Genomic DNA, 144,179 nt, shown 5'->3' with positions numbered 1-144,179 from the left:
TTTTGAGAGAGAGAGAGAGACAGAACATGAGTGGGGGAGGGGCAGAGAGAGAGAGGGGGACAGAATCTGAAGCAGGCTCCAGGCTCTGAGCTGTCAGCACAGAGCCCAGTGTGGGGCTCGACCTCATGAACCGTGAGATCATGACCTGAGCCGAAGTTGGACGCTCAACCGACTGAGCCACCCAGGCACCCCTCCTGCTTCAAACTTAATAACCCTTGGCTGAGCTTCGAGATTACTGAAGAGTGATGTTCCCACTTTCAAAGGCTAATTCTGAAAAGACAATGGAAGCCCTTTGTGGGCTGTAATGACAAGGAGAACTGCGATGATGATGTCATAGATTTCATCATGATATAAATGCCAGATTCTCCTGAAACGCTGCTTCTTATCTAGGAACCTCAGATCCTCTGTAGGTATTATTTGGGGGTGAGTAAAGAAACAAAGACCCACCATGCTAACGGGACTTAACTGAGGTAATCCAATGAGTCACTTATAATAGGAACAAAGACCTTCCAGGGGAAGGGAGGGAGTTCGTTTAATGCCAGGAATGGCTTCTCTTATTCCGTTTTGCCTGAAAATATGGGATGCTGGACTCCGAAACCTATCAGAAAATTCATTCCCCCATGAATTCTGGTTTAATTTCCTGTCGATACCTGGCTGAAACACTTGGAAAAATTGTTTTATTTTACATTATGAGCGTAAATATTCAAGTCTTGGTTTCATTTCTGTTTCTGTGGAGGCTGCTGTTGAGGACCAGATATGAACCGTGATGGACCTGAAATGAGTGCTGCTTACAGCCAAATGGTATGCTGCGTTGGGTTAGCAGTAAGTTGGGTGTTAACGGAAATAAATTAGTTTTTATTTGGAGTAGTACAACCATTGTGAAGACCGGCCTTTGATGCTCCCCTCTTCTCGTCACTTGTGCCTGAATTCCCTCAGTCAGGTTTGGAGTGCCCATAATTTTGTCTCCTTGCCAGTCTTGCCTCCTCTCCCTCTTTACCCCTCCCCTACTCTTCGCCCCCCATCACCATAAAAAAATTTTTCGGGGGCGCCTGGGTGGCTCAGTGGGTTAAGCGTCTGACTTCGGCTCAGGTCATGATCTCATGGTTTGGGAGTTCGAGCCCCGCATCGGGCTCTGTGCTGACAGCTCGGAGCCTAGAGCCTGCTTCGGATTCTGTGTCTCCCTCTCTCTCTGCCCCTCCCCTGCTCATACTCTGTCTCTCTCTATCTCTCAGAAATAAATAAATGTTTAAAAAAAAAAGTTTTTCAATTTTCACCTTTTCAGGGGCCTTTTGGGGGGGGGGGACTGGCTAATCTAAGGTAAAACATGTTCATTTTCAAAAAAAGATTGCAATGTGTTATTTTGTTGTATTTCTTGAGAAACATTCCTGTTGAAACCAGAACTTCCCAGAGCTTAAATGGTGGAAATTCCAAGCACTTTGGCAGGCTGGAGAAGAAGCTGTTATATTTCCAGGATTCTGAGAGTCGACAGTTATAAGATACACCATGGACTTAATAATGGGGTGGGTGGGGGAATCAGCTTCATGTACACATGTCCGTTCTTTTACTCACTGACAATGGGCTACATTTATTGATGTCATCATATTCCTCTTTCTTCCTCTCTGTGTAGGGAAGGAAAGACTTCCTCTTCTCTCTGAGACTCGAGAGCTGGGTCTATGAAATAAACTGACAGCAGGCAGATTAACAGAAGAAAATGTATACACATTTGTTAATTTTTAATATTACGTATATAGGGGCATCATAGGAAAACAGTGTATATCCCAAACAGTGGTGAGATTTGACAGCTTGTGTAGGGGAAGGGAGGGAAGCATGTAGGCAATTTAAGGGAGAGCAGATGGTTTTTAGGGAAGATAAATGGGATGGACAAGATAGGAAATGTGACAGTTTGTGACAAAGTTTGGGTGTGGTGGCAATATCTAGCTAGTCTCTTCTCCTGTGATGAGTCAATCTTGTCTGGTTGATAAAGCTCCTGGGGCAGGGATCCATAACAGTTGAGTTCATTTTGGAGGTTCTGTCCTTAGGTGGATAAAGGAAGATCCAAGAAAGTCTGTTCCTATATTTTCTGCCTTTCAAGTGCCTTTAGCTCAAAAATTTCAATACACCAAAGTGCATATTTTGGGGTTGCATGCCCTGAACTTAATCAGCAAAACACACACACACACACACACACACACACACACACACACAGCAAAACTCACCCCTATTGTGTTGTGTTTCCAGCTCAGCAAGGAGCTCAATTTAACTTTAATTTCGATTCCTGTTAGTTAAATACAATATTTTACAAGATACATTATGATGCTGTATTGAAGCTAAAATAGAGAAACGCAGAACAAAAGCACATGAAAATATTCTAAGAGAAGCAAATGCTCATCGTGGGAGAGAGGATTGTTCTTTGGTTATTTCTGGTAAAGCAGAAACCCAGTGGCCTTTTGGGACCTTAGAGGAAAGGTCCCCACATAGAGATAAAGCTGTTTAAGTATGTAATAGAGATACAGACCATGCCTTGAGACTGAAGGCTTAGACAATTCCAAATTCCTTCCCAAAGTTGGAATAGGCACCTGTCTCTGAAAAGAGTATCTTAAAGGACTCTCCATTTCTAGATGAACTTCAAGAGAAGTTTAAAGGAAAATAATTTCATGGTCAATCCTAAAATTCTAAGGACGCCAACAGAGGAACCAAGTTACTGAAAACAGCCTGTCTTAGCACCTCATTGCGCAACAGTCAAGGGCCAAAATCATCTCCAAAGAATCATAAAACTCCAAAAAGCCTTAGATCCAAACATGGATGGTGACAGTTGAAGGAACTCAAGGCACGTCAATCCCAAAATATGCACTTTGTAATACTGATTATTTTGAGCCGAAGGTCCTTGGGAAAAACAAGTGCCTGGGGTTGCCTGTGTTTTTTCACACTTGGAATAAATCTGCTGAATCTGTCTTGAGACATGTTCAGCACTCTAGAAAAAATAATATATAGGCATCGTGCTTTATCTGCAGAATAAAATTTAGTTTTCTGCTGAAACAATGGTTTATCATAGAAGTGCTCCCCAAAACTCAACTTGTTACATGTCCGCTCTGAAATAGATCCTTAAGAAGAAATGCCTTGATTTTTCAGGCTCTCGTGGTTGGTTCCAGCCTCTCTGGTTGACCCAAACACTCAATCTTTGGTTGGTTTTCAATGATGTCAGACATCCAAACTTGAATAAATGAGAGCCTAAAAAAATTTTTTTTAATGAAAGAACTTAATTCATGTGTACATTCCTGGCTTTGAACTCCAGGAAAATTACTGTACTGCTTGGGTGGCTGAAAAATTCTTGGCCCTGGGCAATTTAACAATAATCACTCTGAAATGTACAACCTGTTATGTCTTATTGCCTAACTACGGTAGGGTTTTGTTTTTGTTTTTGTTTTGATAACTGAACTACCCATGCAGAACTCTGGATGTTGCTGTGTTTTCAAAGTGCCTTTCTAGACCTAAATCAGATGATTTGAATGGAAAACTTACCACAACAAACTGTAAACAATCTCCTAAGCTAATGACCATTTATTCTAAGTTTTAAAGCTTCTATTTGATATTTTCTGAGCTAATAATTGTTTTACTTTTTAAAAAGAAATCTAAGTCCTTAAGTTGAAAATTCTGATAGAAATCATTTTGAGAAACTTTAGGGAAATTGATAGAACTTTCAGCAGAGCCAAGATATTATTTTTCCCTTTTAAAATTGGTTTTACTTGTAAAATGAAAGATTTGGAATACACTGATCCCTAAGAGTGATTTCAACTCCAACATTTTATCCTTCTGTAGTTCTATCAAGAACATTTCAGATGGATTAATATTTCAGTGGGCTATTTTTAACACAGAAATCTGAGTATAGGGTCTAAATCACACTGTTAGGTTCAAAGCTCACCTCTGCTACTTACTGGCTAAATGACCTTGGGCAGGTTACTTTGGCTCTCTGCTTTTAGTTCTGTGTGTCTGAAAAATGGAGATTATAATAGGATTTATGGTTATTAGGAGGATTAAATAAATTAACACATGTGATGTGCTTAGAGCCAGGATTGGCACATCAATGTTAATTATTATTATTTGTTCATTTTAGTGACAGGACACATCTTTTTATTCCAAGTCTTTTATTGTATGAATTAATCATGCAAGGCATATTATTGGGTAAGAGTATTACCTTTATTTTGCAAGAGAGTTCAAGAATTCCTTTATACGTTCACTCATTTTTTTTTTTTTTACAAATACAGAATTATAGAACTATGGAATGTTAAAATGTGAATGGGCTTTTTAGAAACTGTCAAGAATGGTGATTCTTTTTTATTTTTTTTCTTTATGATCATACTTTAGTTCTTTTATTAAATGTCTTTCAAGCTTTATTGAGGTGTAATTGACAAATAAAAATTGTATACATTTACAGTATACAATGTAGTGATTTGATACAGGTACACGTTGTGAAATGATTATCATACCAATCTAATTAACACACCCATCATCTCACACGTTTACCATTTGGTATGTGTGCAGTGAGAATAAATACCCCACTCTTAGCAAATTTCAAGTATCCAATATAGTATTATTATTTTCCATAGAACATTTACATTTTCCAGTCCACTTAAAAACATAGCACAGCAACTAACTTTAGCTCATATACGCTTATTTTTAATAAAATAAAAATTATATACAGTTAAGGCATACACCATGACGTTTTGGTATACATATACATAGTAATACTATAGTCAAGCTAATTGACATATCGATCCCCTCACATAGTTACCATTTGTGTGTGTGTGTGTGTGTGTGTGTGTGTGTGTGTGTGTGGTGAGAGCACCTGAAATCTACTCTTTTAGCAAATTTCCAGTGTGTGATATAGTATTATAATCTATAGTCATCATGCTGTACTTGGTATCTCTAGACTTATTTATCCTATATAATTGCAACTTTGAAATTTTTGACCATAATCTCATTTTTCTCACCTCCCGGCCCCAGTAGGTCACCAGGCTAATCATTAGTTACCCAGAACTTATTAATCTTATAACTGAGAGTTTGTACCTTTGACCAGTGTCTCCCTCTACCCAGGGATCAGATTTCCTTGGGAATGATAGGAAGGTCATCCTCAAAGCCACGCAGGATGGGTGCAGACAGATGGGTCTCCATGCTCTGTCACCTAATTCTACCGGAGTGGCTCTGTTTGCAACTACTTTACATCGTTGCAATTCCTGGTAAGAATTTCATGATTTAACACAAATTTCCTCATTTTACAGATGAAGAAAGTGAGCCTCAGCGGAGCGCATTGCTATAGCCAGGGACACATGGCAGGTGAATGGCAGACCAGAAATAAAACCCAGATTTCTGACTGCCTAATCAACCACATTCTACACTATGCCGCTGTGGAAAGTTTCCAACAGGTTAAAGTAAAAACAAACTCACAAACACCAACAACCAAAAAGCCCCAGAGCATCTCTAGGAAACACCGACATATTTTTGCCAAGTGGGGTTTATTCCACTTGATGAAAGCAATCAAGACGAAACCAAGAGAACTAGAATTTAGAAGTTAAAGAAGATGCCAGACTGGGCCTGTGGATTGTTTTGTAAGATCTTCAGCACCCAAGTTTGATTTTCTATAGAGAAACGAATAATTGCTTTTTAATGAAGCATCCCAAGGAACAGATAATTCATATGTGTCAAGCACCATGGGATTCAGGATGAAAAATTCCCTCCCTTACAATGCTCTAAGGCAAGCATTATAATTTGTGAAGTTTCCTGACAGTTTTTGCAAGAAGAATACTTACCTTTATTTTCCAGGCCAAATGCCAAACTAGGTAATTATCCTTTGCCCACTTTTATTTCCCCAAGCTGTTTTAATTAGATAAGAATTCTGCCTTCACTTCCTCTCAGGGACTGAATTGTGATGTTGGCACATGCCTTTCAGCAACTGTTAATGCCCTAGTTTTCTGAATGCTTGTCCCTCTTCAGAATGAAAAAAAAAAAAAAAAATGTTGCCATAAGTACCTGGCTTTCTTGTGGGTACAAAAAGCTTCCTGAGGAGCAGCAGGCCGTTAGGGAGCGAATTTCTACATTTTCCAGAACTTGATCTCTCAGCTTCACGTCTGCTCCAGACGCCCAGAGAGGAATCAATAAGCCATACCTTCCCTGCTAGTGCGGGATACGTGTGACGGCTATTAAGAGGGAAAGCTCTAATACATTGCTCAAGAAATAATTAACCAGGTCAAAGTCCTACAGTTAATCCTCCACCCCAAGCCCTGTCCCCTACTCCTTCAAAAACTGCCTAAAGAAACAGTGGGTCCAGAGAGGCACAGAAGATGTGCAGTCTATTGACCCTTCCCATCTTACCAGCGCGCCATGACTTTTCCACAGTAGGAAAACAGCAGGGCCCAGTATCCATTCAAGCAGGGTTTTATACTTGGAGAGAGCTGAGTTCTACCACCAAGGACCTTACTTAACAGCAAGGCTATTTTCGGCAAGTTACTTCACTTGAAGACTCTTTCCTCAGGCTTACATACTTTTTCACTTCAAATGTCTTGGAGTTGTGCCATATCAGCACATGTGATCTACTTTATTATTTTTTTCTTTGTATTTTCATTTTTAAAAAGTGTTTTATTTTGACAGAGAACATGAGTGGGGCAGGGACAAAGAGAGAGGGGGAGAGAGAATCCCAAGCAGACTCCAGGTTCAACGCAGAGCCCTGGGTGGGGCTTGATTTCGTGACCATGAGATCATGACCTGAGCTGAAATCAGAAGTCGGACGCTTAGCCGACTGAGCCCCCCGGGTGCCCCTCAAGCAGAATTTTTAACAACTGTTTTATGGCTTCTGGGTTTTTAATCGTCTTTAGGAAGTTCTTTCTCACTCTGAAATAAAAGAAGTGAGAATCTCCCAATATTTTTCTGAATATTTTGAAATTCATTGTTTACATTTAAATATTTGATCCATCTGAAATGTATTTTATTGTAAGCTGTGAAATAGGGATCTGATTTGATTTGATTTTATATTTTATTTTTCCAGATGGCCACTTAGTTGTTCCAATGCCATTTATTGAATAATACATCAATCTCCCACTTAATTTATAATATTCTGACTTTCTGTGCATATTTTGATATATTGTTAGACTTTCCACAGTGTTCTACTGATTTTTAATCTGTTCTTAGGTAAAGAAAACATTGTTTTAATCATTTGAGTGTTAAAATATACTTTCGAAAATATCTGATAGGGTATCTCTCTTCTAATTTTTTCAAGAATTTTCCTGGCTAATCATGCTTGTTTACTTTTTCATATGAAGAATTCCCTTATCTAGTCCCAACCCCTCCAACAAAATTGACTGCCATTTTTGGGGAGGGGAGTGCATTAAACTTATAATTTTTAAGGAAGACTATGTATTTATGATGTTGAATTTTTTTATTCAAGAATACGATATGCCTTTTCATTTAACTATTTTTGTGTCCCTCGGTAGAAGTTTGCATATACAGATGTCATGAAGTGGAGATAATATGAAGAGGGATAGAAATAGTACTCAAAGAGTTATGGTACAAATTGAATGAAGAGAATATATAGTACATGGCCCTGAACCATGCTTAAAACATCTAATGTGTGACAAATGCACACCTTATGCTCTATCCTAGAATGTGTGTGATTAAACCAAGAAGATAAATCAGTCTCTCGATAATCGGAAATTTCCATGGTTGTGAGTCGTACTTGGCTCTATGCTGAAATAGAAACTATTTTCCTGTCTGTGCCACTCTTCCCTATGCCCTACTCACCTTTGTGACAGGTGTAGCGAGGGGGCCCAGGTGTCCCATGAGAGGCATCCACGAGAGGCAGGTTGTGACTGCCCTGCCTATCCAAGGAGGGTCTCAGCCGCACCCAGAAAGAGGTAACTGGATGGGCCTTCTACTTCACATCCCTTGACAACTGAGGACAGAATGAAGAAGATGTTGCTGGATACTTTATAAATTTTAAATCTATTTTATTTCTGTTTTGAAGGTAGAGAATCTCCCTCTATAGGATAGTCGGGAGTGGGGGGGTTGATTAAGATTGCTTGGTTGTTGGGGTGCCTGGGTGGCTCAGCTGGGTAAGCATCTAACTCTTGGTTTTGGCTCAGTTCATGATCTCATGGTTTGTGAGTTCGAGCCCCACATCAGGCTCCATGCTGACAATGCAAAGCCTGCTTAAGATTCTGTCTCTCGGCCCTTCCCCTGCTGGTTTCTCTCTCTCTCTCAAAATAAATAAATAAACTTTTTAAAAAAAAGATTGCTTGGTTGTCAATCAAATGGAGAGTCTGGCTTATCATCTTCTTACACTCAGGGCCCCATATCCGTGTATTTTATATACCCTTATAGCACACTCACTGTATGCTCAGTATTGAGCTAAATGTTCTATTTGCTTTCTCACATTTAATTTCTTCAGAAATAGGCATCATTATCCCATTTTACCGATAAAATAACTGAGGGTTAAGGTCACAGATCTAGAAATTCACAAAACCTCTCCTAGAGTTTTGCTTGTCTCTACAGTCTGTGATACTAATCACAATGCTTAAGTTAGCATTTGTGAAGCAAATTAAATAATGGCGACTATAAAAAAGTTAAAATACTATTTGCACATCAGAGCGTGCTTCTTCATCTGGAATGGTAGCATTGTCATGCTAGGTATTGTTAAATCAGGATCTTTTTGTTAGTAAAGTTATACCCCATTGAGGGCTACCTTGAAAATCCTGGTCCTCCTTGAAAATCAACCTGAGAAAATCCTGGGGAAATGAACTGTCTTTTCAGCTGCATTTGCTTTCAGGGAACAAGATGTACATTTTCATGTGATCTGAATGTGCCCTAGCAACAATATCAGAGGACTGCTCTCTATTCAATTATTTGCTCTCTATTCGATTATTTCTCTTCCTTTTTTAATGCCTTCACTTGATAGAAAACTTGTTCGCGTCACACCTCCATTTGACCTTTCCCAGGTAACTTCTCCAACCTCTGATAAATATTTCAGCAAATCTGGAAGGTGATCCAGTGAACTGCTTACTCCCCAGGGGAAAAAGCATGTGGCCGGTGAATCAGGGGAAACTGCCCAAGGAAGAGCACACTCGAAGCATTTCAGCATGAGTCACAAAACATAAGGACTATCCCATGATCAAAAAAGGTGAATGAACAAAGCCAGAGTTCCTTTTATAGTTTCCATTGATGTGATTAGCTTGGGCTTGTTTCCACGCAAGCTGGTGAGGCCTGTCACGGTTAAAGAATGAGGGATTGTCACTAAAGCACCCAAAGGGATGCTCTGTGACAGAGGAGGCTCCGGTCAGGCGTGGAGGGCATGGGGCCTGCGAACCACCGCTGAGAGAGCGGGGGCAGGCATTTGGAAGGTCCGCGTCAGTGAGGTCCAACAGGGCGAGCCTGGGAACAGGCGCATGTGGAGACCCACGTAGTTACAGCATTGGCACGAGACGCCGGCAGGACTAGGTGTCAGAGCAAGTCTGGGACTTAGGAGGAAGTTGAGTATTTTGGTGTTTTGGCAAGGCAGATACTCAGGGAAAGGATGGACTCAGTGGGGTGTAGGGGGAACCTTGCTCCTAAGAACTGCATGTCTGTCTTGCCCACTGCTGTATTGTCTTCAGGAGGCCCTCTGCTCAGCACGCAGGAGATACTCAAAAAAGTATCTGGTGAGTGAATGCATGAGGCATGAGGCAGGCACCGGGGTTCTGGATGTAGGACACGTGGCGCCAGCAGGTCCTTGAGTGGGGCTGACTTGAGGTTGAGTCACCTGCACACTGACTAAGCTGGTGGTTATCCCAGAGCCTAGGGTGGGGCTGAGCCTGCAGGTGGCGGTCAAGGGCCCAGGTGGAGGAAACGAGGACGAGCTGGAGGAGAAGGCAGTTGTTCCTTCCTTACTCATTCTTGGACAGCTTTATGAAGTCTTCCCTTCTGATCAAACACACTGTCCTAGCCCATTCAGGCCGCTTTCACAAAGGTACCATGGGCTGGGTCACTTGCAAACAACAGGAGTTTATTTCTTAACGGTTCTCGAGGTTGGAAAGTCCAAGATAAAGCTGCTGGCAGATTGGGTGTCCACACCCAAGTGAGAGCTTGATTCCCCCGCTCGTAGATGGCCATCTTTTTATTGTGTTCTCAGGTGGGGGGACAAGGCGAGAGAGCTCTCTGGGATGTCTCTTATAAGGGTACTAATCCCATTCATGGGAGCTCCCCCTTCATAACCTAATCCCATCCCAAAGGCCCCACCTCCAAATACCACCCCATGGGGGATTAGGGTCACCGTGTGAATTTGGGGGGGACACAAACATTCAATCCGTAGCGCACGCTGAAATGGTCTTTGCTTTTGATCAAACGCACTGAAAAGTTTTGCCAGTTTCCTCATTTTCCATGGAACCCGAATGGTAGACTCTTAATTAGAAAGATCACATGCTCCAGAGGCCCGGTGTCCACGGTCTTTGGCCCTCCCATTCAGTTTCAATGTTTTAAGGGCTTGCCGTGTGGCCGTCACTGTGACGGGTCCACTATAGATAGTATCCCTATACCTCCAAGTAAACTTTAAAGGTAGATGTTTTTGGAGCCACTCTGCAGATTAGAAACCTGAGGATCAAGTTCAATGTTATAGGCAAGTCTACATAGACAGGAAATGTTGGAGCTGACCCTCACAGCACTTACCATGTGCTCGGTAATGTTCTAGTGTTTTATAAGCGTAATCTAGTTCACCATCACAGTCACTTAATAAAGTAGGCACTATTATTATCCCCATTACACAGATAAGGAAACTGAGGCATTGGAAAGGGTAACATCCCCAAGGCCACCCTTTCTTTAAGTGGCGGCACAGTTTGGTTCCAGCGCTCGTTCTTAATCACCACCCTGGAAATTTTCGTCTAAGGCTCTCTAGACTCTCTAGATAAATTAAGCGTGGCTGGCCATGGGGACTGCAGGGTAGGGGACATTCTCTCTGGGAGCAAATGGGGCCCTGAGGATTTGCAATTCTTTTATGCCACTCAGTTATGACAGATAGCAATCTGATTCATATGGAAATGGAAATAGTTCTTTTTGTCTTTGTATTTCACATTTACTAATCGCTCAAACCAGAGTTCTGCCCTAATTCATACAGCAGACAGTGCGAGTTCAGACTATATGTCTTGATGTAGATTCATTTTCAGATGCAGGTGGGGGTGGCATACATATTTTTATCTATTTTCTGTGTGGGTGATGACCCTGGCCTCATCTGTGGACTGCGCATAGGCAATATGAAACAGAAAGATGCCCGTTATGGATCAGAAGGAAATGTCACTTGAACCAGGTCTCCTGAAATTAGTGCCTCTGATTACTTGGATCCTATGAGTCTATAGAAAACTTTGGGTGATTCCCCACATCATGACTATTGTTTTCCCCATCAGCTATGTTCTAATAATTGAGCAGATCATTTTAAATTCAATGTGGAAAAGGAATTTTTAATGAGGGTATTCCCAACTCAATATACCTCAGAGAATTTGCACTGGAAAATTATCTCACTGGCTGTGCCCATATTTGGTAGTTTCCTCATTAGTGAGATCAGATTTCCTGGATATTCCAGAATTACCACTACCACTTTTTTCTTTTTCTTTTTAATTTGCGAGAGGAACACCGAACCTAGAAATGTTATCTTTTCTCAAAGGATTAAAAAAAAAAAAAAAGATATATGCACTGTATATCTTTATGCTTATAAAAAACTGTATTCATAAGCTTGGAGCATTAGTGTCACAGTTAAGCAAAACAATCTCAAATTCTCCAAATTCTTTAAGGAATCCTTCCAATCAATTTATGATTCTGTGCCTTTGCATGGTTTCCAGTAGAGTAACAGATATGTCACATCTTAACATACGTAATATTTTATTAATAGAACATAACAGGTAACAATAATACTTTTATTAATGTAATGATAGTCATGACTATAATGACTTCATACAGACACATAACTACTTAGCATTTGTGATGTAAACTTATTTTCAGTTTTCTTTCTTATTGATTTAATACTTGAAGGTTTTGAATGGAAGGAATTAGAGTTTTTTAAGAAATACGTCTTCAGTGGCCAAAGGACAGAGTTTTCCCAATTTCTATGAAATATACAGCCAAGAAAATCATTGGAAAGAGTTGTTTAATGAAGCAAAAAACAGTCATAGAAAAAGTCCTGAATTCTGTAAACATGCTTCGTAGCAATTTCTTAATATTTTATGAGAGCCTGTGGAATCAGTTAGAAAAATACACGGAATACCAGGAATTCCAACCCCACCCCAGCCTCCCTCATAAATAACGTAGGACCTTTAGTAAGTGACCAGAGACAGATGGCACTAAAGTGTTGATTTTGTGTTCTAGAAAGAGATTGTTCATAAACCAACTCCAAATGCCCCATTACTATTTGCTTACATGAGACTGGAAGGGGCGGGGTGGGGGGGGGGGGCAGGCGGGAAACAAAAACTGCGTGGCTAAAATACGTTTTCTAAAACATTTTAAATTTGAAAATAAGTTTTTGAGGCAAAATGATTTCTATGAATGTTTGGACATTCAGTAAATAGATAACCTAACCAGCATCACAGTCTGGGGGAATTCAAAGGTAATTTAGGTTATTTTAAGCTTTGGTTCCCTTTGGTTAGATGAGAAAGTTATTATCTGTTAGGAGATGCTGAGATATGAGTAAGTCCTAAGAATCTACACTGAGCAATCCAGGACGATAGACAATTAAGTACTATTTTATGTTACATTTATCAAATGCTGTAGGAATTTGTATGTTAATAAGGTGAGAAATGGCCAGAACTTGAAGGTCCATGGAGGAACTGAGAGTGGAGAAGGCTCTTAAATGACAGGGACAAGGTCAGATGGGTTCTGGAGAAAGACAAGGGCCTTCCAGGAGAGGGAAGTTATGTGGGCCGGGTCACTGAGGTGCGAAATGAGAACAGCAAATTAGCTAGGGAATGAAAAAACTCGCCGGCCTTGAGTAAAAAGACTGGGCTTGGAAACAGGACAGAGGTCACTGCAAGCCACCAAAGGACTTTAGCTTTGCTCAGAAAGGGAAAGGGGAGAGTCGGAAAACTTTCAGCAGGGAAATTCTGGGATAAACATGTTGTTTAAAGAAGATTGATTTGGCAGTGGGGTACTCTGTGACAGACTGAGAGCTAGTCGTTTGGGTGAAAGCTTCTTATATTTTTATACACTCTGGTGTCTTCAGGAGATGTTAACTCTTTCTCAAGCCAATGAACAGTTCACCTTCACATTCATTTAGACATTTTGTCTAATATTTTAATTTTATGCAATGTAATACTGTTTTGGTATTTTGTATAGAAATACTCCGTACAGGGATGCCTGGGTGGCTCAGTCGGTTAAGCGTTCGACTTCGGCTCAGGTCATGATCTCACAGTCCGTGAGTTCGAGCCCCGCGTCAGGTTCTGTGCTGGCAGCTCAGAGCCTGGAGCCTGCTTCGGATTCTGTGTCTCCCTCTCTCTCTGCCCCTCTTCCCGCTCATGCTCTGTCTCTCTTTGTCTCAAAAATAAATAAAAACATATAAAAAAAATTTTTTTTAAAAAGAAATACTCTGTACCCTTGCACTGTACCACATCCAGTCTTTTGGACCAAGGCTAAGTAAAAATACAGAAATGGGGAGTCTATTAGGGACAGAGAGTTGTCTCAGTAGACAAAACAGATAGGGTTTGCCCTCAGAAAGCTTATCCATTGGGAGACATTGGCTGTAAGCAAATCATTGCAAAAGGAGTTGGTTATGATTGTGGTACATGCTAAGAAATACGAGGTAATATGGGGAAGTCTAGCAGAAGGTTCTAATGCAGCCTGAGGATTTGGGGAAAGTCTCTCTGGGGAAGTGACATTCACAGTGAAATCTGGTTGGAGTGAGGAAGGGAGAGTTGAAGCTGGAGGGGGTTAGAAATTCTAAGAAGAGGAAATTGTATTTGTGAGGGCCCTGAGGTGAAACAGAGTCCAAGAGCATTCAAGGAACTGAAAGAAGGCCAGCTGGGCTGGAGTGGCGGGGTGCAGTCTGAGCCGTACGGGGAGCAGGAGGGAGACGCACAGCGGCCTGGGCCTTGCAAGCCTCCGTAAGGGCTTTCGCGACCCTTCTCAACCTTCCTGATTTCCTGATTGTGCCCTCTGTCTTCGCCTGCCATGAGTCACAGTGACTTCACGGCAACATCAGTCCTCCTAGAACTGCATCACATCAGTGTCCCCACGGGTAAGCTGCCGCTGAACATGGCTGCACCTTACGCTTTAAGGTCAACCCGAGGTGCTCCGTCTTTATTATCCGAAATGCCGAAATTCTCCCTGTGACCACAGCCACTTAGGCCTTCATCTCCCCTTGAACTGCTTTGTGGCCCCAGAGCACCTTCCCCTTCCATTCTGGACCTCCTGGCTCACTCACTGGGTCCCTCTCTGACTTTGGCTTCTCATGGACAGCCCAGCACAGAGCTCAAGCTCAGGCACCTTGTTGGAACCCTTACTGAAGTACCTGAGGGCTCTTTCTGCTTGACCTTCTGTCTTCCTCTTCCTCAGGTTCCCCCCACTTCCCTCCAGAGAGCCAGCGAGACTGTTTCCCCTGCTCCTGTCTTGAGTTTTGCTGGGACACTCAGCTTTACTACAGGTTTTGCTACTAATTCACCCTACTGGCTTCCACTTGACCCTCATGCGACTTGGTAACTATTTTTATTTGATCGCTTATTTCATTCCTCCTAACCGCTTTCAAACGTTGTTGCCCTAACCCCCAAGCCTGCTCTCCCACATTTACTTCCTGTCCCAGGGATTGGCACCCTTGCCAGGACCCCGGGCATCTTCTGGACTTTTCTTTCCTCACTCACACATTCAGACAATGGCTGAATCCTGTCAAATGTACTAAGGGAACCTCTCTTTTTCATTTCCCTCTCTCTATCCCAGTAGCTGTGTCCCAAATTCCGACTCTCAGTTTTCTTGCCTCTCATCTGGAATTCTTCCAGTCATTCTTCCACAAGGCCTCCGGCATGATATCTAACCTTGTCATTGCTTTTTAAAAAACTCTTCGATAACTCCCATCGTCTATAGGAGGCAAGTCCAACATCCTTATATACAAAAGAGGGCTGTCTGCGGCCTGGCCTCTGCCCGCCTCACCCACCTTCCTGCTCAGGTATGCCACCTCCTTCTCCTGCCCTCATTCCACTTTTTGAATTCTATCCATTCAAACTTGCCCTCCTTCCTGTAACCCACCATGCTAAGCGCATGCCTCTGGACTTGGTGCGCCTCTTTCCCCACCCAGGTTACTTCCCACTTACTTGATATCTTTTGAGATTCAGCTCACCAGTTCCTAAGCCCCTTTCCTCCCCTCCTCCAGCAGTCCTGATCCCTCCTTCTACCATGGCCCCACTCTACCTAGTGCCTCTTTCTATCAGAGCATGTACTATACTTGGTCACAGTAACATGTCTTCAAATCTCTATTCTTCAAAATGCTTCCAAGCTCGGTGAAGACAGGAATGACGCATCGCTCTACCTTGCAGGTAGCACAGTGCCTGTCCTGAAATGGCAACTCAGAGGAGGCCACCACACCAAAGGACGACCTCTCTGTCTTGGCAAATGATCCTATGGTCCACCTTACTGAGATGCACTTCTCTTCATGTGGGACCCTTCAGTCTCCTTCTTCTTCCTTCCTTCTGGAGAAAATTCTTCTTCTTCTTCTTTTCTTTTTAATGTTTGTTTATTTTTGAGAGAGAGAGAGAGACAGAACATGAGCAGGGGAGGAGCAGAGAACGAAAGGAAGACACAGAATCCAAAGCAGGCTCCAGGCTCTGAGCTGTCAGCACAGACCCCGACGCAGGGCTCGAACTCATAAACTGAGATCATGACCTGAGCCAAAGTCGGACGCTTAATCAACTGAGTCACCCAGGTGCTCTTCCAGAGAAGATTCTTTATGCCCCTTCTTTTTCCTCGATCCTGTTTCAAGGACGAAGTATCCCTGGTCCTTTCCAAGGTTCACGTCAACCCTGGTGCCTTGGATCAAATACAATCCCATTTTTCCTGTACTTTGCTCCATAAATTATTCCTCCTCTATCTTCTACGTTTTTTTCTTTTCCTATTTTGACTTTTTCCTACTAGCCTACAAATGGGCCGTCTCCTATTCAAACAAAACAAACCCTCTTCCCTCAGCTCCTACCCTGATCATCCTGTCTATGGGAGTTTCTCCCCACACCCAGCACTGACCTCACTCTCTCATCCTTAATTCTTTTTTTTGAAAGAGAGAGAGAGAGAGAGAGTGCGTGAGCGGGGGAGGGACGGGGGGAGAAAGAATCTTAAGCAGGCCCCACATCCAGCACGGAGCCCGGCTCAGAGCTCAATCTCAGGACTGTGAGATCATGTCCTGAGCCGAAATCAAGACTTGGATGTTCAACTGACTGAGCCACCCAGACGCTGCTCTCATACTTAATTATTTTCTTAATTGCACTTATTATAATAGTATTATTTTATTATTCTAACTCATACATATAAGTATTTTTCAGTAGAATGAAGTCTAGGATCTGTTCCAAATGTCTAGCACAGTGCCTTGTGCACAGGCCCAATTTATTTATCTGTTGGATGCATGAATGCACGAATGAATAAAGGAATGAATAAATGAAATGGCTGTCTTCACTGCCAAACCACTTTGAACTTTGTACTTCCTATGCCCTTTCCAACCCCTTCTGGTTTCTAGTTCATGGATCTACTGAAATTGCTATTTCAAAGTTTGTTTCAAAGCTTGTCAAAGTTTGTCAATTACCAAACCCTGTGGCCTTGGCATTTCTATGGCATTTGATAAACCTTCCTTGAAATTCTCTTCATTATTGGTTTCTGGGAGAGTATATTAATATACTGTTTTTTTCCCTAGACCTATGATCATCCTTCTTTGTCTCTTTCTCTGGTTCTTCTTCCTTTACTCAATTTCTTATTTGTTTACTGGAAACTAGTCTTTTCAGACTCTACACAACTCATCCCAGAGATTTCAACTGGGATCTCCAGGTGAATGAGCTGGAAACCTGCATTGTTGTCCTCAGCCTCCTTCAGAACTGTAGGTTGTTGGTCTGGAAGGTTGGCCTGTATATTTCCAAATAAGGGTTTTACTGGTAACCCCAAATTTACCACAATTCAAAAATAAATCTATAAACTTCCCTCTTTATAATTCCATATTTCAGTCAATAAAAGCATAGTCCCCCATTAACATCGACTTGCATCCTGGGAGTCAGCTCTGCTCATGCTCCCTGGCCCCTCCCAGCAATCTGCCACCGAGTCCTGCCAGTTCTCCCATTGCAAGATCTCTGCCCTTAATCTCGGTCCTTCCTTTTCCTCTGGAATCCAGCCTTCACGTTGCCTCTAAAGCAATCTTTCAGAAATACCTCAAGCCTCTGCTCAAAAAACTGTGTATAGAAAACTTTATGAATGGTTAATAAAAAAGAATACTATTTGGATTTTTGTCCATGTTCATGACTTAGTATTATGATTTTTACAAAAGCCTAATTTGAAGTCCCTCTTATCGCTTACCAAGTCAGCTTACAAGCTACTCTACTAAACCATCATGTCTATCCACAATATAATCCCAACCTAGCTTTCCACCTTCATTCTTCATGTACTCTATGTGCTAGCCAAATGGATTATTATATATGCTTTTATATACATACACACACACACATATTTGATTCACGGTTGCACTGGGATAGTAGGGAATTTTTGTAATAAAGAGATGCCTTTTAATTTAACAATCTTAAAGCTTTGAGCTTCTATATAGCTCAGAAAAATAACCCAAACCACATATATAGAGGCATTCCCTGTGTTGGAAACATCACATTTACAATTATCCCAGAGCACAATTGAAGTTCCTTAAGATATACTTAATTCTGATATAGGAACACTAATGTCCCCTCAGTGTCCATGGACACCATTCTTCTGACACCTGGGAACCCCCACAACAATGATGATTATGCCCAGCCAATTCGCTGCTGGGCTACTGTTTTCCAAAACCAGTAGATTCTGGGATCCAAGGTCCAGGATCCAGACTATGGGGAACACCTTGCATTCAGTCATTCTACTTCTTCTGCCTATACATGCCAAGTCTTAGGAGACAGAGCAAACAGCTTCTTGTGCCAAAAAGCCATCTGGAATGTGGACCCCATCCCTTGGTTTTCTTTCTCTCTCCCCACTTTGCCAAACACATGGCGTACCTTCTCAGGATGCTAGTTTTCCCAATTAGCCATTGGCTGACCCCGATCCATATTTGCTCAGCTTTGCCCCCATCACAGAGAGAGTACCCATTTCTAAATTAGAAAAACCACGCTGTTCTCCCGCTCTCTTCTAGTAGCCCTGGGCTGCAACACTCCTACCTTCTATGCGTAATGTTTTTGAAAGGAAGCAGAATTGCCCATCCCACTGGCAGCAGGCTGACATCTCTTCCTTACCTGGCTAGGAGCTATCAGCCCCCCTCCAGGATGAGCACTTGAAATACATTTTAAAAATACTTCAAAATCAATTTGTTTTATTTTTTTACTAAAGAAATTTGCTAGAAAAACAGTATTTTTTTCTAACTACTGCACAAGTACTCTATCACTGTGTGACCATAGTATAGCAAGAGTGGTATGTATTAAATAGACTATCCTGGGAAAGCTAACAACCTTTCATAACTTTCTTTTTATAGGAAAACATATTTCAAGTTTCAAAAGCCAAATGTATGCAAACTTTTGGAACACACAGCTGTAGATGCTATGATTTTGACTTTCTAATTATATATTCTATATTCTATATAGAATTATATATTATATAGAATTATATAGTATATATATAGATATATAGAATATCTAATTATATATTCTAATATATGTATTTTATAGAATTTTTACTTATATATGTTATTATTCATATATATGTCATATATTGTTATATATTCTTATATGTACATATTATGTATATATATGGATATGGATCAGGACAGGGCTGCATGGCCACCCTTTAAGGGAGTAGATGAAACTCTAGGAGTGGAAATTGTAGGGAAGCAGGAGTGGGGACAAAAAAAGGACCATTGAAATGCTTGTGATAAAAAAGCAAAAACAAACAAACAAACACTCTCAAACAAATGAAATGTTATATATACATAATATATACATATATTTACTTGTGGGTAATATATATGTGTACATATATTTACTTATATATACATGATATGCATATATATTTACATATGGATAAAGACTGGATGTGAAGGTAGGAAAAAGAAAATCGTTAATGCACAAAGTGATAGAACAAAGTTCTTCGTAACATTATCATATTATGTATACAATTTTAAAATAGGCTTAGCAATAGCTAACTACAAAAGAAATTGATCATCTCCCCTCTAAAGGTGACCCTTCCCCATACCCACAGTACAGTTTTCTATGTCCTCATAGCACCTTACACCTCACCTTAATATAACAGTCATATTGTAGCACAATTACTTGCTTGTGTGTCTATTTTGCAATTAATTGTGAGTTAGTGAAGGATGAAGAATATCTCTTACCAGTCTTTGTATACCAGCTCAAAGAATAGCACATGGCACGGCGTAGGCATTTGAACTCTGTAAATTACTGACTAAATGAGAAATGAATGGATAGGTATTTCTATCCATTAATGTGGGAATACCCTCCCCTCATTAATGGGAGTGAGACACGACCGTAAGCGAGCCGGTTATGATACAAATACATGAATATCATCTCCACTCTCTGAAAACTTTGGTCAAAGCAGAAAATGACCTTCTTTGAAGTAAGAATGTGCAAATAAATTATAAGTGAGTCTGAAGGAAGAATGAACAAGAGACTTGGGTCTTTGTTCCTTTGGTGTATTTCCTGACTTCAGGCCTCAGACATTTTCAGTTCCTCAAGTTTTGGGCTTCCCCCCCCCCCAACCCGCCCCCATTTTTTCCTGAAGTTCATTAAATGATAAAAAACTATTTGATCTCTCAAAGGGTTCTAAAAGTTCTTGAAATGCATATGTGTTGCTCTAACCATTGGGATTCTAATGAAGTATTATCAATGATGACTACAAACTGGGAGGACTAGATATCCAGGCTAGGGATATGGATTGGGACAGGGCTACGTGGCCGCCCTTGAAGGGAGTAGATGAAACTCCAGGAGTGGAAAATGTAGGGAAGCGGGAGTGGGGACTAAGAAAAGGACCATTGGAATGTCTGTGATAAAAAAGCAAAAACAAACTAACACCCTCAAACAAATGAATGTTATAAACAGAGCAGTGTGAATCCATTGGTTCGGTATTCTCTACACTTGCTCAATAACAAGAATCACCAGGAGCTACTTGTTGACAATGGAGATTTAGGTCCTCTTAAATCAGAGTCTCCAGGAAAGAGGCCTGGAAATCAGCACCTATGACAAATGGTTCCTGGTGATTCTTATAATAAGCAGACAAGTTTAGAAAACATTGACTTGGGGCTCGTTGTAATTTTCTGATGTGGAATTTAGAAGGTAAAAATCCACAAGTCCTCACACTCTTCAACCCAGGGACATCTGTGCCTATAGAAGCTCTGAGTGAGTCATTCATTCATCTGTTCTTTCATTCGAAAGGCATATCACCAAATATGAATGTTTGGGAAGGAAATGACACTCTGCTTATTACTGTGGGGGGGAGTTAAAGGAAAGAGAGAATCCAGAGTGAAAGTCTACATGCCATTACTTGACATAATTTACAAATTTAAAACCTTTGTGGGTGTTTTGAGTGTATTACCCAACTGCGTAATTGAGCTAGTTGTGTGTGTATGTGTGTGTGTGTGTGTATATGCGTGTGTTTTGTTTGTTTGTTTGGTTTAAACACTCACTGAACGAAGTCAGATAGTCAGGCTGAGTCATTTACTCCCTTGAAAAAGTCCCTAATTCCTTTTCCACTTGGGAATTTTGAATCTGGAAAGCTGAAGTATTTTATGTGTGATATACTCTTTTTAGAAAACGATTTGCGCAAATCCCTATACCCTTTCTGTCTGCGCAAACAGTGTATTGATCGATACCAAGGCCCAGTCGGCAATCCTTGGCTCACATTAAACTCTAACTTTGGGCCTCTGGAGATTTTTCTACCATACCCTTCTAATTTTTAGGTCGGCTCCTCTTTGATTCCAATCAGTCTCTTACTTTTTAAGAGTTAAGTGTCTGGGTTGAATAGAAGTATGTCGTATTTTCTGGGATGCACGCAATTTGCTTACAGTATCATTAATGAATGAATGTGTCTCTCTCTGGCACAGATTAAAGAAAGTAAATATAAACCCACAGATGGAAGTCTATAGTGAGGTGGTATGTGAGGCCTTTGCACGGCCCGGGTCCTCTCCTTTTTTCAGACTGAGGACAGAGCAAAGCACTTAGTAGGTAGCAGTACCTGGTAACTCTGATAACAAATATTAAAAGGTTTGTGAATATGAGCCCCTCCACTGGACAGTGAGCTCCTTGAAGGGAAAGACCTTGCATTACTTACTCCCCAGTGCCTGTTAACCCAGGATGGCGCAATGCGGATCAGACTTGAACTTGATTCAGGAAAGCCTAGGAATGATCGCTTTCTCTGATCTGAAAAAGTGGGGCAATCAGTCCTACGTAGGTTATAACTTATCCTCTCTTCCTTCTTCTCTAACATATTTCGTTGCTGGAAGCAGTTACAACAATAATCTTCTGTCAATAAGCTTTTCACAAAATTAATTGTTTACTTCTTATGAAGCTTTTGTCTGTCTGCCATGCATCTTTTCCTCATAAGGTAAATAGTAGGTTTCAGAAAGAGTTTTCTTGACTTGGTTTTACTATTAGTTAATGCTTCTAAAATGTCCCATTTTCACTCTCAGAAGTTGCGGGCTTCTTGTTGGGAGCCCTGGTTATTGAGGAAGGGGAGTTCCTTTAGGGCACTTTGGAATCCCCAGGGATGGTCCATGACAAAAGAGATTAGAATTCTGGAGTGATGCCCTTCAAACCACAACTAGTGAGTCTATCATCTGAGTCACCGTTGTCAACCAAGTCACTCTGAACACAAAAAGGAGAAAAAAAGGACAAAATCCTCATAAAAGTACACTATACCTAGTAGAAAATTATTCAGTCACGCCTTCGAATTTCGAGATCCAACCCACTGAAATATTTCCAAATTGAAAACTCCAAAGAGGCTGTCACGTCAAGTCTCTGCCATAAACTTTCTTACACTATATTAGGTAATGTTATTTTTATATATTCTGTTAGGACACATATTCTTTAAATTTGTTCCTAATGTCTTCCTTGATGTTTTTCTTTGAAGCAGATTTTTGCTAACATCCAAAGCTTCAAGTTAATTAAGGTACTTTATGGGGCACCTGGGTGGCTTAGTCGGTTAAGTATCTGACTCTTGATTTTGGTGCAGGTCATGATCCCAGGGTTGTGGGATCGAGCCCGTGTCGGACTCGAGCATGAAGCCTGCTTACACAAGCTCTCCCTCTCCCCCTCTCTCTGCTCCTCCCCTGCTCACTCTCTCTTTCAAAAAAAAAAAAAAAAATTAAGGTACTTTAAAAATATGTCTGTGTGCCCAATGTAATACAAAGAATTGAATTTATTTGAGAAACATAAGCCATCAAATCGTTTGCTAGAGGCTATCCAGGTAAGCAATAGGTCTGAATGGACATACAGATCACTGCCATAAAACTTAGCCACTGACGAGCTCCCGAAAGGGGATCTCATGTTCTCAGAGAGAGCAATGAAAACCAAAGGATGACCAAATTAAATCATTTTCCTTTCAAAAATAACTAGGGGGCACCTGGGTGGCTCAGTTGGCTAAGCGTCTGACTTGACCTCAGCTCAGGTCTTGGTCTCAGGGTCATGAGTTCAAACGTGTCGGACTCTGCACTGGGTGTGAGACCTACTTAAAAAAATAAAAAAAAATAATGTTCATAAACATAGCTGGGTATTTACTATTTACCATTACCTAGGAGAGCCTTCTCCTCTCCATTCTGCACTGTGGCTCAGTCTCGGCATGGACAAGTTACTCAACCATGGTTGTGTCCAGTTTTAGCTGCTTTTGCTTTTTTTTTTTTTGTATTATCTTTTGCTCTCACGAGCAAAAGTCCTTAACATGTGAGGAATGTGGCATTCCGGTTTTGTGAGCCCGGATTTCTGTGCCAAACCTGTAGCTTCCTGACGGTGAGATTTGGGCAAGTTACTTTACAGGCTCGCTCCCTTGCCAGCCCCTCCTGGTGAGGTCATCCTCATCTGCAAACTGCAAGTCGTAAGACCTACCTCCCAGGTTGTAAAGGGTAGGTAAGAAACCATCACGCAAAGTTCCCACCATAATGGTGGCGCGTAGTAAGTTAACGAATGTTCAAGTCCTAGCAGAAAAAGCAGGGAGGGGACTCCCGAGACCCATCCTTGAAGTCCTGACTCCAACGTTTGCTAGCTGCCTCCTTGGGAATTCTCCTACCTGCCCCCCTCTCTTAGCTTCAGTTTCCTCATTTGTAAAATGGGCAAAACATTCCTTAACCTTCATCACTGAGTTGAGTAGCTTAAAGGAAACAATTTTTGTGAAATTATAAAACCTGTAACATATTAGACCGTTATTAATAGGATAAATAATAATAGTGTGATTACAAAGGTTTTTGGAATTAACTTTATTCCTACTGGGAAAAGAGTATTTTTCAACTGGCACTCAATGGTTCTCTTCTGCTGAAGGTTGTGGCATTTTTTTTTCCCCCTGAATGACTCATGGCACTTGTTATGAGCCATCTTGTAGGTTTTGGTTTTTTGGGTTTTTTTTTTGGCGGGGGGGGGGTCTTCTTCTTCTTTTTTTTATCCTGTCACCTCAACTGTGTTCTCATGTCTTCAAGACCAAGGACTCAGTTTTTAAAAACAAAAAAAAAATTTTTAACGTTTATTTATTTTTGAGACAGAGAGAGACAGAGCATGAACAGGGGAGGGGCAGAGAGAGAGGGAGACACAGAATCTGAAACAGGCTCCAGGCTCTGAGCGGTCAGCACGGAGCCCGACGTGGGGCTCGAACTCATGGACCGTGAGATCATGACCTAAGCCGAAGTGAGACGCTTAACTGACCAAGCCACCCAGGTGCCCCAAGACCAAGGACTCCGTTTTAAACCTGTGTAAGCTCAGAGCTTACAACAGAGGCTGAGGGGAATGCTCTCCAGGACACCACAGGAAGGAGGGGATGGTCGGGGCCGCGGAGTGGAGCGGCCATAGTCTTCTGTGACAAGAGGACAGGGAAACAAGAACCTTGAAGATAAGAAGAAATATTGAGTTAAAAGGGATACGGAAAGGCTTCCATTGACTTGCCCTGATCTTAATAAGGAAGGAAAGGCCATGAGATGAGGGAAAATGAGAGGCAGGGTGGGAGCTGGGATCTTCAGGGGGTATTTGTCAAAGTGCTGTGGCAACGTTAAAGCATTCCGTACCTCTTTTGCCCTGTGACAAAGGCTATGTCTTACTAATTTTTTAAAAATTCCAGTGCTTGTCACAATAGTGCATATAATTGGCATTAAATTTCTGACTCTGAGATGGCTAGAAAATAAGAGTTATTATTTTGTTATTTTGTTTTTATTTGTTACATAATAATAGCATGTGTAATATATCACATCCACATAATAATAATAATAGTATTTATTAGGTGCATATGATACCTACCATGTGTTTATAACCTTATGCCCATTATTTTATTTAATACTCAAAAGAACCTGTCCAGGCAGATGCTGTGATTATCCCCATGGTAGAGATGAGATAGCTGGTGCTCTGGAAGAAGTTTCTGAGACACTGTTGTGGAGCCTAGAGAGGCCAGCTAAGTAAGAAAACATAACATAATTATAAGGGGGGATTGAGGCTCCCACTGAAGGCGGACTATGTGAGTTCAAGGTGAAACTCAGTACAATCACTGTGTTTGCCTCAGCCATGCTCTGCAGCCCGGAGCAGCTGGTGGAGTTTACCTGGTCTTAGAATCTCTGCCGACATTATCCCTCTGGTGTTCCCTTGAACTTCATGGCTAGGAGTCCTCTGATCAAGAGGGGGCAAGCTAATGAAAGGAAATAGAAATTACCGAAATGTGTTCTTCAGCCTGATGGAGACGAGTAATTATCATTGGCTCTTGAGTAGCCGAGATACTTCAAAGCTTCACCGAAGCTTTCCACCCCACCCTGTCCCGCAGAACTACTTGGCTCCTGGCCTGTATGATCTTAACTCCATTCAGGAAATACCAGTTAAGAAGATTCGGGAGGAGCCCCTGGGAGACGGGTGAACTTGACAACCCAGGCAGCCTGTGTTTTGCGCAGCTCAATTGTTTGCTGACTAACAGGTGGAGGGGGTAGAGGAGGAGAGAGGAATCCTCACCAAAGAACTGGGCCATTTGGGTGGAGTTGCTTGGGTCTTTCATCAAAAACCATCATACCAGCCACCCGTCGTATAACCAGGGCAGGGCAAAGACACTAGCTGTGAAGGTAAAGGCTGCTCCCTTTGACAAAAGCCAAATCCGTCCGGAGAAGGCGAGGAGGGCTTGTATGGTCTTTCCTAGACAGGGGAAGGGGAACCAGGTGGGGAGGTGCTTACATGGTTGACTTAGGAAATAATAGCTACCTTTTATTTTAATTACTGGAGGAAAGGAAGAAGACGGTGTTCTACCACCTTGCAGTTTTTGCATCCGGTCTACAAAACCAGCTCGTCTAAATTGCGTTGTTGGGACTCGTGTTGGGATCTGGGCAGTGGAGCGTTCTGCAAAGAAAGCAGAGAAGGCGGTGGGAAGGTTCAACACGATGTCAGCTCGGAAGCAGGTGGAAGAGACCCATGTTCGTTCACCTGGGCAGGAGAGGGAGGCTCTGGCTCGCTCTCAGCTTGCTCTCTGCCCCCTGACTCTGCCTGTGACCGTGCAAAAAGTCCCCCTCCCCAGTCACACCCAAGGAGATACTGAATTACTGATCTGGAAGGCAGTTTGGACGTCAGAAGTTTTAAAATGCTAACGCACAGTCAAGCTGAAACCCCCTGTTCACAGGGCAGCAGGTCTGAGCATGAAATGAGAAGAGGTTTCAGAGGGGAAAGGCTGTTGGTGTCCTCTCTACTGCCACGAAAAGACCTCATGTCAGGAGACAGGTTTCGGCTCTAAGGCAAGAAGAATGAAGGCTTTGAGCAGTCCTGAAAATCAAAGTGGCTTAGCAGTAAACAAGCTTTGACCAGGGGAGGTGACAAAGGAGAAGGTGGGCAGCCACGGACTGGGAATGTCGAACAAGGTCAGTGATGGCCCAGCTGTGCCAGGGCGACCGGAAGCACCACCAAGCCCCTCACCCTTCCATCAGAGCCGCTCTGCTTTTTCTTGTTTTCTACACTGGGCTTTCCCACGAAGATTTCCTTTGAAGGGGATCTGCTGAAAAAAAAGAAGAAAAGGTTTTAAAACCACTGAGCTAGTTGACCTTTATGGCTATTACGACTCTGAAATTCTATAGTATTAAATCCTGTTTGATGTTTTCTAAGAAAGCAGGCTACCGATTGATGCCTTCTTCCGAAGTCTGAGGTGGGAGGAAGGGGAGTGTGAGAGGCGTGGAAAGTGTGAGTAGAAGAGGGAGGGCTTGTCTCAGGTAGGGGCCAGAGGCAGGAGCCCTCAACCCTGTCCAGGCTTAGAATGACCTGGGAGCATTTTAATAACTGACCCCTCCCCCAAACCAATTAAATCAGAGTCTCTGGGGCTGGTGTTTGGTCCTAGGTATTTATATAGCACAGCAAGGCTGACAGCCAATGGTTAAAAGGTGACCAGTGAGAAACGTTCTGTATACATTGAGGCCAAACATGTTAGACAACCTCAGACACAGTGGTTCTGAAACTTCAGGTGCATCAGAATCTCCTGGAAGACTTGTTGAAACACAGATTGCTGAGCCCCACCCCCAGAGTTTCTGATTCAGTGGGTCTGTGACCACCAGGCACAAAATTTGCATTTTTAACAAGTTCCAGGTGACGCTGATAATTGCTGATCAGGGACCACACCTTGGCAGCCATTGTATAACAATGGTTATTTGTTATACAATAATATTGTACATACAATATTGTACATACAAATAACAAAAGGTCATTTATTTTTACTTTGAATTTATTATTATTACTATTATACAAAAGGTTTTACTTTAGACATTAAAAAGAACCTCTTGGGGCAGCTGGGTGGCTCAGTCGGTGAAGCATTCAACATTGGCTCAGGTCATGATCTTGCGGTTCATGGGTTCGAGCCCCACGTAGGTAGGGGTCTGGGCTGACAGCTCAGAGCCTGGAGCCTGCTTCTGATTCTGTGTCTCCTTCTCTCTCTCTGCCCCTCCCCTGCTCATGCTCTGTTTCTCTTTAATTTTTTTTTTTTATTTTTACGTTTATTTATTTTTGAGACAGAGAGAGACAGAGCATGAATGGGGGAGGGTCAGAGACAGAGAGGGAGACACAGAATCTGAAACAGGCTCCGGGCTCCGGGCTCTGAGCTGTCAGCACAGGGGCCCGATGCGGGGCTCGAACTCACAGACCGCGAGATCGTGACCTGAGCCGAAGTCGGAGCTCAACCGACTGAGCCACCCAGGCGCCCCGCTCTGTTTCTCTTTAAATAAACATTAAAAAAAATTAAAAAAACCCTCCTGACAGCGCAAGACCATTTGCAGTGTGCACTCTTGCAAAAGTACGCTCACCTAGTCTGATCAAGAAAGAAACATCAAATACCCCCCACTGAGGGACATTCAAGGACACATCTGACCAGTAATCCTCCCAGTTGTGAAGGTCATCAGAAACAAGGAAAGCTTGAGAACCTGTCATAGCCAAAAGAAGCATAAGTGGACGTGGATACAAAATTGTGGTTATCTTGGGTGGGATCCTGGTACAGAAGAAAGATACTGGGGAACAACTGAGAAAAGAATACATCCATATTGGTTCTTTGGCTGTGACAAATGTACCATACTTACGGAATAGGATAACAATAGGGAAACCTGGGTGTGGTGTAGATGGGAATTCTCTATAATATTACTGGGCTAATTACAATAGTTCTGTAAATCTAAAACTGCTCTAAGATAAACAGAGTTTATTAAAGCAGGGCAGGGAGTGGGTGGAGGGGGGTGGGGGTGCTTCCTGGCTGTTATAATGCAAACCATTCCTGATGGCAGACCTAGAGTTGTTGTCTTTGAAAAGCACCAAGGAAAAAGAAATAATTTTTAGTTGAATGAATCCCTGTTCTTAATAAATTACGTAACAGATCTTTGCTTCCTTTTATTTATAGTTTTGTGACTTTCAAATGATTTTTAGAGCTGCACTTTAAATATATATGTATATACATATATAAAAATAAACACACACACAACAGCATATTTGCAGCTAAAAGACAAGGTAACTGGTTCCTCTTACTTTATTATACTGGAGCCATGCAATGGGAATACAATCCTAGATAAGAAAGTCACCTGTTGTAATGACTTACAATTCTTAATGGAAATTTTCGACATTTTGGATATAGTTACCTGGACACCATTTCAATGGTTCTCTCTCCCTCTTCCTGTTGTTTTTTTTGTTTGTTTGTTTGTTTTGTTTTGTTTTTTTTGTTTTGTTTTTTGTTTTTTCTGTTCTAACAGAATCTGCTCAAGGTGGTCTGGATAAAGCAGAGTGCCCCAGGCAATATTTTGCTGCTGGTTTGTAGTTATGGATTACCTTATATCATTGGCTTCAAGAGCGAACTGACTGGGGCACCTGGGCGGCTCACCTCGGGTTATGATCTCGTGGTTCCTGAGATGGGACCCCCGTGTTGGGGTCTGTGCTGACAGGTCGTGATCTTATGGGTCATGGGTTCGAACCCCATGCTGGGCTCTGTGCTGACAGTGTAGAGCCTGCTTGGGATCCTCTCTCTCCCTTTGCCTCTGTCGCCTCCTGCTCACACTGCGCTCTCTCTCTCTCTCTCTCTCTCTGGGTCTCTTTAAATAAATTGATTAACATTAAAAAAAGAACCTTATCAAAATCCCCATATTCACTTGAGTTTTCTGTGGGCTCACAGTGTGTGTGTATGTGTGTGTGTGTGCAGGTGCGTGCTGGGGGAACAACCTGACCACTCTCTGGTTAGGTAAGTATATTAACTTTAATTACCTAATATTGATGTTATTTCCCTAACTTGCCTTTAGGTCTTCTCAGCCTTTATTATCAACTCTTCATAGTCCCGACTGTAGCACCTGGCAAGGTGCTTTCACACCTGGAAATGAAATCATAATAATTCAAGGGCAACCTAAACGCCCCATATGCAGGCACCATTTATCTTTCGGTGTCAGGTTTGGACCATTTATCTTTTCTTATCAAGTGGCTTAACTATACATTTGGGGAAGTTAAGTGAGGAAATGAGAAGCACTCTTCGAGACTGGCAGTGGTCTAAATAATAGCTTTAAAGTGAAAGTTCAGCCACCTGATTCATCTTCCAACCGGGCAGGGGCTCCTAGGGAATAAGAGGGCAAAGTTAAATGTGAAACTCAAGGGGCACCTGGGTGGCACAGTCGGTTAAGCGTCCGACTTCAGCCAGGTCACGATCTCGCGGTCCGTGAGTTCGAGCCCCGCGTCAGGCTCTGGGCTGATGGCTCGGAGCCTGGAGCCTGTTTCCGATTCTGTGTCTCCCTCTCTCTCTGCCCCTCCCCCGTTCATGCTCTGTCTCTCTCTGTCCCAAAAATAAATAAAAAACGTTGAAAAAAAAATTTAAAAAAAAAAATAAAAAAAAAAATGTGAAACTCAAAATCTGAGGCAAAGGACTCTCATCACCTGGACTTTCCTTCTCCCTAAATGGGGCAGCAGTACTGGAAATAGTGGTAACTAAACTTTAGAGAGTTTTTCTGGGGTACTAGGCACCAATGTAATGAACTCATTTCATCCTCACAGAGGCACAGGGAAGGGAACCACGTTGCCAACATTCACACAGCTTGGAGTAAAGCCAGGATTCTAATCTGGGTGATCTGGCGTCAAAGCCCATGTTCTCAACAGGCTCTCCTGCCTCTCTTGGGGAGGACACCACGAGAGGTCCCACTCTTGACTAGACTCGCTAGAGGGCCTCCTCCGGGATCTGGACTGGAACATCCCAGGGACCTCCACAACCGCCTAAGGCCTAGGAAAGAGAATGTCTCATCAGTGAGCTGTATACTTCTGTCCATTCTGGTTCCTCCACAACTGTCACCGTCACCACCAGCAACTAGTAAATATTGATCGAGCTTCTCTTCTATGCCAGGTACTATGGATACCAAAATGAAAAGGAGACTGTGATCCTGCCCTCAATAGACACCTAAGCAAACAAGCCAACAAGATCGCAAACAGCCTCTGGTAACGTCCAAAAGAAAGCCGTGGGAGTCCAGATGGGCGGGGTCCCACCTTGCCTGGATTCGCAGTGCCATGATTTCCTTCCTCTCTCACTGAGTTTCTGTTACTTCCTTGATTTCTTCTACTTACAACTCACAAGCCCAAATGGCACAGATTTGAAGTTCTCTCTACCAGGAGTTGAGCTGTTCAGGAGGAAGATGTTCTGTTCATTTAATAAATAGCTTCTGGATGAATAGAGGCTCCGACTCAGCATATGTTTATCTGCTCCCCCCCCCCCCCCCCCAGGAAACAGAGAACATTTATATCTGAGTTCCTCCTTATCCGAGGTTCGCTTTCCAGGGTTTCAGGTGCCTGCAGTCAACTGTGGTCTGGAAACAGATGATCCTCCTGACGTATGATCAGAAGGTCTCTACTAGTCAATACGATGTCACAGTGCCCACGTCATTCACCTCATTTCATCTCGTCATACAGGCATTTTATCATCTCACATCATCAGTGAGGAAGAAGGGTGAGTACCATACAATATTTTGAGAGAGAGAGAGACCACATTTACATAAATTGTATGATAGTATGTCATAATTGCTATTTAACTGTTGGTGGTTTTTAAAAAATTTTTTAATGTTTTATTTTTGAGAGAGAGACAGAGAGACAGAGAGAGAGACAGGGCACCAGTAGGGGAGGGACAGAGAGAGAAGGAGACACAGAATCCGAAGCAGGCTCCAGGCTCTGAGCTGTCAGCACAGAGCCCGACGCAGGACCTGAACTCATGAACCTCGAGATCATGACCTGAACTGAAGTCGGACGCTTAGCCGAACGTGCCACCCAGGTGCCTCTGTCGGTGTTTGTTGTTAATCTCTTCTGGTGCCTAATTTATAAATTAAACTTTGTCATAGGTATGTGTGTAGAGGAAAAACATCATTATGTGTGGGCTTCAGTCCTCTCCGTGGTTTCAGGCATCCACTAGGGGATCTTGGAATGGATCCTCAGTGGACAAGGGGGACGACTGTACTCTCCCTTCTTCCAGGACAGGCACCTTTTCTGTTCCACGTGCAAGCTATGCTAGCAGCCTGGCCCACTCTTTGTATCCCTATCTACCACAATAACAAACAGTGTTGCTGAGGCATTGTTGTTGATGTGTTGCCTTTAAAAAACACCCTCTTGTCATGGGATAAGCCTCTTCCTGACGATGGACCATCCTTATCTGGCCTGCCAAGCAGCCCTGTTGCCATGGAGGGCCGATGGGATGAGGTGTGTTTTTCGCCTGCATCACTCCCACCGGGGTGTAACAAGGACTCTAGTGCACGTCATGCGTGGCTGGCCTGTGGCAGCCCGAGGCCAGGCTCTTCCTGTAGGTAAAACCCAATCAACTGATCAGCTGCAGATAATATCAAGACCTCTGTTTGATACGTTAACAGTGACAGACATGCTTCCACAATTCACAGCCCAGTACCCTTTGGCAACAGAGTCGTTGTGGGTGAAGAAAACACTCTAGTCACCAGCTTTGGGATGAGAGGGCTCGGGTTCATATAAACACAACCTCACGTCACTGCTCGTCACCACAGACTGTTTTGGGTCTTTGCACTCACCCTCTGATCTTGATTTCCTACATGACAACGTTCTCGGTTTATATGCCCTTTGGCAAGTGCAGCAAGCCTGTTTCCTGTTTCTAAACTTGTAGACAGGCATTCATGTGTCTCGCACTTGTCAATTTTAACCAGAAAACACCGGCCCCTTCTTGTCGCATTTTTACCTTTAGCCCAGGTTAAGAGGACCATAGGAGTAAAGCTGTTGATTCATTCGATAGAAAATTCTTAATTAATTTAAATTAACTTCCATAGGACTTGCAATTGCAAGAAGGAAGTAAGGGGAAATACACGCCTCCTTTCCTAAAGCCTAAAAAAATAAGTGGTGACAAGGCTAAAGATTTGAAAGCATTGAAACAATACACGATTTAGTTTTTTTCTTCTGTTTGTCAAGAGTGAAGGAAAGAAGAAATGGTCGATGTACTTGTAACTGGCAGATGACCACCAAAATAAGAAAACTCTAAATACAGCAAGTAGGTCATTCGTCAGAATCAACAGGACCTGTGCACGCTTTGTAGGTCAAACACATTTTAATTACCCTAACAATTTGTGTATACCCTTACAATAAAGTTGATTAACCTCCTTCACTGGTGAATGTTACCTAAGTAGTGCTACTATGTGCGAGACCTTGAACTTTTTCGATCTTAAGAGAATCTTTAAAAAACTCTTTAAAAATCTTAAAAAAAAAAAAAAGCCTAGGCTTTTTCTCTTAAGATGCTAACATTCTGTGGGCACCTGGGTGGCTCAGTCTGTTGAGCATCCCAACTCTTGATTTCGGCTCAGATCATGATCCCAGGGTCATGGGATTGAGCCCTGTGTTGAGCTCCATGCACACTTAAAGATTCTCTCTCCTTCTGCCCCTCTCCCCTGCTCATGCTCTCTCTTTCTAAAAGTAAAAAAAAAAAAAGATGTTAACTTTCTGAAACCTTTGCAATGTACAATAAGCATTTACAAAAGTAAAATATGCCCATCCAACAATTTGAAAAAGACATTAAAGCAGAGGAAAAAAATGTTACTCAGAGGTAACCTCCATTAACAGAGTAGGGCATATTCTTGCTTTTTGCTGACTGAGTTTGTGTGGGTGTTTTAAGCAAAGCTGACAATATACCATTTATATAATTATCATTTACTTTTTCTTTTGCTTGGTTTTTGTTTTTTACAAACTCTTCATAAATAAACATATTGGTTATATGACAGTTATCTTTTTTTGTAATAAATATTCTTTTTTCCTATAAACATGTTGCATAGATCACAGATTTCTTAATTTCTAAGTCAAAAGTTTGTCTTGACTGCACTAAGATTCTTTGGAAAGGTTAATCTCATTCATGTTTGGGGATGACTCTACCATTCTTCTGGAGATATAAACACATACGTGCGCGCGCACACACACACACACACACACACACACACACACATCCTGGAACCTGACGCTAACTAAAACTGGAGATATGGGATTCTTCTGGTCTTCCGTCCAACATGACTGCCATGCCCCAAGCTCCCTGCTGTGCCCTTGTGGTGCCTCCAGAAGTAGGGGGGTGATCCTCCTGATGAGCAAGTCTTCCATGTCTTTTCTGGTGAATTCAAGACACGGTACCTAATGTTTAACTTCCCTCAGTTAAGGGAAGAGGAGAGCAGGTGGGGGAGAGGGGGCACACTGGACATTTCCTAACATCTCCCCCCTCCAATTTGGTGCCTGCTAGGTCCTTATCTTCCAGGTAGAGGCTTTGACTCTCTTTATTGCCACTTGGATATACAAAGACACTGTTACTTGAGTTGGGAAGGGTGAGAATTGCCTGAGTGGGGTTAGAAAGCAAAGCCTGGATCTGTGGACTCCCATGTCCTTGAGTAAGTCAAGAGAGTAAAATTACCTTTTTTACTCTTGGGAGTCTCCTCAGATGATAGAACAAAATAGAAACTATTCTCCTAATAGCTTGTGTTTTCATGTAATAGATGTGGCCTAATTTATCAAACCATTGCTCCCAGAGTAAAATCCGAAGTTCTAATACAATGTACAGAGCTGTTCCCCATTTGGCTCCTGTCCCCAGTTGGCTCCTTGCTCCAGCCCTGCTGAACTTCCAAGTTCTCCAGCCGATATTTATCTCCAGGTCTTTGCATGTACTGTTCCTTTTTGCTGGAACACTCTTCCCTTCTGATTAATGTTTTCCCATTTCGGTTTAAACATCACTTCCTTTGATCAGGTTCCCTCTGCCCTTGGTTTCTGTAGCAAATGTCACAATTGCTTGCTTAACTGCTTATCTTCTCCCGAACTGAAAGTTCTGCAAGGGTAAGGATCAGGTCTGTGTCGTATTTGACTTCTGTTCTAGCTCAGTTTTTCACACATAGTAGATACTCAATGAAATATTGAAATGAGTAGTGGACATTTAGGACACATCCCGTTTTTATAAGCAATGCTGAAATGAGCAGATATTATGCATGATTATTTGTCCATGTTTTTGGAAATTTTAAATTACTGACGATAAATTCTTGGAAGTAGGATTAGTAGGTCAAAGGATATAAACATCTTTGAGGCCTCTTGAGAAACAACAGATTGCTTTCCAGAAAGTTTTACACTCCTGCCAGCAGTGAATGAGATTTCCTGTTGCATTGTACTCTTATCAGCACTATTAGGAAAAGAAATTATTTTTGCTAACTTGACAGTAAAAAATTTTTCCTTCTGTTTGCCTCAATTTTGCTGTGGTTAAGTGGTGAGATGGATATTTTTCATCTATTTTAAAATTCATTTTTATCTGCTCTATTGTGAATTATCTGGTGTCTTTTGCCCATTCTTATTCTGAAATTTTCATGTTTTTCTAACCAATTTTTATAAGCTCTTTAAGGTTTTTTTTTAAATTTTTTAATGTTTATTTATTTTTGATAGAGAGAGAGAGAGAGAAAGAGAGTGCGTGAGCAGAGGAGGAGCAGAGAAAGGGGGAGACATAGAATCTGAAGCAGGCTCCAGGCTCTGAGCTGTCAGCACAGAGCCCAATGCGGGGCTTGTACTCACAGACCGTGAGATCAAGACCTGAACTGAAGTGGGATGCTTAACTGACTGGGCTGCCCAGGTGCTCCAAAGGTCTTTATGTATTAAAGAGGTTAGGTTATGGGGTGCCTGTGTGGCTCAGTCGGTTAAGCGTCCGACTCTTGGTTTCGGCTCAGGTCATGATCTCACGGTTCCGTGAGTTGGAGTCCCTTGTCGGGCTCTGCACTGACAACTGCAGAGCCTCCTTGGGATTCTCTCTCTGCCTCTCTCTCTCTCTCTTTCTCTCTGTCTCAAAATAAATAAATAAACTTAAAAAAAAGATGTTAGGTTATAATCATTATATTCATCATAGACCTTCCTCTGTATTTAAATGTTCATGTTTTCATCTCATATCCTTCAGTTCAGTGTTTTGATGTGCTTGGGCTCTCATCATTTCCCTTGAGATTTCTTACATGACTCCGACTTAGGGTGCCCTTCACCATTAGTGATAAAATAAATATTCTGCTATTTTTTCTTCACTTGTATGTAGTTAGATTCCTTTGCCTGTGTGTGTAAGTACTTGTGGGTGTGCATTTATGTGCATGTGTTTCACCATTGAGAATTTAATGGGGAGGTGGGAAGGATCTTCTTTTACCAAAAGGACTCACCAATGGTCTCAACATGATTTGTTAGATAACCTTTTCTTTCCTAATGAGTTAAGGTATCTCTTGTCACTAATTTAAAAACAATTTTACTTAGGGGTGACTGGGTGGCTCAGTCGCTTGAGTGTTTGACTCTTGGTTTCAGCTCAGGCCGTGATTTCAAGGTTTGTGGGTTCGAACCCCGCATCGGGCTCTGCTCTGACAGTGTAGAGTCTGCTTGGAATACTCTTTCCCTCCTCTCTCTCTCTCTCTCTCTCTCTCTCTCTCTGTTCCTCCTGTGTGCTCTCTTCCTCTCTCTCTCTCTGTCCTTCCTGTGTGCTCTCTTCCTCTCTCTCTCTCTCAAAAATAATTAAGTAAACTTAAAAAAAACCACCAATTTTATTTCACTTCAGTGTATCTTCCTGTAGTGAGTCAGGTTCTTCTTCACCCTGCTAGGACTCAGAGAGAGACTTTGAGGGGCAGGGTAACCTTCTCCTGCATTTGTTCTCTCCTGGGCTCTGCCATTCTCTCTTGTCTGCCTACTGGGAGCAGACTCACTGAGGCTCGACTCTGAGGCATTTAGGGAAAGTTGGACTCAATATCTGAAACTGGTCAAGGAACAATGCATTGGCATGAAAACCTACCAGGCTAATTTAGTCACATTAATAAATGTCTTCCTAGCATTATCAGAGTATAGCTTTCTTTGGTTTGTCTGGCATTAGATCTAAAAACACACAGCTTCTGAACAGATGCTCACTTAAAAAGTAAATACTCTGACAAGGACAGAATATCTGCAGCCTAGTATCCTAGTATTTAGAGACCTGAGTCTCTATGGTGATGGTTTCTTCTTTTACACAACACCGTGCATTTGTACAAAGGGGGGAATGCCAGTCTTAACTAACTAAGACAAGAGTCGACAAAATGTTTCCTTTACAGGAAGCCACTAGCCACACACTCAGAAAGGTGGTTGGGAGTAGACATCTCTATATTTAGTTAATGTGCTCTTTCTCTCTCTTTCATTCTTTCTTCCTTGCTTTTTTGCTTCCTACCTTTCTTGCTTGTTGGCATTCAACTCAGTTACACAGTGTCATAGTTCTTGCCAGTTGGTCCCTGACAAATTAGTTACAGAATTTAACATCTCAAGTTATGAAGCATTGTCAATATTAATTTTCTGCATTTTCCATAAATTGAGCATTGGAAATAGACACGAGATTATTTTTAAATTTTAAGAGACAATGGGAGGAAAGGACTCTTGCTGCTTCAGGAAAGTGTTGTAATTTATACCAAAATGCTGTAGGATTTATTTTTTAAGAGTTTTTTTAATATTTATTTTTGAGAGAGAGAGACGAGCAGGGGAGGGGCAGAGAGAGAGAGAGAGGAAGACACAGAATCCAATGCAGGCTCCAGGCTCTGAGCTGTCCACACAAAGTCCAACGCAGGTTCGACCTCACCAACCGTGAAATCATGACCTGAGCTGAAGTAGGATGCTCAACCAACTGAGCCACCCCGGTGCCCCAAAATGCTATGGGATTTAGATGGAAGCATTTAAAGACCTGCTCAAACCCTGCCCAAAAATGTGGTCTGTGTTTTAAAATAAATTAGTTCAATATTTATCCTGAATTCAAATGCAACATTTTTTTCCTCCTTAGGCAAATCAAATTGACATTCCTTTTCTTTGTTATTTATTTATATATTTATGTATGTGTGTATTTTAGTCTATTATAATTTCTGCTTCTGGATGTGTATTTGGATGGTGTGGAGGTGTTACAAATATTCAAAATGTTCTAAAGTGTTGTAGTTTTATTTGCAAGTAGTAGACAGCAAGTAACAGAAAAACCAACTCATACCGGCTTACATGATAGAGAACCTGTCCCCCAGCTCCTACTCCCCCATCTTCTACCTCCTTACCTTGTACTTCTTTTCCTTTTTCCCACAGCACTTATCACTGTCAAACATACTATCACTTTACTTGTTATACTTATTGCCTATTGTTTGTCTCCTTCTCCACAAGGACAGGGATTTGTGGATTTGTATTGGTTTCATGCATTAGTGTATTCTAAGGGTCTTGTACTGTGTCCGGCACATAAGTAGATACTCAATAAATATTTGTTGAACTCAATTTCACCAACTGAAATCCCTGAAAGGTCCAGGTGTCTGGTGAGGTGGAGTCCTTTAGCTCAATGATGTCATCCAGGACCTAGTTCTTCATTGTTTTCATGGTCTACTTTGTGTTCCTTAGTGTTGACTCTATCCTAAGTCAGGCTCTCCCTGTGATCCACAGATAGCTCTATCTCTGAGGATTGTCATTCAAATACAGCAAGGGGGTACAGAAAAGGTTTATCTTGCATTCTCAGCAGGAGGCCTGAGAGTCACTCTGAAGTAACTGGCTTAGGTCACAGTCACAGTGGCCAGGAGAAAAGATGTGCTGATGGCTTAGCATCAGCTACATGTTCCCTCTTTACCACCAAGATGGAATTAGCCTTTCAGGAAACACATGGGTCCCCAAGCAGAAATTGAAGGGCTGCTGGAGAGGGGAAAGTGCAGAATGGATGTCCATGCTAGTCAGCAAGAAGCACGTTAACCAGTAAGGGTTTACCATTACAAGCAAACAGAATTTGGGAAATCCCCTCTCTGTGACTTCTTCTTAGTTTATGTGACCGGAGCTGAGATTAGTCTCAGTTTATGTGGTTAGACTGAGTTTATTTTCTCATTTTTTGGCGAGTTTGAGATTTCCTGAGTTGAAGGAATCTTCTAAAGGGATTCAGGAGAGCGAACAAAAAAAAAAAGCCGACTTTAAGGATTAAAAAAAAATGTTGCTTCTTCATTCTTTCAATTGATAGAACTTGACAGTGTTGTAAAAGAAGCAGTCACGTCACCCCTTTTCATTCTTATTCTGCATTGGCTCACCAGATGCTGGTACTTCTTCTTCTCCATCTTGGATTTATCGTCCAAGTCAGGTAGTGTAGAGAGAGGTCCCAGGTTTGTAACCAATGGCCATGAAAAGTGTGTCACCCAGAGCTGCTCCTGGCAAGGCCAAACTCATCACTGCCTGGAGAGGACCAGCTCACTGTGATAATGACTCCTTCCTTACCCTTCTGTGTCCCTGTATTTACTAACTCAGTATCCAACCACAAGTACAATGCTGTTTGATTTGGCTACCCATAATTCTTTAACACAGGTGCAGGTTACTACAGGGAGGTGCTGGATATGGTGTAATTTCCTAAGTTATGTACCAGGTCAGCATATGTGCCAGAAGGTGTAATTCAGTCTCCGGGATCTTGATCTCCTATCTTATTCATGAGGGAAGTACCCTCACTTTCTAATACCTCAGCTTACAGAAGTAATATATAGAAATATATATTACAGAAATATTACTTTCTAATACCTCAGCTTACAGAAATAATATATAGAAATATATATTACAGAAATAATATATAGAAAAAAATATATATATAGAAATAATATAAGTGATCATTGTCTTCATTACTCCAGCTGGCTCCTCAGGACAATATTGTTCCTGTGGAGTAGTGTTAATCAAACATGAATTACGTGAGGACGAAATATGGCCACTTACCTGTGCGTGGTCCAGTCCCTGCCGGCCTCGACAACTCCATCTCACGCTGATTTCCCCTTTGTCATTCTATTTCAAACACACTAGCCTTTAAGTTGCTGAAACAATCCAACATCCTTCCTTCTTTAGGGTCTTACACTGCCTGGAGTCAAGTTCTGCCTTCATCACTTGCTAGCTGTGTGACGAAGGTATTATTTATCCTGTCTATGTTTCGTTTTACTCATCTGTGACGTGGAGCTAACAATAGTTCTACTTCACAGGACACTGTGTTAGCATTAAAGGGTATATATGAAGTTCCTAGAATGTTCCTAGTTCATAGTAACTAAAAATGTTAACTGGTCTCCCTCCTCTTCCTATTCCTTCACCATCTTCTCTTTCTTCTAGAAACTCCTTCCCTTCCTTTTTCCAAGTCTGTTTTTTTTTATTGAAGTATAGTTGACACAAAATGTTACATTAGTTTCAGGTGTACAACATAATGATTCAATAAGTCTACATGTTATGCTATGCTCACTGCCAGTGTAGCTACTATCTGTCACTGTACAACACTATTATAATACCATTGCCCATATGCCCTATGCTGTGCCTTTAATCTCTGTGCCCAAATCTGGATTTTCAGTGACTTAGTTGTTATATGAACTGTCACTACTTCAGAGGCCTTTTCTGACCACCCCATCAGAAGTGGTTCTTTTGTTCCTTTCTTGCACACCCCTCTGTCTTCACTGCATCTGTTTCAATTTGCAGTTATATATTTATTTGCTTTTATGTACTTGTCTGTTACCTTTCTCCATGAATAGACTGAAAATTCCATGATAGCAGCGTCCTTAGCTGTTTCATTCGTTGCTGCGTATATTACATGTGTCTGCACAGAGCAGGGAGTCAATACATATTTAGAAATGAAAGCCTGATTCCTCTGAATGGTAGAGGAACTGCAAGGGGAAACTGAAATTCTGAATTACGAGTAATTCTGTAATATACTGGGCCAGAAGCCACGCTGCTGAGTAACCTCCATGGGGTTGGGCATGGGGTTGGGGAAAGGAAGCATCCCTCCTATCGAAAAGAGAATGCCATGCAGGCTGAACATCTCCAATTTCCAGGGCCTCAGCTGCGGAAGTAGAAGGAAGTGCCAAGCAAGTGACAGTGTGATGGCCAGCAAATGGCCGGGAGAGACCTTAGACTAGCTTCATGCAGGGACCTGATTCACCAACACATGGAAGATATCTTCTAGGGACCTCCAGAAGTATTTGAAAGATGCCTTTCAGGGAGGGTTGAAGGTCTGCTATTCCCAGGCTACAAAAGAGCCAAGGAATTTGAGTTGGTGTTCTCATCTGCACAGTTGGGTAAGACCACAGGAAACTTGAATTATAGTATTAATGTTATCACAGCCAGGACCCATCCCCATGCACAGGATTCAGAGAGAGAAATATTCCAGTAAAGGGCCATAGTTTGTCCACTGAAGAGTGTCACAGTAAGGGAGGAAAGTACACAGTTTTATCAAAACTCCCATATCATCACCTAGGTGACCTTAACAGGCTGTAGAACGTATTGATGGGGAAAATGGATCATTTTCCATTGTACTGAAGCTTTTAAAAAATCACATTTCCAGCATTACCCAACAGAAAAGAATGTGGAATATGTTTATCTTATATTATCTGGACAGCGGGGAAAGGGGCAAGCTGATAAACATTTTTAGTAAGCTGGGAAAAATTTGCCCTGACACTTTTAATGGAGAGGGTGACCACCTGAGAGGAAGTCACACCTGTGCTCTTTTTACCCATTACCAGCTCCACTTTATGTCTATTTATTTTAAAAAATTAAGTTTCTTTCTTTCTTTTTATTTATTTATTTATTTATTTATTTATTTATTTATTTATTTTGAGGGAGAGAGAGAGCACAAGCTGGGGAGGGGCAGAAGGAAGGAGAGACAGAATCCCAAGCAGGCTCCATGCCATCAGTGCAGAGCCTGATGCGGGGCTCGAACTCACCTACTGTGAGATCGTGACCTGAGCTGAGATCAAGAGTCAGATGCTTAACCGACTGCAACACCCAGATGCCCCTTACCAGCTCCATTTTAAAAACTTGCAACAGGAGTGTATAACAAAAAATGTGAACAGCCTTCCTCCTCTGTTGCTTAGCCAATCCTATCCCTTAGAGATAACCACTATTAAGACAGGCTTGTGGACATTCTGTCACTCCTTCCACATATGCAATCACTTACACATGCCCCCATCACTTTGAATGATCAGCTTTTGATTGATAGACGTCCTCTTATTGATAGGCTGTTTCCAGTATTTCTTGACTACAAACAATGCTGTGACGCGAGCACTTGTACAAATATCTTTGTATGTATTTTAGAGTATCTGTAAACTAAATTTCTAGATGTGTAATGTCTGTGTCAAAGTTATGGCCATTGAAAATTTCCAGGGCCTAATTTTTTTTTAATTTTTTAAATGTTTATTTATTTTTGAGAGAGAGAGAGAGACAGAGACAGAGCATGAGCTGGGGAGGGGCAGAGAGAGAGAGAGGGAGACAGAGAATGGGAAGTGGGCTCCAGGCTCCACACTGTCAGCACAGAGCCCGACACGGGGGCTCAAACTCACGAACCATGAGATCGTGACCTGAGCCAAAGTTGGAGGCTTAACCGACTGAGCTACCCAGATGCCCCTCCAGGGCCCAATTCTGACTGGACATCTACTGGTGAACGCTGATGTGGGCACCCTAACTGCTTTGAACTGAGTTTGGACTAGATCTTTAAAAGCCCTTATGGCTCTTAAAATGGTTTCAGTAATGGTTTTGAGCAAATGCAGCTGACAATGAGCTCATGTTTTCCATAAATGTCAAGAGAGGACAGAATCGATTCAGCATGGACTAAATACCCTTAGCTATCACGATAAGATAGAGCTGAAAGGAGGGCTTCTCCCATGAGCAGACAACATAGATGTTTGAACTCAAGAGTCTTGAAATATAAAGAGATTCAATTTCTTTGTACCGAATGGAGGGCATTGCACCAGGATTGGCACCAGCCCAATCCATAACCTTTGAGTTGAAGTCCTCGTGACTGTGTCATCAGCTGGTTTCATAAGAGAACATGGTTCAACCTGCCCAGTCCTTGGCTGAGGATCCTTTTAGGAAAATCCAGCTTACTGCTGAAGTGTCGTAGGTGACTCAGGTAGTAGAATTCTGCCTTTGAGTCAGGACAGAATTTTATCTTTTCCCTGGTGTGGGGGTTTAGTCACTAGAGCTAGGCTCTAAAGTCATATTTCAGGACCTATAAAAATTCCTTACAGAATATGTTATCTTGAAAAGGCGGTCTCATTTTAATCGAAAGATTCATGAACTATTTCCTAAAGATTCTACTTCAAGTCTAGTTTAAGATATTATTCATTTCCTTTCTAGGAATAGTACGTTTGACCCTGGAGAATGATCACCATGTTTCCATTGGTAACTCAGATACAACAAGAGTATCCAAACCCTATGACAGAGGTTTTAGGGTGTTCTTAAATAAAAACCAATAGCTAATCTTACAGCAATTATCTCTAGATAACAGGTAAAGCTTCTTATTACAATTTTGAGTTTTTTTCCAATTTAATTGAGTAGCACCAGATCCTCAATCTATATTACTGAATTTTCTTAAATTTTATGAAATGGACAATGGAGGAGTGCTCAAAAATCACCAGATTTTATGGGAAGGAATACAGAAAATTGAACCAATTTATTAAACAAGACATGTAAACATGCATGTAGGTACAGGAGAGAATTTCTCTAAAATAGCACACCAAGAATAACTTCAATGAATGCTCTAAAGATAAGACCCCGACCTGCACACATGTTTTTCTCTTTGGGGCTTAAAGGTGCTGCCCCCAAGATGTTAATAGCTACATTTATTTCTCCAACATAAATCTATATTGTTACCAACCAAGAAAGGCTGGGATAAAGAAGTAGTTAGATATACACATGATAAGATAGAGCTAATAGATGGTTATGTCCTGTTTAGAATCCCCAAACGATCCCTAAATTATTATATTGAATATAAATTACTATTTCTGTTTCTAGCCAAACTTTCACCCCAACACTGATGACTTTACTAGCATATTATATGGAAGTTTGTAGAGCTTGTTTAAGTGATAGATCATGCTCTTTGGTTCTGTGGCTGAGATGGCAAATTACCCCCAATATCTAGCTTTGCTCCATCCTCCGTGATGGACTTTTGGCTGGGTCCATGGCTGTGCAGAAAACGACTGCGTTTCTCAGGATCCCTTGCAGCTAGGTGTGTCTGAGTGATAAACTTCTGACTAATGGCTTGTAAGGGGAAGTGCCACATCGGTGGTAGCTTCTGGGAACTTTCCCTAGCAGACCAATGATATCTGTGCTCCAAGCCCTTTAGGCTTCTTCTTTCCCCTCTCTTTCTACTGGTAATGCAGGTCTGATAGTGGTACCTCCCTCCTGGACCAGAACTTCAGAACCAAAGCTTTGGGACAGCAGAAGAGAAACCTGGGTGGAACCTGGGCCTCCAAAAAATTTGGGAATGAGAGCTGCCATACCAGACCCAGGTTCCTACCTCCAGACTCTTATATGAGAAGAGCCTTCTATCTTTTCTTAAGCCACTGTTAATTTGTATCCAGTTCCCATTATTCATCACTTATTCCTTTGATGGACATTAGCCTGATTTTCCTCGATAAAAAAACCTGACACATTTTTTTCTGAAGTCAGTATCAGGCTATATGATCCAATGCATGGCCCAGCAAATGGACAAGAATGTTTCGAATTGAGATGATGTTGAATAAGATCCGGAATGGAAGACTGCCATGTGTTTAAACTACATATATGTCAGTAGTTTAGGTGGTGGCATTTTGGTTAGAATGGTTACAAGTAATTTAATCCCTAGTGATACTGAAATATGTAGAATGTTGATGGAACATTTTAGTGGGAGAGGCTTACAGATCTTCCCTTAGCTTTACTATGTCGGGGTCAGTGAGCCTCTCTATTTTAAACCTTAAAAGACCTTGGCTATCCAGTTCCTCTCCACCCCCCATCAAACACACCTCTTGTTAGGAGCTGTGAGAGTATATGTAAACGTATACTCTTTCATCCACATCTCTAATTTATCTGCTTTTTTTTCTTTTCCAAATAGTTTTCATGCCAGAAGTCCTTAGAAAAAAGAAAAGAATGAAACAAAAAGAACAAGGCAATATCTTGGTACTGCTAATGAGCCATATATCTGGATAAATCAGAGGCAATGACAAACGAACTGGATTATTGTTTTACTGGTCTAGTTAGGAAAAGCACATGTTTAATTTATTTACATTTTAATTTATTTACATTATCACACTACAATCACACTTCGTTGGCTTTTTTTCTAAAGCAGCAGATGAGATAAGTTAGTGTCACTGCTCTCTTATCCTCTTTTAATGAGATGGGCCTTATTTTTTATTTTATTGTCATTTTTTTTTTAATGAGAACGACTTTAAACCTAAAAAGCTAAATAATATGCAAGATATTTGCAGAAGGCAGAAGTGGTCCCCAAATTCCTCTAATAAAACCATAGATTATTCTTATTCTTAAGCCCCCAGCTTCCCCATGATTTTGCTCCAAAAGCTTCCTCAATCCAGGAAGTTTTATTGTTTGATTTCACATCCACCCTATCTACCCTCACAGCTACTTTCCTGTAATTTTGAAATTCCTTTTAAACTCGACTTGCATCATTTCAAATCCCAGAACTAGCCCTTCGGTCATTGCCATTTACCTCACTGAAGACATCCCAGAAATGTGGCTCAAAGGAAGGACCCTCTTGGAGAACGGGGTTGCCCGATAAATGATTCATTCACTACCGAGGTGGATTTTTTTAAATGTCATTTTCACTCTGGAAAGTAGGAAACTGGGTTTCCTGTCTTTTGAAGCATCACCACCCAGCCAGAAGCTGAAAAGCAGAGCTCCCAACTGTGGAAGCTTTAAATGACATGGAAAAAGGGTGATCCCAGAGGTTTGAGATCTGAGAAGGAGGTCTGAGAGCTCACGCCTATCTTTCTCTTTCCCTGCTTGCTGAACATGCAGAAGCAGCCTCACTAACGTGCAGCCGTGATGTGACTCACGGTCAGCTGACAGAGCAGGAAGTCACCTCAAGCTGCACTGACAGATGGGAAAGTCCAGAGCAGATTGAACGTACTTTTTAAGTAAAGGAAATAGGGCACTCTGTAGCTGATGGGCTGTGTCACAAGGTCAGAAAGCCCGATTACATTTGGTAGCACTGTGCAAGGCAGTAGCCTGGGCATGCATTGATCTGTATATCATGTCATTACTATAACACTTGCAAGCCACACATGCATGTTTCAGTCATTAAATACAGAAGAGAACTCTTGCTGGAAGGATGAAATCACCCAGTTTTTACCGGGCTGGATTAAATAAGAAATTAATTGCTGGGGTTGGCGGGGGTGGTTGTAAGCAAAACGTGAAGCGGGACATCAGCTCTCTCGGTGTGGTTGCCTGCTTTTTGGAGTCCTCCTCTTGTCCCAGGGGTCCAGAAATCTCAGGAGGCCCTTTTTCTTTGAATGAGAGGAAGTGAACTGTTTTGTCAATCAACAAATCTGGAAATATATGCAGACCTGTGGTGTGCCAAGTACCCTGCCAGGGAGTATGGAAAGACCAGATCTTTCTTTTTTTTTTTTTTTTTAACATTTATTTATTTTTGAGACAGAGAGAGACAGAGCATGAACGGGGGAGGGTCAGAGAGAGGGAGACACAGAATCGGAAGCAGGCTCCAGGCTCTGAGCTGTCAGCACAGAGCCTGACGTGGGGCTCGAACCCACAGACCGTGAGATCATGACCTGAGCCGAAGTCGGCCGCTTAACCGACTGAGCCACCCAGGCGCCCCAAGACCAGATCTTTCAAGAGCTCTGTCTAGTTGAGGCAATGAGATGTAAATATATTGATAGATGAGTAGCAGCTAAGAGGTGTTTGAGGAAGTATATGATGAATTACCAAGGCAATGTCAAGAGGACAGATATGCTGTGGCGTTAATAGGAAGGTGAGGCCGGTGTGGACAAGGTTGGCCAGGGAAGTGTTTGTGCCAACAGTGGATCTGGAACTACACTCCACTTTAAAGTTATAAGTAGGGATGCCTGGGTGGCTCAGTCGGTTGAGTTTCCACTCTTGATTTAGGCTCAGGTCATGATCTCACGGTCTTGAGATTGAGCCCTGCATCCGTGCTCAGCACGAAGCCTGCTTAAGACTCTCTCTCCTTCTCCCTCTAGCCCCCCCCCCGCCCCGCTCAAAATAAAGAATTTTTTTTTTTTTTTTAAGTACAGGTATCGGTAAGTGGCAAAGATCAAATCAGCTCTCCCAGGAATGGCAAAAGACAAGGTACATATTTGAGTAGAATGCTGGTGCAGGTATGAGAATCTGAAGATCTGGGTTTGTTCTGGTTCAGAAAGACTATTGAACAGAGAAGCTTCTATTTCCTCATCTGTAGAATGGGTGTAATAAAGGCCCTACCTGCCATTCAGATCAAGTGAAATAATGCGAATCATGGTGTAAACTATAACTCATATAATAAACTTAAGTTATTGCTAATGGTGATGATATATGATGAATTTAGGAATATAATTTTGCATATAGAGGTATTGCTTAACTTTAAGGGCTTAAGCGACAATTTAAACATCAATACATAGGTTACAAAGAAGAGTTAGAGGTGTGGAGGGTTAACTGTAGATATGAAATCACAATGAGCACACACATAACCTTGGTTTGAGGTCTTGGGTGAAGGCATTAAAAATATTATGACTAACGCAGATATTATTTTTCTAGGAATATTTCCTTTTTTCCCTAAGAGTGAGGATAATTTGCTCACAATGTCCAAACTAAACATTACATTTTTAATCTGAACTTATAGAGCTTGCACATTGCGTGGTGCATATCAAGAACCCAGTCTATATTGAGTGAGGGAACTTTCTGGATTTAAGATGCAATCTGGTAATCATTGCTTCTAATCTGGGGAGTGGGGGGCATTTTTTCCCCTCTTAACCTAGATGGAAAAGTGCTTGGAATATTTGTAGTGGGATCAAAATTCACACAAAATGAATCAGATAGTCATAAAAAGAAAGAGTACATCTTTCTTTCTTTTTCTTTACAAACTCATCTTGCTCAGAGCTCCTGTTTATCCTGATGAGAAGACGGGCATCTTTTCCTTGACAATTTCTGTTCTCTCCAGGCCAGCAAAGGTTCTGTGGGGTAAATACTGAATCCATTCAAAGTTTAAACCCTCATTCAGGACAGTTTCTCCCCTTTGAAGAACTTCCCTCCCCCTCTTCTCTTGCTCAAGACTGGAGGACTGTGTGGGGGTGGAAGGGTGAGGGGGTTCCCAAGTTGCCCTCTGCAGCCCCTATCCTTCTGTTGGGGAGTGGGCTCCCTGAGTTCTGCTGTTCATAGAGGGGTGATTAGCCCCATCCTTCCTGGATATTGTGCTGTTGTTCCTCACTGATGTTCAGGGACCTGCTCACAAGGTCTCCATGGGTCTGTGGATTGTCTACTCTGTCCTCAGGCCTCATCCAGTCAGATAGTCCCCTTGGCATGCATATCCTCCCATCTCCCCCAGTCACATGTGCTCCTTGCCATCTTAGCACCATGCTGCTGTGTGTGAGCACTCCGGAACCCTGGGCAGCCCCAAGCCAGTCCATTCCTTCAGGTCAAGGGTGCTGGAAGTCTGCAAGAACTGACTGTTCTCCAAGCTCACGCTGTGTTCCCAGGTTCCCCCAAACCTCTCTAATTGACCCTATGCTCTGGTCCAGCCCTGGCCTTTCTCCTGTCCCTCCCATCTGGCCATCCAGTTCCTTTCTGCAGCCCAGGAAGGGTGCTGTGGGATTTAGTGAATTAGTCCCTTCTTGGGGTTAAGAACCACCTGTCTCTCCGTTCTGCCCCAGAACCAGTCCTCCAACATCAAGCCCATCAGACCACACACATTTCCTTTTTAACCCCTCCTTTTTTTTTTTTTTTCTCAGCAAGGCTCAGCTTTTGCAAAACAGAAGTGTTTCTTTTCAGACATTTGTCTAACTGTAATCTTTTAAGATCCATTTTCAAACAAAGTGTCGTGGCAGCTCTCATTCTCATTGAATTCTGCCCAATGGATCCAATGGGTAGTAACTTGTGAGACATTTCCGGAAAAGGAATCACTAGAAACAAAACGATATTGACTCAATGCTTCAAAAATGTTAATTCTGTTACAGAAGTTTAAAGTATTTTGGTAGTTGTGACACTACTATGAAATGAGTTATGGCAACATCAGTCCCCTGGTTGGGACAGACTTGGTCATTCATTCTGCAACTTAAATGTTCCCAGGTTATGAGTCATTCACAAAATATTTGTTCAACAGCTACTTCATTCCCGACGTGGGAGAAGTGGACCATGTTTTGGCAATTGGTTGCTAAACACCAATAGGTAAACCACCCAACATGAAACAATTAATGGGATAGGAATAAAGGTAGAATTTTGGAGGCCCCAAACAGTGGAAAACCCTGGAAAAGTAGTGGAGTAGGACCTTGTCAGAATAGTGCGCCACAGTTTGAAGCCAAAGGTAACCAGAGAAAAGTGCCTTATGCTGTCAGGAACCAGAACAAACCTAAAAGGCTCAGGGGCAATTAGCCATATACAATAAAGGAGCAAGTCCCAGGAGATCCAGCCCTGGAGGGAAGGGAGGACAGCAGGGCAAGGAGGGACCTTACCTATTTTGAACCAAAGGATGTAGTAACTGGTCCAATTCAGAAGAGTAGATTTTTCTGCTGACTGATTGGACTCTTACCATTCTGGGTTTCTTCCCCCACCTTACTTTTGGTTTTTACAATTCTTGCTTGCTGAAAGCTTGAAGCCACAGGTGAATGTTCAAAGAGAAATGGGAGTCTCTAGGCCTTCAGTTATTTGTGGTGGCAACCACCATTTCTATTCAGGATTCCAGGGAGATGTGAACACAGATGTGGAAAAGCTAGGCAGGGTAGGGTTAGGATCGAATGACGGCAGACGCTGTTATCCTTCTGCTTGGATGACGCAATGCAAGCAATTTTAACAAAAAATCATGCATGTGCTGTGTAAGGTCTGTATGTTTTCTTCCTTAGAAACAGCAAAGCTCTATCAGCCCATCACGACCTGACTCTCTGCTGGTAGACGTGACTAATAATGTCATGCGGGCAAAGTGAACCCAATGCTAAGCTGCAGTATGTCACCCACACTAGACAAATATGGGGGAAAGCATTTTTAATTTAAAGTTTGGGGTTTAGAAGTCTTTGGTCCTTAATCTCAAGGAATCGATCTATATAGGCGTGCCCTGTTCGCGGGTGTAGTCACTGCCACGTGTGACTCCCTAAACGAATTATAATTAAATAGAACTAAACGTTCAATCATATTAGCCACATTTGTAAGTGCTCAATAGCCACATGTGGCCAGTAGCACGTTATTATATTGGGCATTGCGAATATAGATTTACATCATCACAGAAAATTCTACTGAGCAAGACTAGTACAGACCGTAGTGCAATAGTGTGGCAAGAGGAAAACAGAGGTTCAGGACATCTGTTGATAGTGTTGCTTTTTTTTTGTTTTTAAGTTTATTTATTTATTTTGAGAGAGTGAGCATGAGTGGGAGAGGGGCAGAGAGAGGGGAGGGGAGAAAGAGAGAATCCCAAGCAGGTTACACACCCACCGTCAAGGCAGAGCCCGACGTGCAGCTTGATCTCATGAACGATGAGATCATGACCTGAGCTGAAATCAAGGGTTGGATGCTTAACCAACTGAGCCACCCAGGCCCCGCTGTTGCTTTTTAATAACATGGCTTGGGAGTGGGAGTAGAGATGAAAAGAAGAGAAACCCATCATCATTTTCCTCAGAAATGTGGCCCAGTCGCTCTCTTTACCCCAACTGAGGCTACGTGAAATAGCACTGTGAATTTGGAAACTGAAAAGGAAACTTGGAGAAATCAGCTGTATTTAAACACTCGCAGCCATGACTCAGCCCTTCGGTGCCTGGCTTAGCAAATAGCCACAGCAGGCAGGAAGATCTACAGTGCCCCTCTGTCCTATTATCAGTCCCACTGGGTTCAAGTCCAGTTGCTCCATTCACTAGCTGTCCTCATTGTGGGGCAAATTGGTGCTTTTGATATCTCTGATCTTGAATTGTATATCTTGTAAAGGGAAAATAATTATGCCCATCTACAAGCATTTCAAGCAGAGTCAACGAAAACATATACAAAATATTTGGCACATAGTAGGTAGTCAATAAAAGAAGTTTCCAGTTTGGAAATTTATCTTACTAAGAGAATAAATGTAAACATGTTAGATTTTTAGCCTCATGGAAACCCTTAGTTATAAAAAGATCAGACCATAAACATTTTAGAAAGCATGCATGGGACACCTGGGTGGCTCAGTCTGTTAAGCATGGAATCCAGCCCCATGTTGGGTCTAGCTGACAGTGTGGAGCCTGCTTGGGATTCTCCCTCTCACTCTCTCTGCCCTTCTGCTCTCCCTCTCTCTCAAAATAAATAAATGTTTTTAAAAAAGGAAAAGGTACGTAAATATTTACCAGATCTTTGTATGTGGAAGGATCTTTCAAGTTTAAAGGTAATGAGAAACAGAGAACACTGATAAATTTGATAACATAATTTTTTAAACTTCGGTGCAACAAACCAACTACATATACCAAATTAAAAGGTAAATAAACTGGGGAATATATTTTCAACCAACATGACAAACAATTGTTATATTTGATTTTTTCAAAATAAATGATAAAAATCTCTGAGAAAAACTCCAATATAAGGAAAAAAATGCAACATTGCATGAAACTAAAAAGAAATAAAAATTGTTAACAAATGAAAAACATTTCGATGTTAGGAATTTAAAATATTGAAATTAAAATAACTGAAGATTACTTTTCTTCTCTCTCGCGCTCTCTCTCTCTCTTTTTTTGTCTGTAAATGTGGTGATTCAAAAAAATAAATAACGATTACACTTCAGGAGAGGCATATGAAGCAAGCACTCATGCTGTACCTAAAATAATAATTGTGAGATGAGGATCTAAAGTTTTAGATAGTACAGGATGCATTTTTGGGTGGGATATTTACTACTTGCTAGTTGTCTCCTGGTCCCAGGTCAAGGGTTGAGCCTGGACTCAGACCATACAGTTCCTATCATTGCATAGAAAAGACTTCCTTTGAGCCTATTATAGTTAGACCATATGGTTTTACTACCTTAGGAAGAGGAGGTCCAGCCAAGGAGAGGTGATGTCAAGTCAATGCTTTCCCGCCTAGGGGATTGTGGGAAGGAAAAGGGAATAGGGCAATTATAGAAGTGTATTGTCAGTGTTCTGATTCTCTTGAACTTAGTTTTTTAAGCAGGATTATTTGGGCAGGAGTGAGGTGATATGGTAGAAACTTCAGAAAGGACTAGAGGACCTGGAGAACAGCCATACCAGTAGCAAATATGGCTCTAGAACCGCTTTGTCACAAGTGTTGGTGTTGCCCTGGTAGATGGAATTGTCTAAGCCAGAGGGTCTAAGGTGGTGGCCCTGGTTGCTGACAGTTTGGTAAGGAAATAAAGGAATGGTCTGAGGGCTAATATACCAGAGGCCTGAGGCTGGGGCTTTGGGGCCAGAAGCAAATGACCAGGACTTCAGGGTTGGGTTGGAACACAATACTTGGGGGTTAGGCTGGATAAGAATACAAAATACTTAACACAGCGTTTGACAAATAGGGCATGTTAAATATCATAATAACAAGAATAAAGTCAACTTTTGCATGATATTAACATGTTTATAATGTTTTATCATATGAAGAAGTGTTTATTACATTTTTAAGGAAAGGATGTAGGGTGTGTTTCCTTAATATTATATATGCACAAAAAAACCCATAAAGAAACATACCATAGTTTTTACAGTGTATCCCTAAGAGATGAAGTTATATATACTTCATAAATCTACCAATATTTATCCATTTTACTGCTGATGGACATTGGGGTTGTTTTTAGTTTGGGGCTGTTATGAATCACGCTGCTACCAATATTCTTGTGCATGTCTTTTCATTCATTTACAAGGGCACATACGTTTCCGCTGGGTATGAACCTAGAAGTAGAATATCTGGATTCTCCAGTAGGTACACATTACCTACTTAGCAGTGCCTTAGCAGTGATGCCAAACAATTTTCCAAATGATTGTATGAATTTCCACACTCATCAGCAGCTTAGGAGAGTTCCCATTGTTGCACATTTTAATGAACACTTGGGGTTATCAGTCATTTTAATCTTAGCCCTTTGGGTGGGTGTGGAGTGGTATCTCAGGATGGTTAATTGCATTTCCCTGTCGACTAACGAGCCCCTTTTCATGTGTTGACTGGCCTTTCATGACTGCCTGTTGGAGTGTCTCACCCATTTTCTTCTTTTCTTTTCCCTCTCCTTTCCTTTCCTTTCCTTTCCTTTCCTTTCCTTTCCTTTTGAGAGAAAGAGAGAGGGAGCAAGTGACTGGGGGAGAGGGACAGAGGGAGAGAGAGAGAGAGAGAAAGAATTTCAAGCAGTCTCCACACCCAGAACAGAGGGTGGGACTCAATCCCATGACTCTGGGATTATGACCTGAGCTGAAATCAAGAGTTGGATGCTCAACCGAGTAAGCCACCCGGTAGTCCCATTTTCTTTTCTTTTCTTTCTTTCTTTCTTTCTTTCTTTCTTTCTTTCTGTTTTTAATGTTTACTTATTTTTGAGAAAGAGAGAGGCAGAGTGCGAGAGGGGGAGGGGCAGGGAGAGAATGAGACACAGAATCCAAAGCAGGCTTCAGGCTCTGAGCTGTCAGCACAGAGCCTGACACAGGGCTCAGTCCCACAAACTGCAAGATCATGATTTGAACCTAAGTTGAATGCTTAACCGACTGAGCCACCCAGGTGCCCCTGCCCCCCCCATTTTCTTTAATATTCTTTATTATTTATAGTATTATTTATAATTTTCTTTAATAGTACTTTAATAATCATAAAAAGTATTATTTTGGGAGTGCCTGCGTGGCTCAGTCGGTTAGGCGTCTGACTTCGGCTCAGTCGCGATCTCATGGTTCATGAATTAGAGCCCCACATCGCACTCTCTGATGTTGGCACAGAGCCTGCTTCAGATCCTCTGTCCCTCTCTCTCTCTCTCTCTCCCTGCCCCTTCCCCCCCACTCTCTCCCTCTCTTTCTCTCTCTCAAAAATAAAATAAACATTAAAAATATATTATTTCAACAAAGAAAGGGAATTAAATCACATTTTTTCCCTGCCCTTAATCACATTTACATAAGCAATCTGACTGAGGGGTAACATCTTACCTGGCTATCCATAAATGGACCACCAACTTCTTGATCTGCAGTCAAATGCTCGACCCCTGAGCTATAATCCCACACACCGGACCACCAACTTTAAACAGACATTGCTTTATCTGTTCTTTCCCAAAAGTGATTATCATTTTATACATCGCTTATTGTTATTTATGTGCTTATCTTATCTCTTCTTCTAGACCATTAACTCTCAAACAATGGCCACTTTTCTGATTCCCTTTTGTGTAATGCACCTAGCACTGAACACTGCCCACAGTAAAAGCTTTTGGAATGAACAGGAATGCATGGCTTTGAATAGCTTTTTATAGGAGCTAAGCACTGGAATGCAAAATTCAAATAATCTAGTCTGCCGTTTCCTTTCAAAGGCAACCAAATTGAGGTCCAGAGACCTGGGTCTGAGAGCAAATGAGCAATGAAATAGGGCAAGTACCTTGATCCCTAGTCTCCCTCTGTTGCCCTTACACTACACTATTTCTAAGAGATTAGAAGGAGATAAACAATGAATTATAGCTCCCTCCAAATGTACATCACAGAAACTCTTCCAACTAAATAATTTTTTAAATTTAAAAGAAAAAAAAATTTTTTTTGAGAGACTGAGACAGAGAGACTGAGAGTGAGCAGGGGAGGGGCAGAGAGAGATGGAGACACAGAATCCGAAGCAGGCTCCCGGTTTTGAGCTGTCAGCACAGAGCCCGACGCGGGGCTCGAACTCACAAACTGTGAGATCATGACCTGAGCTGAAATCAGACACTCAACCGACTGAGCCACCCAGGCGCCCCAAAAAGGAGAATATTCTTATCACTAGAGACAAGAGTTAATGCTGATATGATTCTGCACAAACAGATCTTATGAAAATAACCCTATCTTCCATTAATTTCACCCATATATTTCCTAGTCACTCCCCGGAAGCCCAAACCCCTTTCCTTCGTCTAGTTCCTTTATAATTTAGTGCCCTTAGCTAAAATGGTACATAAGCCTGAGTCTTCTTTGGGGATTTTCATTTCTTTCCTATGCAGTCCTTCCCCATCACATTAAAATAGTAACATCCAATAAATTTGTATGCATTTCTCCTATGAATCTGTCTTCTGTCATGCAGGGGGGACAAAATCTCCTCTAATCTCTTTGGGTGTCTTAAACTGGGCCTAAGAATTAAACTGACATAAGACAGATTAACACCTTCAGGTAAGCCTTCACAAGAGAATGAAGAGCAGGAAGCTGTGATACCTTTTAGATAAAGAAACCATCCACTTGTGAAAAATTGACAAGGCAAAGGGATTGGGCTTTGGGTACTGAGTTGTGAGGAAGTAACCAGGAAGATAAGGGTGAGTTTAACAAGGTTTGTTAGTACAGCTTTCTTGGCCCCAAATTCCCTGTCTCTGGTGATAAGCATGCCTGCCTTCCTTCCGCTACAGGGAGGGCATCTTTCACATGGGGGCTTTATCTCCTACTTTCTGGGAGAAAAGGAGGATCAGAGTGTCCCTTTTGTACCTGCTGTTTCTTAAGTGCCTTGAATTCAAAATAACCAATATGCCAAAGTGGCATATTTTGGGCTGACATGCTCTGGTTTCCTTCAGTCAGGTTATTTCACAGCCTCCAGGAAGCAAACATGAGAGCAGAGGAAACGTTATTCCTCTCCTGCACCATACAATGCCCTCTAGTAATGTTGGTTTCGAGAAGTAGAGAGGTCAGGTCAGCCTACCCTTGTACTAATGTTGGTGATGTCATAGTCAGTTTAGCAGGGATTTTCCCAAGGTTAGAAGCTTCCTGATTCCCGTCGTAGAGATTTGGAAGTCAGTCTTCATCCTTGGCGGCCGCGTAGTGGAAAGTACTAGAGGGATCAGGATCAAGGCCCAGCGTTAGGTTTGTAATAGCAGATATAAAATAGGATCCATCAGGCTACCCAGCCAAGGCATGGAGACTAGATACACAGTAGCCTAAGGTTAACGTAAGCAAGTCTAGTCTGCAGGCTTAATAACCTCAAATTCAAGCAGGGTAAAAATGTGGTAAAAAAATGACTGAGGTTTTCATAAATTTAACATTTGTTGGCGTCTGCATAACTGTGGTTGCTAAAGGGATTTCAGAGAACTTTGGAAAGATCATCAAGTGAAATATAATCTTCCTCAATAGATCTTTATTTTAGTTGAAGCTGTTTTCTTTCAGACAAAAGATGCCTAATGCAACCATAAGGTATCCGAGTATAGAGAAAGAGCCTATGTCCAATTCTAAAACATGAAAGGAATCATTCCCACTTCTGTTTGGTGGAAATACATCAAGCAGCAAGACAACCGTAAACACCTTTTGGTCTCCTTTTACTTATAAACAAGCGGTGAGCCCACTTTTGCAACCTATCATGTTTGTGTGTAGAACTCGCAAATTGGAAATGTTTGCAAATGTTATTCCATTTCGGACCCAAAACTGCTTTTTCATAGCAGTGACCTAAACTTGAGAGTAGAGAAACTGGACTTGATGATTCTTTGTTCTTCCTACAGTACCCAGCGAGATAGCAGATCTTTGGTACATACTGATTATTTGCTGACTGCGGGAAAGGAATAGTCCTTTACACAGTTTGGGAGGAAATGGCCACAGAACAAAGACAGCATTGGTTCTGAAGTACATTTAAAGTACAGAATGTTCGGGCAAGAGGTGAAAGCACATTAGGCTGATTTTCAGTTCATAAGTTTTCTTGCTCTGAAATACGTGTGTATATATATATATATATATATATATATATATATATACACACACACATATATACATATATATACATATATACATGTATACATGTATACATATATACATATATACGTATATATACACATATATATGTTTCTTGTTAGTAGAGGAAAGACACAAAGTTTTGAATGTAGCAGGGAAATAATCCTGAAAAAAATTTTTTTTGATTGTTCCCGGGCTTTAAGTTGAGACTCTTCCAGGCTGAAGTCACTTTTGTGCTGTGGTCTGCAGCTGTATAAAATCTGAAGCTCAGTCTTAGACCAAACTCATTAACATTTTCCCCCCAAAGATCTTTTAGGGGACTTAATGAGACTTTAGTTTTCACTAAAGATAGAGAAATACACAATAAACCAGAGCTGCAAACATCTTTGGTAAGGAGAACAGTTTTTATTGTGACTTGCTCTTCTCAGGCACTTCTGCAACCAAACCAGAAAAAAGAATAGGGTGAAGAAATGAGGACACTGCGGCCAACACTGGTCTCTTCTTGTTTCTGAAAGGACAAGATTTACGAGGCTGCAGCCCCAACTACCGGACTAGTGGTCCTCAGCCATTCTGTGGAAGTCAAAGTCAAAGCCTTTCTTCCATGTGTGTGGTTCCTTCCCTGCTCCTGGCCAAGCACATGGGGTGTGTGTGTGTGTGTGTGTGTGTGTGTGCGTCCCCTACTTCTTCCACTAAAGGAGTGATTCTCAACCTGGAGTGATTTTGCCCCTAATCCTCCCAAATATTTGGCAATGTCTGGAGACACGTTTGATTTCACAACTGGGTGTGCTACTGGCATCTAGTGGGTAGAGGCCAGGTGTGATGCTAAACATCCTACAATGTACTGGACAGCTTCTACAACAAAGAGTTACGTGGCCTAAATGGTCCATATTTCTAAGGTTGAGGAACCCTGATCTAAAGGATCAGATATGGAGGACTCATTGGCCATAAAACAGTGTATGGAGAAGCTTTAGCTAAAGAACAGTTAGAAGCCACAAGCTATTGTTGGTAATACAACAGCAAGACAGTGAGGTGGGTAGATATGTAGACTACCGGAGCTCATGATCTAAACTCTGCCGCTCAGCAGTAAGGTGTCCCTGACAGGTTACTTAACTTCTCTGAATCTCTTCCTGACCCTGAAAACATCACTACAAAGGTAGAAAAGAAATAGGACAATTTTATTACTGGGTAAACATTAAACCAGAATGCGATACATCAGTTAAAGAGATTGCAAAGACAGAAAGAAATCTCACTGTCATGTAATAAAGGGATCCAACCCATTTCATCAGGTGGATTTTGCAATTTGGAATCAAGTAACCAGTAGGCCCTTCTCTTCCCAGGACATCAGGAGATTAGGTATTATCTTCCCTGATCATTACCTTTCAAAGAGATGGCCCCCAGTTCTGGAGAAAACATTCCTGAGTTGCTAGAGACTGGCCAGAGATTTGTATTTTTGAAAAGGCCAAAGAAAGAAATTGTGAGAGAAAGGGGAGAGGAGAAAGAGTCTTTTCCCTTGTTTTCAACAGGGGGAATTACACTTCTTAAATTTATTTGCTCTTATACATGCTGTCTATAAAGAGAAGATGGTAATAATAATGATATTTACTCCTTAGAGCTGTTGTAAGGATTATATGGGTTAGAACATGTATACGGTTATTAGATTAATTAAACTGGGGACTGTTAGACTGGTGGCTCTAATGCCATGGTGGCCTGCATAAACACCCCCAAATCTAACCCTGTAAATGCTTCAGGGTTACTAAATGGAAATGCCAAGGACAACCAACCGCAGCCAGTCAGCTGGACTTTAAGCTACAGGCAATCAAATAATTTCTTTCTTTTTTTTTTTTTTCTTTCCTATCTTCTCTATATAAGTCTTTCCCATAGTTCTAGTCCAGAGCATGCTCCTGGACACTTCAGATTTGAGGCTGCCCAGTTGGAATTAGTTTTTGCTTAAATAAACTCTTAAAATTTTCAAATTATGCCCAGTTCATCTTTTACCAAAGTTTAGACCCATGTTCAGCACTCAGTAAATGTTTGCTGCTTTAAGACCTTGTGATAGGCAGAAGTTTAAGCTGGCCCCAAGATTCCCACCCCTGGTACACACTTCTTGTATAATTCCCTCTCCTTGAGTGTAGGCAGAACCTCTGAACACGAGGGCACATCCCTCTCATGATGAGGTTACTGATCATCTGGCTTTGAGTTAACTAAAAAGGGGATTATTCAGTGGGTCTGACTAAATCACACAGGCCCATTACAACTGGATCTAGATGTCAGAGACAAAAACAAAACAAAACAAAACAAAACAAAAAACAACATCAGCACAATTCAAGGTGACAGAGGGCCTATGGAGGAGGCCACATGGCAAAGAACTACAGAGGGCCTCTAGGAGCCAAGAATAACCCTGGCAGACAACCAGCAAGAGAACAGAGGCCTCGGTCCTACAACCATAAGGAACTGAATTTGCCAGCAATCATATCAACTTGGGAAAAAGGACCCTGACCCACAGAAAGAAATGCAGCCTGGCCAATCCTTTACTTCAGTTTGTGAAACCCTGAGCAGAGAAGACCTAGCTCAGGTGGGCCTGGACTTCTGATCTACAGAGACTGTAGGGGTAATAACTAATTGTTGTTTGAAGCCACTCAATTTGCATAATTTGTTATGAGCAATAGGAAACTAATACAATCCTCAAAAAAAAAAAAAAAAGTAACATTTCACTCTGATGTCACTGATTTAAGTGTCAGAGGAAGGACCTGACCTAGAGGGCCACCTCTGTCACAAGTTATATGTAAGCAACACCTGAAGTCTGTTTTGGAGGAAGAAAACCTATGAAAAAATTCACTAAACAAACTGACCAGGTGTGAGGCTTTAGGCGAGTCCCTTCAGCTTGGTTTCCCTTCTATAAAGTTTGTTGTAAGTGGAACCAGATGGCTGCTGTGTTTACTGCTCTTCTGAATTCTCTCAGAATTCCAAACAGTGAGTGCAGGAGAAACAGGGGTGGCTTTGTAATAGGGACCATTTCGTGGCTGAGCAAACTGGACTGAACATTCTAGCTCCCTTCTAACAGGTGCGCTTTGAGTTCCTGAGAGCGTAGATGGGGATTCATTGTGGCAAGCCTCCAAACATGTAGTGGGTTTGGCTCAAAAATATCTTATTTATAGACACTTCTTTCTCTTAGAAGTTTAAATTACTTGAAATACATGTAATTAATCTTTGATTCATTCTTAAGAATAAAGAGGAGCTTTACCTGAAGGTTCTGGAAAACTACTGACAGGCCCAGGAACACGCTCGGGTGCTAGCCAACTCCAAGCAGACAGGAGACTCATATGAAGGTCTTTGGTTTTGGTGGGGGCTCTGAATGGGTTAAAATGAAGATAGCCTAATCTCCACTGAGCTCTCCCAAACATTCTGACTGGGAAGGTGCTGGCATGGGTCCCGGGACTTTGTGTTTTTAGCGAGCACCTACAATGATTCTGAAAGCAGATGGTCTGTGGAACACTCAAGGAAGTATCACAAGTAGTAAATTAGAAGTTACTAGAGTATCAGAGAGCAGAATCCAACTCCTGTCACTGAACAAAAAAAAATTTCAGTGAAGAAATTATGGAGGAATGGGCAGTGTAAGGGAAATGGAAATAAAGGACTCAGAGACTTGCAACAGTGAGAAGCCATCATCACCTACAGGCGGGCTGATGGATCAAGGGGAGTGTCACTCAATCCCACTGCGTGATGGGAGCTGATGAGGAAGCCCCCTCCTCCCCCACCCCGGAGAGGCTGTGGTCAAAGAGGAATGTAGCAACTTGCTAGAGACTCTGCATGGAAGTAAGGAGGGTGCAGGGAGGGAGGAAGTGAAATCCAACTGGAAGCCAGCAGCAAGAATCCTGAACGCGCCGTCTCAGGAATTCAAGGGCACGGCACAGGGGAGAGAGGCAGTAAGTGGATAGTATCGGCAGGAGAAGCGATGAAAGATAATCAGCATGTTCTAAATCTCAAGGACAAGATCACAGACATGAAGAATGGCTGGACAATTACAGGAGTGAGTAGATCAAAATGAAGCCGTCGATACCACGAAGAGAATCAGTTACAGGAGATGGCCCAGGCCAAGTGCCTGGGACTCATCAGGGGATGTGGAGTAAGAGGAAAGAAGATGGTCTGGCTGGGCTCTGCTGCTTGGGCTCCTGAAAAGTTCATCTGTTGCAGTCAAGACTGAAAACAGCAATAATTACATTTGAATGTACTGGAGCAGCCTTCCAGGGACATTCAGACTGAGTGGCATCATCAGCTTGCAGACTACCATCCAATGTCTTCCTTTGCTAACATTGCCAAAGCTCACTGCTGCCCTCTGGATAAAACAAGTCAATGTAACTCACATTTAGAGCACTCATAAACGGCCTTGTCATCATGATTAATGAATGAGGGATTTTCTATTTTTCTCACTAGGTTATGACCACAACTGAACAAATTAAAAACTATGCGTGTGTGTGTGTGTGTGTGTGTGTCTGTAATTGGACCATATATTTCAGCTCATAGTACAGCTGAGATATACTGAGAGAAAGGAATTTCCTTATCTTCTAATTAGATTGGCACTCTTCCCGAGCCCCCACCCATTGGTAAGTAACTGGGAGAAAAGCTAACTGTACAATCTGATTTAGAACCCGAGTAATTTAAAGAGTCTCTTAGGCCATCTCAAGTCACTACTGGATAAAGCTGCCCAGTGGCTCGGTTAGCCTGGCTTTCCCCACCGTGTTACAGTCTAGTTGAAATGGAAGAGTCTGGGTGTACTCTTGGAAAAGAGCATGGCTTACTGGTTCCCTGTTGTGTTGCTGGGGTACGGACAGACCCCTGGCCTCCTGAAGGCTCATGAGTCCTACTGGCAGGAATCCGCACATCTCCAGGGGGCAGCCTCTGTCCAGGTAGTTCTGTTGCCCTCCAGAGCTGAAAGCTGCAGCTGGAAAACTGTGGCTCTCTCAAGTTTGTTTTCAAGAATATGTCCTTCCTTCCTTCGTCTTTTCTTTTTCCTGGTTGTTTTTTTTTTAATTTTTTTTTTTAATTTTTTTTTTTTATTTTGAGAGTGAAGGAGAGAGAGAGAGAGAGAGAGAGAAAGCACACATGCAAGTGTGAGCAGGGGAGGGGCAGAGAGAGAAGGAGAGAAAGAGTCCCAAGCAGGCTCCATGCTGTCAGCACAGAGCCTGACGCGGGGTTTGAACCCACGAAACGTGAGATCGTGGCCTGAGCCAAAATCAAGAGCTGGACACTTACCCGACTAAGCCACTCGGGTGGCTCAGGACTTGCAGACTGAGGAACAGGAACATTTCCTACTCACTGACTCTGCTTCTCTTCAATTCTGAAGAGCTACAGAACCCTGAGTTTCTGCTGTTTTTCCTTAAGCTGCTTGGCCTCGTTGTCTACTTGCAGCATTTGCTGGAGGGTCACCTTGCTTTGCCACAGCCGGCCTGTGGCAGGTCCTCTGGCTCTAAACTCAACATCCTGTGAGGAAAGAGAAAAGGGAGATTCCAGATTGCCACCTAGACCTTTCCTGTCTACTCATGACCTTCCCCCCTCGTAAATACCTAGATGACCATGATGTGTCGGCATAGGCCTCTTGTCCTAGGAACTTCTTCAGATCCAAGTGGGCAGGTTGAGCAGCCCCTTACTTGAATGATACCTTTGACTTATCTAAAATATATGTAGTCAATCCTCATTATTTGCTGCTTTTATATTTGTGAATTTACCTAATCACTAAAACTTGTTTTAACCCCCAAATCAGCCTCTTACACATCCATGGCTGTTTGCAGAGTGGTGAGAAATTTGAGTTGCCTGTTTTGCCCCTTCTCAGCTGGGGTCAAATAGGGTGACACCCGGTCTTACTTCAGGACTCACACTGTCAGCAAGTATTCCTTACATGACCTATTTGGTGCTCAGCTTTTCGCATTTTCGTGCTTCGTGTTGGTGATTTTGCTGTTGACAGTGGCCCCTTGAGTACAGTGTTGACGTGCTGTGGATGGCTCGTAAGAGTGAGAAGGCTGCGAAGTGCCTTATGGAGAAATCATAGGTGACAAGGGCTGAATGTTAGTGCCTTCCAAAAGTTATATGCTGAAGCCCTAATCTCCCGTGTGTCTCTACTTGAAGATGACACATCTAAGAAGGTAATCAAGGTCAAATGAGGTCTTACGGGTGGGCCCTGATTGTTATCAAAAGAGATGAGGGCTTTCTCTTGTGCACTGTACTCGGGCGAAAGGCTAAGTGAGGGCAAAGTGTCCATCTAAAACCAGGAAGAAAGCTTCCACCAGAAACCTACCATAACCTTGGTCTTTGACTTTCCTGCTTCCAGTACCGTGGGAAATTCAATTTCTTTAAGCTACTCAGTCTGTGGTATTTTGTCATGGCAGCCTGAGTAGAAGCCTGGGCACACCAAGACAGCAATGTGTCAGACTAGCTTCCTCCAGGCGTGTTTTACAGAACCGTTGTCTGTGAGTTCAGTGTTAATGAGTCAATGGTGTCTATTAAATAAGGTGTTCTTAAACAAATAGATACACACATGAAACAGGGTTATATGTTGATTATTTAATGAAGTATAAACTTCTGCTCTGTGATAGATGCTGTCAAGAGAATGAGAAGATAAGCCACAAAGTGGGAGAAATATTTGCAAAAGACATTAACTGACAAAGGGCTAATATCCAAAATATACCAACAACTCTTAAAACTCAACGACAAGGGAATGAACAACCTGATTTAAAAATGGACAAAAGACCTGGACACCTCAGCAAAGAAGGTATGTGGAGGACAAATTAGCCTATGGAAAGATACTCCACAGGTTATGGCACTAAGGAAATGCAAACCAAAACAACACTGAAGGACTACCTCATGCCTATTAGAATGGCCCAGATACAGGACAGTGACACCATCAAATGCTGGTGTAGATGTGGAGCTATAGGAACTCTCATTCGCTGCTGGTGGAAATGCGAAACGGTGCAGCCGCTGTGGAAGACAGCTTGGCAGTTTCTCATAAAGCTGAAGCTACTCTTACCGTATGATCTAGTGGTTACACTCCTTAGCATTTACTCAGATGAGTTGAAAACTTACAGACACACAAAACCCTGCACGTTGGCTGTTTATAGCAGCTGTATTCATAATTGCCAAAACTTGGTAACCAAGTTGTCCTTCGGTAGGAGAATAGATACATAAACTGTGTATTCATTAGTCTGCTCCAGCTGCTATCACAAAATACCCCAGACTGGATGGCTTACACACAGATGTTTTTTCCACAGTTCTGGAGGCTAGAAATCCAGGATCAAAGTGCTGGAAAATTTGCTTGCTGGTGAGAGATTTCTTCCTGGCTTACAGATGGCCAGCTTCTCGTTTTGTCTTCACATGGCTCTTCTTCTGTGTGAGCATGTCTCTGCTTCTTATAAGGACAGTCCTATCGATTAGGGCCCCACCTTTATAACCTCCTGACCTTGTTTAGCCTTAATTACCTTTGTAACTGGCCTTGTCTCCAAGTGCGGTCATACGGGAGTTAGAGTTTCAACATATGAATTTCACGGCGGGGGCGGGGGAACATAATTCAGTCCATTACCCTGAGGTATATCCAGACAATAAAATAGTATTCAGCATTAGAAAGAAATGTGCTATCAAACCAAGAAAAGATAGGGTGGAGGGGAGACTGAAATATATATTACTAAGTGAAAAAAGCCAATCTGAAAAGACTACAGGCTGTATGATTCCAACTATATGAGATTCTGGACAAGGCAGAACTATGAAGGCAGTGAAAGATTAGTGGTTGCCAGGGGGTCAGGGCAGGGAGATTTTTAGGCAATGAAACTTTCCTGTATGATCCTATAATGGTGGATATGTGTCATTATTTGTCAAAACCCAGGGAATGTACAATACCAGGGGTGAGCTCTAATATAAACTGTGGGCTTCGGATGATTCTGATGTATCAATATAGCTTCATCGATTGTAACAAGTGTACCACTTTGGTGGAGTATGGTCATAGTCCAGGAGACTATGAGTTTGTGGCCGGGGGGGGGGGGGGGGGGCGGAATATGGGAGCATTCTGTACTTTCTGCTTTCTGCTCAATTTTGCTGTGCACCTAAAACTGCCCTAAAAGAAACCTATTTGAAAGGAAAAAAGATGTTACCAGAAACCTAACCATGTATGTCCCCAAAGAGCAGTGGTCCAGTATTTGCTAATTCAGTGTTTGTGGTGATGTTATAGAACAGTACAATGAGTGAGGAGAAGTGACTGGACGCAGTCCCGCTCCAGGCCCAAAGCCAGGAGGGGCAAATGGGACACTCATCTGGCTATCGACCTCCCACACCTTCCTTCCTCCTTTTCTTCTTCCTACTTCTCTGGGGTCAGAGACAGACCCCTTCCCCACCACACAAACTGGCCTTCGCTAACCAACTTCCTGTTTTTGTACTTTATGTAAAACTCTGGGATCTAGTTGGCCAGGCAGGCTCATTACTAGGCTATCGGGTAAAGACACGGGGACAATCCTTTCTCAAAATGTCGGGCAAGTTTATAAAGCTAAGATTACACGGCAAACCCCTATCATGCAAGGCTGGAAGGTGATTATTATCTCAGCTCTCTTTGAATTCCTTCCCTACTGAACTCCCTAATCTCCTGCCCCTCCCCACTGCCTTCCTCCTCTCTGGATATTCCAGGCCAATGGAGAAAAAACTGACCTACTGAGAAGGCAGAAAGAGCAAAGTTCATTAATCGTTTGTAACAGGTTGTCCCTGTTTCTCTTGAAAGCCTCGTAGCACAGAGCTCTGCACCTTGAACGTGATAGGTGTTCGGTGACAGACGACGCCTGAGTCAGAAGCTGTCAAATAAGAGCCACCGTATGGTTGCCCCGCCTTCAGACTGCAGGCGTTGATTTATATCGTTTCCCTTCCTTCTTCCTCCTTTGATTGTCACACCTTGGTGATCCTATAACCAATATCCCCTTAAGGATAAAGACCCCCAAATGCACAGCCATCTTGGCAACACCTTTCCTATTTGAATTCTCGGGCACTGCCTCCTTCCGGGAGCTACCAGCTCTCAAGGAGAGCTTTCCATTTTAAGGTTTTCATCAAATATCTTCACATACTTCCTTTCACAATGTGGATGGCACTTCAGTAGGTGCCCCTAACTACTTGAAAGGAGAGCGCCCTGTATGGCTTAAATGAAGGAATGGGCACGCTAGAGGCGCCTGAGGAGCTCAGTCAGTTAGGCATCCAGCTTCGGCTCGGGTCACAATCTCGTGGTTCGTGGGTTTGAGCCCCGCATCAGGCTTTCTGCTGTCAGCACAGAGCCTGCTTCAGGTCCTCTGTCCCCTCTGTGTCTGCCCCTTCCCCAGCGCACGTGCACGCGCTCTTTATGCTCTCTCTCAAAAATAAACACGACAAAAAAAGAAGGAGAAGAAAGAAAGAAATCAGCACGTCAGACCAGCACAGCCATAGAAAGTAACTCTGTTGAATGCCTACTGATAAACTTAAGGGAAAGTAGAAAAAAGAAATGTCAATGAGGAAAGGCTTCAACCAGCATGGACCCCGAGAAAAAGTAGACTCGCAAAGGCGTGTGTCCCAGAAGAAGGTACTCTCTCCGTGACTATGTATTTGGTCTGTCTGGCGGGTGTATCTCTGGTATGCAGGTGGGTAAAACAGACTGCAGAACCCAATGCTACTGTGCTCCCATTACGTTGGTTGTTGCCCGTGCCCGCCAAACAGTTTGGTGATAGTATAGCTTGTCAGAAAGGAAAGAGAGGGCTACTCAGGCCACCATGAATACCACACTCTAAATTATCATTCTAGCTTTGTACATCATGTCTTCCAGGCTTTGTTTAAATGAGTCAGCATCTCAAGTCTGGCCAACCCTGGGACACTTACAAAATCATTTCTGCCCCCCAAGACTGTGAACCAGATTTGGGGAAGTGGTGAGTTCTCCAAGGTCAGTGCTGACTTGTGGGGTCCGTCTGGGGGCCAGTTTCCATCCACATCACTCTCTAGAGATTCTCTACCCTGGGGCGCCTGGGTGGCTCGGTTGATTGAGTGGCTGGCTTCGGCTCAGGTCACGATGTCACGGTTCGGGAGCTCAAGCCCCACGTCGGGCTCCGTGCTGACAGCTCGGAGCCTGGAGCCGGCTTCGGATTCTGTGTCTCCTTCTCTCTCTCTCTGCGCCTCCCCTGCTCACGCTCTGTCTCTCTCAAAAATAAAATGAAAACATTAAAAAGAAAAAAAAAAGAGTTATCTGTTATAAAGATTCTCTACCCTGCTTCAGCCTGTTTGGGCTAAGCAACAATTCTTGGGTAATGCATGAGAATGATATTTCCTTTGCTAGATGATTAGAGTGCTTCTCACCGCTGGTTGGAAATACCCGGGGGGCCTTGTTATCCCACAATACTGGACACTTCTGCTTCTGGTGAGACAAAGCTCTTAAGAGCAGTGTTTGTAAAACATTGAGTAAATTCATTAAAAATTTACCAATACTATTACAACTTCAGGCCAAAAGTTTCTGGGAAGTTTGGGTTTAAGGGGAACTTCTACCCCATTGCCACCCCTCCCACCCTGTTTCCCTGTCTAGATCACCCTGGGGGCTGAAGGCTGGTAACGTGGGATTTCTTTTCTAAGTTCTGTTGTTATTACCTTGTACCAAACAGCAGTGGCATTAGTCAAAGGAGTGGGCTGAAGCTGTTTCACTTCGAGAGTTGGCAGAGGCTGCCATTTCTACCATCAAATCGTACCTATTAATGAGTTTAAAATATGCCTGAGGTCTTGGTGGACTGCCTTGGCCATTTTCTAGCAACTTCTCTTCATTTCTGGACACGTACTAGTGCCCTGCCTACGTTTCCTTTACCCTGGCACCATGAGAACACTCGTACAGAAAGCAGGCTAACTGTTTTTGTTTCCGGAAAAACAGTGCATCATAGCACCATAGCAGCAAAAGTTAACCATGCACGTTTTAAACAGGATTTGGTTTGGAATGTGACAGTGACCCTATAACAAGCTATCAATACTGTGGGGTCCTTCATTTATTATATAACTCAAGTCTGCCTTCTCCTTTTTTTTTTTTTTTTTTATGTTTATTTATTTTTGAGAGAGAGAGGGAGAATCGAGAGCAGACTCCAGACTCTGAGTTGTCAGCACAGAGCCCGACACAGGGCTTGAATCCACAAACTGTGAGACTATGACCTGAGCCAAAGTTGGATGCTTAACCAACTGAACCATCCAGGTGCCCCTCAAGTCAGCCGTATTCTTAATATTATGACTCTGGTTGTGACGTTCAACCATTCTCCCCAGAGATTTTAGCTGGCCCATTTCTTGTTTTATGCTAGAAATCAGGACCCTATTACATGGATTTCCTTCTGTGATGTAGATGACAATCCAATCCCATGAAAATTGTGAAAACCATTGGAAAAGCTGAATTGTATCTACCTAGCAACTGGCTGTAAACTCTTGTATATTTGTAAACAAAAAGTAGCATTTTCAAGAACATTATGTGACAAGTCCTGGCTAGGAAATTTGACATGGCCTGGAGCCATTTTAATAATGGATGTCCGATGTACTCAAACACATATTTATATGGGTCACCGTTAGCATTTGGTTAATTAAGAAGTTTTGCCTTATCAATCTCTTTGTCACTTCAGTGGGGAGCTGACACAGCAACTTCTCTTAGTTCTGGGCTAGTTATTTGTTCATTTTATTCTTGCTGCCAGTACCCCTATTTCAAACTTCGAGGAGGTCTGAAGGATCTACCTGCTATCCAGTTGATAACTGGATTAGATGGGGATTAGAGTGGGGTTCCCTTCCCCTCTCCCTCCACTCCTAATAACCCATCGGTTACTCCAGGACTAGATCCCAGCTCACCGTCAGGGTAATGTTGAAGGTAGTGGTGATATCGATGCACATTATTTTTAAGAAAATGCCGAACATCACTGGGGAAAAAGTAGCCGACAACAACCCTTTTATGTTCACAGCTGCTGCCACCTGCAATACCATTAATGTTTAGTCTGATAATTTTCCTAGGCAGGGAAAATCACTTGCCTTACTCTTCTGTAAGGCACCTAATGCACTGTGCCGAGAGGAGACGTTTTTTCCTGCTTTATGAAGTGAACGTATTTACTTATTCTTATTTTACGTAGCTTTAAAAGTTCTTTCTCCAGTCTTCGTGGGAATATATGTTTATGAGAGATTGGGCCTATTTAATTAGCTCATAAAATGATACAGAATTTATCATTTCAAAGCTAAGGTTTCATATCAGATGCCTCCTGAAGATTAAGTAATTTTATGCTTGGTGTATTTAAAAAATAAAACTTTATTTTAGGCAATACAAGGAATTTTTAGAAGACGTAAATGTTTTCAGAACAGGCAAGATTAGATTTTTATCCAATATACGGTCTGACAAATGAAACACCTTACATCTTTTCCTAGCCAAAGGCTTACCCAACAGTATAAGTAAGCAAAACAGTGCATGATACTTTTCTTTTGATAGATAGATTTAAAATTTATTTCTGACTTTTGGTTCAGTTCAGAACATGATCAACATCTTCGGGCCAGCATTTCTAGGCGCAAACTAAATTCTGCTGCAATGAGAGAAAATGAACTTGGGTTTCAGATTAAATTTTATATCTTTGAGTTTTCAGACCGAATGTATGGGTCTAAGAACGAACAGTTCATTTGTCTGCCTCTCTATAACCAGTCTCAAGAAGACCGAGAGGGAGAGGGTGTTGGAAATGATTAAATGGACTCAGTTTTGATTAGTGAGTCAGAGGTCTCAGAAGTCAAATTCAGATCCCCAGCTGAAAGCCATAGGCTGGCGTAGAAGCCAGATCAGATCAGATCAGTCCAGATCTCTGTATTGTTCATCTGGCTGTGTTATAGGCACACTCTCCACCCTTGACTCAGCCTCAGACGGGGAGACTAGTGTTTCTCATAGGACACAATGCTAGCCCAAATTCTGAAACATGGAAAAAAAACCCCAAAAACAAACAACTCAATTCATGCCAGCTTGTTTGGTTTGGGGAACCATTATTGAATATTTAGGATTAGGCATGATATGATATTTGAATGATAACATGTTATGGATCAAAGGAGTAGATATAGTCAATATTAGTCTAGTACGCAATCTCTATATAAGTGACAGTTGAAAAAAAACAAGATGTTCTGTGATTTCTGCCAAGCTCAGTGGTTTGTAACATCTGGCAAGAAGTAGCCCATGTGATTCCAAAACTTGGAATATCACATACGACCACTTAAAAGAAGTAGCTTGTGAAGAAGATGTTTAAGAAGCAGAGATAGGTAGCTTCTGGGTTCTACAAATAGTTCTACACGGAAGAATGAACAGAAGCAAACCAGAAAGGCTGCTGGTGAGGCAGAGCCCAGGATAGCTTCTACTGCCTGCATATGTCTGCAGCAACACAGGGCATGAACCAACTTCTACTTGGAGAAGCCCGGCCCTGGCTGCTGTCTTTGGCAGGGAAACTGCCAGAGAGATTCTGCCTAGCCTGCTCCTTGGCATTGGTTTGCTGAGCAAGAGGTTTAGGCTCAGGAGAGATGACCAATGAAATGCAGTAAAGTCTGCGATCTTTTGCCATGGGGCCAATACTCAGAGAAAACAGGGCTGTCTTTCAAAGTAGGAAAATGTCTGGGCACCATCTGGGGACAGTTTTTGAGGTCCTTCTGCTCTCCATTCTGGCTTCTGGCTGCTGGTGGCAGCCCTGTGTTCTCTCAGGCTGCAGGCTGCAGAGGAACTGCCAGACGTAACTAGTTCAGACTGGGTCTGAATTCCCCCAGGAAGTACAGCATTGAGTGTGTGTGTATGTATGTGTTAGGGGAGGGGTGAGGAGGAAGCAGTTATTACCCATCGATATGCCTGAAAGACCTGGTTCCTGGAAAAAAAAAAAAAAAGGAATAGGATGGCTTGTCATTTGGGAACTTGGAGAGAGAAATTCTCACTTTGTAGTAAAGCATTGGTCTGTAAATTATGCACGCGTGAGAAATGCGCTTTCCTGCAGCTCTATATGGGTAGTGGTATTTAATGGAGAGAACACAGAAGGCTACATTCTTCTTATTGTTGACTGAATTTCTGTGTTGTAAATATATAAATATGTACAAATATGTACGTGATGTTGGAAAATAAGCCTTAGCAGAGGAAGTGAAAGTGAAGAAGGGGGTGCTTCCTTTGGAGCAGAATGGTGGGAGGCAGGCAAATGAGCCACCCATCTTCTACCACCATCAACACACACACACATGCAAATATAAACACAAACATGCATCTTTGTCCAAGTGTCTACCTTCCCTATACCACCATCAACATACTTGGTTCATAAGAACCCAAGATTACATGAATATGTCCTTCAAGCTTACAGTTTAATACTCCTCATGATTATTCATTTTATTTGCAATAAAATTCACACATGTTGAACTCAATGAATTTTGGTAAAAAAAAAAAAGAACTTCCAAGTAACGACCATATCAAGATATAGACCATTTCTATCACCCTGAGAAGTTTTCTATGCTCTCTTGTACTCAGTCTCTCCACCTCACCCCAAGAACCAGGCAGCCATTGATCTACTTTCAGTCCGTGTAAATCAGATTTGCCTATTTTCGATTTCCATATAAATAGAATTATACAGTGTGTACCTCTTCATGTCATTTACATAGCATGATGCTTTCAAAATGTTAAGATCCATGTTGCTACTTAAATGAGTAGTTCATTGCTTTTTACTGCAGATTAATACTCCATTGAATGGATATACCACAATTTATCCACTCACCTCTTGATGAACATTTGTGTTGCTTTCAGTTTGGGGCTATTGTGAATGAAGCTTATATGAATATTAGTATTCCAGTGTTGTGTGGACATACATTTTCATTTCTTTTAGATAAATACAAAATAATAATAATAACAATAATAATAATAATTGTGGGTTATTTGATTTCATTGATTTTACTATGTTGCTTCTGCGTTTTCTATTGTGTTAATTTCTGCTCTTTATGCTTTCCTTATAATTACTTTGGATTCAATTTACTCTTTGTTTTCCAGCTCACAAGGTAAAAATTTAGAGAACTGAACTTGAGAATTTTCTTATTTTCTACTCCCAAGCTTTCTTAAGATATTATTGATATAAAACATTGCAAATTTAAGGTGTACGATGTGATGATTAGATACATGCATATATTGAAAGAATTTTCTTATTTTCTAATGTAAGCAAATAAAACTACAACTTTCCTGTTAGAGACCACTTTGACTTTACCTCGCAAATTTTGATACACAGTGTATACAAAATAGTGAAGGACCATAAAAATGACCATGCAAACTGAAATCCTGCAAAGTGATCTTAATAATCAATGGAAAAATTCCAACTATTCTGTGACCTTTAAGATTTTTTTGTCATGGCATTAGAAACTCTGCTATAACTGTGTAGGAAAATGAAAAAAAAATAATGAAACGAATATTTATTTAGTACCCTGTAATTTAAACCCTTGGACGCATTAAACTGTTTATAGTGAAACGCTTTGAGGATTAAAGTGTTTTCCTTCTTTATAAAAAACTTAGGAAGTGGATACAGACTTTCAATTTGGGAAATGAAAAAGTTCTGGAGAAGGATGGTGGCCATGGTTGTACAACAATGAGAATGTACCTCATGCCACTGAACTGTCCCCCTGAGGTGAAATAATGAATTTTGTATTATTTATATATTGCTACGATTGACAGAAAAAGCAAATCAAAAGAGTTTGAACGGTGTTTTCTGCCTTGTCGTTGTATAATTTATGACGAGGAGTGATCACTTTTTCTATGCCTCTGTGAATTGTCATTCTCAGAACTTTATAACTTTGATTCAGCTTCCAACATTTGATATTTTGCACATTCAATGGTATGAAATATCCAAGAGTCCTTTAATGTAACATTTTTTGCCAGGATCCCTTCCTCTGGGGCATGTTTATCCTTTCCATTGTAAGTACATTCCTCATTTATGTCACTTTCACTACATTCCTCGGACTATAAATCTAGAATCTCTCAAAAAGCTGCAATATTAAGATTCCCACGTTAGCGATTTCTTCTCTAATCCCATTTGCATTTGATTCAAATTATGCTTCCAACATGATCACGTTTTGTTTGTTTGATGTACTTTCATCTCTGTTGGCCATTTCCTTCTTTGGGTCATCCATTTTTGTAAAATGTCATGTGATTTATCAGGGGGGACCAAGAAGGAAACAGCATTACTCTATGTGTGTGCACTGAGTAATAGAGGCACAGCAATAAATCACCAAAGAATTTTGGAAGAAGTGATGTGATTGGCCACTGATCATTTGCATAGTGATTCATGGACTGATAATCTCACAATGAAGTTTATTGAATTACTTACAGTTAATAAACTATGATGACCAAAATGTGGTAACTGAAATGGGAACCATGTTGATGAGGGACCAGTATTATTTATGGTAGCTGAAATCTGTGCATATTAGAACCTGTGCAATGCAAGGATTGCCTGTACTATGTTCTTTCTTTTGACCCATGAGTTATTCAAAAGTGTGTTTCATTTCCAAATATTTGGAGTATTTTCCAGATATCATTTTATATTGCCTTTTATTTTAATTCCATTTTGAGCAAAGGACATGGTCTATATAATTTAAAACCTTTTAAATGTATTGAGATTTGTTTTATGGCCTAGCATATGGTCTATATTGGCTAATGTTCCTTGTGCACTTGAAAAAACTATGAATTCTGCTGTTATTCAATGTAATGTTCTATTAGGTCAAGTTGGATTATGGCACTGTTAAGGTTTTTAGAACTTTAATGTTTTCTTTTTTTTTTTTATTATTTTTTTAAGTTTATTTATTTTTGAGACAGAGAGAGACAAAGCGTGAATGGGGGAGGATCAGAGAGAGGGAGATACAGAATCTGGAACAGGCTCCAGGCTCTGAGCTGTCAGCACAGAGCCCGACGCAGGGCTCGAACTCACGGACCGCAAGATCATGACCTGAGACCAAGTCAGCCGCTTAACCGACTGAGCCACCCAGGTGCCCCGAACTTTAATGTTTTCTATTGACTTTTTCTGTCAAGTGCTGAAAGAGAAGTATTGAAATCTTCAGCTGTGGATTTGAATGTTTCAATTCTCAGTCCATCAGTTATTCTTTCACATATTTGGAAGCTGTATTGTAAAAGTATGTAGTTTTAGGATTATTAATGCCCTTTTGATGATAAACCCTATCATTGTTATAAAATGACCTTCTTGACCCCTGATAATATGACTTTTCCTGAAGTCTATTTGTCTGACGTTAATACAGTTACTCTAGCTTTATGGTGATTAGCATTGACATAGTATAATTTTTTTCCATCCTTTTGCTTTTAATCTATCCTTGTCTCTATATTTAAGGGTATTTCCTATAGCAGCTTGTAGTGGGTCTTGCTTTGCATCCAGTCAGGCAATCTCTGTAGAATCCAGATGCAAAATAGAGACTCTTAATATTTAGTGTAATTATTGACACCCTCATTGCATTCATATTTTCCTTTAAATATATGAACATATTTAAACTATTGTTTTAAAATTCTTATATGCTAATTTCATTATCTGTGAGGACTCTTTCCAGTGACTGATTTTCCTCCTGGTTTTAGGTTTTGTTGCTTTGTTTTGCCTATCTAATGACTTTTCATTGAATGCTACAGGTTATGAATGTTGTGCTGCTGAGTGTTTAGATTTTGTTGTCTTCCTTTAAAGAATGTTGAATATTATTTAGTAGAAAATTAAGTTACTTGTCATCAATTTGATTTCAGACACTATCTTTGAGCTTTATTAGAAAGGATATAAAGTAGTTTTTAATCTAGAGATAATTTAGTCTCACTCCTAAGACATGACCGTTCTGTGGTCTCTACTGAATGCACTGGGTATTCAGTGAGGCCTCTTCACCCCAGCTGGTAAGAACTCAACTTTCTCCCAGATCTTTATTAGCTCAGGAAATTGTTCAGCTTATAGTATTCAAGCAGCTGTTCTAATAGCAATCCAACCTACCCTGCGTAGATTAGTATTCAGACAAGGGGTGTTAGTATTCAGGCTTAAGGGCATCCTTGAAGCTCTGGTTTAACCTCTTTTTCTCTGGAGCTTTGACAGATACCTCAGTCTTCCCAATCTCCTACATCTGTCTCCTCTATTCAGAGAGACCACTGCCTGAATTCCCCCTTCCTGTGGTTTGGAAATTGCTTCCATGCAAAAATCTAGAAGAATCAGAGGGTCACCTGGTTTGTTTCTTTTCTCTCAGTGGCATCTAATATTTATAGGATAAAGTTCTAGCTCCTTTACATAGTGGCATCGTAAGTAGATTTATTTTTCCTCCCCAGTGTTTCAGACTTTTTCCTCAGTAGCCTTTATATTATGAAGACCCAACCCCAGGGAAGAAGAAAACATAAACAGTTGAAGTAAAAAATAAATAACAAATAAAAACTTTGCTCAGCATTGAATTTAGATGCTAAACTTGGTTAGAAGACAAGAGTCTTAGAAATCAGGCTTTCAAGAGACAGAGTTTCCTGAGAAACCCCACAGTTTGCTTTCTACTTGTCAAGAACTAAACTTAGAGGGTTTACTACAAAGTAGATCATAGATCTGGGGAAAATGTGGGATAAGAGGAAGTTCCCTCCTCACAGTAGAAGAAAAGCCCTGATGAGGTTGGGTCGGGGGATAATGGGGAGAAGGCCAGGAAAGAGGAGAATCCTCTGGCTTCTTGCATCAGGGTCAGAACCTGGGGTGGTAGTGGGGGTAAGGGAATGCAGGCAGTTGTGAGGGAACGGGAGAATGTTCTAGAACTTTGTTTTCCTAGGGATACCTAGAGAGAACACAGTCCTTCCAGACAAGCAGGTAGTGGGACTGATGTTCTACCTGCATGACTGGGTGACTGAGGGAAGGGCGAGGAGAGTGAACCTCATAACAGCCTTACGGAGCTCTGCACACTTGGGCAAAGTCAGAGAGCACTACCCAGGTTCCGAGATAGAAGAGTGTGAGGTCACCGAAAGTGTCGGCTGCTAGAGTCTGATAATGCCCAGGACGTCAGACCCCAATACCTTCATAGATCTTGGCACCCTGTGACAAGGACCGTCACGTTGCACAGCAGCAAAAGCCACCAGTAAAGAGGTTTACACCTGGAGAGGATGCAGGGGAGTCTGCAGTGCGTAGGGGACAGGAGAGTCACCTTCCTTAATACAGGACGACATATGATCCCTGTCCCTCCCCCTAAAAATTAGAAAAGAGTCAGCGAAGAGGGATGTGGACAAGAATCTCTCAGTAACCAGATATTTACTCTTAAGAGGATTATGTCTGAGCAGGACAGTGACGGAGATAAAATATGTGACTTTGGGTGAAAAAACCTTACATTGAGCTGAGGAATGTGGAAAAGGAAAGTCTCTTCCTCCACCCTCTTCGGTTTTTAGCTCTTCTTGCAAATTAGACTAACAAAAAACACCAACCAAAGACAAATTAGACTAACAAAAGACACCAACAGTTCATGAAAATTTTACCTGACAGTAGGAGCCTTCCCAGAAGACAAACAAAGACCCAGAGAAATAAATAGGCCCCAGAGCTTACATAACATCTTAACAAAGAACAGTAAAGTGGTGGAGATGGGACAAAACAAAGGAAAGAAGTTTTGGGCTTCTGGGGGTGGTAAATTGTGAGAAAGTGACTAGGAAGTATCTGAGGATAACTAATGGAAAATAAGGGTTATTTTAGTCAGGGTTATTTGTACGGAAGTATCTTGGCATGGACTCCCCATCTCCAGTCACAAGAATGTTCTCTTCCTGGTACAGCAAGGGTACCTTTTTTGCTGGAAATTTCGACTTGGATTTTAGCCGGGTGAGGCGGGGTCAGAGAGTCCTTCCTGCATCTGCTGTTTCTAAATTGCCTTCAGCTCAAAATAGTCACTATGCCAAAGTGGGATATTTTGGGGTATTCTGATCCCCTTCAGGTACATTGAATATTATGGAACAAAGTCTCTGCTCCAAATCGAATGTGAGATTTATGGCAGCGAGTCAATTTTAGAAATAAAATCAATTATGTTCCTGCACATATCTGCCTTGTAACTGCGCAGTTTTTACCTGTTATAAAGGTCAAAAATAACACAAGCAAAGCACTCTTTGTGATGTAGTTCTTCTTACCACCTGTCCTTTAGTCTCCAGTATCACTAAACTGCTGCCTACCATTGTCTTTGGTTGACCTGTGTCACCACTCTGTGATCTGCGTCTGCTACCCACAGTAGTAGTCCGTTCTTCAAAGGCTGGAAACAAATCTCATTCACCCTTGCATTCCCAGAACCTAGCACAACGTGTCTGCTGTGTGACTGAAAAAGACCTAAATACCTTCCTCTGGAAACTTGTCCCAGGACCTGAGATTCTTCCACCAGAAACTCTGCGTTGAGTTATAGGGCAAACTCCTTAGTGCTCATTATTCCATTGTTAGGTGTGATAGTGCCTTATCACAAATAAATTCAGCTGAGTAGGGGTGGAGACCAGGGCTCCACAGGAAGGAAATAAATGAAAAGGGGCTCTATGGGGCACTGAAGGGAAGCCAGTTTCTCTGGAGCAGCCAGGGTAAGGCTGCTTAAGGAAGCTCAGGGCAGCGTGAAGAAACTGAAGCTACTGGTAGGGAGTGGGAGGTGGGGTAAGGATGGCTTCATCGACATGTGACCAATACATTTGCACAGGCCCCCACACTTAAGAGACCCCATCTTGCTTTAATCCTTTACTATGTCCATTTCGAAATACTTAATAATTTTTACTTTAAAAAAAAATTTTTTTTGACGTATTTTTGAGAGACAGAGACAGAGCATGAGCAGGGGAGGCACAGAGAGAGAAGGAAACACAGAATCTGAAGCAGGCTCCAGGCTCCAAGCTGTCAGCACAGAGCCCGACGCGGGGCTCGAACTCACGAACCGGGAGATCATGACCTGAGCTGAAGTCGGACGCTCAACCGACTGAGCCACCCGGGCGCCCCAATACTTAATAATTTTTAAACAAAGGACACTGTGTTTTCATTTTGCATTGGACCCCCTAAATTACGTATCTGGTCCTGGTTGAGGGATACCAAATGGAAGGAAAGAGCACAGAGAGAGAAGACGAGAAGAGGCATAAGAGGCGTTATTCCACCTTCATGGCCTGAGGTCAAGCTACCACCCAGTGAGATGGCCAAGAGGGCTGAAGCGGCAGAGAAACTTGAGTGGCCACCCACCAGTGTTTCATGTATCTCATACTTAGAGGTGGCTTCTGAGCCATCAGAACCCGTGGGACTCTCTCACTTGCTTCATTTAGTCCTGGGTTTACAGCCCCTTTTCCTGTGGTGGCACTTCCGTAACACCTTCCAGGTTGTATCACTGGTGGCTCAGGCTTCCTTCCTTTGAAGGACACCCAAGAGTCGGATGTCATTTGCTGTCATTATCAGTGACCTTAGTGACACTCGAGGAGGTAGCCAGACACAAAGGTTCTAAAGACTGTAGTGTATATCAAGAAACAGTGGCAGGAGTGATGCTGGAGATCATATGATAAATTAATCATTAAGCCGGGCATCTTCATTTTTGTTTGTTTTTTGAATAATCAGTGGTTACAGCCTGCTGAGAAAACAGTCACAATCATTACTAGTGTATCTGAGAACCTGTAAAACACCCTCCTGGTTGACACACTATGGTCAGGAGTGGGCCCCTATCCCTTTTGCATAATTTGAAACGAAAGATGACAATCTGATGTATCTAATGCATTTCCTCAGTGAATTCATCATTGGCATTATCATCTTCCTTTCCAGGTAAGAGTTCTTCACGTACAACTCGTCAGACATTTATGTCTTTATGTGTCTTTTTTTCTTTCCTTCAGTACAGCCTAGACTGAAAACTGATTGAATGCCGCATTCTTCATCTATAGCTAGAGTTAAACTAGAAAATGACAAGCCTTGCCCAAAGGAAAGTCCCCTCTTTGTCATTTTTATGAACATCTTTATAAGCCTTTAATGTATTTGGCTTCTGTGCTAGACTTAAATCTGAAGATAATCCTTGTCCTCAGGGCAGAAATATTATATCTAGAACACACAGGAGAACACACACAAATACCTCCTCACTGCTGAGGGGAAGCTGTCAACTGCAGTTACAGAATACCCGGGAATGGTGTTATAGAAATCTGTTACGCTACAAACATAATGCACTGAAGATCAAATGAGCTTTTAGTTTGAATCTGAAGGAGCAAGACAGGGACTGCGATTTTGCTAATGTTCAAATTAACCAACGAGACGTCCGAGTGACCTAAGTGAGAACACAGCACTGATGTCCGAGGGGAACTCCTATCATCGCTTACGTACTGCTTTGCACTATGTCCTTGCGAACAGTCTCCGATTTAGTCTGTACTAAACAAGTCGCATCACTGGCACTGAATTGATATCTGTTTAATGGTAAAGAATACAAATTTAAATCCTGTGCTCTCAAATAGAAATGTCATTTGGGATATTTTATTTTATTTTTTGTTTATTTTATTTGAAGGAGAGAGAGAGAGGGAGAGAGACAGAGAGAGAGAGAGAGAGAGAGAGAGAGAGAACATGAGTGGGGGAGAGGGGCAGAGGGAGAAAGAGAGAAAGAATCCTAAGCAGGCTCCATGCCTAGTGCAGAGCCCGACACAGGGCTTGATCCCATGACCCTGGGATCAAAACCTGGGCCAAAATCAAGAGTCTGAAGCTTAATGGACTGAGCCACTCAGGAGCCTCTGGGTTCTTTTAGTCCTGTAGAAATCCTTAAGTAAATGTCACCAGAATGAATGATGTCTTCTTTCATCAGCCTTCTCCAGTCACTATCTCCCTCTGCTCAGGGTCCCTCGCTTTAGATGGCAAGGGAGGAGGAGTCGCTGCAGGGTTGCTCCAACCTGGAGTTGGGTCTTCGTTGTCCAAAGAGGTAACTGGAAACATCAATGCTTAGAAGCTGTTTTATCCATCCTCTCCCACCCCAATAGGATGGTCTTTTAGCTTTGGCTTAAACAGTACAGGAAAAGATAACTCACCATTTCCTGGAATAGCCTATTCAACTTTTGAAATAAACATTTTAAGAGAGTTATTCCATATGTTGAATTAAATATATGTCTCTCTTTTTAATTCCTATACACTGGCTTTCAACTTCTGGAGGGCATTCTATATCCTTTATATCTTTCTCTTATAAATGTTTGTTTATTTGGGGGAGGGGGGGAGACAGAGAATCCCAAGCAGGCTGTGCACTGTTAGTGCAAAGCACAACATGAGGCTCGATCCCCCAAACTATGAGATCATGACCTGAGTGGAAATCAAGAATCAGATGCTTAACCAACTGGGCTACCCAGGTGCCCCTCTGCTTTATATCTCTAGCCCTGATCACTGGCCTGACAAAAAACAATGTTTGTGGAACAGTGGAAAGCTGGAAAGGGTCCAGGTTATGAATAAGCGGGGAAGTTGGGATGCCGTACCAGTCACAGAGATGATGCTTAGAACAAGAGGTGCAGATTGTGGGGGAGGCTGAAAAGTTTGGGTTTGATAACATTGGTAATCCCAGTTATGAATCACAAACTGGAAAAATCCAGTAGGGTATGAGGATTGAGAAGAAAGGGACAAAAACCAAGGAACAGATTAAATCATTCATGACAAGCTTATAGTGATAGGAGAAAAAAATGAGAGAATTTTAGTCCAACTGCAGTCATGTTAATAGGTTACAAATAAGTTAACAGGGTTATGACATTATATTAGTTAATGAGATAAAGGATATGTAATAAGATGAAGGATGGTGTTATGCTAGCAAATCAGTGAGAAAGAGCTGAAATGTAAAATCTGCATGAATGGCTGATGTGGAAGTAAAATAAGAGCCTAAGTGGGAGGAAGAGTAGGTGTTAGCAGCAGTCGGCCTGAACCTGACGTCTAGCTGCATGATGGACATTAGCAGGTTATGAGATGATGAGAGTTATGTCCTCATATTTCACAGATGATAATAATTTGCTTGAAGCGAGAGAGAGAGAGAGAGAGAAAGCTAGTAAGGTGGGACTTCTTTGACTCTTGCACTTTATTGCTTCCCTGAGATGTCATGCTATCTTCCTGGAACCGGAGTCAGAACACCCTGGAGAGGCATCAGTTGACAGGATCTAGGAAACGTCTACTGATTTGCAATAAGCCTCGCCTAGTGCCTGCCCGGTATGAACAACTGGAAGACTGGATGGATGGATGGATGGATGGTATCCATCCTTTTAAGGATGTCTTTTAAGGCTTTTAAGATTGTCAAAGAATTGGGGCGCCTGGGTGGCTCAGTCGGTTGGGCGGCCGACTTTGGCTCGGGTCATGATCTCGCGGTCCGTGGGTTCGAGCCCCGCGTCGGGCTCTGTGCTGACAGTTCAGAGCCTGGAGCCTGTTTCAGATTCTGTGTCTCCCTCTCTCTGACCCTCCCCTGTTCATGCTCTGTCTCTCTCTGTCTCAAAAATAAATAAACGTTAAAAAAAATTAAAAAAAAAAAAAAAAAAAAAAAAAGATTGTCAAAGAATTAAAATATGGACTTAATGATCATTTCCCATCACTCAGATAGCCCTTTGGACCGAGCCACAGATCTTTAGTAAGCATCCTGGGGAGAGGGACTCCAAATAAAATCTCAAGGACAGTTCTCAAAAATGATGCAGGCCTGGAGAACATGGCTTTGCATCTTTTCATGTGAATGAGGCTGGCACTCAAGTTGGGGAGAAGGGTTTTTCTCATTTTATCAAAGTTCAGACCCTGGCAACTTTGGCTTAGCATTCCCTGCACACAAACACTGCAGGTTCTTAGAGCCTTTGGCTCAGTTTGTCACCTTTTCTTCTACAGAGCATTGATGAAGGATAAATCAGAGGGCCATTACTGGCAGATGGTCGTAGTGTCTCTGGAAGGTGACTTCACAGAGTTGCAAAATGTACACATTACTTCCAAAATATGCAAAGAACATATAACTTCCATTTCTAGAACTGATATGAACTTTCACAAGAGTCCCCACTCCTTGGTAGTAGATACCGGGAAAAATTGTGAAAGTCTTTGAAAAGGGCAAAAAAGATAAGTATCCTATTTAGTAAACTCTTCTGGGTTATATCTGCCTTTCGTTGACCTTGAGCTACTTTACAATTCTGGCGAACTGTAGAACACCGATGACAATGCTTATGTTTTTTGCAAGTTGTGTCTGGTGGAGAGGCACTTACCTATTGCCCTGTAGATGTTGACCAATTTTTGGCATTCGTTTCATTCGGTATTCATATTCATCAGTCTTCCTGATGGCCTGTACTTGTGTGTGTGAATTCTCTTTTAAATCAGCTGTAAAATCTTACCAGTTTCCTCATAACTTGAGTTAATAAAATCTTTCACATGGGAGAATCATAGTTTTATCCTTTAAAAATAATCTTTTAACATAAAGGAAAACTGACTAAGCTTGACGTTTTATGACATTGCTATTTCTTCTGGCTTAGGCTGTTTTAGGCAGCTGCTCGGTCTTTTTTTATATCACGTTCCACCTCTTGCTCCTTGCCATCTTGAAAGCGCATCATCTTGATGTGAGGGGGACAAGGCCCATATGACTTGTGGTGGGGGAGGAGAGACAAGATCTGAGGGCCACGTGGTGTCTGTGTGGTCATTTGTCCACCATCCTGTCATCTCTCACAGAATACTGTGGACCCAGTCATATACTCTGTCTTCATCCTTAACGCAGGTCTTTGCATCCCTCTACATGGCACATGGAAACTTCTAGTTGCAGTGCATGTTTGGGTAGTCCGTGAGAAATGTGGAGTGCCATCCTTTATTTATTTGCCAGTTCTGTGGTGTGGTTCCTTCTCCATGCTGACATGACTATATCCCAGACCCAGAATGATCTCAGTCTTTCCTATTCTCATGTGTGTATTTCTACCACTAAAGCATTGACTTCTAAGTCTGAACCTTCTGCCCTTCCTCTGTCTTTCTTCCCCTTCCTATCATCCATGAAGACCAAATGAACAGGCATTCTACTTCCTCTTGCTGTTTGATAGACCCTTCCCCCACACTGTGCCCTCTGAAGTGTCACTCACTCTCCCCCTTTTTCCCCTGAACTGTCATGACAGAATGGTCATTCTATGCATGACATATGGAGAAAGGGAATGAAAAACCCATTGATGTAGTAGCTTCAAAACATCATCACTCTTGTATAGGATGTTGGGGTTCTCAAAAGCAGAAGCCATCACTGAAAAACAGAGCCTGCTGAAGAGAGAAAATTTGGAAACCAGAAAATAGATGAGAAGGTTGCTTGAACAAGGACAGCTAAAGCACTCTCTGGACACCACCTGTGAGCTTGAATAATGCAATATCTTTATAAATACATTGGCATAAAAGGCAATCATTTTGAACCACCATCAAAAAAAGTATCACTTTTATTTTGGGACTTTATGCTTCTAAAAACCCATAGTGGCCCCTAGGGATAACTGCATTTAAAAAAAATCTGCTTTCAAACCACATGCTTAATAATAGGTTTAGGAAATTTGCCAAGAGTAAACATTAACTCACTCATCTGTATAACTCAGTTTCTACCTTCTCTGCATTCAAAAAGAGAAAACACACATTTTAATACTTCAACTTTTTTCAACTCCTCCTATTGCCCCTAACACCAAAAAAAAGTGTGAAACAATAATTTTAATATTATATGGATTCTCAAAAGGCAAATTGTATTCTCAAGAAGTATGAATTTCCATGAGCTTTTGACCACTCAGAAGAAGTATGAATTTAAATGCAATGTGTTGAGAAGGCTCTAAGATTTCTGGAGGGTATCTTTTTCTTTTCCTCTCAAGCCAGGGCAGACATTGTGACCATGGGACAGGAGTTTTTGGCTGTGGGCAGGAGCTATGACAGCACATCCTCAGACAATTCTGTCCATATGTGCAGGTTAAATAGCTCCTTATAGAATTTGACAGCAAAAAAAAAAAAAAAAAAAAGGTTGTGACAATGGAAATACATAATTGAGACAGTATATGATTCTTCAGCGTAACATAATCAGTATTAACCCAGATATAATTTCCTATGAATTATGTGACCTTATAAAATAAACTTTTATACACGCACACATACACACTTAGTCATCCTGGAAATAAGTGCTTGGCTGTCGCTTCATGTAGAATATACATGTGGGACTCATTCTCAGAGGAAGTCCGTGGCTAATGGTTCATACCATTTTTTTTTTATGGTTCTTACCATTAATGGTAGACAGAGACACAAAAGTACTAGTTCCTCAGTAGCTCATGCTGTAGCAACAAGCTCAGTCCCGGTCCTATAAAATATATACAAATTTATCTTTATTGATTATATCCACATATGTTCATATATATCACATACACAACTGTCTCTCCATATAAAAACAGTAATTCAGAAATCTTTCTTATTTGAAAACATGGAATATCTGTCATCATCCTCTAACATTTATGAGAATCCACTCTCTGAGCCAAAGATGGAAAGGAGGGAAACCCCGTGATCCAGGAGAATGTATTCTAGTTGGACATTGGCTTATTCTCATGGAATTTGGGTCAATGCATATTTTTTTATTTTTAAATTTTTTTTTTTAATGTTTACTTATTTTTGAGAGGGAGAGACAGAGTGCGAGCAGGAGGGGCAGAGAGAGAGAGAGGGGGAGATACAGAATCCGAAGCAGGCTCCAGGCTCTGAGCTGTTAGTACAGAGCCCAATGCAGGGCTTGAACTCATGAGCCATGAGATCATGAACTGAGTCAAAGTCGGATGCTTAACAGATTGAGCCACCCAGGCACCCCTGGGTCAATACATATTTGTAGTTCTTTGACCTCAGATCTCTGATCCACTGCACCAAATACAAAATAATCTCAGCCCATAGGCCCTGGGTGAGCTATGTCTTCTGGAAGCCATGTTGGGATTGCTGATGTTTTGCAGTCATCGTAAATCACTTTCCTTTTTGAGACACTTTGTCAATTCTGTTGAGTACACTCACTCTTCACAGCTCACTGCTTTGTATGCCAGAGAATGCCGACTCTAATTGTCTGTTCCTCATCCAACGATGTCTTTACAACTTGCCAAACTTAAGAAGCGCTCAATTTGAACTCCCATGAGAACTCTAAATGTCATAATCCTTATTTTCTCAAACACTGAGCTTGCTTCAGTGTCATCTTCAGGGAAACTCCGTGGACTCCCTGCTGATCACAGTGATATTAGTGTTGGTGATATTAGTGGTGGCCACTGTTATGGCTGTTGTTCGGCTGTCATGAGACCAGGGTCCACTGCGGCTGAACACTCCTCCTTAGACAGCCTCATGTTGAATCCACAGGAGATGTAGAAGCAAACAGGTGAAGGAAGCCCCGGATTTGGACACGTATGCTACCGACCTTTGGGACCCATATCACTTCAGGTGTAGGGAGTATCTGTCTCCTGACGATAGTTCAGACCTAGAGTTGTCTTGGATGACTGGTCAACTGTGGTGGAGGGGGAAGAAACAAAACAAAACACCTTTTCTCAGTCCTCCTAGGTTTTCTGGCCCCAACCCTGCAAATTAGAGTGACACTAAGAAAAAAACAGAGTTTATTGAGGTGTGCATGGCACCTACATGTGGGAGCATCAGTGATGGGTCACTCAGAGGGGTGGTTGGAACTGGGGCTTCTCTAGCATCTTCATAAAGAACAATAACTTTGTAGAGAAGAGATAGGCTGAAGGAAAAAGGGTTTAGACGATTAGGGGTGGCAAACTGTGGTGAGGTTAAGTTTTTTCTTGTGTCTGCTTCTTCCCAGCTGCCTTCAGCTTAAAATAGTCCTTATGTCAAAGTGGCAGATTTGGGGACGGCATATTCTGATCTCCTGCACCACCGAGGAGGAGGCAAGCAGTGTAAGGACAGTTCTGTTTTGTTCTGAGTTTTATGCGAGAAGCACAAACTCCAGTGGGAAAGGAAATGAAGGTGTTGCCTTGAAGATTTCTGCTCTTGTGTTGGCAGGCCATGTAGACAGCATGACGCTGACTAGCATTCACTGAACGTTTGCCACTTGCCAGGGCCTGTACTCAGGACTTGATACGCATTAGATCACTTAATCCTCAAAATAACCCTTGAAGGCAGTACTGTTCTCAATTCTTTTTGTGGATGAGCCCCTGGAGCTGCAAATGAATTCATTTGTCCAGGGTCCAGCGTTGGGGATGGTGCTAGGCTTAGAACCCTGATGGTCCCTGCATGAAAACCCAGGCAGGTAAGGCTCCCAGAGCATGGTGTCACGGGCACTATTACAGCCCCTTTGTGGGCACCGGTCAACAGGGCAAACTTGGAGGACTGTGACCAGTCCCGTGCAGGGAACTGCAGGGTGGAACTCAGGTATGCCAGACTCCAGAACCCGCTTCCTTCTTGTCAGCTCCGCACTGCCCCTCCGTGAGAAGCCTCAGCCCTTCTTGTGGTGATGTCCTTCCAGACTTGGAGACGGCAGCCATCTTAAGCATGATACTACCCCCTTCCTCCTCCCAGCTTAGGAAACTGATGATGTGTTTGCTACGGGATGTTCTCCTTTGCCACCCCTCCCCCCGTTGTCCTCTATACACGATCTGTACTTGCTTGTTTCCATCTTGACATCCTTCCACTGAGCTCCTGACTTAAGCCCTACTGAGTCTTGTGTTCCAGGCGCCTAGCACTGCCTGGCACGGAGCGCGCTCTGAGGACGCAGCTGGTGACCGAGGAAGGAATGACAGTGGATCACGTGTTGCCCTCCCAGATACCAGCCGTGGTCATAAACATGATAAACTAGAGGAGGGACTGAGGGTGATGTGTCAAGGGAAAACCTTGGACCCTGGGGCATCTCTGATCGTCTCCCGCCTCAGAGAGGCATTCTCTAGAAAAGCAGTCAGGAAGCCTCCTTGTAGGGGCCTGACGCTGGTGCAGCCGTGCAAACAGAAGGGGTCTCATGGCTGTTTTGTGTCCCAGAGAGACTCTGGCTGCAACAACTCCTCGGGCAGGGCAGGTGCCGGCCTTCTCCTGCTCTCTGGCTTCCCCACCACCGTCGGAACCTCTTCCTTCTGTAGAAAGAGCATAATAGTAGGAGTCCAGAAAGAAAAGTCTACCCACACACCCCTGGCTCGCCGTGGGAAATTAGAAGTCACTGTGTGCTTCCCTGAGCATTCATTCTGTCACCTCTACAGTGGAAATTGTCATATACAGCCTGCCTACCCTATCAGGTTCTACAGATGAGAGAAGACTGTAAAAATGAAAGTCCTTTGTAAACCAAAGCGCTCTGCTTGTCTAAGGTATTATCCCCATCTGCACACTCAGTCTTCCCGGGGTGATTTAGGTGCACAGACGCACCTCTGGTACATCTCAGGAGATTCCTGCCAGACCTCGTACTCAGGTGCCATTTACTTGTCCCCGGGTCCTAAGACACCCTAGGAGATTCTCCTTATGTAAAGCCTCTTCTAAAATCTGTCTCTCTGAGGCTTCCAGTTTTTGGCATCCGTAAAATGAGCGTCTGATGTGCCTCTAGGCCTGTAAGTAAAAACCACATCCCTCTTATCTCTGTTCTGAGAAGGAGGTCAAGTTACAACTCCTGTGAGAAGGGAACTTCTTGGTTCCTGTTCTCGCTGAGGCGTAAACTGCTAAACCACCTCCAGAGGTACATGATGGGGCTAACCAAGGGGGTCACCCCGGTAACACACATGCAAAAGAGCAGGTGGCTGCATTGCCGTTCAGTGATTTGGGAGCAGAGAAAGCAATTCCTTTACGACAGCGCGGGGCGAAGGGGCCTGGAAGAAAGGGCCCGGGAGGCTAGAGAAGGGGCGGGAAGTGAGAGGAGAGAGAGGACGAGGACGCCGAGCCAGGAGGGAGGCTTGGTGGTGTCGTGGGGCCTGTCTGGGCCGGGATCCTGGGAGCAGTCAGTGTCCGAGAAGGGAGCGTGGCTGCTCGGGTTTTGCTTGTGCCCGTTTTACTCCTGATTCCCGTTAGTAAGGACTTCCTCTCACTGCTTTTTCTGCCTTTAGGTGTCATGTTTCAACCGTATAAAAATTGATATATTTTTTTTTTGGCTAGTGGGATGGGAGGCAAGCAGAAGCATCCTTGCTCCAAATGGAGGCTCTACTGCGAAGAAGGCTCACGCTGCGTGTTACCACCTTTGGGTTCTCTGGGTGGGGAGAGGTTGTTGGAAGAGCGCTAACTCGTCCAGAAAGTGCAAGCCTCACCGGCTATGTGTTTGACAAGGGCTTTGTTATCCGTCCCCGTCCCTGGGAACCTGAGATTGCACTGTGTTTGGTTCATTATTTCTCCTTGGCCCAGTATAAGGCCCTAGGCTGCGATGAGGTCTCTGACCCTGAAGCCAGTCTGAAGATGTAGAAGAAAAAGAAAAAAACCCCGCTAATATTTCAGTTTTATGAGGGGTTTTGGAAAGTTCTAAACCAACGACTGATTTTTTTTTTTTTTTTTTCACAAAAGGGATTGAATCTCAGAGAAAGGACTGTCACATAAGGCTGAACAGGTTGTTGACTGCTCAGTTCTAGGGTCATTAGAGACTTTTTTTTCCCCACTGGGGTTAGGACAGTGTCCTGAGGAAGGGAAGCAAGCCTCTGCCTGGTGTGCCTGGGGACACTGTGGGGACTAGAAGCTGTGTTGCTCTGGGGGAAGAAAACATCAGTTTATTCAAGTATTAAAAAGACGGGAAACATTTCCTACACACTGCCTTCTTCTTAGCTGGCTGAGGTCGTTCAGACTAGGCTTTAGTAACATTTACTAAGAATTTTCAACATAGGTACCATTGTCATTCCCATTTCACACCTGGGGAAAATGAGATGCAAAGAGACCAAGCAATTTTCTAAAGGTTACGCAGCTAGAAAACGGCAGAACCCTAATTTGAACCTAGGTAGTCTGGCTCGAACGCCTACAGGCTTAATCGCCTGGGTTATCAAGACCGTATCTTCGTCTTAGTAAGGGCATCATTAACCCAGAGGAGCCTCTGGTGAAATAAGTGGGGAGGAATGTGGATAATCCCCGAGGACTCCTGCCTTATTCTAAGTTGTCCGGCAAAGAGAATACAATAAGGAGGCATGTGAGACTGTACCCCTTACCCTCACTGCCTTACTTGTAGCTCCAGACTTGGTCTTGTTTTCATGTTTTGTAAGCACGGCCATAGCATCAGTGAATATAGAGGTTTCCCCCCTTACACTCAGTTTTCTTACATTGCTGGACACAACAGTTCTGTCTAACTATTGAGTCTCCAAAATGCCTTCACACTGATTTCCACATTTGAACTTTCATAACAACCTAGGTAAGGAGAGCATTCTTGTGCCACATTACAAACAGGAAACTGAAGCTCAGAGAATTTCCAGGGGGACAGAGGTCAAGGTAGTTCTCAGTCCTGGTGTTCTGGTTCTTAATTCTATGTTCTTTATACTATATTCTGTAAGGACATCAATACTGATGGGTATGTGTATATGCAACTATATGAGCCTTTTAAATTTTATTTTGATTGAGAACTGTAGTTTTGAAGAACACAAGTGAGGATCTCTGGGTGAGTTTTGTCATGTTTTGGGGGGTAACGCAGGTCCAGCCTGTGGGGACTTGTTGGTGACACTGGCTTTGGGGTGATTTGACATTGTTGCCATCAGGACCTACTGGGAAGTGAAATTTCCCACTCTACCTATTCATTGATCTTATGTACTTATGTGACCATTTCCCCCAATTGCAAGGCGCATTATTTTGCAGCCCTGGTGGGACCTTTGTGAAATTTCCCCATTTTCTCTCAAGGCATTTCGGGTTAGTCACTACCCTTTGCATTGACTTTTGTGATTGCATATACATTGTTCTCAATAGCACTAAGAGAAATTTCCACAGAGGAAGCCTGCAGCCAGACGGCAAATGCCTGCAATGCCCGGGCATGCGAGTGACTAAGCAGTCAAGATGTGTTTAAAATATAATCTTCAAGCAGGAACTTGAAACTCCCTGGAGACTTCCAAGTCTGTGCTATTTCTGCACACCCCTCCAATTTGCTATGGTCATTTTCGTTAAAAAGCTGGAAGGCTTAATATTAGAAAGCACACATATTATTAGGGATGAAAGAGCAAACATTGTTACCTTCCCAGTTGGGAGTGTCTTGATCATTAACTGATCTTCCCCCTCACCCCCCTCAATTTTATGAAATGCGCTTGGCTGCCTACTTTTTGTCTCACGTCCATCCACATATTCCTGAAAAAACAAACAAACAAAAATGTCACGCAGTCCTTTCGTAACGCCATTTCTTCTCCAAGAATTCATTGGATTGGGGCTCATTTGTACTCCAGTGGAAGATGTCCAAGGAAACTTCCAGAGAATTCAGGAAATGCTGTTTTAGTTACTAAAGAAATACTAATTCAGCATTACGTGTTTTTTGTTTGAAGTGATTTATACATTATTTAGTCACCATAAAAGAGCATGTTTCTTCTCTGACAAGGACGCCTCTTTGTGACCCAGAGTAAATCACTTAAGTTATCTCCCTCCAAAGTCCTCAGCTGCAAAAAAAAAAAAAAAAAAAAAAAAAAAAAAATGGTGCCAGGCATGTTGAATTGATTATGTGATAAGGAAGGTGACTGAGTTCTTGGGTATAACATATCCTGAATCTCAAAAGCCATATACGTACAACATAATTAGTAATACTCTGTAGCATTTGGTGTAACCTAGCGAATTAATGACCTTGAATTATTATGACTCATCTGCTGCATTGTTTTCAGTAAAGTCATTCTCAAAAATGAAAGTAACATGAAATAAAGCGTTGGCCCAACATTTTGACCACATAGCAAACTGAAAGAGGACTAAAGGAAAAATCTTCTTCAGTGGTGGATGTGGTTTCAGTAGACACAAAATAACCAAAAGGGCAATAGGCAGGGAAGACATTCTAAGTGCCTCCGAGACTCCACTTCCTCGGAGAGCCCCACTTTGCCCAACTTATGCAAGTTCTATGAGGTGGACCAGCTTATCTGCTCGGACACGCAGAAAACCTTGAGGAGGCATGGGTGGGAAATCTTTGGGGGAGGAGAAGTGCCAGGGACCAGGAAAGGAAATGATTTTAGGAATCCAATATGCTGAGGAGAGGAGCTGATGCCTTAGGGCAAAACTTTTGTTTTGTTTTCTTCCTTCAGAGCTTGATGTATCCATCAAGTTCATCCATCAAGTTCATGACGAGCAACCCCTGAACTCAGTCGCGTGCCCCATGGACCCGAATATCCTGTACTCTTGCGTCTAGGCAACGATTCTTCTTCAAAAAGGAGATTTAAAACCCAGAACGCATTGAGCATGGTGAGCGAAAACAAACAACACAAAGTGTTCTGTAGCAGCCCTGTGACCCACTGTTAAGGGAACCAAAACCCACAAGCACAAGACACGAGTCATTATGAGGCAAACAACAGTCGGTGACCTCAGAAGCTATTCTTGTGTAGCGGCAGCTGGCCCACTGCCCACTGCTGTGAATGACCCAACATGCTCAGTGCCTGTTCTTGCTTCCCCAGCTCTTGTCATGAGTGGGGAAAGCATGTGGGTGTGCACATATGTTTGCTTTGTGTATTAATTCCAATTTCTTCCTCATGTTGTACGTCAGGAATGAGAAATAGTCTAGGAAGGGTTCCTGAAACCCAACTCTGCCCCCCCCCCCCACACACACATACAGAGTAAATCAAGAGAGACATCAAGTATAAAATATTAATACTTGTTAAAATCCAAGAGACTTGTGTGGAGAAGAATATTCATTACCATTTGCACTTTGTTGAGGGTCTAATGTATTCATCTTATTTACTTCAAATTAACTTCTTTGTGTTCTTTTTAGAGAGAGAGACTGCAAGTGAGGAGAGAATCTTAAGCTCCAGGCTCAGTGCCCAGCCCAAGGCAGGGCTCGAGGCCATGACCCTGGGATGATGACCTGAGTGGAAATCAAGAGTTGGACACTAGCCACCGACAGAGCCACCCAGGTGCCCCTAAAATTAACAAGTAGCATTCCTTTAAATATTCACATACTGGGGCGCCTGGGTGGCTCAGTCGGTTAAGCATCCGACTTCGGCTCAGGTCACGATCTAGCGGTTTGTGAATTCGAGCCCTGCGTCGGGCTCTGTGCTGACAGATTAGGGTCTGGAGCCTTTTTCGGATTCTGTGTCTCCCTCTCTCTCTGGCCCTCCCCCGTTCATGCTCTGTCTCTGTCTCAAAAATAAATAAACAAAAAAATTTTTAAAAAATATTCACATACTCACTGTCCAAATAAATAAAAATATAACTCCCTCAGCTGTTACACATTGATTATAAGCTTAAATGTATCTAAAATCACATGTCAGGTCTATCAAATTTTCTTAGTAACTCTTTGTAGTAAGCTTATTTTTGACCACCCAAAGATTTCAGGTCCTAATTCCTAGAACCTAAATGTAACCTTGCAAAGAAAAAGGATCTTTGCTGACTTAGTTGAATGTCTTGATACAGGGAGATTATCATGGATTATCTGGCTGGGACTTAATCCAATCACAAGTGTCCTTATAGGGGAAGACAGTGGGAGAACAGACAGACACACAGAAGAGGAGGAGCCCATGTGACCACAGCGGCAGAGATTGGAGTGATGTGGTCACGTGTCAAGGAATGCCTAGAGCCACCAGAAGCTGGAGGGGGCAAGGGCTACATTGTCTCCTAGAGGTCCTGGAGGCAGCCAGACCTTGATTTCAGACTTCTGTCCTCCTCCAGAACTGTAAGCGAATCCATTTCTATTGTTTTAAGTTTGTGGCGATTTGTCATGCAGACACAGGAAACTAATATACTATTTACCACCTTAGGAAGCAAACAGCACAATGCAAAATGTCACTGTGGTTACAAAACTATTTAAAAACCTTCTCATTATTCCTGATTTAAAAAGTTCAGTAGATTTGATGTTGCTTCTTAATCTTATTATTTAAGGTTTTTAAGAAGTCTGCCTTCCTAGGTTTTCAGCTATTGTACTGTCCCAAAGATTTTCAGATCAATGGAAACTTTCTTCACTTGGGTGGGTCCTTGAACCTGGTTGTACAGGCCATGGTGATTCAAACCTGAGCCACTGTTCAGACTGAGATCCTTCTGTGGCAGTGCTCTCTGGTTTCATCCGAGGAGTTTCATCACCTTTCCTATTGAGTTTAGTGGGAGGGGGTTCCTATTCTTTCCTTTCTCTTTCTCTTTTCTCTCTTTCTCTCTTTCTTTCTTTCTTTCTTTCTTTCTTTCTTTCTTTCTTTTTTGCAACTTGAGGTCTTTAAATTCTTATTGCCTATAACTATAATATAGTGACATCATCTATAGGATAACTATATATGTCTTACAGGTACTTCATTATACTAGTAAGGAAAATCCAGCAGATTCATTTTCTTGGATAGGCAGTTAGCTCTCTTTTTAATGATCTGAGAATGCCCCTGTTTTTTGCTTTTTGTTTCAACTTTTTTTAATGTTTATTTATTTTTGAGGGAGAGAGAGAGCGCGAACAGGGCAGGGGCAGAGAGAGGGAGACACAGAATCCGAAGCAGGCTTCAGGCTTTGAGCTGTCAGCACAGAGGCTGACATGGGGCTCAAACCCATCAACCATGAGATCATGACCCAAGCTGAAGCTGGACGCTCAGCCAGCTGAGCCACCAGGCACCCCTTGCCTCCGTTGAGATTGCTCCTGAGCTGATTATTATACATGTCTCCTTGCTCTCAACTATTTCTACCTAGTGATTGGGTGAGACCAGGGGCAGTGAGTGATCCTCTTCCTGCCACTGATACAGCTCCAGGACTCCCTGGAAGGTCTACAGTTTTATCCTCCTGGTCCTCGTTACCCTCCTACGAAGTCACTAAAGATGTAAACATACTCCACTGTATATATGCGCCACCCGCAAGGGGCGGGGGGGATTGGGTCTGTGACTGGAGGCCTTTCTCCTGCTCTGCATTCTCAGTGTGTGGACTCTGCTTGTGGGTCTTGCTTCATGGATTACAGATGTCTTGCTCCAGATGTTGTGCAGGAAGAAGCGCAACGATGGGCAACTGTGCCCTGTGGCTACCCCTCCATCATGAAGGCAAAAGCTTTCCCAAAATGTGCTCCCCCAACAGAGCAGACTTCTGTGTACCTCTCACTGGCCAAAAGTTTGTCATATGACCTGCTGGTTTCAAAGGAGACCGGGCACAGCTGTTTAGAGTTTCTAGTCTCTACTTGAGTGAGGTAAGCAAGGAGGGAAGGGTTGGGAAGCGTGATGGGTTAGCCAGCTTCCCACCTGCCGCACAACTTCTCTGTGCATGTTGGCTTTATCCTTCTCTCTATAGACAGACCTCCTTCTTCTGCTTCATCATTTGTTTGGCTAAAAATGTCCACCTTAGCTCTAGAGAAGCCCCCAGCCCAGAGGCCTGCTTCTCAGTTTGTGATCTGTGGCATTCCCATCTTAGACTCACTGGGGATACTTGTTAAAAGTATCCTGTAGGGGCGTCTGGGTGGTTCAGTCGGTTGAGCTTCTGACTCTGGCTCAGGTCACGATCTCGAGGTCCATGAGTTCGAGCCCCGCGTCGGGCTCTGTGCTGACAGCTCAGAGCCTGGAGCCTGTTTCGGATTCTGTGTCTCCCTCTCTCTCTGCCCCTCCCCCCTCTCATGCTCTGTCTCTCTGTCTCAAAAATGAATAAACATTAAAAATAAAAAAATTTTTTTTAAAAAAGTGTCCTGTGCTTTAAACCTGCTTCAGATACACCCTGAAGATTACAGATCCTGAAGATCAAATATTTTTCAGCTCCAGACCCAAAGATATGGTTTTAGAGCTTGGGAATCTCACATGATTCTTATGTACATTAAACTTTGAGAGCCAATGAACTAGAGTCCTTGTGTCCCAGTTCCAGACCCGTGGGAGAGGGCTCCAGGTTGGCCTGTTTGGGTTCTGTATGTATAACCCTCAGTCCAATCAGTCAAGCGTGCCGTTAGAAGGCAGGCGGGCTCAGGGCCCACGGCACCAACCTCCCATCAGTGACCTTAGGAGTAATCTCTCTAGGGAGCATGGGCGGGGCAAGAAAGGTGACTCTGTGAACTTCTCCACTGTGGGGCTCCCCGTTCCCAGCATGCAATTTCTCCTTTCACAGGAGCTCTCTGCTGACCTCAGGTACGCGTCTCACCCAGCAGGTTTCTGCTTATGCGGCTCTGGCACTGCCTCTGGCCCAGCGTCCCACCCTCCCCTCTCTGCTGTGGCACCTCCCCTCCTCCCTAACCATTGCCTCATCATTCCTGGCCTCACTCGTTGTCGCTCAACTTTGAAATGCCGTGCAGCTTTCAGCCGGTGTATCATAACTCAGGCCACGCAGCCATTTCCAAATGTACAGCCGCAAATCAAATATGAAGAAGTGTAACATTTTGAATTCTTGTGAGATTAAACTCAGCTCAGTTCCACTTGTCAACTTCATTTGTCCTGATAACTGATAACCTAAAGCTGTTAATAGTTCCACATTAAGGTAGCTCCTTACTTCCAGTTTAAGATGTTGCCTCTTTTTGTAAGGAGGCAGTCATAGTCAGAGTTTCCCCCCCTTTTATGCCCTAGGAGTGACCTCAGTGTGTAGGGGGCTTAGAAATAATCTGGGTTTGGGGGTGCCTGGGTGGTGCAGTCAGTTAAGCATCTGACTTCGGCTCAGGTCATGATCTCGCGGTCCGTGAGTTCGAGCCCCGCGTTGGGCTCTGTGCTGACAGCTCAGAGCCTGGAGCCTGCTTCAGATTCTGGGTCTCCCTCTCTCTCTGTCCCTCCCCCGCTGCTCATGCTCTCTCTGTCTCTCTCGGTCAAAGATAAATAAACATTAAAAGTAATAATAATAATAATAATCTAGGATTTTATGCAGTCCTTTGCCTTTGATGGCCACTGTGCGGTCATGCTCTGGGCTCTGGAGAACTATGGCTGGCATCCTTAAGGCATCTCCCCTCCTGCCTGGCCTTTGATGTGAAAGGCTAGCTGTGCTGTTGAGGACTCTGGGCTCTGACCTGGCCCCCATCAACCATGAAGCCAACACTGCTGTGTCCTCCTGCCCTGCTCCTAGACCTCTCGTGACTTACCAGCTCCCATACTCCCTCTACACCCCTGCCTGGGTATTCAAAACTCTCTATTGCCTCTCCTTATTCTTCAGTGCCATGCAGGACTTTGCAAGGCTGTGCTAAGGCCTGTCTGCTCAGACACATCCCCCCATCATTGCCAGTCTGGATCCAAGAGCCAAACTGCTCCAACATCTTTCAAATTCAAAGCTTTTCTATGAGACTCCCTGTCCTCTTGGGCTCTGCCTTGGAAGGTGCTGTTAGAAGTCTCCTAAACCTAACGAGTGTCTTTACCACGTTCCACATAAGGTTTGACCGCCAGAGGGACCAGATTTTGCCATCAGTTACGTTATTCTTATTAAGTACTCTGTCTTAATCATCTCTGAATCTCTTCCTCTGGCTCACTGGTAAATCTTCATTTCCTTTTTGGATGGAAAGGTAGATACATCGACTGGCATTCCTTACTATTCTGTGGAAGTTAGTCCAAACCAAGTGCTCGTTCCACCAAACTTGGTTCTTGATCCCTAAAGCTCAGCTCTTAGAATTCCATGGAACCCATTTGTTTGTTTGTTTGTTTGTTTATTTTGAGAAATCTAGTTCTTATAAGTAAGTAGCCCTTTGGCTTTCAGATGATTGTGCATGCTCTGCATTTAAGAAACCCAGTTAGAAATTTCACAAACTCCTTTGACTTGGGATGATTTGTTCTCCCCTGAGAGTAGTTCATCTAGAAGGTGTCACCAGTGCTGGCAACATGTAGGAGAAAAGCAACCAAGAGCACAGATCAAAATGCACACACACTGTTGTCCCTTTCACGCAGTCAGTTACATTGCCTTTGCCTGTGTCTCATGTGTGTTAAGCGAGTCGCTCATAAACTAGATGCTCCCTGATGGCAGCACCAGGATCCTACCAGAGAAGAACAGAGGAGTCTAACTCAAATCAGTTTGTCATGATGCCTGCCAGACCAGCTTGGATAGCATTGGATGTGTCAAGAAAAATAAAACTCCGTGGGTGTTTCTCTCTTTTTTCCTTCCAGAAGAAGGGATTTTAACTACACGTATCCCAAGACGTGAACCAGTGAAGCAGCACTTTATCTAGAATCAAGGACACTGTGCTGTATGGGTTTTGTCGGTATGGAAACCATGTTTCTGATACTGCAACGGAATCATCACTTGCTTCTATCACATTTTGCTGACCACAGGCAAATCATAGTTTTTACTGAGCCAACCCTTGTGTGCCAATAAAAGTAGCTTAAGAGTCAGTTAAATAAAAGTTTTCAAGATCTAATTTCCTGAAAACCAGTGAATATCTCTTGTTATTGGGCTCAAACTTTTTTTTCAATTCAGCAAAACTGAATTGGACACTTCACATGATGCACTTTACATTATACCTGATACAAATATTATCTCCCGGGAGTGCTCTTGATCTCCAGCCTGTGTGTCTACCTGTCTGCTTGGCATCTCTACTTATTGTTCGACGATCCTGACATCAACCATGCCAACCCTCCTCTTTACTGTCATAATAATGGCATTACTGTTCAGTCTGTGGCTCAAGTCTAGGATCTGGGAATCAACCCAGACCTCTTTCATTCCTTCACATCAATTCCTTGGAAGTCAGCTCTCCCTCCCAAATAGAGCCTTAGTCTAACCATATCTCACCCCCTCTACTGCTACTAGGCTAGTCCAAGAAGCCACTGTGTCTTAACTGAACTGCTCCAATAGCCTCCTAACTGGTCTGCTTGCTTTCACCCTCTCTCCACCCACAGACACTCCCCTTTATTCTTCATACATCATACAGAATCCTCTTTTTAAAGACTGTATTTAATAATATCACTCACCCTCCCATTTAAGTACCGCCCATAATTTCCTACTATAATTAGAATAAAATACAAACTTTGTTAGGGCCCAAGGACTTCCCTGAGATGGTCCTGCCAATATCTTGGATCTAATCTTGTACCCCTTGTCCCATCATTCATTGGCCTTTAATTTGTCTCTGGAAAATGCAAAATTTGTTCTCGTTTCACAGCTTTTCTTTTTGCCATTTCCTTTGGTTGGAATGCTTTTTCTCAAGATCTCAACGCACTCTGGCTTCCTTTTTCATCAGAAAAGACTCAGAGACGATGTGACCTCTTTAGAGAATCCTTCCCTGAATACTTAGCTAGACTAACTACCCTTTGCTGCAAGATACCCTCTATTACTCTGATATTTTTTTAATAGGAAATATCACTCCCTGAATCTCCCTCCTACCTCTCCTACTTCCCTCACTCCTTGTCTTCCTCCCTTCCTTCTTCTCCTACTTCTTCATTGGCTATTTGCCCCCACCACAACGCACATGTCACCAAAACAAAGATCTCTTCCATTCGTCACTGTAATTTTAGCACCTAGAATAGTGTCTGGAGCATTGTAGGTGCTCATTGTAAATACCATTTATTGAGTGACTTCTGTGTACCCGGCACTGTTGTAGTTTCCTTAGACATGTATCCCTATTTCTCAAAGCAAGCTTTCAAAGATTTAAATGTGAATAAGTTGAAGCACAGAGAGGTGATGTGACACAGTTAGTCAGTGTTAAACTAAGTTGAATCCAGGTCTGTCTGATTTCAAACTCCATGCTTTAAAAACAATTTTTTTTAATTCAACATTGCTTCACTCTACTTGATTTTCAGGTTCCACATTGGTGACCAAGCATCCTTGTGTTTGTTTTTCATATTTGATTTTGCCAAATGATTGCCTTTATACAGCTACTGATATCTGGTGTCATTTTGGCTAAGATTGATATGAATACATTTGTGCATCTTTTGGATTATTTGCCTTCAAAGGTACAAGACAATTTTTAATCAAATACAATGACACTGATGTTAACTCGTATGGAAATGAATTTTTTTTCTGAGATATTAGTAGATATTAATAATTGTAATTTATCTTCCTTAATTGATTTCTTTGGGGCTGGCTCTTTTACAGAGAGGATATCAGCTTGTATACTTGCTTCCTCCTTTCTCCACGTAGTTTTTAATTTTCAATTTCAATGAATACAGAGCATCAACTTATAGATGTCAGGTCCTTTTTTTAAAAAAAAATGGGTGTGGGTAGTGAGAGGAGGTAAGAGTATCAACCAAAATAAGCACATGCATTTGGAAGCGTCCTGGCAATCGAGAGATGTCATTCTGAACGTCGTAAAGACAAACAACAAGGGTGGGAGAAATGCCTGTGGTGAGTCAGGAGGACAGCGAGCACAGGGCTGACTGGACCGAGGGCAGGCGTTCCTGACTGGGGTTTCGTGTACCAGGTGTACCTTTACATCCCTACGTGGTGGGGCAATTCCAGACGCTGCCGAGAATGACCCAAGATTGGTGGGGCAAAGTGCAGATTTCGGTCCACAGACCTCCTCCTGCCCCTCTCCCTGCCTTCAAATACCCATAGACTCCCCAGTATCTTCTCAGTTTACTGCTTTCTGCCACAAGCAGGGGGATGATACCCGGGACCCCGGGTCCCAGCTGCCCAGTGGTGCCTGAATTAGTTGTTGTTATCTCTTGAGGGGAAGGGGGACCAGAAAACATAGAATGAGGAAATATGCAAGACCTAAGACTCAGTCTTTAGTTTGAATAAAACTATGAGGCCACACCATGGGCTCCCCAGGTACCCCCACTCCAGCTTCTTGACCATACAGCTGACCCATTTCCTTTGCCATCTGTCTTCCTTCTTTAAGGTCATCTTCTTGGGACCAGATCGCAGTCTTTTCCCTGTGCTTCCAGAGGCTCCTGTGAGCTACCCTCGCCCTGTCCCAACCCACCCACCCATCAGCCTGTCCTGACTCTCTCAGGTTCCTGTCGCTTGGGACCTCATATCTCCAGCCTTGTCTCTTTCTGTCAGTGCATGAAAGGAAATCAGCCTGCCCATCTGCACTTTTTCAGTGAAGCCCACCTTCCTTTTATACCATGCCACTCCCATCCTCGCCATTAGGTTTTAAAAACATAAAAACTAGTTCCCTACCATCAACAACGCTTACGCACCTCCCTGATCAGCAAATATTAAAGGTCTACTGAAGTGGGGTTTCAGCGCCCTTTGCCAAAGAAATTTTATTTCATGCATAGGGTATGATGCAAAAAGAAAAAAAAAAAAAAAGAGTGTGGGTAGTTCCCTATCTCTACTTTACAGTTTCAAAGCCTCAAGAAGTTAAAATTTACCTATATTTGGTGCTCAGTCTATACTGACAGAAACTCTGCACCATCGAAAAGTGTTCCAAACCGTGAAATTCTGCTCAAAGAAGTTTTTCTTTTTTCCTCCAGGTAGTTAGGTCAGATAATAACCTAACAAAAATATTTAACTACTTTCATTTTTATCTATTGAAAGTAAACGCCAATGTGTATTGATCTGCTGTGTTAAAGAGTGTATGCGAATAATTATAGTTCCTATGTAGTAACTTTAAATTGTATAATTTTTTAGTTCCAAAAGGAAAAAAAAAAAAACCAAGTTGTTTAAAAGTTAATAGAAAGGGTAAAATTCACCCTAAGTAAGTTATTTTCAATATTTCTAGACCTTTCGGGTGACAGGCTTTTTTAAAAAAATGTCATAAAAGTGTTGTGAAAGAATATTTTTATATTTCATGAATCTCGATTATTTGTACAGTGTAACAGTGTATCATATTGCATGATTGGAAGCAATGTATTTGTTATGTAAAACAAGGCTATATTTTCCAGAGTAATATCTCTATTAAGCATAAATATAATTTCCCCCAGCAAGTCCAGAGAACATTCTGGTAGGTTAGTCTGCTTTTTGTCATACATTGATGAGTATTTTCCCAGGACAGTAAATATTCCTTGAAAGCCTGATGTGTGATGACTGTATACTATGTGATTAAACACTGTTCCTGATTTTGTTGCTGTCTCATGAGATTTGGGTTGTTTCTTATCTTTCCATATTAAACAAAATAGCATTATGATTTCTTGAGTTCTTTTTTAACGTTTATATCTTTTTGAGAGACAGAGAGACAGAGCCTGAGCAGGGTGAGGGGCAGAGAGAGGGAGACACAGAATCAGAAGCAGGCTCCAGGCTCTGAGCTGTCAGCACAGAGAGCGACACGGGGCTCGAAGCCACAAACTGCAAGATCTTGACATGAGCTGAAGTCAGACGTTCAACCCACTGAGCCACTCAGGCGCCCCAAGACCAATTTTAAATGCTACTGCTGGATGCTTCAGTCCTTTCAGTCAGTGTTTGTCTCCTGGATGGCATGGGGAGTTTGGGGGTTTTAGATTTCCTGACAGATTTAGCCTACTGCTTCTTTTCTTCCTGGCTAAGAGCTGGGCCATCTGACCACAACTGGGTCAGGATGGATAGAAACAGGAACAGCTGGGCTCTGAGTGGCCAAGGCCAAGCTGGAGGGGAGGTCCAGCTAGTTTCCTTGATTATTCTTCAGCTCTGGGCCTTCTTTTCCCATTGGGTAACGATTCTCCCCCTTCTTCCTTAGATCAGTCCTCATCTGGTACTACCGTTTGATAGTACCAGATGGTTTCTTTTAGTTCCAGTTCTCAAATTTCTCTTCAAGTAGCTGCATAGGCAACTGTGATATTGTGATTTATAATAAGAAATGGACATTTAGTCTTTGACCCCATTCCAGACACAGAGCTCATAAAACTCTAGGAATTTTTAAAGCGTGAAAGTGATAGAGTTGTCGTTTGTTATGTTAATGTGGGGGTGTTTGGCAAGCATCTCAGGATGGGAGCGGGTCGCCTGGGGAACCAACCAACCTAGCAATGAGAAGTTTGGGACTCAGTCCTATTGGCTCTGACCTCCAGGGAGGGGAGAGAGGCTAGAACCAATGGCCAATGATTTAATCAATCATGCCTTTGTAACGAAGCCTCCATAAAAACCCAAAAGGACATGGCTCAGAGAGTGTCGGTGTTGGTGAACACACATAGATTTGAGGAGACTGGTGTGCCTGGAGAGTTCATGGAAGCTCTATGCCCTTTCCCCATACCTTGCTTTATGCGTCTGTTCCATCTGGCTGTCCCTGAGTTATATTCTTTCATAAGAAACCAGTAGTCTAGTAAGTAAGATATTTCTGAGTTCTGTGACCTGCTCTAGAAAATCAACTGAACCCAAGGATGAGGTTGTTGGAACCCCCAATCTGTGGCCAGGCAGAAGCACAGGTGACAACCTGACTTGCATCTGGCACCCGAGTGGGGATGGGTGGAGTCTTGTAGAACTGAACCTTTAACCTGTGCAATCTGACACCGCTTCCAGGCAGACAGCATCAGACTTGAGTTGAATCGTAGGACACCTAGCTGGTGTCCTACAGAGAACTGCTCGGTGACATGGGGAAGAAAGCCACACGCTAAAATCAGTTGGAATCAGAATCTTAACAACCTAGACTTGTTTCAGCACCACAGTCCGTGTTGGGCTTTCATGTTCCACCCCCAGAACCCCAGAACTGGATCCTGACCTGGCACCTGGTTCCTGCTCTCTGCCAAGAGCTTCTGGATACCTACTAACCCTGTCTGCCTCCCAGACCTGGGAGTTTCTTCACAGTGCCTCCATCACTGTAATCAACTCCTGTATGCTAGGGTTCTTTCTCCAATTGTCCTTTCTCTGAAAAGCAGAGCTCTCTTCTAGTGTCTGCAACTGTATCCATTCTGTAAGTACTTGCCCCATGCCCGTGATGAGGACCAGCTCCTCCTGTTAGGAATCATCCCTTCTAATCCTGGCTCCTCTTTACTCTGTTGTCCTGTGACCCTGCCTCTCTGTGCCTCTACTGCATCGTTATGTGGAGATAATAACAGTACTTGCCTCCTAGAGTTAGGAGATGGCAATAAATTAACATGCGCAAACAGCTCAGAAAGTTGCTCTATACTTCAGTGTTTAATGCATCTTGGCTCCATACTTAAGTGTTTAATGCATCTTAGCTTTATTATCTTAGCAAATTTCTCTCCAAGCTCTGTTATCACCAGGGATGAAATTCAGGCTGCTCTTTCCTTGAAGTCCCACTACAGGGACAGACAAAGTGAGGCAGGGGAAAGTTCTTGGACTGCTGCTTCTCTTTCTAGGACATCACAAATGGCCCAACAGCCCTCCTGCCAAATTCAGAGCCAGCAGTCAATTGTATTTCCCTTTTATCTTATTTAAAACAAGGTCCTAGGGGCGCCTGGGTGGCTCAGTCGGCTAAACGTCCGACTTAGGCTCAGGTCATGATCTTGTCCGTGAGTTCGAGCCCCGCATCGGGCTCTGTTGTTGCCAGCTCAGAGCCTGAAGCCTGCTTCAGATTCTGTGTCTCCCTCTCTCTCTGACCCTCCCCCATTCACACTCTGTCTCTCTCTGTCTCAAAAATAAATATTAAAAAAAAAAATTAAAAAAAAATAAATGAAACAAGGTCCTAAAAAGAAATATTGACTTCTGAATTGTACACAATAGGACTCTAATGGGTGTTTGTTAAAGGGAGCATTCCATGTGTAGAAAGGGCTTGCTTTGAGCTGTATCTCTTTTAGTCTCATGTTCCAGGCTCAATGTGAGGTAAGATGAGGCTGGGAAAAGTATGTCAAAATTCAGTGTATTATGTAACTCTCAAGAAGTGGACCACAGAAAACTGAATGCTGACAAATTCATAGAAACGGAATAGAATGGTGGTTGCCAGGGCCTGAGGGTGGGGGAAATGGAGAGACATTGGTCAAAGTGTACAAATGTTTAGCTTTAAGATGATTAAGTTCTGGGGCTCAGTATTCATTGTGGTGACTATAGTTAATAATGTGTATCGTATACTTGAAAAGTTGCTAAGAGAGATCTTAAACGTTCTTACCACACAGAAAAAAAAAATTATAATACTGTCAGGTGATGGATGTGCTAACTAAATCTTACTATGGTCGTCATTTTGCAGCATACATGGGTATCAAATCATAATACTGAACACCTTACACTTACACGTTATATGTCAATTCTATATCTCACGAAAGCTGGGAGATCGAGGAAGGTGTGCTAAGAATGCTTCACAGGTGGGCCAGCAAGTTGTGATCCAATTTCCGAATTTATTGATTGCAAAATCAGTTTCTTTGTGTAACGTCTTTTAGCGATTGGTTCTCATTTCTGACTTGTTTCACCTTGGTTAGAGCCTATGAATCCTTCATATGTGTGCTTAAAGTCTTGTGCTGAATGAGAAAAAAAAAAAAAAAAAGCTTGCCGCTGGAAGATTCTAAAAATGGGCAGGAGAGATCCTTCAAGTATATATTAAGCATGATTGGAAGTCCCACAATGCAGGTGACAAGAATTGGAAATAACAAGGAAGCGTGTCAAGTGGAAAAACCATGGGTTAATTCTAATCTTCCCATTGTGCCAGCTCTGAGGCGTCACCAGAAATAGCTGTGGGTCCTGGAAGCTGTGGTCATAGTCTGAATATGCCATGAACACGGGAGGAAACGGGGATGAGGAGGCCGGTTATGCCTCATTCCCTTCCAGCCCCCCTTACGTACACAGGAAGTAATAGCCAGGACTGTCATCTTTTAGGACAAAGGATGATGATGTAAAAACAGTCTGAAACATAAAGATCGCAGATGATCATCCATAAGTCATGTAAACTGACCACTTGACCCTTCATCTGATTTACTTTTTAAACCTGAACATCTCATTGTGTGATTTCCTTGCCTGTATATCCCCTTCTGTGCCCTGAGAATGAGACACACTCTTTTTCCCCAGCTAGTCTTCGGGGACCCCGAGTTATTTTTGAATGGTTCTAAATCCAGTTTAAACACAGAAAAAGGGAAGGTCTTAGAAAAGAAGTATTTTTGTTTGGTTTCCTTTTTTACAAAAATAGAATATATCAAGGTAAGCTAAACAATGGACTTAAGAGATCCCTTTCAGATCATGTTCATTCTGATAATGTAAAAGTTGGCGACTCTTATGCCCTCACTTTGATGCTGATGTTAGTACATGTAATACATTTAAATAGTTGGTGTTTGTTAGCTATTCTTATGCATAATTTCATCAACCACTTTTTGAAAACATATTTTCCCTTACATTTGGAACATCTTTCACTAACCGTCAAGTTAATAAATTGAAGGTTTTGAAGTTTTCTTCATAAATGTCATTAAATTTTAAATAATCGCTTTCATATATACATCCCTTTAGGATTTTCAGAATACTATTAAAATAGTTGGCTTTTGATAGATATTGTATTCAAGGCAGTTGCACCTAACATGTTTTTAACATCTGAATTCTTGCGGAGTAATTTTCTGGATTATTTCCCTTTCATTCCTTTGAGAATTTATACAGGCAACCCGTGCTTTGTACGTGTTGTGTTAACTGAAACTCATTTGTATCGGAACCGTGAGAAGTGAGGGCTGCTTTATGTTTGTTTGTTTGAACCTCATCAGGGTTCAAACATCACTTTTGGGAGACTAGAACACCTTGGTATTCTGATAGTAGTGTCGTTTTTCTCTAAAATTATTGAGAAATTATTGAGATTGCCTTTAACAGACGTATATTTCCTCTGTTAGCACCAGCCGCTGGCGACGCTTCCGGTGCAGGACAAACACAAAAGGATCTCTGTGCAGCTCAATGTTCCCACCAAGTTGTTCGGCTAGAATTCTGGTCCTTGGTCCAGTTCTTCCCAGCGTTCATGAAAAGAGCAAGGAGAATCCCCTAAGTGACCCTTTGTGTCCCACATGGTCTTGGGGGTTCCCAGCCACTGATGTAGCAGCCAACTATTTTCAAGGAGTCTGGTGAACCTGTACCACTGTCCCCAGACCCTCCTTAGCAATAACCTGACACCTGTGTCAGCATGTGCCCCAAACTCACCCATGCTCGACTCTCTAGTTCCCCCATCCCTGGCCCTTGGCAATTGATTCATCTGTACTGAGAAAAATGGAAGATACTATTAGTGTGTACCTCATAGGGTTGTTTCAAGGGGGTAATGAAATGCCTAGAGTGCACTTTGCGTTTTGTAAACACACAGTAATTATTCAGTGTTAGCACTTATTATTGCCCCATAGAGGATAATTCTGAGGCTTGAAGCCCTACTCTTAGGAGACATAAACTTAGACTTTTCAAGAGCCTTTGAAGCCTCCATTCTAATCTGACCTGGGCCACTGTATCAGTTTCCTGCAGCTGCTGTAACAAATTACCATAAATTTGGTGGCTTAAAATAGCATGGATTGATTACCTTATAGTCTGGAGGTCAGAAGTCCTACAATCCAGGTGCTAGTAGGGCTGCGTTCCTCCAGAAGGCTCAAGGGAAGAGCCCATTTCCCTTCTTTGTTCAGCTTCTAGAAGCCGTGATCTTCCTTGGTTTGTGGCCCCTTCCTTCATCTTCAAAGCCAACAGCACAGCATCTTCACATGTCCTCCTTTGTCTCTGTGCACCTGCTACCATGATCCTATCTCTTGACCTATGACCCTGACACTGCTGCTTTTCTCTTCTCAGGAACACTGGACCCACCTTGATAGCATGATAATCACCCCATCTCTCTATCACAAGATCACAGGTTTGGAACATGAGGATGTAGCCATAATTGGGGGTCCATTATTCCACCTACTAGTGCCACTTTTCAGATTTCATCTGATTTCTCATTTTTAATATAACCCAAATACTAGGTGACACTGAAGTGTTGAACTCAGCCAACTCAACTCTCAAAGCCATTCCTTGCTAGGGTTGTTTACACATTATCAGGTATCAGAAAGATCCAGACAAGAACTCTGGCAGATGTTGTGAGTTGGCTGATCCATCACCCATTTCTAACACTTTTCTCCTTTTATTTCCTCTACCCAAAAGTCTAGGGGTACCTGGGTGGCTCAGTTGGTTAAGCATCCAACTCTTAATCTCAGCTCAGGTCATGATCTCATGGTTTGTGAGTTTGAGCCCTGCATCAGACTCTCTGCTGTCAGCATGGAGCCCACTCCATATACTCTGTCCCATTTCATGCTCTCTCTCTCTCTCTCTCTCTCAAAAATAATAAATAAATATTTTTTAAAAAGTCCATACTTCCTTGGAATGGCCAAGCAGCACAGTTTTTGCCAATCAGATATAAGTAAAAATCTGTTGTGAATTTTGAGAAACTTTGCTTGCATCATTAAAAAGGACATATATCTTCCCTTTTGGGGGATGTAAATCTGATAGTTGGAGCTTCAGCAGCCATCTTGTAATCATGAGGAAAAGGCAGGGCTAGGGAATCACAGAGACATTGGCCCTTCCATTGTTGCATTACTGACACAACTTCAGTAACCACACTAGCAACTTCTGTTATGTAAGAATAAGTCAACTCATATTTTGTCTAGCCACTGTATTTAGGTTCTCTGTTACTCGTGGTTGACCAAACATAATACCAGCTTAAAAAAATTACCTAGCCTAACCATAAATGCCTCATCCTGCAGAAGCCATATGGAAACCTGACAACAGTGGGAATAAACACTAATAATATTATAATGGATAATGAACTTATGCTATTATATGATAATTTTTAGACTTATTAATGGAAAACCCCTCTTTTGAGTGAAACGAATAACTTCACAGAACCAGAATCAAATTGTTGGCTAATGTAAGCTGGCCAAGGAGACCTTGCCAAGTATTTTTCTTTTCAAAAACATCTCCCATTCTTGCTTTTAATCTTAGCTCCTGCTTGTCCTTAAACTCCTTATTTCTGTAATAAACAATAATTTTCTGCCTCTGTTTATACTAGACTTGGTTTACTTATTTTCTCACTAGTGTTTTTTTTCGGGGGGTCGTTGAATTTTGTTCCTTTCAGTTCTGAAACGTCAAGGTTCTGTATCACTGCAGAAGCAAAAACCTTTGTTTTTAAAGGCTAAAATACTTCTCTCAGAGGGGTTTTCCAGAAGAACTGAGTGGTGTACTCAGGAGTGCAAATTAGAGGGAAACCCCTTAGCTTCTCTCATCCCCCAATGGCAGCCAGTTTCCATGAAGCATTGATTACAGACTCCATAAAAGTATGTGCCCATCTTCTGACCTCTGAAGACACAGACAATAAGCCAGAAGGATGCGTAATCAGCAGCATGTATGTAGGATTATGTGGAACGTGGGATGCTTAGTGAGAACCAGAAAAAGTAGAGAGAAGGTAAGAGAGAGAGGTTCAGTTGTTAGCTGGTCTTAGCAGAAGATTTAGTCTTTATAGAAAACTCTACAGTCTTATCTAACACACATCAGTGGTGCATCTGGATGACTCAGTGGGTCGGGCTCACAACTCTTGATTTCGGCTTGGGCCATGGTCCTAGGGTTGTGGGACTGAGTCCCACATAGTGTGGAGCCCTCTTAAGATTCTCTCTTTCTTCCTCTGCCCCTCTCCTCCACTTGTGCTTGGTCTTTATCTTTAAAAAAAAATTAAAAATAAGTAAATAAATAAAGTAAAACGCGTTAGTTAAATTATTAGAACTGTTCCCAATGTAATTCTTTAATGCTAGAAAACTCATAGAAAATTCTGTAATTTTAGGTATTTCCACCCTGAACTACATACATATATACATATACATATGTGTGTGTGTGTGTAATTTTAAGATGCTGTAGATTTTATAAAGCACCATCAATTTAAATGCAGCTTTTGTGTGTGTAAGGAAAAAAAGCAAATCACATTGAATGGACAAACCAATTCTTACACAGACTACTTTCAGAGAGGCTTAAAGTATGCAAAGCAAAGATTTTGGTCTTTGAAGGAAAGTCATTCTTTTGGCTCCTTCAGGAGAGATCGAAGCTCAGATTCCTCACTTGGAATGTGAGGAATGGCGATGGGGGTGGGGTGTTGGGGGGTTGCTAGGGAGAAAGGCCAGGAGAATTATGAGAAAAAAAGATCAGATCCCAACTTGGTAGATACTTACAACAAATGTAAAACTTGGTTGTCTTCAGAGAACAATAGAATTTCCTGAACAGGTTTTACTTATCCTGGTTCATTTGAAGATGAAACAGGGCCTGCCCTTGGCAATATTGTGAAAAGATGAAGACCTTTTATGGCTCATGGGAAAACACCCAGGAAAATCAGGAATGTAAGTTTGGGTTCTAACTTTACAACTAATTTATGGTGTGACAGGAGCACCTTATTTAAGCTTCCTGGTCTACAGTATTCTTTTGGAAAGTTAACACAATAGACCTTTGGTCTCCCACAAAATAGCGGAGCCACCGGGAGCATAGAGATGGATTTCTTCAGGATTATCCAGTGAGTTATGGGCTGGAGTGAGACGGGGGAGGTCCCCCCATTGCAACAGAGTGGCCTCAGGGCCTTGGCTGGTGAAATGCAACTACTGGGGCCAGTGGGCAGCAGGTGCTGGGGGCAGGAGATGGCACCAGACACCCACCACCAATCTTCGAGCTCCTTAAAGACAGCCCACCAGGCAAAGGGGCTGATGAGGAGTGAGGGCAAAACCCCGGGAAGACCATGAAGACTAGCAGAGGCTGGGGGCGCCTGGGCGGCTCAGTCGGTTAAGCATCCGACTCCTGATTTTGGCTCAGGTCACCGTCTCACCACTTGTGAGTTTGAGCCCTGCATGGAGCTCTGTGCTGCCAGCGTGGAGCCTGCTTGGGACACTCTGTCTCCCTTGCTCTCTGCCCCTCGCTCTCTTTCTCTCTCTCTCTCTCTCTCAAAAATAAACATTAAAAGAAAGAAAAAAAAACTAGCAGAGGCTGAAAGTAGTGAAGCACCTCCCTTTCCAAACTGCGTGACAAGAACAGGTGGTGAAAGCCAAGTGGTCAGTTTGTCTCTGCCTTTAAGCCTTAGCTTCCTGCCTATCCTGTCTTCATGGTTTGCTCTGAGGCACCAGTAAGCATGTTAACCTCATTCAGTCTGCTATGTGATAGAGCAGTGGCAAGGAGAGTTTTAAGATTGCAAAGTGGCCGAAATGTGAGAAAATATAACAAACTGAAAGTAGGAGGGGTGTGTGGAATCTACATATGCAAATGGAATGAATCTTAAAATAGCGAAGAGGGGTACCTGTGTGGCTCAGTCCGTTAAGCGTCTGACTTTGGCTCAGGTCTGACTTCAGCTCAGATCATGATCTCACAGTTCATGGGTTCGAGCCCTGCATCCGACTGCTGTCAGCACAGAGCCTGCTTCAGATCCTCTGTCCCCTTCTCTCTCTACCCCTTCCCCACTTGTTCTCTCTCTCTCTTTCAAAAAATAAATAAACCTTTCAAAAAAAATAGAAGAATTATGGAGAAGAGAGATTTATCATAGAACACAAGCTTATCAGTGTCCCATGCCAAGCAATCAACAGTGATCACATGTTTTCTACTTACAAATAAATAGACTTAAGAAGGATCCTTTAGAACATAATCTAATCATAGAACAGGACCTTTTGTTCTCATTCTAGAATGGTGTTTTTTCAAAATATAGGTCACACTCACAAGTGTGTCATAAAATCAATTAGTGGGTCATGCGTAGCAACTTTTCTCTCTGATAAAGTAGAAGATATCAGATTATATCACACAAAGTAAGTTCTGTGAACTTGAGTTTCAGGTGTGTGTGTGCTTGCGTGTGCTGGGGCATGATGTAAAATATAGTTTTTACTATGGGAAACTGTCAATAAAAATTAAAAAGAAAAGATCCTGGTGTGACATTACACGAGGCTTCCAGAAATTTGGGGGCAAACTCTGAGTTATGGGTTGAATTGTACTCCTCAAAAATATACATTGAAGCCCTAACCCCCAAGACTTATGAATGTGACCGTATTTATATATAGTGTCTTTGCAGACCTAGTATAGGTTGATACAGTAGGGAACAATTTAAACATAACGGGGATTTCACATTTGATTATGTACAATTTATTCTGGGAGAAACACTAAAAGAGTGCATAAAACTGCACTGGCAGAATCGAACTGCATAAGAAAACTCAAACTACAGGCACGTACCTCAGACACCTACCTGAGCCACATCAGTTCACTGTGTATCAGGATCCGTCCTCATTCGTGTCTGTCATTACACCTTACCTGACTGATTTCAGAAAACTTTCTTTCTATAACATGACACTAACTCCCAAGCTACAACCCCTTTCACAAGCAAAGTTCGTCTTTGTCAAGGTAAAGTACCGTGTTTATTGTAGTATTCATGCGTGTCTTATCCATTTAACGCGTGTGAAACTGTGCTACTGTTTTTAGCAGGCTCTCCCTTTTGTAAATGCACCAATGACGTGTGTGAGTTTTGTGCTCCAGTCACATCTGTCATTTAAGCCCCGTGGTTGTCACTGTGGGATTTTGCAGGGCACGGTGATTTTTAGGAATGCTACGTTGTGTCATAGCAGAACTGAGTGTATGGTATTTAAAACTGTGATAATGGATGAGATCATCCAGTGGGTGAGTAGAGAAGAGGGCAAGGGTTGAGTCCAGGGGCACTCCAGCCTTAACAGATAGAAAGGAGGAGCCAGTGAAGGAACCATTTTGTGAGATAGGAAGAAACTCAAGAGACATGGTGTTCTAGAAGCCAAGTGAAGGCAGTGTTTCAAGGAAAGGTCTAATCAATTGCATCTAGTGCTGCAGAGAAATCAAGAAACAAGAGTACTGACTGAGAAGTCACCACTGAATTTAGTAATTTGGTGGCAGAGTGGGGAAAAGCCTAACTGGAGACAATATATTTTTTGAATAATCATGAAATAAATTTTATTTGATTTTAACACAAGTCTTTTTCAAGTGAGTTCTGCCACTAACATGCACATTTATGTCTTGTATGGTGTCTCATAGATCAAGTTCTGCTTACAATTTTTAGTATCGCTATGGAGTCCCTCCTAAAGGTCTGACAGTGGGGCAGAAGCACTGTTTAAGGGAGCAGATTCTACAATTAAGACAGACTTTGTTGTACATTTCAGTGTCACTACTTACTAGTGATCTGACGTAAGCCTTACTTCAGATTTGCAAAGTGAGGTTCATATCCTACCGTGGTCATTGTCAGGACTGGGTAAGGGAAGTGCTTAGCATGGCATCTGACATAAGGATGCCTCATAAATGCTATTATTAATGTTTTTTTTTTTTTTTTACAATGATCTATGTAATGTTTGGCCTTGAATTTATAATGAAGTTGGGGGGATAAGACACAAAAAAATTAAATAAGCATAAATGAATAGAACCAAAGTAACCAGGGAAAGTGATACTTCCAACACGACTGAAAGGAGGAAGAGCGGTGAGAAGGGTCCCCTGGGCTTGCTGTGCACCTGCCACTCTGTAAAACCATAGCTACATGTCTTTGGTTGGTCCTCATACCACACTGTGATGAGGCATTCTCCCCAGCCCAAGGGTGAGAAGACCAACACTCTAGTAGGCTCATACCTTCCTCCAGGTCCCCAGTTAACAGGAGTGAGTGAGCTCATCTCTCAAATCCACGCTTGTGGAGACAGAGTGGAGCAGCAGAGAGGTACGGGGCTACGTCTCCACTCTCCGCCATATGCAAACACTAACAAGACAACAAAACAAAACCTGTGGCAAGCAAAGCTTCATTTTAGCCTGATGTTTCCTCTAAAGAACGACATCTAAGAAACAAACCCAAGGGAAGCCTGTGGCATATTCTTACCCTGGACCTTTTCTTCTTCTGGTAGGGTTAATCATATGGTGGAGCAGAGTTCCAGGGAAGGCACAGAAGGAGGACAGGTGTGGAAATGAGCAGCAAGTGTGTATAAAGGGGTGCTTACAGGAGACAAACACCGTGGTGTCTATTTCCCAGCCTGGCTGATCCACACATTTACTCTGCAGTGGACTGTGTACCTGTAGTCTGTGTGGCTCCTGTTGGGGTAACTAATGGGGGGGGGGCAGGTATTTGGATTTGAGGATGTCTCCACACTAGTTGAGCCTCTCAACTCAAGCTGCCAGAACATGGGTGACTGGTGCCCTGCAGGGTATGGTTCAAGGAGTGGCTTATATCTCTCTCCTCTCATTGGCCATTAAGGGTTCTTAAAGTGCTTCCTTAAGCAGAGAGTAGAGTCTAACTGGAAGAGATAGGCTGTGCCCCTGGGCATCATGTTAGCTAATTGTGAAGCTAGATGCTCAGTCTACCCACGTACTCTCAGTGGGTAAAGGCTATGGCCTTGAAGGATAAACCCATGACAGGTATGTTTTGATGGGCCGAGGGAAAATGGAACATGAAACTTTGTAGAGCTCCGTGGGACTTGGAAGGAGAGCGTTGATCAAGGTGTGTACTGGTTCCCCAAGGCTGTCATAACAAATGACCACAACTGGGTGACCTAACCTACAGAAATTTATTCTCTCACAGTTCTGGAGGAGGCTAGAAATGTGAGATCAGGTGTCGGCAGGGTGGGTTCCTTCTGGGCGTTCGGAGAGAGAATCTGTTCCATGCCTCTCTCCTATCTGCTGGTGGATGGCTGGAAATCTTTGGTTTCCCTTGGCTTATAGGCGTATCTCTCTGCCTTCATATTCCAAGGCTGTTTCTCCTGCATCTCTGTGTCTGTGTCGTTTCCTCTCTTCTTACAAGGACAACAGTGATATTGGATTAAAGCCCTGTCCTACTCCATAATGATCTCATCTTAACAATGATCTATATCTGCAAAAAAACCTATTTCGAAATAGGGTGACACTCTGAGATTCCAAAAAGAATATAAACGTTCCAGCCCTTACAAGAGGGGAGCATAAAACCATTAGGAGTTACTGTCTGTGAGAGAACAGAGAGGAAAGGAGAGGAAGGCGTCTCTGAAGGAAGGCTTGAAAGGACACAGAATACCAGTGAAGCAGGACAGGGTTATAACAGGAAGCACATGTACCATATGGGGCAGTGGAGATTTTAAAGAAGGAACCATTTACAGTCAGCGGTGGGGTTAAGTAAAAACAAACAAACAAAACAAGAGGGTGATGAAGAGCTCCAGAGCTAGCACAAGCAGGACGCCATTTCCACTAGCCCTCTTGCCCTCCTCCTTCCTCCCACTACCACAGAGAAGGGTTCCATGCGGGCTTCTACCAGCTTCTCTGCCGCCGACCTGCTCTGCGATGCCTCTCTTATCCTGTGCTGGGGTTTCTCTGATGCAGCGGCTGGGCTGCCTGGCACTCAGGTATGCCCTGCCTGGAGATGGGGAGTTAGTGCCAGGGTGCCACCCTTGAGGAGGGGGGAGTGGAAGCCAGTTGATGCCCACTTCCCTATTTCTTCCCTAGCTGACTGCTCTGGGATACATTCCATAAGATTCCTCAGAAGATTCTGAGGGATTGAGCACCAACTGACGACAGCGGTGGCCAATTCAAGAATTCATCCTTGTGTTGGGGTTTACTTCCTTCACCTTCACTCGCCCCACCTCTCACAACTGCCCCCTGAGATACATGCCCAAGCAAACACACAGGTACACAGCCTTCATTTCAGGCTCTTCTCTAAGGGAACCCCAGGCTGAGCAACCACTGTCAGCCAGCGAATTCAAGGGGGTTGAGGGATTTCTTGGAAAGAGTGAGAGAAAAGGGGGGTAGGACAGGAGGGAAGGATGGAGAGAGAGAAAGGGAGAACAGAGGAGGAAGAGAGGAAGAGAGAGGAAGGAGGAGGGAGAGGAGAGAGACAGAAAGAGAGCTGAAGCCGAAGAAGGCAAACTGTAGTCCTCTGAGCAGGAATACAGTCTCTGCGAACCCTCAGGCCAGTGGGCAGCTGGGAGGAAAAATACAAAGTATAATCGCCTGCCACCCACTGCCCCCTGCCAGAGACTTCTGTGGCTGAACCAATTCCCAGAGCGGGAGGAAGGGTCAGCCTTCATGCAGTTCATAGAGGTCAGCCTCCCAGGGCACAGAATAGGTGAGAAGGATAAGAGATAGAACTGGAAGTAGACAGAATTGCCAGCACAACCATGTCTGCCCACACCCCAGTTTTCTCTCCTGCTGATCGTGAGCCTTACAGAATTGGCCACAACATCGATATCTTCACAAAGCCGTCTTTTCAAAGTGGTAAATGCTTCTAGGATGAGGTTGCTCTTGCAACCACGCAGAAATAACGTGTTGGCTACACATAATTTTGGTTTATCACCATTGAGCATAATCATCATAATAAACGCAGTCATCATCTGGATTAAGCAGCCTCGTTTGTATGAAGACAAGTGTGGACCTGCATTCAGAACACCCCCTGGTTCAAAGCCCAGCGCTGCTACTAACAAAAATTGGGCCCTGGAACGAGTTTCCTTAACCCTCGGAGTCTCGGTGTTCTCATCTGCAAAATAGGATTAAAATATCTACCCCACCTCACAAAATTTTTGTGGGGATTCAGTGAAAGGAGATATTGCAAATGGTGGCAAATGGACTTCGCTTGGGAGCGAAGAAGAGGGGACTTCTTGTCACAGGGCTCATCCTCAGCTGTGTTGAAAAAAAGGTTCCGTGAGAAGCTATGACTTACGTGTTAAGGAAAGAATGTACTCTGTCTCAGGTGTAATTCATCTTGTGTCTAAAAATGCATGATTCTGTGAAATACAGCATACTTATTTCTCTCTCTTTTGTCCTTTGAGGAAAGTCTGCCCATTTCTTTTGAAGTAGCACTACTATATAAAGGAAACGCATCTTTCTTGCCTTGTAAACAATTTTTCCCATTATTTTGTTCCTCTTTCCCAAACAGGACTTTTTTAGTGGGAATGAAGATAGAAGAAAAAGAGTTTAATGAAAAGACAAACATGGATACAAATTTATGATCATACTCACCTTCTTTTTTTAAAAAAAAAGGAAAAATAATGAAGTTAAAGCAAATTGGATCACAAAGAAAAAATCAGATGTATTATGAAAATAATAATGTTTATGTTTTCTCTCTGGATTATGTAGTTGTTAAACCATATATTTCATTTGTTGACTATTTTGCGGTTATCACTCTGTTTATAAAAATGATTGCCAATTTCAAGCCTCATTCCAGAGAATGAGCCAGAGGGCATTGGGATAGGTGTGCACTAATCCTAAAATTGTGTTTGAACATGAGAGCTGGTTCTCCTTAGCAGGACTCAGGTGTTACAACCAAGGCTTAAGCCACAACAGAATTAGAAAACTATCCTTACATGGAAATCTTTTCTCAGAGGGCGTATATTTTGAATCTCTGTTTTCAATGAACAGAGCAAGCAGGGGCTGTGAAATGCATTTTCAGTTGGGGAGAGGGAAAGGGGCTTGTGGAAGGTGGCTAGTTAAGGGATGAATTAAATCTTTCTTTTAAAAAAAATAAATCAGAAAATCCATGTTTGGACCAGGCATTAGGAATACTATAGCCTTTGGTTCTTGGTCAATGGGAAATTTTAATCATAGATCCTTGGGAAATTGACCAGACTACTCATTGTCCCACAGTAGATGTCAAGTATCTACCTGTCATAGAATTTCCTCCACCTGTTAGAATTTGGATGCCACTCTTTGGGGAGAGGTGGGTCTCAGGTAGCACTCTCTCAGATGGTGCAAGTGCAGGGTGGGTTCTTGGCAGTGAGCATCTCCCTGTATTTTGCCTCTTATGTGCCTCGCTGTCCTCACCCTAGTGTTAGCCCTGAGAGGCACCCAACAAGGTCTGAGGGGTCTGAGAGTTAGTCAATATAACCATTCGGGCATCTCTCAGGCATGTGCAGATCTGGGAGAGCACACTGGCTTGGGTGCTGCAAGAGCTCCAGTAAAGAGAAAATGCTGGTTGCTATGCCTCAACCTCAGCTGTGTAAAGTGACAGTTTACTCCTCTGACCAAAATGTATCTAGAATGTTAGAAAGCGCCTGTGCCTGATGTGTCTCTCAGAGTCAGTCTAGGCTGGTCTGCCTGCCTGCGTGAGCAGCTGAGAATGTATTTTCAAAGCTGTCTAGTGACTATTGCTCAAGTGGCTTACAGATGTCTGGGTTGGTCCTCTGGTAGATTCTCTCTAGAGCATTCTCTCTAATTCTGACCTTCTATCCCTACTCCAGGGATCTTGAGACCCACCTCTCTATTCTGTTTGGGGATGTGGCAATGATGGTTGATATTCTTCTGGTCAGAATGCCCAGATGCTCGTTCTCAGCTGTGTCTTCTCCATTGTAGGGGATGAAATTGTTCCTGGAAGAGTTCCAGGGCCTGATGTCCTCACTTATTGGATTTTGCATATTTAGACAAAGCTTTTCCTTATGATTCCCAGATATGGCTCCTTCTCCTCTACTCCCCAGAGCACTTGGCTAATATCTGTTTATTGCTTTCTCTGCCCTGTATCCACAGTGCCTAGTGTATACATCTTGGCCTCACCAGACTATGGGCCCCACAAGTCCAAGGACAATGTCTTATTTAGCTCTGATTCTCCACAGCAGGTAATCCAGCACCTGAGGGTTGAGATGTGTCCCAGAAAGAATTCTTAAATGAATCAATGGGTAAATAATTGAATTTGTTACTCTGGAAGGGAATTCATCAAAAATTTTGCTTCTTTTTAAAGTATTTTAAAAAATTTATTGATTTTTGAGAGAGAGAGAGCGTGAGCAGAGGAAGAGAGAGAGAGGGAGCCACAGAATCTGAAGCAGGTTCCAGGCTCTGAGCTGTCAGCACAGAGTCTGACACGGGGCTCGAACTCAAGAACCGTGAGATCATGACCTGAGCTGAAGTCAGACCTGAGCCACCCAGGCACCCCCAAAATTTTTGCTCCTAATTGGACAGAAAAGTATTCTTCTTGGTGCTCAAGCTTCTCTGTACTCATCAAAGTACTGCATTTGGAAGGTGTTGTGGTAACTGAGTGATGGCCAGAGGAAGCATGAAAACAGATGCTGGAAAGAAACATTACTGTGAGTCAAGCTTAGGTATTTGTTTAGATAATAAGGGGTAATGCCAGAGTTAGTAATGAGGGAGACTAGACACTTTAAAAAGTACAAAATGAAGAAATAATTGCTAGTTGGGATCCTGCTGCTTTAGAATGTCCGTGAAAATGTTAGCAAATTGTATTTATGTGGGATCAGATCCCTAGACTCTATTATTCCAAATATATTGTAAAATTGTTGTGACTCAGGATCGCGTATCCATGTGGTTGATCCAGGAATGTCATGATGTGATAGAATGATTCCTCAACGTGCCCCTCTACCACTGTCTGGTTGGTTGTTTTTGAATGAGGCATTTAAATTATAGATCAATTTTTGTATAGAAAACAAACAGAATAGGCTAAGTGATGTCTATGATCTTTCCAATCTCTAAAAGGTTACAATTTTATACTTTTAGGTCGTTTTGAAAAAGACACAATTATTCAGAGTGCTCTTTATGGGGAAAAAAAAAGATCCATACATACTCTTTTCCGTGAATATAATTTAAATATTTCAATGTAATATGGTATATGTTCAATGATTCATTTGAAAATATTAATATTTTAATAAAGAATATGTTAATGAAATCTCAAAATGTATGAACCGTTTAATTAATTTTTAACCTTTTTTTAAGTTTTTTTTTGAGACGGAATGGGGAGAGAGGCAGAGAGAGGATCTCAAGCAGTCTCTGTGCTGTCAGTGCAGAGCCCGATGTAGGGCCTGATCCCACTAACGGTGAGATCATGACCTGAGCTGAAACCAAAAGTCGGATGCTTAACCGACTAAGCTACCCAGGTACCCAAAAACATGTTTGTTTGTTTTTTTTAATGTTTACCTACTTTTGAGAAAGAGCAGGCGAGGGGCAGAAAGAGAGAGGGAGACACAGGATCTGAAGTAGGGGCTTTGCTGACAGCAGAGAGCCCAGTGAGGGGCTGGAGCCCACGAATTGTGAGACCATGACTTGAGCTGAAGTCAGACGCTTAACCAACTGAGCCACCCAGGCGCCCCTGGACTCTTTTAATTCTTAACACAATATCTGCATTTTTCTCAAAAACAAAACAAAAATACTTTCTACTTGAAACTCCACATCATGATGATATTCCCCTTACAGTTTGCTGAATGACATTTTGTTAGGGCTGATAGGAGGGGGTTACTCCCACAGTCCTGGAGTCATAGAAGCTGCCTGATGGGAAAAGTGATATGCACGTCACAGAGCATAAGTAGGGAAGGGATGGAAGGGGAAGAGTCATCCCTCATATTTGACTCCTTCCACGGTAATTTTCTTCCTACCACCACTTCTGTGGAGCCAGAGGAAGCACGAACGAGACAGAGGTGACTTACTTATGTATTACACACAAATTGGAAACCAATGGTTGCCCTATCCTTTCTGGCTCCAATTATTTCCCCAGCGCTCCCAGTTGTGAAATGGGGTGACCTTACATCAGACACAGAAGAATTTTGGCACCAGCTTAAAGAAAAGCTCCTGATGAAAATAGAATTCTTTTTGCTTTACAAAAGTATATTAATTATGTATATAAAATAATTCTTTATGGTCTGACTTGAGCATTAAATCCCATCGATGCATCACATGCTACATTCTTTGGTTCAGCAAAAGTGTGTTAAAAAATGAGATTTTGCAACTTTCTAAGTGGGTTTAATAATGAGGAAGGTGGTAAGGGCTGGCTTTTCTCTGGTTTAAATTAAAACAGTTTCTGATAAAGACAAACCAAACTTCCCTCCTCTGTGTTTCTCTTCTTTTTTTTTTTTTTTTAAGTTTATTTATTTTTGAGAGAGACAGAGACAGCGCAAGTGGGGGAGAGGCAGGGAGAGAAGGCGGCAGAATCCCAAGCAGGCTCCCCACTGTCAGCATGGAGCCTGATATGGGGGCTCAAACTCATGAAACCATGAGATTATGACCTGGGCCGAAACCGAGATTCGAACACTTAACTGACTGAGCCACCCAGGTGCCCCTATGTTTCTCCTCTTTCATAGCTTTGGATCCTTCCAAAATACCTATCATCTCAGAATAGGGTAAGATGCCTTGAGAACGCCCTACACAGAGGAAACCACCTTTTTGGTGGTGCATTCATGATCTCCATGCAAAGATATTTCTATGGGGTGAGGTCTCCTTGATTGAAACCATAATCTTATGTTCTTTCCTATCTCTGATTAGCCACAATTCGTTTCCAGGGAATTGTGCAACCGATCCAGGATTTTATTTCAGAGAGAGCCTGGGCTATGCATATATTCTTTGTGGACACATTGGGCCTGAAATCCCAGAAAGTCCAGAGACGAGTCATCGGCAATACGGTTGCCCTGGTACACGAAACTGTGATCAAACTGGTGTTATCTGGTGTGTTATCAGAGTGTAGATGAGGTGTAGGTGGCAGATGGAGGAAGAAGGCGATTTGATGAATGACAGCTATTAAATTGAAACCAGGGAGGAGCAGCTCTCAACTGTGGGCCAATCTATACCGCCATGTGAGGAGGGACGCTGTGTTGGCAGTGACACGCTGGCAGGGTCAAGGAAATGAATTCCTGTGGAAGTGTCAAGGTTGGCCAGAGTTCCCTCCGAATAATAAAATCTGACTGACTACTGCACCGTCAGTGCTCATTGGAGACAGAAAGGAGACGTTGAGTCAGTGTCCAGAGAAAAGCAGAGTCAATTCTGTACACACTCTCGGCTAACACAGACCATCCCTGAATGCATAGCCAGCCCCCTGCTTGAGAAAAATCACACCTGCGCCTCTACCTCTCCGACTTACTTGTATCTTCTACCAACTTCATGACGAGTTTGGTTTCTTCATCTTGTGACACAATGTATTTTTCTCCTTTATTTCTCTGGTGGAGAAAAATATGGAGAATTAGAAAGAAAAAGAGTATCTCCACTTTTCCTTCAGATGCAGTCCTAATGCTGCTCTTGAAAAAGGCAAGCGTGGAAAAAAAAAAGTACCCAGCCTGTGCAAGTTTTTGTTTTAGTTTTGTCGTCTTTGTGGATGTGTTTAATAGTGAGGTACTTTGTGCGGGCTTGCAAAGTCACTGTATTGGGCGGAAGGAAACCTGTACTGCTCTTCCCTAGGTTGGTCCTGTCCTGCTGAGGAAGGGCATACTGTTAGGAGAGGCATAATGACACTCACACCTTCTTGCGAGTTCCATTACTGTCACTAACTACTCCTTCAGCTCTGGGCTATCTTTCAAATGCGTGCTCAAACACAGCCTTCTCAGAAATCCTTCTTTCATTTTTTTTTTTTTTTTATTTTTTTATTTTTTTTATTTTTTAATATATGAAATTTACTGTCAAATTGGTTTCCATACAACACCCAGTGCTCATCCCAAAAGGTGCCCTCCTCAATACCCATCACCCACCCTGCCCTCCCTCCCACCCCCCATCAACCCTCAGTTTGTTCTCAGTTTTTAACAGTCTCTTATGCTTTGGCTCTCTCCCACTCTAACCTCTTTTTTTTTTTTTTTTTTTCCTTCAAAAAAAATAAATAAATAAAAATAAAAAAAGAAAATTTCAATCAATAATTCTAGAGGAAAGATTAGTGATCTTTCTATTCTCATTGCAATTAGCGATATTACAATAGTATTGTCATATGAAGAGGGAGTCAAAATTATGCAGCCCAAAATATAGAACCAAGTATGGATTTATGGCAAATAGATAATTATTAAAAAATGACATTAAGACAATTTTGTAATTTTATGGGAACTTATCAGCTCTTTGGAAAATTTTGTTATGATTATTTTTCTCCTTCTAAATAAATATTAATTTTCTTACTAAAAAAAAAAAAAAAAAAGAAATCCTTCTTTCATACATACTCGCTACTGTCCCACCCTCACCCCCAAGGAATCACTTTCCTTGCACTATTTCTAGACTTTGTGCATATCTCACTCTACTGAAACCATTGATCTACCTTGTTTTCATGTCTCTCACACTAGAATGTGAACCCCTACGAATAGATGGTATTTGCCTAATAGTGAAAGGCAAATAGTAGGGACCAAATAAATGTATGTTTGACTGACTGACTGGCTGCAGTCCTTATCATGGGGCACACAGCCAGGGGGGGGAGCTGACTGTTCTCTGAGTACAGGATCTATCACACCAATATTTTACTTATTTTCTGGCTTGGTACATTTCCCTTAAAGCCAGTTCTGGTCTATTGTGAAATGTCTTTCTCATGAGCCGCTTCCCCCTCCATCGTGTTAACACATATACACACATAGTCCAGGCAGAAGGTTTCTTTGCGGATGGGGAAATGAAAATACCATATTGCATTAGTTCTAAAACAGAGATTTTTTTTTCACCTTTTGAATTGAAATTAGGGAGTTTTTGCCAATCGATGGCATCTTCCAGCTATGATTGGCAGTGCTTTTTGGAATCAGACCCAAAATGATGCATCTTTCAATGACGGCTTCTTAGATTTGTTAAAATATTGTACTTATGGAAAAAGCTATACCAGGGGCCAAGCCAGCCAGAATTTATATGGTAAATTCTGGATATGTTCCGAATGCTACATTAAAAACAAACCAAAAACCGACTTTTCCAGAATAAAGTGAGAGGATCAGACTTAAGGATCAGCAAGCAAGGATCATGTGACAGTCATTGTTACACCTCTGGCATCTGATCTAGTACATGCCTGGAACATATACATACTTACTGCATAAAGTTAATTGATAATAGTTTTTGAGTATTCACTCTGTTTTAGTCAGTGGATTTTAAGTGCTTTTTATGTTTAAGCTCATTTAATACTCAGGATATCACTGTGTGGGACTATGATCCCCATTTTTCAGATGCATAGAGTGAGGCTGAGGGCAGGAAGGTAATGTGCCCTACGTGCTATAAAGAGTACGCAGCAAAGCTATGGCTGGACCCCAGCTTCATTTGCCATCAAAAGCCATGCTCTTGTGCTCTATGCAGTGCATTCGTTCCAGTGAATATTGATTTTGAATAAGTGATATTTCTACTGGTGGTCATTTGCTTGGTCAGTTGTCAGTTCTCAACTTTCTGTCCAAATTGTCCACTTTCCTGGGCCCCATATACTCCACTAGTCATCAAATGACTATCCTGGATCTAACATTTTGATGAATATTGTTTGGTGTAATAAACAGTCCATTGGAAAAATATTTCCTTTATTTAATGATTATAGGCAAAATCCTATCAAAACCCAAATGCTCTAAGAGCCATTTGTGATTATGATGTGGTTGTATTTCACAAACGCAATATTGTGGAGGTAAGATAAATTCATTTTGGGGGCGCCTGGGTGGCTCAGTGGGTTAAGCATCTGACTCTTGATTTCAGCTCTGGTCATGATCTCACAGTTTGTAAGATCAGGCCCCAAGTTGGGCTCTTCATTGACAGTGTGGAGTCTGCTTGGGATTCTCTCTCTCTCTCTCTCTCTCTCTCTCTCTCTCTCTCTCTCTCCCCCACTCTTGCTCATGCTCACTCTCTCTCTCAAATAAATAAACTTAAAAAAATTTTTCAAGAAAAAGTCATTTTGTAAGTAGTAGAAAAAAAAAAACCCACAATCTCTCTTTCGTAGGATTGCCATCCTTGAGGTCGTGTAGAAAAAAATTAAATTCGGTGGCCTTTGATTGATGTCATCTTTAGGGCCTGAGACCTGTTTTTCTGACACCGAGACACTCAAGCATAATATTAAGAAAATCCTGAGGAAATTCACTTCAGGTACAAAAGATTCTGCTAGACCACCGTTTCCTCTTTGTAGTCATTGCAGAGCTCAGAATGAGGGGTGGTGCCCTGGCCACCATGCTGGGCAATGGAAGAAGCACGGGTCTAGGACCAAGCTCGAATGTGCACCCCAGTTTCCTGGAGGGCTTGTTCAAACACAGATTGCTGGACCCACCCCCACAGTCTCTGATCTATCAGGCCTGTGATGAGCCCTGAGAATTTGCATTTAAACAAGTTCCCAGATGGTGCCCATGGTCCCTATCCAGGCAAAACACTCTCTGAACCACTAGCCTCAACATTAGAAGGCCAGAGTCTGGCTCCTGGACTCCTCATTTTCCCAGCTGTGGCTTAGGGAATTTAATGATCTGTTTTGACTCCTTATGAGTAACCTTGACTATAGGCTACCTGTTGTATCCATTTTGTTTGTTTGTTTTTGAGAGAGAGACAGACAGACAAACAGAGCCTGAGCTGGGGAGGGGCAGAGAGAGAGGGAGACACAGAATCCGAAGCAGGCTCCAGGCTCTCAGCTGGCAGCACAGAGCCCAATATGGGCTCGAACCCACTAATCGTGAGATCATGACCTGAGCCGAAGTCGACACTTAACCCACTGAGCCACCCACGTGCCCCTGTTGTATCCATTTTCTAAGACTTGTGTGAAAAGAAATGAAACTAACATGCTTGCAAATTACTTAAAAAACTATTTTGTTGGTATTACTAATATTATTGTGAAAGAAGCTATAGATTTATGTCACCCCAGACAGCAGCTGGCAGAATTTTTGAGTTACACAAGGCCGAGGGGTAAAAGTTCAGATAATTCAAAATGAATGTTGTGCCCTAAAAGAGCACATAGGGGCCTTGGGAGCCAGCATGGAATATAAGCGGTAGGGACACAGGCTCTGTTCTACTCATGTGTGTTCAAATCCTGTTTCCCGTCTGGAAAATCGGAATGGGAGCAGTTACCTTGCAGGCTTGCCGAGAGGGCTATTCAAGAGAATGCATTTAAAGAAGCAGCACATGGGGCGCCTGGGTGGCTCAGTTGGTTAAGCGTCTGACTTCGGCTCAGGTCATGATCTCACGGCTCATGGGTTCGAGCCCCGCATCCGTCTCTGTGCTGACAGCTCAGGGCCTGGAGCCTGCTTCAGAATCTGTGTCCTCCTCTCTCTGCCCCTCCCCCACTCATGCTCACTCTCTCTCAAAAATAAATAAACATTTAAAAATTAAAATAATAATAATAAATAAAGAAGCAGCACAGTGCCTGCCTGCCATACAGTAGGCACTCCGTAAATATTGGCCAATATTTAGATTTCAGGTTGGTAACACAGCCATTAAGCTGTTCCATGGAAACAGCCAGTTCCTTGATCCTGAAAGTCCATATTCTAACTATGCTGCTTTGAACAAGCAGTTGGACTCACTGACCTCTAAGGTTACTTCCAACTAAGACTCTGATGTCAGCACAAAGCAGGCAAATCTGGCCAGTTGCCAGCAACCAGGACTGTTTTCCTCAGTCTATAACCGACAGCTTTACCACTCACGTCTTGGCCCTGCCCCACCCCATAATCGTCAAGCAGACTTTCTGGAACTCCCCAGCAGGCAAAGCACTAACAATAGAAAACTTAAAATGACACAAAGACTGGTGTTCAGAGCGCTTCATTCCCCCCCCCCCCCGCCCCCCCCCCCGGGTTATGTGACAATTGAATCAAGTCTAAACCAGAGAACGTGTGACAGTGCAATGAGCTCTTCACGAACAAATGCCAGATAAGCTTCAGCAATGTGGCTCCGGGTGGGTGGAACTTCCAGGCTTGCAAAACCCTGTAGTTGATGGAGGCAACAACTGGAGCACAATTGCTGACCAAGTCGTGGAACCTGATGCCGTGTCATGGGGCTGGAATGCAGCTCGTGGTACCCTGTTGGGCAGACTTTCCTTTTATACCTCATGCAGATTAGAAGTTATTCACTGAGGCTGTGTGTCTTCTTGCACAGCACAGGGACCAACACTCTGCCCATTCAACCTGACATCACAAGTGATACGGGCGGGTAGGGCGTCCTTGAACATGCAAGCTCATTTCAGTGATGGCAAGTGACTGATTCAACAAACTTGGGAGAGAATTTGCTCAGTTTCCATCACTCTCTTTCTCACTGGGTTTAGGGTGACTGGGTAGGTCACGGGACAGGCAAGGAAAGATGACAGTAAGACACTTCAGTTTGATCTGACAGCATTAGTTGCCTCTTCTGACATTCCTTGACAGCAAATACAAAAAATATAATTCTTTACGGGAATGCCTATTTTTAAATCTTTTTCCTAATTTTAAGTTGGGAGTGAGAGCATTTTTTTTTCTTAAGGAAATATTTCATATGATTGACAGATAATGCACTATCCATTTTTTAGACAATTTTTTTTTTTCCTGACTCCTGGTAAACCTTTAACTTTTCTGTTTCTCTCTGCATCTGGGTCCCAGTTGCCTCCAATTCTGAGAACTTTTTCTCACTTTCTTCAAAGCTCTCAGCCTCTAGAGTACTGACTTCCTTTCCATATGATTCATTGCCAGCCTTCACGGTGACTTCCACATTCATAATCTTCCAGTCAGACAAGCACTGTTTTCATTCTATCTCAGCCACACCCCAGCAAGGCCACGTCTTACACTTGGCCACAACTCAGATATGCTTCACTTCCAGGATGGCAAATTCTGAAATCCCTACTTTTTTCTCAAAGTCCATTCCTTCCTCTCTCCCTCTGCTTTTCCTTTCATCTCCGTTGAGACCTCTAGTTCATGATGCTTACCTACTCTACCTATCCATCACCTGGATTTGGTTTCATTGCAGCAACCTGAACCCATTGGCTTATCACATCAATTCAGCATCACCCATGATTCCCTCTGTGATACCCTTTCCATTCTTGCTGGCTCTCTAGAGAGCACTTGCAGGGATCTCCCACCTGGTCTCTCTTTCTTCCAATCTGCTCTGTTCTAATCCATATTAGTTACCCCTTCTAAAATGCTCATCCTGATTTTAAAGCCCTGAGAAAACTTGTGTAACTCTTATCCTCCACAACCTTCTAGTTTTTCTTCCAAATCTTGCTCATGCTCTTTTTTTCATCTCCACCTGAAAGATACCGTCTATTGTATTAAAGTCCATCTCAAATAACACGTCTGATTCTTCCACCTGCATTTGGTCACTTCTTAATGTTATGTTTCTTTGCTAGTGGCAATGGTCTGCATATTTGTTTTATCTCCTTGCAGTGTGATTCAGGCTAAGGCACATGAGCGCTGGATTTAGAGAGAGATCCAGATGAAGACCCCGGCTGTACTATTTACTGTATGTATTAGTTGTAAGATCTTGGGCGAGTCTTTCATTTGCCAAGACCACACTTCCTCCTCCAAAAAGGGGACAGTACCACCTACTTGGTGGGATGGTAATAATGATTCAATTAGAACAAAAGACTGCCATATAAGAGTCACTCAAGAAATATTATTTCTTCCATTCTTCCCCATTCCTTGTGTCTTTGAAGTAGAAGACCACGTCTTACTCATTTTGTTTCCCTTGAAATGTCAACAGAGTTTGGCCTTTCCTGGGCCATAAGTAAATAGTCACTGAATTCCCATGTCTATATCATGCGTCCTTTTTTGTTGTGAAGGTTGGAGCTCCAGAGACAATGCATATTTTTATCTGCATTCCGTTTCCTACTTAATTTTGGTATGTTTGTTTATTTACTTTGTTATTTTTTTAAGTAGGCTCCTTGCCCAGTATGGAGCCCAATGCAGGGCTTGAACTCATGATACTGAGATCAAGACCTGAGCTGAGATCAAGAGTAGGACACTTAACTGACTGAGCCACCCAGGCACCCCCATTTTCATAAGTTTGAAGCAGAATATTCTTTTTGTCTTAATTTTTAAATGTTTATTTATTTTTGAGAAAGAGAGACAGAGAGTGAGCAGGGGAGGGGCAGAGAGAGAGAGGGAGACACAGAATCTGAAGCAGGTGCCAGGCTCCAAGCTGTCAGCACAGAGCCTGATGCAGGGCTCGAACTCACGAACCGTGAGATCATGACCTGAGCTGAAGTCAGACGCTTAACCAACTGAGCCACCCAGGTGCCCCTAAAGCAGAATATTCCTTATACGCTGAGCAGACACTTAATTATACCAAATTTCCCTACCGTGGATAATTCTATCTGCTCTATTGAGAAAGACCTGTGGCTAGGTGCCCTATGTCTGGCCTGGAGTAAAGAGACTTTTGTGTTTGTGTGAAGAAAGCTCAGTCATAATAATGATATCTGAGAATCTTCCTCTTGGGGTGATTGACTCAGCATGATCCAGTATGGTTGTGACCCATCATGCCCTCTCCCACACGTGGAGCTAATATGAAATGAGTTGGGAAAACTGATTCACATCCTTATATGCAGAGGGACCCTGTTACAAAAATCTAATAATACTACAGAATTCCTGGCAAAATAAGTGCTTCCCTGGGGAAAGCCAAGGCTCCCGGCTCAATGCTTATTAAAGGTATTGTGACGTAGTAGAAAGCTCATTGACCTTGGGTTGGAAAGGCCTTCACTCGATCTCAGCTCTACTACATATTAGCTGTGGAACCTCATATAGGTTACTTGGACCTCTCTTGTCTGTAAACGATGACAGCACACTTTATCGTGAGCACTGAATGACACACCTGGAAGCAAGCACCCAGTGGCATGCACGGCATAACCAGAAAGAACAACTGACAAACGCTAGTAAAAACATCAAAGAGCATAGAGAGATTTTTCATTGAAAAAAGACCTAGCACCATTTGTAGACATAAGTAGTATCTATTATGCTGTCAGCGACTACCCATGTGCACGGTTCATGTGTCAACTTGGCTGGGCTTTGATGCCGAGACATTAAGCCAAACACCAGTCTAGATGTCACTGTGAAGGTATATTTTAGCTTTTACATCAGTAGACTTGGAGGAAAGCAGATTTACTCCCCATTGTGTGTAGGCGTTGTCCAATCTGTCGAGACCTTAAGAAGAAAAGATTGAGGAATTCTACTGGCAGGCTGCTTTCAGACTAGAGCTCCAATGTCAGTTCTTCCCTGGTCTCCAGCCTGCTGACCTGCTCTGCAGATTTGGGACTTGCCAGACCTCACAACTGCGTGAGCCAGTTCCTTAAAATAAATCTCTATGTAGATACACCTCCTATCGGTTCTATTTCTCTTACACAGCCTGCCCTGCTCACTAGGTGGTCATTAAGTGTCAGGAACTATATCCAACTCATCTTTATATCCTCAGCACCTAGCCCAGTGCCAGCTATATGGTAAATATTCATGCTTATTGAGCTGAAAAAGAATAGCTCGCATTCATATACTATTTTGTAAAAATCGTTACACTAATCAATGGCTCTACTTAGTTCTTCATTCTTCAAACATTTTTCAGATGACCACGCTTAACGCTGATGATGCAGAAAGAAAAGACAGAATGGCTCTTCTCTGGCAGTTGTTTAACGGTGGGTTGGAGTGAATGGGGCTGGTGCATAAATGGAGGGTAAAACTGGACACTTGGGACCCAGCGTATCCAGGCGAGAGAGTGTGAGCTCCTGGTGCAAAGCAGGGGCAACTGGAAGAAAGAGGAAGGGATGAATTCAAGAGAGAACTAGGATATGAAAATAGTGAGAAACAGGAGAGTAAGGTGTCTCCCATGACTCCCCGGTTTCTGTCTGAGAAGACCTGGGAGGAGCAAAATTTCTCATCAGCTCATCTGACCCTAACATTCCTCAACATCACAAAATACAACCCCTTCCTTTAAGGGATGCAGACACTGAGGCTGAGAGGGAACAGATCAACTGCCCCAAGCCTCATAAATCAGGAGCTGGCAGAGCTGGTATCAGAATCGCAGGCCATACCGTCTGGCTATGATGCCCTCTCTTCAGCTTCCATTATGCAGCCTGGCAAACGCCCTGGGCAGTGAGGAGTGAGGAAGGGCCTTGGAGCATCCCTGTGACTTCTCTATGGTGTCACCTCACTCCCTTGAGTGGTCAGATAGCAAAGCAGCCTGCCGCCCTATCTGGATGTACAACTGAACTTCATAAACGACCCAGGAGTCATTCACTTCCTTTCCAAGAAGCTACAGAGAGTGAAGCAGATTTGCTGTGCTTTCAGTTGGTTGTCCTAGATGGGAAGAGGAGGGACATTTATTTGCAGTCAGAGAGGGATAATGTTAATTGGTAAAAATGAAAGTACATTTTCCCCCAAAGCGTGAGGTCATCCTCTTCCTATTTTTAATTCAGAAGTGCCCTACATGGAATCAGTGTTCCCTTTCAAGTAAATGACAACATTTGACTTGTTGTCCTTTAAAGCCTGCCCACCCATCCCCTTCCTGCTCTCTCTGCTGACCACAGTTATTAACCCCAGCAGCATGAATCAAGGAATTCTAGCAACCTGAGCCCTCTCCGTAACCTGGCAGTTGTCCAGCAACTGGTAAGGAGAGAACTGCTTTCTCTTTCTTGCTCTGAGATGGACCTGGAAGCGGGAACCAGGAACCAGGAACCCAAACCCACCTCTGGTCTCCCACATCATTTTCCAAGTCCCTCTTTGTCCGCCTCTCAGCTCTCATTTGTCTTGACTGTCTTAACATGGCCCCTAAGTTGAGGTGACCCACAGACTGCTAACCTGTCTTCGAGGGCACCTGTTCATGTAGCTTGACCTTTGCCTGGGTCTCAGTTTCTGATTTTTTTTTTTTCTTTTTTGACAATGCTGCTGCCCCCAGACCAGGTGGGCTCATTCATCTCAGGGCTAATTCTAGCCAGGTTAGGGAAGGGGCATGGCAACTTTGGCCTTCCACCCCAGGCCTTCCTGCTGTCATGGTGACTAAGGAATGGTGGGGGGCAACGGTTTGTGTCCCCCTCCCTGCCCCAAGTTCGGGGCAGTCATGGCAGCCTCCAGCACCTGTTCCCAAAGAGCATCCTCATAGGACACACTAATGGCAGAAACACAGGTACGAGGCCAGTGGGAAAGAGGCATGGAGATGCCTTGCAAGCAGGCAAGGAGAAACATGCAAGCATCAGGATGCTCCTTTCCCTCACTTGCAAGGGTCAGGATTGATCCTAATACCTGGTATATGCCGGTTATTCCACTATCTTCCAGGTGGGCACACCAAGACTGACGTCCCACAGCAGAGAGGTCCAGTGCCTCTGAGTCTTCGCTCCTGCTGTTCCCTCCGTGTGACTTGTGCTGCCTTCTTATCATCACCTCAGTTTCTGAATTCTTATCTAAGCCCTCCAGGACACTTATTTTTCTAGCACCTCCCCCCACTCCCTGTCTTGCAGGACTGCCCTCCCGTTAACCACTTAGCACAGTGGCAGAGTGGTTACCAGGTGATTCAAGTGGAATTTAGAGCTCTGCAAAAACACAAGTGCTCAACATGTGTCAGGTCTTTTGACTCCTGCTTGACTCTGAGCCTTGCTCATCCTGGAGGTTTACTTCATGCACCATTTGGGACATCTTCAAACTGGGGTTTCAGGCAGCCCTCGCCATCCTAGAATGAGTCTCGGATGGGGGGCTAAATCTGAGGTCGGTTGGGCTCTGACCCAACACCTGACTTATTCCAGTGGGAGGGTAGTTCTAAGGCCAGGCCTCGGCCCCTACCCCCACGCCAGCCAAGTTCAGCTGTGATTTGAGAATCATGACTTCCTGGGTCTCAAGGGGATGGCAATCAGACCTTTGCCAGATGGCGAGGCAGCTGGATGCTACTTTTGCATAAAATCACTACAGAGTCTGTAACCATTAGAACTACCATTTTCATGGAAGCCAGCTCAACCTTGTTAACTGAGCAAATTTGGAGCAGCTCCAAACATCCATCCAGTTGATGAAATTGGTGCTCTCCAAGCATGCCACATCATTTTGAGTCCAAATTCAAAGTTTAATCTCCATTGGTGGTTTCCTGAGAATTGTCGTCCTGAGCATTGGGAGACGGCACAGGAAATATCGACGATCACCCCTTCATCATCAAATTGTGATTTGTGAACTAACATTCCTGGCCAGAAAAAGTTGGAAGAGGCTAAAACTGTCTCTTAGCTCACATTTTTTTTGCAATTTAAAATCAATGATATAATTAGATTTCCGTATCCTACTGCTTAATCCTTTGTTTAGATTTCATGCTTTCAATTATTCGTATCACCTTGGGTTTCCAGTTTGGGCAATTAAGAGTTGCCACCTTGCACAGGAGACTCCCGATGTCCCTGGTGGAAGGTCACGGTGATGTCTAGCAGCCTAGGCTGAGTCCCACTCCACTGGCTTCCAGAGCTCTGCTTGCCCTTGGGTGTTTGCTGTCGGCTGGGCTGTGTTGCATAAGGTCAGAGCCTGGAGCTGCCACATCCACAGCTCTGTCCCCAGCACTGACTCAGTGCCTGGCACTCAGAAACTGCAGAATAAATATTTATTGAGTGAATGCCTCGAGAGCAATCAGCGGCTGTGTAATGGAGTTCTTTGTCCTTTTCTACAGCAAATGGATCTCAAAGGTCAGGAATGAGAAGATGAAAACGGAATTGAAGCAGATTAAATCAAGGCACAACATTGTCACCCATGGTACATGTACATCTGCACCCAGGGTTCTGCTCAGAGAACCCTCACAGAGCTTCTTTCTCTCTGTGCCACCTTTTTAAAATCTTTATTTATTTGCGGGGAGGGGGGGCAGAGAGAGAAAGGGGGAGACCCAGAATCCAAAGCAGGCTCCAGGCTCTGAGCTGTCAACACAGAGCCTGATGCAGGGCTTAAACTCATGAATCGCAAGATCATGACCTGAGCCAAAGTCGGCCACTTGACCAACCGAGCCAGCCAGGTGCCCCTCTCTCTGCTTTTAAAAGAAAACTGGACAGTCTCCTGCAGTTCCAAAGTAGACTGGAAAAAAAAAAAAAGCAGTGGAGAGAGGGGAGTTCAGAAGGAAAAGTCCAAACACCCTCTTCCCTATAGTAATATTAAAAACAGTAAAAACAATAAGGCTAAATTGTATTCAATCACTTTCCATGTGTCAGGAACTGTACCGTACATTTATTATTTAATTAATCTTCGCAACAAGCTTATGAGACAGATATTATTATCATGCCTATTTGTGGATGAAAAATAGGAGCTTGAAGAATTTAAATGATTTGCTGAAGCTGGTAGTTAGGGAAGCTGGAATCCGCCCCAGGTTTGTCTGAGTTTAGCCACAGCCACATAAGTGTTGTGTCTTTGTCCTTTCCTGGTTTCAGTATTTAAGAACAAGGTGCAAGTCTCATGAGTTGTTTCATTCAGAACACCTGGCTCAGGGTCATGCATATCATGTGGAGATAGTAAATATTTGTTGATTTGGAAGTAGAGATAGTCAAAAGGCACTAGGATAGGGTTATCACACTTGAAAATAAGCACACATGAAAGGAAATTCCAAAGCCAACTAAGGGAAAGCAGAGTGGTAAGTGGCCTTGCAGCTCACAAAAGACACAATGTATCATTAAAGGTGTTTGGCATTCTTAGCATTAAGTCAAAAGAGCATTTTAAAGTGGCTCCAACGTGTCTCCCTGCTTAAGTTTTTCTTTCCATTGGTTGTATGGACTGAATTGTGTCCCCGAAATTTATATGTTGAAGTCTCACCCTCAACGTGACTCTATTTGCAAACGGAGAATTCAGGGAGGTAATTCAGGTTCAATAAGATAGAAGGGTGGGACCCTAATGCAATAAGAAGAGGAAATACACCTCTCTCTCTCTCTCTCTCTTTTTTTAGATTGCTTCTTAAACTGCTTTATTACCTTTACAGCATGTAATAAACATCTTTTCCTGCAAGTTGATGAAACTTCCCTGACAGAAAAACTTCCAGAGTAAGGCAAAATGGAATCTCTAATCAGAAAAATGACATAACACCATAGGTTCACATCAAGAAAATGCAACTTCGGGAAGCAGGGGGGTTATTATTACTAATCTCAGCATTGGAGGCATAAGGCAAAACTCATCATGATGGTCACGGTGAGGGGGATCTCCTATAAGAGTGGGCAAACTGTACCTCAACTGAAGCCCCCTGATTCCCTCCTTAGCCACCTCATGTCATCCGTGAAAAGTTCCGTATCATCTGTGTCTCCATCTGTCATGTCAACGTTATTGACAAGCTTGTTGGGCATATCCTCTCTACCATCATGGGCAGGTGGGGCCAAATCCACTCTAATATTTCCTCCAGGCTCCTGGCCTTCACCACCTCCCAAAGGGTGGGCTTCTTCTTCATTCTGCACTGGAGCCTGCCTTTCTCCTTCTCTTTCCCGGAGGACATTTTCCACGTTGAAACTTTTTTCCTGCTTACTTTTCCTGCAGGGATCCAACAGAGTCTTTCTCTCTTAGCCTTGAAATCTGCTGTGCCAATGGACCTGAATTTCTTGAATGCAAATGGACGACTTGCTGGGCGGGGGAGTCAAAACCACTTGCTGGATGGTGACGTGGTTTATTTATAAGGAATTTCAACATGGCTGGGACCCAACAGCTCACCCTCCTTTCTCTGCCCACCATTTTTATCAACACCTCTCTTTTTCTCTCTGCTTAAACACAGAGAAGGACATGTGAGGAGACAGTAAGAAGATTGGTCATCTACAAGAAAAAGCGAGGTCTCACCAGGAACTGAATTTTCTAGCACCTTGATCTTGGACTTTCAGCCTCCAGAATGGTGACAGAATACATTTATGTTGTTGAAGCTTCCCAGTCAGTGGTACTTATTATGACAGTCTAAGCAGACTAATACAACAGACCACCCTACATTGTGTTATCAGAATTATATGCATACAACAATAAACTCATCTCATGCTTTAAAAATCTTCAAGGTCCCCCATTGACTTGTAAGTCCAAACTCTTTAGCTTGGAACCTGAGGCCATCCTCCGTGTCACTCTTGTAGCAGCCTGCCCAGGCTGCAGTCCTTTACCACCTTGTTTTTAGCAAACATTCAGCGATCTTGCTATTCTCAAGACACATCTGGCATTTTCTGAAGATGCAGTGAAGAAGTCCGGTGCCTTGGGGGGCGGGGGGCACATGAGTTGCATGTTAGGGGACAGCAGGATGTGACAGAGAGGAGCCATGTTGCAGACACGGTTACTGCCTGCCTTTCTTCCTTGTCAACAGTCCTCACTGAGTTTGGGAGACATGATAGGCCCAGGTGCTGAGTGAATACTAATGCATAAGCTAGGAGTTAGCAAGCTTGTTTCATAAAGGGCCAGGTGAAGGTAAACATTTTAGGCTTTATGGGCCATCTGGTCTTTGTTACAGCTCAGCCTTTCTAGCATGAAAGAGGTCATACGTCCTACATAAACAAATGAGCATGGCTGTGTTCCAATAAAACTTTATTTCTAATAGCCAGTGGGTTAGATTTGGCCTGTGGGCCATGGTTTTTCAGCCAGTTCCCGATGTGCCAATCCCTGAGCACTGACATTGTTGATCTGAGTCAAATCTGGAACTACTTTCAGATTTTCCTGTGATATGAAAGAGGGAAAATTGAATTCTTTAAAAGTCTTGCTGTTGAAATTGTAGGTTTTAAACCAATAGAATCAGCACCACCTGGGAGCTTGTTAGAAATGCAGAATCTGAGCCTGGGTGGCTCAGTCGGTTAAGTGTCCAGCTTCAGCTCAGGTCATGATCTCATGGTTCATGGGTGTGATATCCACATTGGGCTGTGTGCTGACAGTGCAGAGCCTGGAACGTGCTTTGGATTCTGTGTCTCCCTCTCTCTCTCTGCTCCTCCCCCGCTTGTGCCCTGTCTCACACACTCGCTCTCTCTCTCAAAACCAAATAAACAAAAAAAATGCAGAATCTCAGGCCTCACTTCAGACCTCCTAAATCAGAATGTGCATTTTAATAAGAAGCTCCGCTGATTGGAAGATACATCACAGCTTGAGAAGCGCTGGTTGAAGCCACTGTTGATGGAACGTTCTATTCCTTGCAGCTGAAAGCATTCCTAACTTACACCAACAAGCAGGAACCACATCATGAACAATCTTATATACTTTGCTAAGCACTTTGATGTTTTAGGCAGGGAGTGAGAGGATACATTTTTTGGGCATATGTCTTCTTTCTTACGGAAAAATGAACTCCTAAAAGATACAGCGTGTACCAAAGAAACAACTCCTGTAACTGATTCTACACTACAAAGCCCACCAGGTAGGGCCTCCACCACTGGCACACCGTCTGATGGAATTCAAAAGCAGTTTCTTCTGTAAGACCTGTTCTCCTGTCTATAACCCACTGCTCTGGGACCTGGAAGGATGCTCTGCTTCTGGTACATTGTTAGGGCTCAAAAGTGGCTGTGGGCTGTAACTCTGGGATTACAGTTTGGAACCTGAGTCTGACCTGCAGTTATTTACATTCAACACTGCCACCACTCAGCTTGGTTCATTTACTTTCTGAATGTGTACTCACCTCTTCCCTAAGACTATAAGCTACTTCACCAGAGGCTATCATATTTTAGGATTTTTGCATTCCTTCCACAAGTGAAAAATGAGAGTCAAAGATCTAAATATTATCAACTCTTCTGCAAGCTAAGTCTTATTTATATTCTTTATGTTGAAGCTCCAGCGCAACCCAGGAATTCTTTGAGAAAGAATTAAGTACAAACATTTGCTTTTAGGGCTGCCCCATTTATCAAGTCACTACATCCTCCTGTGGTTTGTTTATGAAGCGCTACAATCCAAACACACACCACCTACAGCCCACTTGCGCAGTATGTGTGCTTGTGCTAACACGTGAATAGCACGTCATAGTCAGATTTGTATAAACAGCACCTCACTTCATCCACAAAAGACCCTAGGAATGGGTAAATTAATATCCCCATATTACTGATAAGGAAACTGAGGTACAAAGTATGGATGCACGTACGTAAGATCACACAGCTAGAAATCTGGTGGCAGTAGGAGAGGGGTGAGAATCCAAACCCAGAGTCTGTGCTCTGAACTGCTAAGCATTGTTCCCATGAACAGAGCTCTGGTAAATCAAAAGCCAACGTCTCATTGCCTTATTTTCTTTCCACCTGCAGGCATCTTCAGCTAGGATTTACATGTGACAAATCATTTATCCTAAGCCCAGAGACAATGAAGATAAAGTGCTAGAGCCACTGACTCCACGGTCAGGTTGGCAATGTCCATATTTACCCTTCCTCAGTAGGAGCTAATGAGTTCATCTATCAGTATTAAATCTGAGGACGTACATTTATTTATTTATTTATTTATTTATATTTTTGAGAGAGAGCAGGGGAGAGTGTGTGAGTGTGAGCAGGGGAGGGGTAGACAGAGGGAGACAGAGGATCCAAAGTAGGCTCCGTGCTGTGAGCTCAGAGCCCGATGCGGGGCTCAAACTCACGACCCTGAGATCAGGACCTGAGCCGAAATCAACAGTTGGCCGCTTAACCAAATAAGCCAGCCAGGTGCCTCAATCCCCATAACTGGGGAAATACCTTGAACATCAAGTTAAGAGGGATTACTTTTTCTTTCTCTTAGCAGTTAAGTTAGAGTAGAAAGTTTTTCGCCATCACTTAAGAGTCTACAGGAAAGATTGTGGTAGGAGTGCCTGCAAATACAATCTTATTAATCTGTCTAAATTCCAGAGGCTTTCTGGCAAAGCCTGTGACCACATCCAAACAGTTAAAGTAAAGCACAGAACATGAAGCCTAGAGGTGGTGGTTTATCTCCGGATTATTCTGATCATCGGTCCCAATTCGTGTAAGAATTCAGCTCGTGGTTTCCCCTGGCTCTGCCATTTTCTAAATCAATATGACCTCAGAAAAGGCACAGATCATCTCCAACAAAGGCTTTTCCTCTCCAAGAGATTAGAGCAATGACTTTGTGCCGAGCAAGTTAACACCAAAGGATGTGTGCCTTAAGATTTCATAATTGTTCCTAAAGATTGCTTTCTTCACTCCTGACATCCGTTTTGGCCTCTTCCCCACTCTTTCTCTTGTCTCTCTTCCTTTTCCTGTCTTTTGTTCCTCATCTGCCATCACCCAGTTGCTCAGACTGGGAACCCGGAACTATTTTTTTTCTGAATGCAATGAATAACCAGTCCTGCAGATTAGACCTCCAAAGTAGATTTCACAGCTACTTCCCTTCTTCTTTACGACTTTCCTCCAGTCCAGCCATCGTCATTTCTCCATGTGAATGTCAACCCCTGGAGACACCTGGTGATACCACCTGGACTGCTGCAGGACCTTTCATTCAACTCCTGCCGCTCACTCCTGCTCAGCCATCCTTTCCTCATACAAAGTCAAAGTGGCATGCACCACTCCATTGTCCGGTTGGTCTCAGAATACCATCCAAATCCATGTGGGATCTGGCTTTTCTCCAGCCTCAATGAGACCTCTCACTGCACACTAGCCAGACCGAGTTTCCAACTGTTCTTGCAGTGGGCCAAGTTCTTCTCCATTTCACAGACTTCTCTTCTGTTTCCGGCTCTGCAAGAAATCCTCCCACTTACCTACACACCCATCACATCCTTTAGGTCTTTGCTCAAATATGACTTCCTCAAGAGGCCTTTCTAAACTTACACGCTAGCTTCCTATGCTCTTCACCCTTGTTTCCCTAGAATTCTTCGTAGAATTCCTTTGTGTTTGTACATTTATGTATTTATCTCCGGCCTTTCGCGATAGATTGTAACCACCATGAGGTCATGGACCATAACCTTTTGGTTGATGACTGAGCATTGGGTCAGGTCTATGGTAGGTAAGGCCTTGGTTATTATTTGTCGAGTAAGCAAATCAACATAATCTGCAATACATGCACATCTCATGAACTACAAAATGGGTGTGTCTCTGGAAAACAAAAGAAGTTCATGGGTTCTCAAAGATAAATGATAATTTAGTGGTGAGCTCTGGTGGGCCACCCACACATTAATATAAGACTTGTTGCTGTGAAATGAGTAATAGTAATGGAAATATTAGTATGTTTGAGGAAGCATGTGGGAAAATCACTTTAAAAAAGATGTCGAGGGGCACCTGGGTGGCTCAGTTGGTTAAGTGTCTGACTTCAGCTCAGGTCATGATCTCACAGTTCGTGGGTTCGAGCCCCGTGCTGGGCTCTGTGCTGACAGCTCATAGTCTAGAGCCTGCTTCGGATTCTGTCTCTCCTTGTCTCTCTGCCCCTCTCTCTCTCTCTCAAAAATAAATAATAAAACATTTTTGAAAAAAGAAAAGAAGATGTTGACGTATATACCAATATCTAGCACAAACACAAACATTTTTATGATGATTTGCTCCAGCAATGTCACATGTGTGCATTCCAGTGACATAATCCAACTTCCTCCATGCTACTAGTGGAGCAGAAGCAAGTGTGAGATATCGACCCTCCCAGACCTACGACATGAGATTTTTCTAGCCTAGGATAATTGCCCACATGTCAGGGGTACTCTTATATACGCAGCCATTATAGCCAGAACATTGGACATCTCTTCCTCTGGGTACCAGTGTCTGGAACAAAACAGTTTAAGGCACGAAGCTAACGTTAATTTTACCTACTTGTTCACATATAGACATGTTAGTGGTTAAAGAGAAGAATATGAAAATCCTAGACTTAAAATTAACCCTTTACTACCAAGTAACATTTCCCATAGCATTCCTCAATAATGTTATTTTTCAATGCATAGCCCATTTTCTAAGTACTTTTATATCTAATGTAATCTGATTCTGGCCGGAGACTCTGGAAACCGTATTTTCCCTGTGCCACCTTCCTGTAGGGTTCTGCCCAAAGGGATCCTGGAGAGAGGCAGGAAGGCAGGAGCGGGGCGAAGGGACTTGGTTCCCCCCCACCCCCCTCCCGCCCCGTTTGCTTCTTGCCCCTGGCAGCACCAGCAGCTCTTCACTCAGGCAGTGGCCCTTGGTTCCAGCTTCCAGCATCTTCCACTGCCCCACGCAGCCTCGTTGCTCCCACCCAGGAACGTCAGCAGGGTACGGGCAGTGCTCCCTCTTCGAGGGTTTTAAATGCCACTTTATAACCCCACAAAGCTGTCTTACTCACTTGAAGATAGGGTCATACTGCAGCAATTTTGCGAGGTGCAGAGAGCGGGTATCTAATCCAGGGACTGCTAGAAGCAGGAACGAAACATGGTTTCCAACTGCGCAATGCGCGTGCGCAGAGAGGGCCCCGCTACGTCCGTCCGCCCGCAACGTGACCACGGAGAGGCTTCAGCATTTCCAACTACGCAATGCGCATGCGCAGAGATGGACGCGCGCCGCCTGTCTGCCCGCAACGTGACCGCGGAGCTGCTGCAGCGTTTCCCACTACGCAATGCGCATGCGCAGAGATGGACCCGCGATGCCAGTCTGCCCGCAACGTGACCACGGAGCTGCCTGGGGAGCTGCCTGCCGGCCAGACGCGGCTTCGGAGCCCAGCGCGCCTGTCCCACGGTGAGCTGCAGGTGCCACAAATCTCCCGCCGCGCTTCTCCGCAAAAACTACTGGGAGATTTTGCAAGTGCAGCACATGAGTGTGCGTGAGGGTACCGGACTAGCATAGCCGTAGTCAGTTTTTAAGGCGGTTATCCCGATGATTCCAGATGAACTGACAAGAGCACGGAGTTCAGGGGGAGATATAAAAGACAATTGTGGATTCTGGGAAATAGGGCCGTAGGACCCCTAAGGGTTTGTGAACCCCAATTGTATTTATTAAGTGCTTGTGCAGCGCTTACCCTGTCAGCACTGCTCTGAGCACTTTACAGCTCTTGGCTTAGTTATCCTCCTAAGCATGTCATGAGGTGGGTTCCCGCTGGCATCCCCCTCCCCATGTGTCCTTCCCTTCCGCCCCCTCCTCGTGCGGCCCACTCCCCACACCCCCTCTTCACACACTCTTCCCCGTGCGCCCCCACCCGGGGTACCCCCCTTTCCCATGCCCCCTTCTCCCTGCACCCCCTCCCTCCGCGCGCCCCCCTCCCTATATACTCCTCTCTGTAAATTCTTCTCAGGGGGTGAAAGAAACAGCGTCAGCTTAGAAACATGACCTAGCTTCAAGTGATTCCTGGCTGGAACAGCTCACTTCCCGTGTGACTTCGGGCAGGTTATTGAAGTTTCAGCCCCTTCCTTAGTAAAATGATAACTACTCCCCAGTTTTCTGCTCCCACAGCTAATGGCATCTCCATCCCAGGGACCGAGGCCTAGAGCCTGGGATTCAAGAAGGACTCCTCTCTTTCTCACTCCCACCCCCAATCCAGTACCAAACCCTGTCGGTTCTACTTCCAAAACGTCTAGAATCTCGTCACTTCTCATTACCTCTGCGGCTGCCTCCTTGTGGGAGCCACCGTCATTTTTGCCTGGGTCACTGCAGTTCTCTCCCAACCGGCCGCCACGCTCTGTCCCTGTTCCTGTCCACTCGGTGCAGCCAGACTGATCCTGTGAAAATGTTCATTGAACCACTCCCGTATCCAAAAAATCTCCAATGGAAAGCATTTTAGAGTGAAAGCCAACGGTGTTACAAGGACATGGCGGGCCTTGTAGGGATGCCCCTGCGACCTGTCACCTTGTCTCCCACAGGCCAGCTCACTCCTGGCTGGCCACACCTGCCTCCTTGCTGTTTGGCTGCTCCTGTTTCCAGAGCTTGCCAGTAAAGCTCGAGGCTGGACTCCTTGCACGTCTGGTTCCCGTGTCTGCAATCCGCTTCCTCAGGATTTCTGCCTGTCTTGCTCTCCTGAGTCCTTCAAGTCTTTGCTCCGCTGTCGCATTCTCACTCAGACCTTTCCTGATCGCTCTGTCACTCTATTTGGAGTCCTCCCCCTCCCCTCTTTGCTCTATTTCTGATGCTGTAGCACTTTTCATCCTTGTCACATGGGAAATTATTTCATGGCCACGACAGCCTCTAAATCCACAACTAGGCAAGCTCTCCTGGAAAGTCTCACAGATCCAGTTAGGATGATTGAATCACATGGTTTATTAAATCAATTGAAACTCACACAAAGAATGATGGGGTTCCTTTACATGCTTCACACAGCACATGGTTAGAAAAACCATAGTACCTGGGTCCACAGCGACACCGATACTGAAGATGTCTGTTTCTCTCTCTCCCACACCACCGTACCCTGATAGTTACCAGGACCAGAGTTGACTTTGATCATGGGGTCTCAGCAGACAGACAGGGTGTTTGGAAGTATTACATGGCCCTGGCTGTTGCTTGTCAACCAGCCTTCTGAGCAGCAAGGATTTTGTGTTCTTTGGGCAAAGGTCACTTAGGGCCAGAACACGTTACCTAGCTGTGTGGCCAAATTAAGAACTCAGGAATACTGAGTATCGTTCGCGTATTTTAGTATCGTGACTATCAGGTATCCTGGCCCTGCTGTTTCTTCCTATCTGTGTTCTACTTCATCTTTCTAACACACCTCGCTTACCACTAATTTTCTTATTTATATATGCTCACATATGAGTTCCCTCCGTATCAGTTGTTTTCTTCTACTGCTGAATTGAATATCCTAAACAACATGGCAGATGCACCTTACAGCCTTCTAATGGGTCTCATGGTTTGGCTCTTTATTTTGCTTATCGTCTGTCTCACCCAACTGGGACAGACGTGCCATGAACAGAGAATTTGTCATCTGTGTTTCTCAACTAATGTGTCTCAGCACCTGCACGTGCACCTGGTACAAAGTAAAGACTTAAAAACTAAAGGTGGAAATACGGATACAATTCTGAAAACCATGACGATAAAGTGAAACAAGGTGTGAACTGCACTAGAACGGGAGGGACAGTGAGTTGGAACAGGAAGACATGAAGAAAGTGAAAGCCAGGTCCCGCAGCCCCTGTCCTGCCGGATGCCAATCCCTCTCCCGGCCGGGGTGTGGGCGTCGTCGTGCTTATTCTGAAACTGGGGACATCGCCTCCCCTGGAAACGGTCACATTTATTTCTTTGCTCTCCAAGTGGCTTTTCCTTTGCCCACCTCACTCTCAGTCACACTAGCTGTAATCATGCATCTTGAAGTAATTCAATGAAGCAACTGTCCCGGTTGTCCTGAGACTTCAAAGCCATTGTGAGGACTGGTACTTAAAGCGACTTCAGGTATTGCAGCCTCGAGCGCCCAGGGCCATAGGCCTCGTGTTAGAATGTTCTGCCGTTATAACAAAATACTACAGACTGGGTGGCTTAAGCAAGAGACATTTGTTCCTCACGGTTCTGGAGGCTGGGAGGTTCAAGATCAGGGTGCTGACTGATACGGTTCTGGTGAGGACTCTCTTCCCGGTGTGTGCTCCTCGCCGTGTGCTCACATGGTCTTTCCTCTGTGTGTGCAGGGGGGAGCTCTCTCCCTCTTCCTATAAGGCCATCAGCCCTGTTGGATTAGGGCCCCACCCATATGACCTCGTTTCATCTTAATCACCTCCTAAAGACTCTGTCTCCAAATACAGTCACATTGGGAGTCAAGACTAAAGCATAGGAATTTGTGGGGGCACTGAGTTCAGGCCATAAAAGTCCTGATTTCTGCTGAGCAAAATATCTTTTTTGATGTTACGTATCAACTTAAAAATTATACATTTCCTATGAAATCCACAGTTAATCCTTTGCAACTCCTGTCCTGCTTCACCCATTTGATTGCCTACCTCCTTTAGAGATTTAAGTTTTGATCCTTTGCCTATAGGTTTAGCCACCAGCTAGATTTTCCCAGAATGAAATTTAGGACATACGACATCAAGAGTATGAGTGTGCTTATAGATGAATAGGACAAAATGCCTGAGGTTAGGATTGTTCTGGAAAAGCATGGATATATGTATAACAGTGATGATAAATGATAAATGACAATTCTCTGTTTCTATACCCCAGTGGTTTGGGGAGAGCTTAATTTAGCTTGCTGTTTAATGCCTCTCACATTCAACCAAAATCTACTTGTTAAATTAAATTTTTGGATAGCGAGGAGCTTGTCGGTGTTGGACTATAGAAAATACACAGGTTGACAGCTGACACAGCTTTCCGCGGCAGAATTTGGCAGGTTTTCTTTGGCCATGATCCAAAGCAAGAAATTTAACCTTAGAACGTACACAGAGATGCACCCTGATCTATTCTAATTCTAATTCTCTTCTCTTCTCTTTTCTATTCTATTCTATTCTTCTACAATGCCTGTTATGGCTTACCTAGTTGATTTCCAAAACAGGAGTCAATTGCAACTGGTATTTTGAAAAACACTGTCCTAGTGGACCAGTCCACTAGGCTTTAGTTTCCTTTTTGCTAAGAAATATTTTGGTTAACCTGAAGGTTTTTTCTGTTTTTGTTTTTTTTTGTTTTTGCTGTTGTTGTTGTTAAAATACATATAGATACTAGTCTTGGCTAGAATCTGGAGAAAATGATTTCATCCTCTTGGACACTTATCTCCTGAAACTTTTTTGGCCACAGATCAGAAATTTTCGGAACTGGAAGTGGTCAGGTCAGTATGCATCACTCGAATTCTTGTGCTCATGTGAAAGCTCCCAGTGTCTGGTAATAGGGACCCTAGAGGGGTAAATCACAAAAATGGGTTTTTCTGACTTTTGACTTTTCTGAACATAACTAGTCTTCAACTTAGTTTGCTAACAGCCTACTTGCCAAGATCTCATTCTCCCTTAAAAAGCTCACAGTGTGGTTTTTGTTTTATTTTGTCTCTCATTTCCTCCCCGTTTTTTCCAGGTCACAGTACCACCGTTGACTTGGTGATTGTGGTTTGAGGTCACCAAGAAGCTTAATCTAGTGAGGGAGGGCAAAAACCCCAAGATTTTATTGCACACTCAAATCTCCATCTGATGACAAGGAAAGCTTCAGAGGAGCTCGAGAACTAGTAGAATTTTCAGTGGACTTACCTAGAGAAAATAAAGGTTGAATCCGCTAGTTGGTGAAGAAAGGTGGATCACGTGCTGCCATCTATGGGCGATACCGTGAAACAGCAGAGTTTAAGTGTTGGCAACTTTTAATGCCACTTGTTTTTACAAAATCTTGTTTTGGAGGGGACTATAATTAGTTTCACTTATTTTCCAATATTTTATTTCCCAGGCAGCTTGGCTTCAAGCTAAAGCATCTGTAGATGGGGATGACCCATCTTTCACCCTCATGAAGCTCGCCTGTAAAGTAGACCAGAGGGAAGGGGGAGTTCCCAGTCCGTCTCATTACTGTCCAAGTCGCCACACTTCCCCTTCAGGACGGTTTGAGGGGAGGCGAGACTGTCTGCTTCTGTCAGAGAGATTTCAAAGAACATACTGTTCCCGTGCTTTAGATCTTTCTGATTGCTTCATGGGTCTCCTGAGATGACCAAATGTTATGTGCAAAAGGCAGCTTTAAAGCAAAACAAAATATTCCCGCCCTCTTTGGAAGCATGTTGATTCTAAATACTGCACCATTGTGAATAGGTTTATTTATTAGTGAGGGAAACCAGACATCAGGGCCCTGCTGCTTCCATATTTAAAGGGTCCCTGTTCATTAAAAAAAAAAAAAAAATGAAGACATACCTAAGTACAGTTAACAAAATTGTACATCTGGAATGTTTACACTGGAATATCATTATCATTCTTATGGAAAAATGCAATGCAATTTGTGTTAACCATTACATAAGTGTAAGATTTATTTCTAATATTAATTCATAAAGCACTAAAGCAATAGAATGAATTGCTATTGCCATGGAATGCAAATTTAAAGCAGAGTGCTAAGCCCTTAACTCAATACAAGGATACATCAGTGAACAAAGCACACTAAAATCCCTGACTCTAGAGCATACATGCTAGTGGAGAGGGAGGGGATACACAGTGGATAGATTAAGTTAATTGTGTATATAGCATGGGAAATAAGTGCTATAGAAAAAATAGGGTGCAAGGAATGGAGATCGGGAATGTGTGTGGGGTTGAAGGTTGTAGTTTTGAGTTGGGCGGTCATGGTACACCTTGTGGAGCTGGCATTTGAGCAGGGACTTACAGTT

General features: G+C 42.9%; 1 long non-coding RNA gene and 1 pseudogene across 2 annotated transcripts; both read right to left on the bottom strand.

Annotated features, from left to right (window-relative positions):
- Positions 1–56,462: 56,462 nt before the first annotated feature.
- Positions 56,463–138,598, bottom strand: LOC144616276 (uncharacterized). 2 transcript variants are annotated; one of them, XR_014137673.1, is made up of 5 exons: positions 138,291–138,598; positions 119,408–119,483; positions 83,248–83,323; positions 61,328–61,555; positions 56,463–56,585 (listed from the first exon to the last, which is right to left on the bottom strand). It is a non-coding gene; the product is annotated as an uncharacterized LOC144616276 (long non-coding RNA). The 2 variants fall into 2 exon arrangements; XR_013555421.2 differs by lacking the exons at positions 56,463–56,585; positions 61,328–61,555; positions 83,248–83,323 and adding an exon at positions 106,983–107,309 and having other exon boundaries at positions 138,291–138,589.
- On the bottom strand, positions 131,303–136,421 carry LOC132668032 (protein BEX5-like; annotated as a pseudogene).
- Positions 138,599–144,179: the final 5,581 nt, after the last annotated feature.

This window comes from Panthera onca, chromosome B2 (genome assembly GCF_046562875.1).
Source record: "Panthera onca isolate mPanOnc1 chromosome B2, mPanOnc1 haplotype 2, whole genome shotgun sequence".
In the NCBI taxonomy this organism is placed as follows: Eukaryota; Metazoa; Chordata; class Mammalia; order Carnivora; family Felidae; genus Panthera; species Panthera onca.
The sequence above is the reverse complement of the archived record's forward strand: the minus strand, read 5'-3'. Positions and strand labels throughout refer to the sequence as shown.